Consider the following 144179-nt stretch of genomic DNA (forward strand, 5'->3'; position numbering starts at 1 on the left):
TATTTTTATATTATTTAAATTTGTAAATATAATATGTACATATTTATTTTATTACTTTAAAAAAAAGTCATGTTTACAATTGTTGAAGAGGCATATAAAAACTATATATTGTGGTGATATTGAGTTCGTTTGAAATATATATATATATACTAGTAGAAAGCAACGTGCAATGCACGTTTGCTTAGTTGTATTGAGAAAATATGTGAACTTAGTTTTATTTTTTAACTTTCGTAGTAAAATTTATTATTTAATCAAGGGTAGATAAGCATTTGGTAATCTATTCTCAAAGTGTTGAAGGAGAATAGTGTTGAAGGTGAATAGAGATGAGTGTAATCATCAAAGTAAAACTATAATAATAATTATTATAATAATAATAAAGTTAAATTTTTAATGTAATTATTTTTTTTGTATAAAAATATGTTAATCCACCAAACTATGCTATATATATATATATGCAAATTAATAATAATAATATTTATATATTTATTAAGATATACATTTTATATATTATGAATATTATTATTAATATATATCCAATTTGTTATCCAAAATAACTTAATTATTAATATTATATGATGATAATAATATCTTCTGAATTTTTTCCACTTAGGTTATTTAATTTTAATTAATTTAAATATATATAAATAAAAAATTTATTTATCTAAGTTAAAAAATTTGGGTATAAATGTGTAGATATTAATATTTTGTATTATAAATTTTGGGTGAATTCTAGGACCACATTAATATTAAACTCAAAACCTAAAATTCTACTATTATTATAAATATTTAAACACTACTATTATTAATAAAATTGCACGTTACTTATTAATGATAAAATTGCAATGCATAAATATCATATATGTTTTTAAATATACTAATTAACTAAATTTAAATATGATAAAATATGATATATATACTAAATCAACCTATTTGCATGTTGATTTTGTATTTAAATAATTAAATGATAAAATATGTTTTCAAATATACTAATTAACTAAATTTTCATATTCTAAGTGTTGACAGTGAAATCTCGTCAACGATATAAGGTTAGAAAACTGAGACTGTATTGCCAAAGATATCTTAGAATAAGATTGAGAGAACTTGAAAGAGTAAATATGCATAACTACAATGGAGTAAAATTCGTATATTGCTTAATAGCCTCAGCATACAATGAATTTTCCAACCCTTTTTCTGGAGGGGTGATGATCTATTTATATTGGAGCTCTAATGGCTCCCCATACATTGTGGTCCTAGGGGACAAGATTGTACATAGGTACATTGTCAGGGTAGTGGCACAGGTTGTGGTGGAGCAGAAGGTTATGGTGTCGGCCTGGTACATAGTCCAAGGTATGCATGTAGTGCTTCCACTCTCTGTACAAATCCGTACATCCACTACTTGTAGGACACAGATGTCAGAGTCATGCCTTTGCCCTTTTTTAGGGTTGTACATCCCGTGCTTGTACATTTATCTCATGCTTAGTGGTCCCCTTTACCTAAATATCTTGTCTAGGTTTCTTTATATTTTAGTAAGTGTCGATCCACACTTCTTTTATCCCATCCTTACCTTCAGATATGAGGCCTGGAAATAGGCATGTGCGAGGCTTGGGGATGGGTCTCACAAGGCGAGACCCTTGGTGCCTAAGCGAGTATCCAGGCATGACTTGGGCATTCACGAGGCTCGGGGATGGGTCTCACAAGGCGAGACCCTTGGTGCCTAAGTGAGTACCCATGCATGACCCAGGCATTCACGAGGCTCGGGGATGGGTCTCACAAGGTGTGATGGGGTTGCATGAGGGGCACGAGACGATGGTGGCGCGAGGCTCCTTAATGTGGTCGTACCTCGCGAGATGCACACGGGCGTGGTGAGGTGTGTCTCGCTGTGCGAGGCGTTGGCGCGCATTTGGGTCGTGAGGCGCGTGGGCAAAGGAAGCCTCGCACAGCGAGGCCCTTGTGGCCTTGGCAGGCGCACGCGGGGGAAGGGCAGCCTCGCATAGCGAGGCCCTTGTGGCCTTGGCAGGTGTGCGCAGGGGAAGGGCAGCCTCGCATAGCGAGGCCCTTGTGGCCTTGGCAGGTGTGCGCGGGTGAAGGGCAGCCTTGCATAGCAAGGCCCTTGGGTCCTTCTAGGCATTTTCGCTAAGGCCTCCTATGAGACATAGGTCTCGCGTGGGGCAAGATATTGGGATGCTTTGTTTGCCCGAGGTTAATGAGCATAACCCTCAATTTTTCTCTTGAGTGTTGACTATGGCTCTGGTCAATTTTTGGCATTCACACCAAGCAACTTCCAATTATTTATGTAATAATAAATAATTAATATTTTAATACTAACTTGGTAGCACTCAAAGTGTTGAAGGTGAATAGAGATGAGTGTAATCCTGAAAGTAAGATTATAATAATAAAGTTAAATTTTTAATGTAATTATATTTTTTATATAATAATATGTTAATCCAGCAAACTATGTTATATATATATATGGAAATTAATAACAATAATATTTATATATTTATTAAGATATACAATTTAAAGATTATGAATATTATTATTAATATACATCAAATTTGTTATCCAAAATAACATAATTATTAATACTATATAATGATAACAATATATTCCAAATTTTGTATACCTAGCTTATTTAATTTTAATTAATTTAAATATATATAAATAAAAATTTTGTTTACTTATTTTTAGTTATTAATCTTTTGTAGTATACATTTTGGGTAGATTTTAACATCATTGGTGGTAAAAATTACACATTATTGGGCCAAACTCAAACTAATTAACTGAAGCCCAATAATCAAACCCTACCTATCAAACCCTAGTATAAATATATATCTTTCTACCACAACCCTTAACCTAATTTCATTTCTAAACCTAGCCGTCTCCCTCCCCTCTCCTCACAACCCTTAACCTAATTTCATTTCTGAACCTAGCCGTCTCCCTCCCCTCTCCACTATGTCATGCCTTCTCTTTGTCTCTCGGCAAAGGAACCCACCACCACACCACCAACTCCACCCACCCTCTCCTCTGTGCCTTGACTTCGCTACTGAACAGTTGGCTCCATCTCCCCTCACCCAAAAGCACTCGGCCCCCATCGTCCCTCCCTCACCATCTCCGACGACCCAAGCCTAACGTGCCCTAAATCTCCCTCACCATCTCTGTAACGACCCCAAATTCGCTAATGAGGCTTAAGGGCCTTGATTAGTGTGCCAGGAGGACATTACTGGATTAAATGTGATTTAAATGTGTAATTATATGATTAATAATGTTTGCATGATAATAGATGATAATATGATATACATTTGTGATAAATGTGAGAACCACATTATTATGTGGGTAGGTTCGCAAAGCACAACTTGAGGCGATCCTAGGGCTAGGGCTAGTTAGCAGGGAAAAGTCACAACAGGTCTTAACAACTGACTTTGGATAAGTCAGGGGTATCTCAAGTATCGGGTAGTTATTTAGACTATCGGGTTATGAAAATAAATATATGGAGATATATTTGAGGTTAGGAAGTCTAGGCGGGAATATTGGGGGATTTTACCATTTTTCCCTCGAGGACGGTTCTGGCACCCCGAGCCTTGGAAAATAACTTAGTGGATAAGACAAACTTAAGGAAACCCTTAGAAGAAAATATAAACTAACTTATTTCCTTCCTTAGTTAGACTTCTCTCTCAAGGAACACTCAAGAAACATTCAAGAGGAAAAACAGAGGAAAATTCTTGAGAAATTGGAGTTGTAAATTGCTGGGAATTCAGAGGAATTTAGAGGCTTAGCTCAGTAAACAATCCAGGACTAAATCAAGACTAAGGTAAGGGTTAATCCATGTGTTTTCCTGAAGTTTAACTTTGTGTACCAACTGGTTATTGAGGTGTTGTCCAATTATTGATTAGGGTGGAATTGAGCTGGGAAACTTGGGAATTAGCTGGACATTGGATAGAGGAAAGGTTCTGTTAATAAGATAAGCTTTACTCCATGAATTAGAGGTTTGAATTTGAGTTCTTGACTGGTTAGTTTTGGGTGTTTATGTTCTTGGGTTTCATAAATTAAAAAGAGAAAATATAGTGTGTGTTGGGCTGGGTTTTCTGTGGAATTATGTTGTCTAAGTCATGCTAAAAGTGTTGGGTGTTGAAGTAGGGAGCTTAAGGGTGGTTTTGGCTAAGGTTTCAAGCCTAGAAATGGTGGGAATTATGGGTTCGAAGGGAAGGGCCGCGGCTCTGTTCTAGAGCATTGCGGCCCTAGGATGAAGAAAAGCCAAGGAGGCTCGGCCAAGGGTGGGTGCCGTGGCGCCCAAAGCAAGGGCCGCGGCGCGTGTCTTTGCCCAGGGTGGTCCTTGGTTCTGTTTTGAGGCTAGGGCCACAGCTAAGCTTCAAGGGCCACAACCCTTAGTTGTGTACTTGAACTTTTGGGGATTTTAGGCATGAGAATGTGATCTAGTATGCTCGGGATTAGTTTCACCACCGCGCTTGGTGGAATTCGGATTCCCGGAAGTTAGTTTTGTAACCGGAAACCTATATTTGAATATTAATGGAACCCTATACTTTGGTTGTGACTAGGTGATAAAAGCTTAGGCTCGAGAACGGATCATGCTTGAGGAGTGTCGCTCATAATCAATAACCGTAAAGACTAAAGGTAAGAAAACTGCACCTGGTTGAATATGTGTGACGGGAATAAGGGTTCCCTATGGTAAATGCTTGAAATGATGGTATTATGCCATGTAAGCTATTTAGTGAACCAACGGACTAAGGGTGCCAAGGGTTACACTAGCGCACAGGGCGCGGCTCGGCCACTGATAGCCGAGGATTGCTTATTATGCACTGAGCTCGGTTTAAGCGGGTCGGAGCCAGTGGGATAAACAGAGGGTGCGGCCTAAGTCGTCGACCCTAAGTATTATGTGATATGAGTGAAATAAGTGATTGATTGCATCTTAGATCTGAATATATGTGCTGAATATCTATAGTGGATTATCTGATGAGAGTTCATGCTTAATGAATTAACTGTCTGATATCATTGATTGTGTTGTATATGATGTTTTCTTGCTGGGCCTTGGCTCACGGGTGCTACGTGGTGCAGTAAGCTTGACCATCCCTGATTAGAGAGCTCTGCGAGCGAAATGTACATAGCCAGCTGCTCAGCCACTACGGTTGAGGTGTAGACAAGGACGCAAGACCCAGAAATTGTCTATTTTGCCTTAGTATGGCTAACCTTTGTTTTTTTGTGTTTTTTGGAGTCTGTAAATTAACTTTTAACTTTGCTTCTTTTGGGATCCCGTGTATGTAACGGTTTAATTATATAAAATGAGTCTTTTGAGACCAAAACCTTTTTAACCCTAGCTCTTACATGTTTAATGACATGTTTTTAAAATAATGACTTGATTAGCAAGTCTTGCACCATTATAAATACACAGTGTAGTGGTCTTGGCTATCCAGGGCGTTACAATCTCCATCATCCCTCCCTCACCATCTTCGACGGCCATGTTTTGCTCGAGTTTGAGGCTGTCAAGCATTACGGGGTTCGAGCCAAGCCTCAGGAGCCCAACCACGAGCTCAAGGCTAGAAGACTCTACTTCCTCGTCGAGCTACCGAAGGTGACCATAACAGAGAGATTATATTGATGTATTAATTTCTTTCTTGGCATTTTTTTCTAGCTATATATGGTTTGTTTTTATGAATATACTTATGTGTTCATTCTCTACTGAATTTACAGGCGAGTTTTCTATTGAGAAACTGGTAGATGTTAGTTGGGGAGATAGGAATGGGGTAATTTTTTTAACGCTGGTCCTCTTAAGTGTTCATGATTTTGGACCTTTGTTTAGTTTTCACCCCTAAAAGTATGACCTTGTTCTGTTTTTGACTTGCAGCAGACTCCAAACCAGTTCCAATTTATGAAAAATCTTGTGGAGAAGCTTGGTTATGAAGTATGTATTATCTCGTTAACCCATTGTATTTCTACTAATATGAATTGGTGATTATCTATTCTAGATGATTTGATAGTTATTGGAAATGCTCTGTTTTCCTGCTCTTTCGTTGGTGTTAGCTGCTCAGGAAGAGGTAATGACATTTTTTCGTTTTAGCCCTTTTGCGAAACCTTATGTTTTGCCCTTGCTTTTTCATAATGGAATAATAATGAAGGTTTACCAAATCTATATGTGTATTAGGTGCAGATACATATTAATGATGTCTAGATTGATATTTTAGAAATCTGTATGTGTATTAGGTTGATATTTTACCTCTTATCATGTCTAGATTAATGATTATTCTCAAAAAGTTTGTTTAATTTGAGCCCGGGCATTTTGTAATGTTCATTAAACACTGATGAAATTCAAACTTGTTGATTTTTGGCTCATCAGAAAAATGAAGGTGACATAATGGTGATTGACGTTCGCAGTGTTCCACCTGATTATCATGCTAGACATAAGGCTCAAGAGCGAATGTAGGTACTCATAGATCTACACCTTTATGTGTGTGTGTGTCTAATCATTAAGGAACATATCCACTTGTAAATGTTTATTTATTTACTAAAAAGTTCCTTTTAGGTACTTCTATCGTTTGCTATCTGGGCCAGAGCCTTTATCAACTCTTGAGAAAGGTCGTGCTTGGCATGTACCTAAAGAGCTTAATCTTTGTGCGATGTAGGTTGATATTTTACCTCATTGTGAGATGTTTTTGGTTTACCAAATCTGTATGTGTATTAGGTGCAGATGCTCATACTCTCATAGACCAAATTTGTATGGTTGCTACTACTTAGTAATTTTGATGTATCAATATGAATTTAACACTCTTGTTTTGATGTATCAATATAGATTTTGGATTGAAAAAAATGATTCAATGTGATGTTGCAGAGAGAATCACTTGTAATCTTGGGTGGTGGAGAAGAGTCTACAACTCATCAACTGATGATGGTTCAGGTCTAGTAAATGTTTCTTCTCTTTTTTCTTTCTATTATTCTATGTCATAAGATATTGGGTGGGAATGGGATGTCTAACCGGATTTTCTGATTTAATTTTTCTGTTTTTCATTGTCTAGTCTAGTCATATGGTTTACTGTATTTGAAATTTCTAGTGAAATTATTTGAGCATCAGTATAGAGAGTCCTTTTGGGGTTGATTGAGTGTTTTATGTGAACTTGATTGTGCAAAAGATGTCCATAGGCAAAAAAAGAGGCTTTGAGTATGATTGAAGGAATTGGCTGTTTATTTTCTTTAAATTTTGATATTTTTTTCCTTTAATAAAAGTATTAAGGGTTCCTACATAGCCACCATATTGTTTGTTTCTGATTTATCTGTATTAATGATTGTTATGTGTGGTTGTTACTGTTTTATATGTTAAATTGTTTTTTTGTATGTTATTGTTTACCCAAAAGTGGCTGCTTATGACATGGCAGGTATTTCTCACACGTGGATGACATGTGGCAGAATTGAAATAAGGCGGTGCTGCTCGGTTATCGACCAGCTACACATTGCTTCATCAAGACTGACTATTAGGTACGACCAAGCTGGTCGTATGATTCGGTTTATTCCCTTATAAGATTGTGATCTTGTAATAATTATATTGATTATTTCATCTTTATTACCTTGATACACGGATATTAAGGAGAGTTAAGGCCCAATAGCCCATGTAACCCCCCTTGAGCCTATCAATATGCATGAAATAGCTCAAGGAGGGGACTTTTGATCTTTGAATCTTTTTCTTGAATATTGAGAGAGAGAGAGAGAGAGAGAGAGAGAGCCTGTAGTGGGATTATCCATCATCTTATTGCAATTCTCCCAAGGTTTGTGAAACTCAAGAACCCTAGTTCTTTGATCACAACATTGGGATTCAATATTAATAATAGCACTAAGTGGACGTAGGTCATTACCATTCATTGGGGCCGAACCACTATAAATTGTTGGTGTTTTCTTCTTTACCATTAGATTAAACTCTTAATTGTCGTCTCATTTCTTGTAGTATATTTGACTCTGTGTCGTTGGCCAAATTGAGGGTCAACATTCTGGTGCTTTCATTGAGGATTGATAAAAAACTGTAAGAAAATCTAATGGCAAAGACATCCAAGAGGGCTGGACAGACCGCTGGTGCTGCATCATCCCAACCTCCTCCCCCAAATGTGGCTGAGAATGAACCCCATTTGGAGTTTGAAGAGGAGGAGTTAGATTTGGAAACGCTGAGGCAACACTTGGGGTGTTGCAAGATGAGTTGGCTAATCTAAGGGCCAATAAGGAGAATGTTGTGGAGACAATGGTGCTGCAGCAGAGAGAAATAGAACGCCAGCGTCAGGAGCTGAATGAGCGGCAAGCGGACATGGACCATCGACAGAGGGATGCCATGGCCGCTCTCGAAGCAGCCATCCAATTGGCTCAGAGTCAGGCTATGCCAGCCTCTTAGCCAGATCAGCCGCCGAGTGCACCGCCTCAGAGGGCTCCCAATCCTAGTCCTCTGCTCCAGCCAGCAAGCCCTCAAAGGCCGGGGTAGCCACCTGTGCTCAGGATGATGTCCCAGCTAGGGATCTTGAGCAGTAGCCTCCATCTAAGGCTGGTCGAGGAAATCCCCAGTGCCCAAGGCAGAATAGGGCTGGGCAGCCGCCCCGCAGCCCTAGACACCCAGGAGACGAAGAGCCAAATCCACCGAGCAAGGGACAGCGTCCTTCTGCCAACAGAAGGAACAACGAGTTAGGCTTTGCGGTCAGGGGCCCCCCACGCATAACAATGCATGGGGACCCAACGACCAGCGCAGGCCTCCCCCTGACGCTGGGGAAATGCCACCTCGAGGAGGAAATAGCGTGAACAGCCAGTCACGTCGTAGTCAGCCACAGTTTAGAGATGGCCATGACTATAATGAAGCTGATTCCGACAGAGGAAAGGCTGGTCGGAGGAATGAGGAAAGAGGTGGAGGCAGAAGCCCCCCCCCCCCCCCCCACCTAGAGAAAATAGGCCAGCTAGCCATAACGCTGAGGGCCAACCCAGGCATCAGAACGTCTTTGATCGGCTAGGGGTTAGCGAGCAGAGACGCAGGGATGACAATTTAAGGGACGTACTCAACGACCGTCGTGAAAGGCATGATGAGTACGCTCCCCCGGATCAGGTCGCCCCTGCGGTCCCAGAAGCGGTTCAGGCTCAGATTGATGCTCTGAACCAGGCAATACAATAGCTGGTCGGGGGACGGACGTCCCATATAGAGTATGATAGGAGGAAGGGCACTCCTTTTGTACAGAGGATTACTGCGGCTGAAACCCCCAGTAAATTCAAGATGCCAACACTGCCAAACTTTGATGGGTACGGAGACCCAGTATCTCACGTTAACAAGTTTGAGATACAAATGGATATACAGAAAGTGTCGGAAGATGCCCGCTATAGGATCTTCCCCGCGACACTATCTGACACCACCCAGGAGTGGTTCTTTAAGTTCCCTCCTACTAGTATAGTATCTTGGGAGATGTTCGTGAAGGAATTTTATGGACAATTCTATGTGGGTCGCATACACCCCACAAAGGCTAACCAGCTGGTCGAGATACGCCAGAAGGGGGGAGAGCCCTTAAAGGAATATGTCCAGCGCTTCATGCGAGCAGCAACTGGAGCCAAGACAGTGGGTAACAAAGGCAAGATGATGGCCCTAACTGCTGGGGTTAGGCGCCATTCACCCCTCTGGAGTAGCCTAAGAAAGAATGGGGTAAGGAGTACCCAGGAGTTTTTGGATCGGGCTGATCAATATATCAAGCTCAAGGACGCGATTGCCAATGAGGGTAAATCGCTAACAAAAGAGAAGGGGCCAAAGGAAGAACCCACCAAGGCCGCCAACGGGTCGGAGAAACCCAATGGCAACGGCAAGGGCAACGGGAATGGAAATGGTAGGAATGGTGGAAAACGGGCGAACAATGAGCCCTCAGCTTCTGAGAATAAACGCCCCAAAGGAAATCGATACGAGCCGAGATTCACCAACTACACGACACTTGTCGAAAGTCGAGCGGAAGTCTACCAGGCGACCAGCTCTAACTTGCCTTATAAACGACCTGCACCTATAAAGAAAGATATCCCCAAGAGAGATACGATGAAGTTCTGTCGTTTTCACAACGACTATGAGCACGACACTAACGAATGAAACCAGTTGAAAGACAAGATTGAGTTCCTGATTAGGCAGGGACATCTAAGGAGATATGTGCGAGCCGCAGGAGGGTCTCAACGAGAGGCTCAAGGTGGCAACGAGAAGGCGCCTGCACGCCAACACTCGCCACCTTTACAACTAGCTCCTGTGGCAGGCACTTTACTCACCATCTACGGCGGCCCACACCTTGCAGGGGACAGTTGGAAGGCAAGGGAACGATACGCTTGAACCCTACGCCATGACCAGGACATCGAGATGATGAGTGTGGATGATTGAGCACCAAAGAAGGCTCGAACAGAGGAGGAGTTGATAACCTTCTTTGAAAACGATGCCCAGCACGTACGATTCCCACACTTCAATCCGTTGGTCGTGGACGTGTAAGTTGCCAACATGATGGTGAAGAGGGTGTTGGTTGACACAGGGAGTTCAGTCAACATCCTATACAAGTCTTCACTGGAGAGACTGAAGCTATCCATCAAGGACCTGGAGCCATGCAACCAAACCATCTATGGTTTTTCTGGTGAAGGGTTCGCCCCAACTGGGTCGATTAGGCTTCCAGTTACAGCAGGTATTGAACCTGCTAACAGGACATTACTCACTACTTTCATAGTAGTTGATTGTCCTTCGGCATATAACGCTGTAATTGGGATGCCAATTCTGGTCGACCTACGAGCCATTACTTCAATATGGCACCTTGCCATGAAATTCCCAACAGACGCGAGGGTAGGATGCGTATTGGGAAATCAGCGGGAAGCAAGTGAATGCTACAATGCCTCGATAACCAAAGCAAAGAAAGGTGTGTCAAGAGATGTTCCCGGAAAGGAGTTGCAAATGGCAGTTGATGTTCAGGCCCAGTCAGGTGATAATGTCACCAAATAGGGCGTTGTCCAAAGCGAGGATAGAGACTTGGATCCTCGCTTTGGGGATTTTGAGGAAGAAATAGGACCCATCGAGGACCTTGAAGAGGTCCAACTCGATGAAGAAAATCCGACCAGGGTTGTGAAAGTCGGTAAAAACTTAGAGACAACGACAAAACAAGCACTGGTGGAGTTTTTAAGGAAGAACCAGGAAGTCTTCGCCTGGTCGCACAAATACATGGTTGGAATAGACCCTATAGTCATCAGCCATGTCCTGAACATCGACAAGAGTTTTCCACCAGTGCAACAGAAAAAAAGGTTACTCGACAAAGATAGATCAAAGGCCCTAAAAGAAGAAGTCGAGAAGCTAAAGGAGAATGGGTTCATCAGGGTAGCGTTTTATCCATCGTGGGTCTCTAATCCTGTGTTAGTTCCCAAGCCGAATGGCAAATGGAGAACATGCGTGGATTCCACAGACCTTAATAAAGCCTGCCCTAAAGATTGTTTCCCACTCCCCAAGATAGACCAACTGGTCGATGCCACCACAGGGCATGAGATTCTCTCATTCATGGATGCATACTCCGGGTATAATCAGATTAGTATGCATCCTCCTGATGAGGATCACACTAGCTTTCAGACTGACACAGGGCTTTACTCTTACAAAGTAATGCCCTTCGGTTTGAAAAACGCTGGTGCGACTTACCAGTGACTAGTCAACCACATGTTTAGGGAGCTGATCGGCACAAACATGGAGGTTTATGTCGACGACATGCTGGTTAAGTCGAAGAAGGCAGAAGGGCATGTAGAGGATTTGCAAGAGTGCTTCAACGTCTTGAAAAAATATCAGATGAAGCTAAATCCCCTCAAATGCTCCTTCGGGGTAGGATCAGGGAAGTTCTTGGGATTTATAGTTAACTTGAGAGGAATTGAAGCCAATCCTGAGAAGATCAAAGCCTTGAACAATATGAAATCGCCAGCAAATATTAAGGATGTTCAAAGTTTGATCGGAAGAATTGCCGCTCTTGGTAGATTTATTTCAAAATCAACAGACAAGTGCGTTCCATTTTTTATCTACTTAGAGGCAACAAGAAATTTGAATGGATGGAGGAGTGTGAGCAGGCTTTCCAAGCATTGAAGAATCACATGGCGCAACCACCCATTCTATCGAAGCCGGTCGATGAGGAAACTTTGTTTGTCTACTTGGCGATCACAGAATATGTTGCCAGTGCTGTCTTAGTAAGGGAAGAAGAAGGCGTGTAGAAGGCTGTTTATTATGTAAGCAAGAGGCTAATTGGAGTGGAGCTGCGAAATCCACCAATTGAAAAGTTAGCCTATTGCTTAATTTTTGCCTCTAGGAAGCTGCAACCTTACTTTCAAGCTCACCCAATCACGGTTTTGACAGACCAGCCTCTACGGCAAGTTCTGCAAAAGCCAGAGGCCATGGGTAGATTTTTGAAATGGGTAGTCGAACTTGGGCAGTTCGATATCTCTTACTTGCCGCGAGCAGTGATAAAAGGGCAAGCCCTGGCAGACTTCATTACAGAGTTCATTGAACTCACAGATAGTGAGCAGACCAAAGAGCCTGAAGAGCCTGAGTTTCAAAGCCAACCTCCCTCATGGAAGTTATTTACAGACGGCTCTTCCCATGAGAATCATGCAGGGGCGGGGGTGATCCTAATTACGCCTGAAGGGCATCAATTTCACTGGCAATCAGGTTTGACTTCACTGCTTCCAACAATGAGGCTGAGTATGAAGCGTTGCTCGCTGGGTTACGATTAGCCAGGGACATGAATATAATGGTACTCGACATCTATAGTGACTCTCAGCTAGTGGTAAATCAAGTCACGGGAGAGTACTAGGACCAAGGTTTAAAGATGGTTGCTGCAATGCCTTGGATAGCCAAGACCATTACACTGTGTGTTTATAAAGGAGCTAGACATGCTAATCAAGTCATTTAATTAAAAACGTGTTACAGAAACTACAGTGGAGCTAGGGTTAAAAGATTTTGGTCTCAAAAGCCGCATCTTTAATAAATAAACATTTTCTGTTTACACGGGATCCCAAAAACAATAAGATTAAAACCATTTACAAGAGATTCAAGATCTAAGTTCAGTAATTAGCCATTCTAAGGAAAAACAGATTGTTAGGTATTCCGTGTTCTGATCCAATCCTCGGCCAGGGCGGCCAAACAACTGGCTATGTACATTCAGCCCTGCAACTCTCTGTCTCAAGGTTGGTCCAACTTACCTTTGCCTTTACCTGCACCACGTAGCACCTGTGAGCCAAGGCCCAGCAAGAAAACACAACAACAGAGCATAATCAATCAACAGGCAAACCAATATCTCATATCACATAAACATGTTCTCAACAGTCTAAGCATCCATGATAATCAAGCATTCAGCATACCAAACATATCATTTCATATCAATAATCAATTCACAGATGATAACTAGGGTTAGCGCCCTTAGGCCGCACCCTCTGTTTATCCCACTGACTACGGCCCGCTTAAACCGAGCTCAGTGAATATTAAGCTGTCCTCGGCTACCAGTGGTCAAGCTGCGCCCTGTGCGCAAATATTGCATACGGTACCCTTAGGACATTTATCACATGTCCCATGGCATAATACCATCTATGACATTATACAGATATCAGGAGCACTTAGTCCCATCACAAACACATAACCGGGTGCAGTTTTCTTACCTTTAGATTCGCTAGTTTCGTTCACTTTGATCCTCGAGCATGATCCCTCTTGAGCCCTAGTGTACACCTAGTCACAACCATAGATCAGAATCATCACAAAACCTCAAGTCCAAAACCTAACCTCGGGACCAATCCCGAGCCCTCGGGAAGCCCCAATTCCACCAAACGGGGTGGTGGAATCGAACCCCGAACCCTTGGGCAAAAACCCTTGAAAATAACCCAAAAACCCTTTTCTAGAAATAGGGTAGTGCTACAGCACTCTTTGGAGGGCGCTACAGGGCTACAAACAGAACCAAAAACACCCTCAGAACACTTGGCCAAGCGCTACAGCGCCCAAAGGCTAGCGCTGTAGCGCTAGTCACAGAACAACAACCCTGCATTTTTCCTTCCTGCAATTTTCCCGAGCCAAACCTTACCAAAACTTTTCCAATCTTCAACCAAACTTAAAAAAAACTTACCAACATCCTCCACTCATCCCAAGCATCCCAAATACACATAGCCCAATCACATGCATCCCTAAACATAGAATTCACCATAGTTGGACCTAGAGCTCAAAAACTCAGCCAAATAACAAAACTTCAGAATTCAAGTGTCCAAGTGTCCAAGTTTCTTACCTTTAATTGGAAAGTTTGATGTTAGGATATCCTCTACACTTCCTTGGCTTCCTCCTCCTCAAACCCTTAGCTTTAATTCCCTAGATTTCCCATCAAACTCAGCTTAGAAATCTAGTTCAACAGCAAAACCAGAACCTGAAGAAAACCTTGAAATCTTACCTCAAGTGGATGAGTAACCTCTGCTAATCCTCAAGCATAAGTCAGAAACCCAATTTCTAAGCTTGACCTAGCTCTCCTCTGAACCTCAGCTCTAAAAGACCCCAAGAAATGGTGAAGAAATCCCTAAACCGGTGGAGAGAAAAACAGACTTCTAATTCCCTTTCTTTTCCTTTTCTTTCTTTCAGACTCTAGACTTTTCCCACTAAGGCATAAAGCAATAGTTATCCTTATCCCAGTTTTTAACTCAAATGACCAAGATACCCTCCCTTTTATCCCTAAGCCTTTAAATCAACCTAGGGGCATTTTGGTCATTTCACCCAATTCCCGCTAATTCCTCGAGTGTCTCTAATACTTACCACTTACTTCCCGACACCTAACTAATCACCAATTATATTCCCCAATGTCAAAATGGACTCCAATATATTCTCTAAATTCCCATAAATACCCCCAGGCTCGCCCCGAGCCGGGTATAAATCCCCGCCATGACTTCTCTGCTAAATTGCTCACTAAGATCGTCTCGAGTCACAGATCACAAATATATCCACATAATCATGTGGTCTCGACAATTTATCACATATATATATATATATACAGTTATGCCCTCAACGGGCCAAATTCACAATTATGCCCTTTCTAACCTAATCAGGGCCTACATGCATACTAATACACATAGTCATGCATCTCAGATATTCAAATAGTCATATAACATACTTTTAATCATTAAATCACATATAATCCAATTATGCCCTCCCGGCACACTAATCAAGTTCCTTAAGCCTTATTAGTAAATTTGGGTCGTTACAATTATCCCCTCCTAATGAGAATTTTGTCCTCAAAATTTACTTGAATAACTCGGGATATTGATCCCGCATCGCTGTCTCAAGCTCCCAGGTCGCCTCCTCGACCCTACTATTCCTCCACAATACTTTAACAAGAGGAATCGTCTTATTCCGTAATACTTTATCTTTTCAATCCAAGATCTGAACTGGTTGCTCTTCATTAGTCAAATTTGTTTGCAACTCTAAGTCTTCATACCTCAACACATGAGTCACATCTGAGACGTACTTTCGGAGCATAGAAACATGGAATACATCATGGACTCCAGACAATGGTGGTGGCAAGGCTAACCTGTAAGCCACCTGATCGATCCTTTCCAGGATCTCAAAAGGTCCAATAAATCTAGGGCTTAGCTTGCCCTTCTTTCCAAACCTCCTTACCCCTCGCAATGGTGAAACTCGAAGAAATACGTGGTCCCCAACCTGGAACTCCACGTCCCTACGCTTAGGATCAGCGTAGCTTTTCTGTCTATTCTGAGAGGCGAGCATCCTAGCTTGGATCTTTTCTATAGCTTCACTTGTCCTCTGAACCATATCTGGCCCCAAATACTTCCTCTCACCCATTTCATCCCAATGAATGGGTGATCTACACTTCCTCCCATACAACATCTCATAGGGAGCCACTCCAATCGTTGATGGATAACTATTGTTATACGAAAATTCAATCAATGGAAGATACTTACTCCATGAACCCTTAAATTCAATCACACACGCTCTGAGCATATCCTCCAACACCTGAATCGTTCTCTCAGACTGTCCGTCAGTCTGAGGATGAAAGGTTGTACTAAACTTCAACTGAGTCCCCATAGCCTTCTGCAAACCACCCCAAAACTTGGAAGTGAAGATAGGATCCCAGTCTGACACTATAGACTTAGGAACCCCATGGAGACGTACAATCTCCCTCACGAATAACTCAGCATACAGATCCATAGTATATGTCGATCTCACTGGAAGAAAATGGGCTGACTTGGTGTACCTGTCCACTATCACCCACACCGAGTCATGAAGCCCAACCGTTCTGGGTAAACCTCCCACAAAATCCATAGTAATGTCCTCCCATTTCCACTCAGGAATACCCAAAGGCTGAAGCAACCCTGCTGGTCGCTGATGCTCAGCTTTTACTTGCTGACAAGTCAAACATTGGGCCACGTACTCCACCACATCCTTCTTCATTCTGGGCCACCAATATAACATCCGTAGATCCTGGTACATCTTCGTGGTACCCGGATGAAGTGAGTACGGCGTCGTATGAGACTCATCTAGTATTTCTCGTTTGATCCCCTCATCAGCTAGAACACACATCCGTCCCTGATACCGAAGCAAACCAACCTCAAAAATAGAATTGTCCTTACCTACTCTCGCTGAGACATTTTCTCTAATCCCCTGTAACTAGGCGTCTGCCAACTGTCCTTCTCTGATCCGCTCTAGCAGGGTCGACTGCAGAGTAATATTGGCCAACCAGCCTACCACCAACTCTATCCCCGCTCTAACCATCTCATCAGCTAACTCCCTTGAGATCTGAATGGAACTATATAACTGACCTAGGCCTCTCTGGCTCAATACATATGCTACCACATTGGCTTTCCCCAGAAGGTAAAGAATATCACAATCATAGTCCTTTACCAACTCCAGCCAATGCCTCTGTCTCATGTTCAGGTCCTTCTATGTAAAGAAATACTTCAGACTCTTATGGTCAGTGTATACCTCGCACTTCTCCCCATACAGATAATGTTGCCAAATCTTTAGTGCGAATACCACTGCTGCTAGTTCCAAATCATGGGTAGGATACCGCTATTCATACTCCTTCAGCTGTCGTGATGCATAAGCTATAACCTTCTCATTCTGCATCAACACACAGCCTAAACCCAACCTTGATGCATCGCAGTAGACCACAAACTTCCCTTCCCCCGAAGGAAGACTCAACATATGCGCAGAAATAAGTCGTCGCTTCAGCTCTTGGAAACCGTCTTCACACTTGTCTGACCAGATAAACTTTAAATTCTTCCGTGTCAATTCTGTCATCGGTGCCGCTATCTTCGAGAAGCCCTCTACAAACCATCTGTAATAACCGGTCAAACCAAGAAAACTCCGCACCTCCAAGGCGTTCCTTGGCCTCGTCCAATACCTAACTACCTCTACCTTAGATGGATCCACCTTAATCCCATCTGCACCCACGATATGTCCAAGGAATGTCACTTCTGGTAACCAAAATTCACATTTCTTAAACTTGGCGTACAACTGATGCTCTCTCAACCTCTGAAGAACCTGTCGAAGATGAAGCTCGTGCTCAGTTTCTGAACTGGAATACACCAAGATGTCATCGATGAAGACAATAACGAACTGATCCAGAAAATCCTTGAACACCCTGTTCATTAGATCCATAAAGGCTGTTGGGGCATTGGTCAAACCAAACGACATGACCAAAAACTCATAGTGCCCGTACCTCGTTCAGAAGGCCATCTTCGATATATCCTCATCCTTGATCCTCAGCTGGTGATAACCAGATCGAAGATCAATCTTTGAGAACACCGTCTTACCCTGCAGCTGATCAAACAAGTCATCAATCCTTGGTAGGGGATACTTATTCTTGATAGTCAACTTGTTCAATTCCCGGTAGTCTATACACATTCTCAAAGTCCCGTCTTTCTTCTTCACAAACAAAACTAGAGCACCCCATGGCGAGTAACTAGGCCTGATGAATCCCAAATCCAGAAGCTCCTGCAACTGTATCTTCAATTCTTTCAATTCTACTGGTGCCATCCTATATGGTGCCCTTGACATTGGCTCTGTCCCTGGCGCCAACTCAATAACAACCGAATCTCCCTACGTGGCGGCAATCCAGGCAAATCCTCAGGAAACACATCCAAGAACTCGCAAACCAATCTGGTCTTCTTCGGTCCTACCGGTGAAACCCTGGTGGTATCCACCACACTAGCCAGAAAGCCTATGCATCCACCCTGTAACAAGTCTCTGGCTCTCAACGCCGATATCCTGGGTACGTGGGGTCCATGCACCGTTCCCACAAAGACAAAGGGATCCTCGCCCTCTGGTTCAAAAGTCACCATTATCTTCCTGCAGTCAATGGTAGCTCCATATCTAACCTACCAATCCATACCTAGAATCATATCAAAGTCCTCCATACTCAATTCAATCAAGTCTACTGATAACTCCATACCATCAACTATCACTGGCAGTGCTCTAATACACCTCCTAGATACTACCAGTTCCCCTGTAGGCAAAATAGTCCCAAACCTTGAAACACAATACTCACTAGGTCTACACAGTCTATCAATCACCTTACTAGAAACAAACGAGTGTGTAGCACCAGAGTCAATCAATACAATAAAAGGAGTGCCAACACTAGAAAGCTGACCTGTCACTACCGAGGGACTAGCCTCGGCCTCCCCCTACGTCAGGGTGAACACTCGAGCTGGAGTCAAGCTGTCCACCTTCCCCGCATCTCCCTTCTTCACTGCCGGGCAATCTTTCTTGAGGTGTCCCACCACCTCGCACACATAATAGGCCTTTGCCCGACATTCGCTTGGATGGCGTCTTCTGCACCTCGTGCACTCAGGATAAGTCCTCCATGTATCACCGCCTCCCTGACGACCACCCTGAATACCCCGACCTCTCCTATTAGGACTAGGAGCGATCGAAGCATCAGGAGTCTTCCTCTTTAAATCACTGGGGCCACCGCCCCTGCTAGACCCAGAATATGGAGGCACCGCCCTGCGGCCCTTCCACCTCACTGCACTCTCCATATCTTATTTCCTCTTCCTCAGCGGTAAGAGCCTTTTCTACAGCCTGGGCATAAGTTGTCCCTCCAGGTACTGTTGTAATTCTCACATCCCAGGCTATCATGGCATTAAGCCCTCTAATAAACCTGTCCTACCTAGCTGCATCAGAAGGCACAAGATCTGGTGCAAATTTTGCAAGTCTATCAAACTTTAGGGCATATTCTGTAACGGTCATGCTGCCCTGAACCAGCCCCACGAACTCATTTACTTTCACTGCCCTGATGGCAACATTGTAGTACTTCTAACTAAATAAATCCTTGAATCCTTCCCAAGTCAAAGCAGTAACATCTCTAGTCTATTATGCCACCTCCCACCAGATTCAGCCATCCTCTCTCAGCATATATGTGGCACAGGCCACTCTGTCATGTCCCTCTACCCTCATAAAGTCCAGAATGGTAGTAATCATGGTCATCCACTGTTCAGCTTTCAGTGGATCAGGTCCTCCCTCAAAGATCGGGGGTTGCTGCTTCCTAAACCGCTCGTACAATGGTTCCCACTTGTTCCCAACCTCAACTGGCTGTACAATAGGTACCACTGCAGGTGGCACAATGGGGGCAACACTCCCTGATGGAGCCTGCTGCCGTAGAATTTGAATATGTTCATCTTGGCTCTGTAGCCGAGCCTACATATCTGCCATCAGCTGCTGCCAATTCTCAGGGACTGGTGAAGGGTCTGGCCCTGATCATCATCTCTAGTCTCAGACCTGCCGACTAGTAGTGTAGATTATCTTGGACGCATAATTATCCAAGTCAATTTGCAATCAACGACTCGGCAATCAGACTATGATGGCAGGGTAATAATCCTTTCATGATCCATCACTGGAACTCCAATCATTCACAAGCAATCAATTTTATAGCAATTTATCCAATTATTTATCCATATATTCATTCACATGCATAACAATGCTGATAAGCATGCCTTAATATCATCATGCAATAGTCAAGGGCAAGGCCCTATCAGTATCTCATGCACCCTATTAATAAAATAGATATCAACAGTCATATCGCATTCAAATCATTTAAGCACATAATCACGCATACACAATTACCAAACCCTGAGTCGAGCTTGTCTTTCACGGCGAATGTACATGTCCAGTTAGTCTTCAGGAACCCTTAAACCTAGGACACTCTGATACCAAGTTGTAACACCCTAGATAGCCAAGACCATTACACTGTGTGTTTATAAAGGTGCTAGACCTGCTAATCAAGTCATTTAATTAAAAACGTGTTACAGAAACTACAGTGGAACTAGGGTTAAAAGATTTTGGTCTCAAAAGCCGCATCTTTAATAAATAAACATTTTCTGTTTACACGGGATCCCAAAACACAATAAGATTAAAACCATTTACAAGAGATTCAAGATCTAAGTTCAGTAATTAGCCATTCTAAGGCAAAACAGATTGTTAGGTATTCCTTGTCCTGATCCACTCCTCGGCCATGGCAGCTGAACAACTGGCTATGTACATTCAGCCCCGCAACTCTCCGTCTCAAGGTTGGTCCAACTTGCCTTTGCCTTTACCTGCACCACGTAGCACCCGTGAGCCAAGGCCCAACAAGAAAACACAACAACAAAGCATAATCAATCAGCAGGCAAACCAATATCTCATATCACATAAACATGTTCTCAACAGTCTAAGCATCCATGATAATCAAGTATTCAGCATACCAAACATATCAAACATATCGTTTCATATCAATAATCAATTCACAGATGATAACTAGGGTTAGCGCCCTTAGGCCGTACCCTCTATTTATCCCACTGACTCCGGCCCGCTTAAACCAAGCTCAGTGAATATTAAGTTGTCCTCGGCTACCAATGGCCAAGCCGCGCCCTGTGCGCAAATATTGTATACGGCACCCTTAGGACATTTATCACATGTCCCATGGCATAATACCGTCTATGACATTATACAGATATCGGGAGCACTTAGTCCCATCACTAACACATAACCGGGTGCAGTTTTCATACTTTTAGATTCGCTAGCTTCGTTCACTTTGATCCTCGAGAACGATCCCTCTTGAGCCCTAGTGTACACCTAGTCACAACCATAGATCAGAATCATCACCAAACCTCAAGTCCAAAACCTAACCTCGGGACCAATCCTGAGTCCTCGGGAAGCCCCAATTCCGCCAAACGGGGTGGTGGAATCAAACCCCGAACCCCCGGGCAAAAACCCTTGAAAATAACCCAAAAACCCTTTTATGGAAACAGGGTAGCGCTACAACGCTCCTTGGAGGGCGCTACAGTGCTACAAACAGAACCAAAAACACCCTCAGAACACTTGGCCTAGTGCTACATCGCCCAAAGGCTAGCGCTATAGCGCTAGTCACAGAACAACAACCCTGCATTTTTCCTTCCTTCTATTTTCCCGAGCCAAACCTTACCAAAACTTTTCCAATCTTCAACCAAACTTAAAAAAAACTTACCAAAATCCTCCACTCATCCCAAGCATCCCAAATACACATAGCCCAATCACATGCATCCCTAAACATAGAATTCACCATAGTTGAACCTAGAGCTCAAAAACTCAGCCAAACAACAAAACTTCAGAATTCAAGTGTCCAAGTTCAAAGTTTCTTACCTTTAATTGGAAAGTTCAATGTTAGGATATCCTCTACACTTCCTTGGCTTCCTCCTCCTCAAACCCTTAGCTTTAATTCCCTAGATTTCCCATCAAACTCAGCTTAGAAATCTAGTTCAACAGCAAAACCAGAATCTGAAGAAAACCTTGAAATCTTACCTCAAGTGGATGAGTAACCTCTGCTAATCCTCAAGCATAAGTCAGAAACCCAATTGCTAAGCTTGACCTAGCTCTCCTCTGAACCTCAGCTCTAAAAGACCCCAAGAAATGGTGAAGAAATCCCTAAATCGATGGAGAGAAAAACAGACTTCTAATTCCCTTTCTTTTCCTTTTCTTTCTTTCAGACTCTAGACTTTTCCCACTAAGGCATAAAGCAATAGTTATCCTTATCCCAGTTTTTAACTCAAATGACCAAGATACCCTCCCTTTTATCCCTAAGCCTTTAAATCAACCTAGGGGCATTTTGGTCATTTCACCCAATTCCCGCTAATTCCTCGAGTGTCTCTAACACTTACCACTTACTTCCCTTCACCTAACTAATCACCAATTATATTCCCCAATGTCAAAATGGACTCCAATATATTCTCTAAATTCCCATAAATACCCCTAGGCTCGCCCCGAGCAGAGTATAAATCCCCGTCGTGACTTCTCCGCTAAATCGCTCACTAGGAACGTCTCGAGTCATAGATCACAAATATATCCACATAATAATGTGGTCTCGACAATTTATCACACACATATATATATATACAGTTTTTCCCTCAACAGGCCAAATTCACAATTATGCCCTTTCTAACCTAATCAGGGCCTACATGCATACTAATACACATAGTCATGCGTCTCAGATATTCAAATAGTCATATAACATACTTTTAATCATTAAATCACATATAATCCAATTATGCTCTCCCGGCACACTAATCAAGTCCCTTAAGCCTTATTAGTAAATTTGGGTCGTTACAGTTGCCTATTTAAACAAAACAAAGGATCTATTAGCGCAGTTTGACAAGTATACCCTTTACTAAGTACCTCGCGAACAGAATTCAAACGCTGATGCTTTGGCCAAGTTAGCGAGTGCGAAGAATGCTGATACTCTGAACATAGTGCCAGTTGAACAGCTATCTGTGCCAAGCATCCAAGCAGAGTAGACCACTTTGGTGATCTAGGTGGCGGATACATGGATGGCACCATACGTAAAGTATCTAACACAAGGTATGTTACCAATGAACAAAAACAAAGCTAGGACCCTTCAGTGACTGGCTACTAGGTGTATTCTGGTCGATGGAATCTTGCACTGAAGCAGATACTCAATTCCACTCCTCAGGTGTATTTCAAAAGAGAAGGCCAAGGAATTGATGAAAGAGGTACACGAAGGATTTTGCGGGGACCACACTGGGGGGCAAAGCTTGTCAAAAAAGATCCTGAGGCAAGGGTATTTCTGGCCAACAATGAATGAAGACTCAATGGAGTTTGTACGGAGGTGTGACAAGTGTCAGAGGTTCTCCAAAATCCCGCGAGCAGCCCCTAATGAACTGAAACAGATGCAAAGTCCGTGGCCATTTGCAGTGTGGGGTATAGATTTAATCGGATCTTTACCCACAGGAAAGGGCGGCGTCAAGTATGCTGTGGTTGCCGTCGATTATTTCACTAAATGGGATGAAGCCAAGCCGCTCGCAACCATAAAGACCAAGAAGGTGCTAGATTTTGTGGTAAAAAACATCGTTTGTCGCTATGGATTGCCAAGGAAAATTGTCTCAGATAATGGCACGCAGTTTGATAGTGATTTATTCACGGACTTTTGCGAACGACATGGGATCATCAAGAGCTTTTCTTTAGTCGCTCATCCCCAAGCAAATGGACACGTCAAAGCAGTCAATAAAACGCTAAAGGATACCCTGAAGAAAAGACTGGAAGAAGCTAAGGGTGCATGGCCAGAGCAATTGCCTGAAGTCCTTTGGTCGTACAGAACTTCCCACCGAACAGCAACAGGCCATACTCCATTTTCTTTGGCTTATGTGTAACGACCCAAATTCGCTAATAAGGCTTAAGGGCCTTGATTAGCGTGCCAGGAGGGCATGATGGGATTTATGTGTGATTTTATGAGTTACATGCATGGTTATGATTTAAAGCATGTTATATGACTAATTGAACATTCGAGATGCATGACTACGTGGTTAGTATGCATGTTAGGTGAAATAAATATGCATGTAGACCCCGTTTGCATGATAGGGGTAAACTGGTAATTTTAGCCCGCTGAGGGCATATATGTGATAATTGTATTCTGTAATTTGTACCACGTGAGTGTGGTGCTATTATTGTGATGCACGTGCCGAGACGGTCCTAGAGAGCTAGTTTACTTAAGAGTCACAACGGGATTTCTATACCCGGCTCGGGAGGAGCCTAGGGGTACCTTGGGAATTTTATGTTTAAATTGAGGTTTAGCGGGTAATGGTTATTGGTGATTGAGTAACCTGGGTAACCGTTAGTTACTGCTGAGAGTAACAAGTTTAGGTGAAAGAAATGGTAGAATTGCAATATAGGAGAAATGACTAGTGTGCCCTTGAGGTTTAGTTAGCAAAGGGTTTTGATGAAGGGGTAAAATGGTCATTTGGCAAGGGGTTTAGACAAATTTGAGCTGTGTTATATGGGTACACGGTTTGGGCTTGGCATATATGTTGGGTTTTGATAAAATTAGAGGAGAAGAAAAGAAAACCTAGAAGAAGAAGAAGAGAAGGAGCTGAAATTTGGAGACTTGGAGATGGATCTAGGAAGCAAAGAGTGAATTCTCCACTTGAGGTAAGATGTTTTATGCAAATTTAGGGCTTGTTTCTGTTTTGATTTGAGAAATCTAAAGCTTGAGTTGAGTTTCTAGGTTTTGTATGAGTTGCTGAATTTAGGAATCTAAGGGGTGGATTTTGAGAGTGATTGTGTTCTTGAGTTGGGTTATGATGTTTATGGGTTGATGTATGGTCTATTTGAAGTTTGAAATTGATTTTGGGGCTTAGGTGTGAGTTGGGGATGTGTTTGGGAGTGTTTTGGATGATGAGATGCAAAGGAAAAACCTAGTTTTTCTGGGTTCGCGAAGGAGCGCCGCGGCCCTGTTCTTGGGCGCCGCGGCGCGAGGCTGTTTTCAGTCAGGGGAGCTTTCTGACTTCGCTGGGCGCCGCGGCCCTTGCGGGTAGCGCCGCGGCACTACGCCTTTTTCAGGATGGGAAATTTCGCAATTTTGAGCTTTTGCTCCGGGGGTTCGGGGGATGTTTCCGATGAATTGTTTTAGGAATTTGGGAGTCCCGAGAGTGTGGGATTGGTCCCGGGAGGTGGTTTTGAATTGATTAGTATTAAAGGATGTTTCATGTGTGTTGTGACTAGGATATTGGAGAGGTTCGTGCTAGAGGACCGTGCTCGCGGCTTGAGTGCATCAGGAGGCTCGGAATACAAGTAAGAAAACTATATCACCCGTAGGATAGGGCGTGGGCCCATAGTGTGATTGCGGGGCACGGCCCTATATTGCATGATGAGATGATTGCCGGGCATGGCCCTATATTGCATTACATGTTAGGGTGTAGACTTAATGAATTAATATTTATTGGAATGTTGTTGTGTTATGCTATATGTGTGATTATAGTAAATTGAACGGCAAGGGCCGAGAACTGCGTAGGCCGGGTACGGCAGCGGGGCCGGAAGTAACACCTAGCACATGGGATGCTATAGTCAGGGCAAGGCCCGGTGGATACATGAGTTATCCTTACGGTGAGAACCAATACCCCAAGGCTTTGGTAAGGTTTCTGGGGCGGCATGGCCGTGTTTGCTTAGTCTAATGGTTGACTTGTTTATTTGTGGATTATCTGTTATGATAAACTGTATACATTGCATATGTTATGTTCTGCATGAGTTTTCTTGATGGGCTTCGGCTCACGGGTGCTCTGTGTTGCAGGTAAGGGCAATGACTGAGTCAACCAACCATGAGTACGGAGAGCGTGAAGCGACGCGCACATGTTTGGCCTGCCCGACTGCTTTGGTTGGGGGTTTATTCGAAAATGGCTGTAATAATCTATGATTTTTATAACTGATCAATTGTAAACTTATTTTAAGATGTAAATAGTTTTCAAACCTTATTTTGGGATCCCAAATGTGTAATACTAGAAGTTTTATTGAAACAACGCATTTTCTAAGACTACAGCCTTAACTTTTAATTAGTCACACTTTTGTTTCAAAACCTCGGTTAGCGAGTTCTTTGCACACTGTTTTGTCTTAAAACTCACTTAGTAACGGCTCTAAGGAAGTAGGGCGTTACATTATGGGTATGAGGCTATGTTGCATGTTGAGTTAGATCAACCCTCGCATCGCAAAATAACGTACGATCAAGGCTCTAACAACCAACTATTGATGGAATCTCTGGACTTGGTCGATGAGAAGCGTGAGCAAGCCCAACTCCGAGTAGCTGCGTACCAGCAAAAAGTCGCCCGGTATTTTAACTCTAAAGTACGTGAAAGAAAATTCAACGTCGGAGATTTAGTACTTTGAAGAGTTTTCCTAAACACCCGCGACCAGACTGCTGGAGTACTTGGACCTAATTGGGAAGTGCCTTATCAGATTGAAGAAGTTCTTCATCCATGCACCTATAAACTTGCTCACTTAAACGGAGATCTCATTCCTCGCTATTGGAATGGAGAACACCTGCGCAAGTACTATCAATAAACAATTCTTCATAAAGGATTGGCTTGTATTAATTTTACTTCTTACAAGTTATGAAAAAGGGTTAATCACTTTATATGACTAATCGCTTATAAGTGTAAGATCTTATTGATCGCTCGTACAGACACGTTTTGTCCATTTATTACGAGAAATATAAGGGACTATGCACAGCCAGTCATTCTTGCCAATTATTGTATTTATTACAAGTTCTTGCTCATCACGTGTGTTGTTTTGCTGTATTATCATTTTAATTCCTTTATTCCGAGCAGTAATGTTCGAACAGGTTCTGGTCAAGGCAAGTGACTATGGACCTAAAGTTCCTCAATCACTTGAGGGGCATATAAGGCATCTAGTAAGCAAAGCATATCGAAAGATATGTAAACACATGAGCAAAATAAGTGAAAGCATGCTAAGGTACTTAGAGTATTTTCCAAAATTTTGTATTTTGTTAAATCAATCCAAAGTATTATGCTAAGTTCGGTCATGCGAACAGATGTTATAATAAAATGCAAATATTATAATATCAAAATGAATTCTTTTACACTGCGAGCAGTGACTACTCGGATGTAATTGTTCAATAAAAAGAGAGAAAGCTGCCCGTACAGCAATAACAGTTGAAACATAAATAAAATTGTTTTTACATCATGACCCGTAGGCCATGTAATTCAAAAGTAAAATAAAAAGATAAAATTATGAGTTTGCCGGGGGGTCTTGTGGCGATTTCTGCTGCTGCTGGTTGACTGCATCCCCAGCCTCTTCTCGAGCGCCTTTGATGTCGGTTGCTAGAGAAATCTCTGGAGATTGTGGTAGTGTTTCCTCTTCCAGATGAGCAACACACCTAGCCAACTCCGTGTAACGACCCAAATTTACTAATAAGGCTTAAGGGCCTTGATTAGTGTGTCGGGAGGGCATAACTGGATTATATGTGAATTAAGTGATTAAAAGCATGTTAAATGATTATTTGAATATCTGTGATGCATGACTATGTGTACTAGTATGCATGTAGGCCCTGATTAGGTTAGAAGGGCATATTCGTAATTTTGGCTCGTTGAGGGCATAACTGTATATATTTGTGATAAATTGTCAAGACCACATTATTATGTGGATATATTTATAATCTGTGACTCGAGGCAGTCTTTGTGAGCGGTTTAGCGAAAAAGTCACGGTGGGGATTTATACCCAGCTCGGGGCGAGCCTGGGGGTATCTCTGGGAATTTAGAGAATATATTGGGGTCTATTTTTATATTGAGGAATATAATTCGTGATTAGTTAGGTGTCAGGAAGTAAGCGGTAAATATTAGAGACATTCGAGGAATTAGTGGGAATTGGGTGTAATGACTAAAATGCCCTTAAGATGTTTAAAAGTTTAGTTATAAAGGGGAGTGAAAATTGGTCATTTGGCTTATAAGGGATAAGTATTACTAGAATTTTTACCTTAGTGGAGTGTGCAGAAGGCAGTAGAGGTCTGAAGAAAAGAAAAGAAAGAAAAGAAAGAGAAAAGAAGGAAGGGAAAAGCAAGGGTTTTCTCTCAACAGTTTAGGCTTCTCATCACCAATTCTTGAGGTTTCTTGGAGCTAAAATTCAGAGAGAGTTTGGGCAGGAGCTTGAGGCTAGGATCCATGGTTTGGGCATGAGGAATTGGCAGGGGATACTCATCATTTGAGGTAAGGTCTTAAGGTTGTAACTCAGTTTCTAGTTCTTAGTATTGATATGGATTTTGAGCTGAGTTTTGATGGGGAATTCTAGGGAGTTGAGGCTGAATCTTAGAGGAGGTGAAGGCTAAGCTAGGGTGGAGGATAACCTAGGATGAGCCCATCCACCAAAGGTAAGAAACTCTGGTTTAAGTTCTGTGATTTCAGTTGATTTCTGTTGAGTTTTGAGCTCTAAGTTCAGCCATGGTGAATTTTATGTTTTGGGGTGCATGTGATTGAATTTCTTGTGGTTGGGTCATTGGGGGTGAGTTGGAGATGTTGGTAGGCTTGTTTTTATGTTTGGTTGAAGGTTGGAAGAGTTTTGGTAAGGTTTGGCTCGGGGAAAATCGACGGAAGAAAATGTAGGGTTTGTTGTGCTGTGACTAGCGCTGTAGCGCTAGCCTTTGGGCGCTACAGTGCTAGGCTTTGTGGTATGGGGCGTTTTTGGCTCTGGTTGTAGCGCTGTAGCGCCCACTTTAGGGCGTTGTAGCGCTACCCTGTTCCCAAAAAGGGGTTTTTAGGTTACTTCTTAGGGTTTTTGCCTGAGGGCTCGAGGTTTGATTCCACCACCTCGTTTGGTGGAATTAGGGCTTCTCGAGGGCTCGGGATTGGTCCCGAGGCTTGGATTTGGGTTTGAGGTTTGGTGATGATTCTGATCTGTGGCTGTGACTAAGTGTGCGCTAGGGCTCAGGCGGGATCGTGCTTGAGGATTGACTTGAGCAAAGCTATCAAAATCTAAAGATAGGAAAACTGCACCCGGTTATGTGTTTGTGATGGGACTAAGAGCTCCCTATATAACTGTATAATGTCATAGATGGTATTATGCCATGGGACATGTGATAAACGGCCTAAGGGTGCCGTAAATAATACTTGTGCACAGGGCGCGGCTCGGCCACTTGTAGCTGAGGACAACTTAATATTCACTGAGCTCGGTTTAAGCGGGCCGGAGTCAGTGGGATAAATAGAGGGTGCAGCCTAAGGGCGTTAACCCTAGTTATCGTATGTGAATTGATTAATGATATGAGATGATGTACTTGGTATGTTGAATACTTGAACAACATGAATGTCTGAATTGTTGAGTATATGTTTATACTGTATGAGTTATCTGGTTGTTTGCTTAATGATTATGCTCTGCTATTGTGTTTTCTTGCTGGGCCTTGGCTCACGGGTGCTGCGTGATGCAGGTAAAGGCAAGGGAAAGTTGGACCAATCCTGAGATGGAGAGCTGTGGGGCTGAATGTACATAGTCAGCTGATTGGCCGCCACGGTCGAGGAGTGATACAGGACGAGAAAAGCTTAATTGTCTGTTTTGCCTTAGAATGTCTAATAACTGTATTTTAGTCCTAAAATTTTGTAGACTGTCTTTTAACTTTACTACTTTTGGGATCCCATGTAAAGAAAATGTTTGTTTATAAGAAATGAAGCTTTTGAGGCCAAAATATTTTAACCCTAGTTCAACTGTAGTTTCAGTGACACGTTTCAAATTAAACGACTTGATTAGCAAGTCTTGCACCTTTATAAACACACAGTGTAACGGTCTTGGTTATCCAGGGCGTTACACTCCACCTCCCTGATATGGTCTGGGAGATAGGAGAAATTAGCACTGGGGTTGTTTTTCCAGAACAAGTAAAAACACTCGAACGCCGCCCCTTCATAGTCTTCAAGGTTGCGGGCATTCTGTTCCTCTAGTGCAGCAACTTCCTTGCGGCTTATCTCCAGCTCATCTTGAAGCTTGTGAGCTTCCCGGTAATTATTGAGTGAGACCTCCTTGTACTGCTCCTTAGATGCAATGATCTTGGCAATACTCGCATCCTTCCTCTTCAGCTCTTCTTCAAGAGAAGCGATTTTGGCCTCAGTCACCTACAGCGCCTCGAGGTGTTTTGCCTCAGCCTCCTTGAGGGCCTCGGTATGCTTCGCCTTGACCTCCTTAATGGCATCAGAATGCTTCTCCTCAACCACCTTCAGCCGCTCAGCATGAGTAGCTTCAGTCGCCTTGAGTTGCTCGGTGTATCGAGCCTCAGCAGCACTAAGCTGATCGCTAAGTCTCTTTTCGAATTGAACATTGAGCGTCCTCGAAAATTGCTAGCCAAAAGTAAGGGTAAGCACCCCCTGCAATCAGAAAAAGATAAGGTTGTAAATAGGAGCAAGTTAAAAAGAAAATTCATTAACTACAATAAAGAAAACAACTTACAGCGAGCACTTCGTTCAGTGTGCGGTTGAGGACTTGATCGACCCCCATAGAGCTGGTCTCCTGGATTGCCTCCCGGCTGCGTCGGTGTTTGGTTATTCTCGATAGCCAATCTTTGGCCGAGTTGAGCACCACGCCCGTGAGGTCGTCTCCCAAGGCTTTTTCCCGACGACCAGCCGACTGCTGGACGGTGGATGTTGGAGGCGTAGGGTTGACTGGAGCTGGAGGAGGAGTCTGTCCGACCGGAGATGGAGGATCTGGGTTAATTGGAGTTAGAGGAGTTGCCTCTCTAGCAGGAGCTGGTGGAGGGGTTGTGTCCTTCGTCAGAGTAGATGCAAGAGGGTCGTCTGTTCGAGATTTCTTCACGGGGGGATTGCTGCAGCCCTTCCCAGACTGGCGCCTGTGGGACTTTTTCTTGCTCGCCAATTTGGTGTACAAATCAAAGGCACGTTCGGTAGGCATGTCTGCAAAAAAGAAACGAGCGAACAGTCAGGAAATATAATAAAAAGAACTTGCTAAATTTAGGAAACAAGGGCAGAGAAATTTAAAGTATAATACCCGAGCTACAATTACTGGTCGCTACAATATTTACTTTACTAGTGCTACACTCACTCTCTGGCCTGAAGAAGTATGAATTTAAAGCAGGTGGGTATTTAAAGTTGCCATCCCCATCGAAGAGGTGACAGGGAATAGGCAGACTATCTAAAAGCGTAAAATCAGTATCGTTCTCGTCCGAGGACTCAAGAATAGGCTCTGAGGTCTTCTTCTTTCCCTTCCCTGGAGGGGCCGGTGCAGCAGCAGGTCGTGGGGCACCAGTTGGTTCGTTGATGGTCACCCCAGTTGCCCTCCTCCTCGGAGGTTCTGACACATCTTGTTTTTGCTTGGGGACTTCAGTGCCGGTGGCACTCCCCGACCAGTCTCAGATTAGCCTCTGTGGCCAGCTGTTTGACACTTTTCTCTATGTCGGTCATGCTGGCCAGGAGGGCTGATCGGACCTCCATGTCTGGAGTGGGGGCTGGTCGCAACCAGGGGCCTGAAATGCACTAAATTTCTAAGGGAAATGCAGGGAGAATAAAAAAAAATACGACCAGGGGTGCAAAGACTTTACCTCCTTGTGTGAAGGCCAAGTTGTTCGCGACCATATCGACAGTCAGAAAGTACTCCAGATGGTACTTCCCCATGTTCAAAATAAAAGTGGTGTCAGTCAGGAAAGTGCGAGCCGTTTCCTGGTGGCAGAAATGGAAGAACCCCGTGTTTTCTTGGTTGGGGTTGGATTTTAGGTCGAACAGGTAGTTGACCTCATGTGGCGTGGGGACCGGCCACTTCTTATGACTATAAAGGATATAGAGTGCAGAGAGAATTCTATATCCATTTGGGGTGATTTGAAAAGGAGCGACCCCAAAATAATTGGCCACTCCTTGGAAAAAAGGATGGAGAGGCAGGATCGCTCCTGCCTCGATGTGATATCTCGACCAGGCTATACACGCCTCCAGGCAGATTCTCCCTTTGGTCTCTGGTGGGTCGGACTAGCGTCACCCCAAGAAGCCCGTACTTCTTGATATAATTGGCGATCATCCTAATCGTTACTCGACTAGGAGGGGCGACGTACCATTCGACATCCGGTCAAGTGGCACTTCGGAGTTGGGCTTGAGCTTGGATTCCTAGCTCGGGAATACTCTCAGCTCTACTGCTGGTCGAGGGAATTTCCGCGTGAGGGGCAGGCTGGTGTTCAGAAGGTTTTGATGTTTTCTTTTTCTGGGCAGTGGATTTTACTCTACCCATGGCTGGAAGGTTTGAATGAGGTCTGCTAGGTGGAGTTCGAGAAAAAGGGATGTCCGGAATAAGTAACGACGACTGTTATGCATCCATGAGCAGTTGAGCGAGTAGGTCATCCTCGATTGGTCTCTCACCTTCCCACGGATCTTGCATCAAAACCTGCGAACAGAAAAGGGGAGATGAGAACTTGGAGTCTAAAGACTTGTGTTGAAAGTGAGAATAATGTTGCTCGCGTATAAAAGTTAGGCTTTTATACGACCAACAACATTCTAGCAAAAACACGAAGTTTCTTATGAGCAGTTTGAGAAACAGATTAAAAAGCGGAAGTAAAAAGTTTTTCAGAAAAAACTTTTTCGACTCCGAGAGGGCAGAAAAAACCCAGTTGTTCAACTAGCTTAAAAATAAAATTTTTACTTCGATTTTACGCCCTAAATCTGCAATCTCAAATACCAAACTGATTCCTAACTCCAATGACGTGTTATTTCACTACCTTATCAAGCATCGATCAACATACCCATTTACCCCAAGACAGTTTCAGTCAAGAACTCAGATACGAAACGAATAAAATGCAACTTTGCATGGCAACTCAAACAACTGAAAGGTTCGTAAAACTTACTTGGATGAAAGGTGGATTATGAACACATAAAACTTTGAGCGTCTGAACGGAAGTTCCTTAGATTGGCAGCAGGAGCTTCTGGGATTTTCTTGGCTCAAATGGTCGAAGTTCTTCAGAGTTCTTGAAAAATAGAAGGCAAATGAAAAGTAAAAAGTGAATTATTTATAGTGATGGAGACACCATAAAAGAAGCAATCATGAGATTACCTTTTTTCAAAGTATGGGGAACTGTCATAGCCGTCAGACAAGTTTTTGGAAAGCCGAAAAGACCTGATTGGACATGATTGGTTGCTTTTTTTGAAGAGGCATGACGGCTTTGACAAGTTTTATGGGGCATACGAAAGGTCAGACAACTAAGTTTACTTTATGATGGTCGCAGTAAAGTAAACTTGGGGGGCAAATGTTTACCCAAAAATGGCTGCTTATGACGTGGCAGGTATTTCTCACACGTGGATGACACGTGGCAGAATTGAAATAAGGCGCTGTTGTTCGGTTATCGACCAGCTACACATTGCTTCATCAAGACTGACTATTAGGTACGACTAGGCTGGTCGTATGATTCAGTTTATTCCCTTATAAGATTGTGATCTTGTAATAATTATATTGATTATTTCATCTTTATTACCTTGATACACAGATATTAAGGAGAGTTAAGGCCCAATGGCCCATGTAACCCCCCTTGAGCCTATAAATATGCATGAAATAGCTCAAGGAGGGGACTTTTGATCTTTGAATCTTTTTCTTGAATATTGAGAGAGAGAGAGAGCCTATAGTGGGATTATCCATAATCTTATTGTAATTCTCCCAAGGTTTGTGAAACTCAAGAACCTTAGTTCTTTGATCACGACATTGGGATTCGATATTAATAATAACACTAAGTGGATGTAGGTCATTACCATTCATTGGGGCCGAACCACTATAAATTGTTGGTGTTTTCTTCTTTACCATTAGATTAAACTCTTAATTGTCGTTCATTTCCTGTAGTATATTTGACTCCGTGTCCTTGGCCAAATCAAGGGTCAACAGTTACTATATTTTTTGTGTATAAATGTTATATTAAATATTAATGTGCTACTTTTCATAGGGAACTATAAGTTTTAAATATTTTTTGTTTTACCTTTTTAATGGCTGTAGGAATTTTTTAATAAAATTATGTTAGATTTTAACAATCCCAAGCTGTAGATCTAAGTATTTTATTTAAGCATTGTTAGCATTATTTGTATTATTATATTGATAGTTAATCTAATCAATCCTAAAATCTTATTGATGCTTGTAGGTTTTCTTCATAGTTATCTTTATCTACTATTTTATTGTTTTACTATTTTATATTTTGTGTTTGGTTATTAGTTTTAACATTTATTAGCATAGCAATTAATGGTTTTATTTCTCTATTTACTATTTGACTGTGTTACTATTTCACTAATTTCATAAACCAAAAACATCTACAATATTTTTACTCACATAGCATAATATAGTAATTAATAACTGAATTTGTATAGGATTAATATAGTAAATCATAACTGAATTTGTATAAGATGCTACTTTCTATTTTGACGAAGTTGAATTAATTTTGTGTGTCTATTTACCTTGGAACTTTGCGTAGATTGATCACTTGATTTTAGAAAAAAAATAGTTAGTAAATCTATGAAGTATTTTTATAAAAAAATTAAGATGTAATTATTTGAGAAAAAATGGTTAGTAAATCAATTATGTATGATTATAAATAATTTGACACTTAATTTTGTGTCTATAAGATGGATATAGTAAATCATAACTGAATTTGTATAAGATGCCACCTTGTGTTTTGTTGAACTTTAATTACTTTTCTGTGTCCATTTATTTTGGAACTTGCGTATATTGACCACCTGATTTGACAAAAAAATTGTTAGTAAATCTATGAAGAATGTACATAAAGAAGAATTTGATACTTAATTTTGTGTGGATAAAAAGATGATTTACCTTGATTATGTTTTCTGATTGAACTCTAAGCCTACAATGTACTCAGAATGGTTACTGTTTTGGAGAAAAGGTCGATTCATATTTAACTCTTATATAAGAGTACTATTAAATTATATATTATTTAAAAAAAAATTAAACTTGATATTTTTATAATAAGATCTCAACAAAATTAATACTCCAACTATATAAACTGACGTTTTTTTAAATAAAAAAAAATCAAGTTTGAAATTCCAAATAAAAATATCAAGTTCAAGATTTTTCTTAATTGGTTAATAGATATTTATCCCGTTAACTAAAATAATGTTGTTAACAGATATGTTATCATGTTAACGAGAAAAATAGTGTTAAAATAATTTTAGAACGTTATTCCAAAATATTGCGTACACGTTTATCATATTTTTTATTTAATTAAAATAAAATTGTTAAAGTTAACGTGAATTTACTAAAATCTATTAAAATTGACAAAATTTTAAAATAACTCCGTTAAAATCAAAATTTGCCAAAATAGCGTTAAAATAAATTTAGCACGTTGATCAAGCCCGTTACGTACACGTTTATCATGTTTTTTATTCAATTAAAATAAAATCGTTAAATTTAATGTCAGTTTACTTAATTTCGTTAAAATTGACGGAGTTTTAAAAAACTCCGTTAAAACCAAGAATTGTCGTTATCTACACACTTTTTATATAGAAGAGATACGCTCCAACACGTCCATATCTACATATGTATACTTGTATAAAAGAGAGTTATATGGAGGTGATGTGGCTTCCTAAAATCAATAATATATGATTTATCTATTTTCTCATAATTTGTGTTTTTTCTAATTTATTTAACAAAAAAATTAATTAACAATTTAAAAAATACCTATTGTCCCACATGGTTTACAAACTATTGTGGGTTATACTTTTAGGCTATAAATAAACTCTTTATTAACTTTGATTTGTAATTTGTTCTTAATATGATTGATTTAAGTCAACATTGCCCAATAGTTATATATGTTTTTTTAGTTTATCAAATATAGATTAATATTTAACATATTATTTATATTTATATATTTAATTTTGCAGTATATATTTTATATATTATATATTGAAAAAAATGATAAATATATAGTGTAACAAAAATGTATATATATATTTTATCACCTATTATTTAAAGGGAATTATATATATAATTAAGGTTTAAGGCATTTATATGGTTTCTAAAAATTATATTCATTAATAGATTACTTTTAGTTTTTTAATCAAGAATACAGTTTGCACAAGTAAATAACGACTTCTTCCTCTAGGCTTTCAATGAATCTCTTCTTCCCAATCTTAGCAATCTATCTTCTTCCCAATCATCCAAGTCCAGCAATGGAGATTTAAAGAAAGAGCGCCCAAATCATCCAATGAAGAAATCATCAACTAGGTTAGATTCTAATCTCTAAAAAAAATTATAGAAGAACTTTCATTTTATTAAGCTTGAATAAAAAACATCCAATATGCCTATACTTTCAGGGTATGTGGAGTGCAACAAATGCTCCCGCCAAATTGAAATCATCATACTAAGCAAGTTTGCCCTAAAAATTTAAAAGGCCCTTTGAATTTGGAGTGCAAAATCGGACCCAACCATTCAATTTCTCTATAACTTTTGGGTATGTGGTAAGGGTAGAGGTTAAATATGATTTTGTTGTTTTTTGGATCAATTGGTTGCTTAATTTGGTGTCTTCTTACTTTTCTTGCTTTGTTTTTGTTTTTGTCTTGGGTTGCTATGCAGGTTGCTTAAGAGTTGCATAAGTGGTTGTAATAGAATATTGTTTGTCGTTCCCTATAATGATTGTGAGTTTTAAATAGGTTGCTTAACGATTGATTTACATGTTTTCTATAATGATTGTGAGTTGTTGAATAGGTTGCTAAAGTTTGAGTATTTGGTGTTGCTAAATAGGTTGTTAAAGTATGAGTATTTGGTATTGTTGAATAGGTTGATTATGTTGCTATATGGGGTTGCATTAGAGTTTCAAATGGATTCTTAACAAGGTTGCTACATAAGGTTGCTAAAGAGTTTCAATGGTTGTTGTTAGGGTTGCATAAGTGGTTGTAAAGGTTGTTTGTTGTTGCTTATAGTGATTGTGAGCTGTTGAATGGGTTGCTTATCAGTTGCTTAAGTATTTTTAAATGTTGTTGTATCGGTTGCTTCAAATGATTATGATTTGTTCAATAGGTTGATTAAGGATTGTTTTATAATTAGTATTTGGTGTTGCTGAATAGGTTGCTTAACTGTTGCTTTAAATATTGCTTATAATGATTGTGAGTTGCTGAATAGGTAGCTAAAGTTTGATTATTTGGTGTTACTGAATAGGTTGCTAAAGTCTGAGTATTTGGTATTGTTGAATAGGTTGCTTATGGTGCTATATGTGGTTTGTAATGCCCTGGATAACCAAGACCATTACACTATATATTTGAAATAGTGCAAGACTTGCTAATCAAGTCATTTGAATAAAAATGTGATCCTAAAGTCATAATCAGGTCAGGGTTAAAATATTTTGATCATAAACGGTTAATTTTCATTAAAATAGATGTTTGGCACATGAGATCCCAAAAACAAGGTTTAAAAGACAATTTACAAAATCTCAAAAGTTATATACAATCAGTGCCCACTCTAATGGCAAAATACAAGTTTTAGGCTTTTGTCCATGTACTTTCCCTCGGTCGTGGTGGACGAGCATCTGCCAATGTACACCTCGTCCCCAGAGCTCTCAAACTCATGGTTGGTCCAGCTTACCCTTGCCTTTACCTGCACCATGTAGCACCCGTGAGCCAAGGCCCAACAAGAAAACCATAGCAATAATACATAATCAATGATGATAATCAATCAATTCACCAGGAAGTTAACCAAATATTCAACAAGCCATAGCATCAAGCTAACAACAACAAACATTTATATTCAACAATTCATCTCAATCAACATGCAATACCCAAGGTCAATGCCCTTAGGCCGCACCCTCTGTTTAATCCACTGACTCTGTGTAACGCCCTAAACTCTAGGGACCGTTACAGTGAGCATTTTAAACAGTGCTAAACTCGCTAATCGAGTCATTTGGCCATAATCGTGTAACTAAGTATGATTAGCAGTTTAGGAGTAAAATTTTTGGTTAAGATATAGCGTTTCACTAAAACGTTTACTGTATACATTGGGATCCCAAAAATATAATTTAAAGGTTAATTACAAGAGAATATTTACAACCAGCCGACCTAAGCGGCAAAATAGGGTTTAACCCTAGTTCCTCTTTAAACCCTGTGCCGTGGCGGTCGAGTAGCCGCATATGTACACATCGTCACCTAAGCTCTCCAACTCAAGGATGGTCCAACTTTCTTTTGCCTTTACCTACACCACATAGCACCCGTGAGCCGAAGACCAGCAAAAAAACTCAATATGCTCATGAATAGTAATAACATGTTGCTAAATCATAATGTGCATGCCTAGCAATAGTAGCCCTATTCACGCATGCAAATAAGTCCAAATAATGATGGTTGTGGGCCATGCCCTCCTGTATGGATGACTATCAAGTCAATGCTAAATAGATGAGTGATTAACACTGGAGGTTCCGATAACCAGCTGGAGCTTATAGACCTAATCAAATGAGTGACAGAGGAGTAAGTCACTAACGTGGGTTCTGCACCCTCAAATGAGTGACTGAGAAGTAAGTCACTAACATGGGTTTTGCACCCTTAGATAAGTGACTGCGAAGTAAGTCACTCTTAACCTGAATGAGTGACCATGAAGTCACTAATGTGGGTTCCGCACCCTTAGCCATGTGACGATACAGTCACTTGGGCCTTCTGGCCCTGGCTCTAAGTAACTAGCCATAGGCTAGACAAGCGCTTTTAGTTTTCATTGAACTTGAGGTCGGTCCAGCATTAATGCTCATAATGAGTCATTCAATGCAGGTGTTGATTAGATGTAATCTTTCATCGGCTCTGCGTTCATGATGCTTATGCCACTCTTGACTCTTAGGTCAGTAACATATGACCAGTGCCCAAAACTATTGTCGAACTTGACTAGTAAGTCACAGCTTCACAGCTAGTTCTGACACCATTGCTGATTCTGACTAGTAAGTCAGTGCCATTCACAAGTAAGCAAGATTTTCTAAGCATTTGATATGAAATCCAAGTCCACATTTAAACACTCAACATGCCTCAATAATAACCATGCATGTCACACATAGGGTACAGTTTTCTTACCTCTGGTTCAAGCGAGAATTAGTAAAAGAACGACCCTTGAGAATGATCAGTCTTTTAATTCCTTAGTGGTCACCTAGTCATAACCAATTAGAATCCATCAATAAAGTAAATCAATAAAAGGTTTATAATCTAAAACCTCACTCCCGGGACCGATCCCGTGCTCTCGGGACTCCTAATCCACCCAAACGGGGTAGTGGAACCATCCCCCGAGCCCCCAAAGTCATCCCAAACCCTAAAAATAGGCCTTCCTAGAAGTGGGCTAGTGCTGGGGCGCTGCTTAGTAGCACTGGGGCACTGCCCCAGGTCAGAGAGAACCCCATTTTTCCTTTGCCTAGTGTTGGGGCGCCAGAAGTGGCGCTAGGGCGCCACTGACAGACCAGAAAAACTCTGGTCTTCTCCCCTGAGATTTCCCCTAAAAACCAAGCTTCAAAACCAACCCCAAACATCACCCAAACCTATAATTTAACCCCAAAACTTCATCCATACCTCAACCTCATCAAAACCCAAGCAAGATTTCTCTCAAAAACCTCATTGAATCCCTAACTATCCACTTCAAAATTCTCAGCTGAAACTAATAGAAAAGCAAGGTATAAACCAAAGATTTTCATGGCTGAATTTCTTACCTCAAGCTTGAATGTGATCCTCTTCAATGGTTGAACCAAGGTCCTAAGCCCTCAACCCTTGCTCTCCTAGCTTGGATCCTCAAAGGGAGTTTAAAAAAAACACAAAGGAAGAAGAAGAAGAAGGATGATGATCGTGAGAAGAAAGAGGAAGAGGCTCTGTTTTTCTAAGGTTACCTTCAGCTGAGGGAAAAGGTGACTAAATCACAGATTTTGGGTCAAATGACCACTATGCCCCTAAGGTTAAAAACTCTCCCAAAGCCTTCCAAGGGCAAAACCGTCCTTTCCTGACTATCTCGTTAATTATAATTAACACCATCCAATTCCCGTTATTCTCAATATTCTCAAATGCTAATAATTCATATCCCGTTACCCTTTAATTCCCGGCAACGTTCTAATCACCAAATTACCCTGAGACTCACCCCGAGCCTCGAAACTAACACCGTTATGACTAGACCGAAAACTTACATTCCATGATCGTCTCATGCCGAATGGCTCGAACAAATTCACATATCATGTGGTATTATTCATAATTCACCCACATGCATGAAAATACACAATTACGCCCTCAACGGGCCAAATTACCAAAATACCCTTATAACGAAAAGTGGACCCACATGCATGTATTTATCATCATATTATAATATAATTCACATAAACATGCATATAATTATTTAATAACATAATAAATAAATTATGGCCCTCCCGACCTCCTAATCAAGGTCCTAAACCTTATTAGGGAATTTGGGGCATTACACTCTGGCTCGCTTAGGTCGAGTCCAGTGTTTATCTAGCTGACCCCGGCTCACAGTAGCCAAGCCATGTCCTGTGCGCAAATTATCAGCCCCCGACTCTCTTAGGCCGTTCATTTCATTCTCACATGGCATTATCATAGTTATACATCATTTGTATTCAAATACAAGGAATCTCAGTCCCAACATAGCCACACAAGGGTGTAGTTTTCTTATCTTTAATTCCGAACAGAGATAACAGAATGGTCCCGAGCACAATCCTCAGTCCCAAGCCTTGGCTATAAACCTAGTCATAATGTCAATGGGTAATTGTTAACTTCCAATCCAAATAAATACTTAGGACACAAAAACTAGCCTCCGAGACCTCAATTTCTACTAAACTGGGTAATAGAAATTGTCCCGAGCGCCTAGGTTCGAACCCCCGAGCCTTACCAATTCTAAAAACCACTCAAAGGCTAAAATCCCTAGGCGGGTCGCGACTTGGCTTAGTGGGTCACGACTTGCCCCCAAGTCAGAGACCAAGAGCCCAAGCTATAGGGTAGGCGGGCCGTGACTTGGCTTAGTGGGTCGCGATGTGCCCCCATCTCAGAGAGCATCACAGGGCCAAATGGCCACACGCGTCGCGACGCCCTAGACCTGGGTCATGGCGCGCCCCCTTCGAGCCCAGAAATTCTGGGTTTTCTCCAACCCTTTCCAGCCAAGAACTACAAGGTTTCAAACCCATTACACTCCCACTTCCAACTAAATCACTAGGGCAAAACCAAGACTCAAACCATAAATTCTAAGCATACAAGAACACATAAATTCTACTCAAACTTCCAGCAATTCATCGACTAACTTATACCTAAGAACCCATAATTAACACATGTTCTAAGCTTCAAAACTACTCAACTCTAATTAGTAAATTCAAGTTGAACCTTACCTGAATTGGTGACCTAAACTCCTCAGAATCCACTGGTTGTCTTTAAGCTAGCCTTTCCTCAGCTTGACCCAGCCCAAACCAATCTAATTCCCAGCTTCAAGCCTAAGTTCTGCAGCCCTTTTCCTTCCCTTAGCTTCAAAGCCTATTGAGAGAGTGCAACCGTGAGAGAGAGAGATGAGGGAGTGTACTGAAGTTTCTGCCACTTTCTAAATTAGTCATAAGTAATAACTGAGTATATCTCTTGCCTATCAAAAGACCATTATGCCCCTCAAGTCTTCTAATCTTCTAAAGGTATTAAAGGGTAAAATAGTCATTTTCATAGTCATTTTCCCCCAGTTCCTGCTAATTCCTCAAATGTTCCTAATATTTACCAATCAATCCCATCATCCAATTAATTACCATTTATTACTCAGTATCTAATAATTCCCAAGATATTCTCTAAATTCCCAAAAATACCCCTAGGCCCCTCCTGAGCCGGGTATTAATCCCCGTTGTGACTATTTCACTAATTCGCTCGCTAGGACCATCTTGAGACATACACTACAAATATATCCACATAATCATGTGGTCTCACCAATTTATTACATATAATCACATTTATGCCCCTAACGAGCCAAAATTACAAATATGCTCTTATAAGCGATAAAGGGCCCACATGCATATCTAATAATCACAAACATGCATGTCACATAGTCATATAATCATATTAATCATGCATTAAACCATTAAATCACACATATACCAATTATGCCCTCTCAGGACGCTAATCAAGGCCCTTAAGCCTTATCAGTGATTTTGGGTCGTTACAACTATCCCCTCCTACTGTGAATTTTATCCTCGAAATTTACCTGAATAACTTGGGATACTGATCCCGCATCGCTGACTCAAGCTCCCAGGTCGCTTCCTCGACCTTCCTATTCCTCCATAACACTTTGACTAGAGGAATCGTCTTGTTCCATAGAACATTGTCTTTCTTGTCTAAGACCTGGACCGGTCGCTCCTCATAAGACGAATGTATTTGCAGTTCTAAGTCCTCATATGTAAACACATGAGTCGTATATGAGACGTACTTCCAAAGCATAGAAATGTGAAATACATCATGAACTCTCGACAATGACGGTGGTAGTGCCAATCTATAGGCCACTAGCTCGATCCTGTCCACCGATCTTATTCAAGATCTCAAAAGGTCCAATAAATCTAGGGCTCAGCTTGCCCTTTTTCCCAAACCTTCTCACCCATCGCAATGGCGAGACTCGCAAAAACACATGGTTCCCTACCTGGAACTCCACGTCCCTACGCTTAGGATCAATGTAGCTTTTTTGTCTGCTCTGTGAAGCGAGCATTCAAGCTCGAATCTTCTCGATAGCCTCATTAGTCTTCTAAACCATGTCTGGTCCCAAATACTTCCTCTCACCCATCTCATCCCAATGGATGGGCGATCTACATCTCCTCCCATATAACATTTCGTAAGGAGCTACTCCAATCGTTGATTGATAACTGTTGCTGTACGAAAACTCAATCAACGAAAGATAATTACTCCAAGATCCCTCAAAGTCTATCACACATGCCCTGAGCATGTCCTCCAATACCTGAATCATTCTCTCAGACTGTCCATCCACTACAAGAAAAAACAGTATTCATAACACTTAAAAACTACTAACCGGGAGTATTGATAACGCTTCTGAAAATGCTAACATAGCCCCTGTTATTAAAAGTCCTATATTTTCTATAACAGTATTTGAATGTTATGTTCGATGTTATCTTAAACTATTCAATAACACATTTTTATTTGCTATAATATTCAAATAATAAAATTTAGTTAGAGTATTTGATTATAAATTTGATGTTTAATCTTACACTTTTTGCATAACACTTTTCAACTGTTACATTTGATTATTTTGATAACGTTTTAGTTTGTTATATTATATAAATCATAACGATTTGTTATGCTTATAATATGTTTCTAAATCATAACATATTAAAAGTCTAGTAATAAAATTTTGTTACTTTAATGTGGATAATATATTTTAAATTTTATTTTGATAAGTATACTTACAAGGTTGTTTTTTTAATTAAAATATTTTTATTATTGTATTTTGATAAAAAAATCAAAATTAATCATAAAATGTAATTCTCAATAGATTGATAAACCATAAGTATTACATTAAACAATAACTAATTCAAATCATGAATGTGTCTACTTCATGAGATCTTAGTTCTAACTTTAAGTTTAAAAGCATAACATAATAAAATTTTATAATCTTGAACATTTTTTACTTCAAAAAATAAAAAACAGAAACATTACAAGATACACAAAAGTAAATCATGCATGAAACTTGCTCCATCCTTCAATTCATCATCCTTTGTGCACTTGTCTTTGTTGTGAGTCCATTTGCTTAGCTACAACAAAATTTAAATAATTAATGCTTCAACTTAAAGTTAATAGTAAACTAACAGAGTACATTAAAAAAGTTGATTCATTATGCTCTTGTTTCCATTGTGACATTGGCTTGCTCAACCACATAGGAAATTAAATGATTAATACTCCTCTACTATACAATGTGAAAAATACTCCTCTACCTAGATATTTACAATCTTGAAATACAAACAAATTCACACTCCCCCAAACAACCTATAATATAGTTGCCATAAAGTTTAAATAGCTATTAGTAATCTTCCCTGTCTCATAAATACTCAACACAGTCCAAAGGAACTAAATCACATCAACTAAACCAAACATACCAAATTCTTAATTAGAAACTTAGATCAAATACATTGATTTTGGCCAAATCTAGCAAACACTTTATAAATATATATTTTGATATAGTAATGATACATTGATTATGTGATACTAAATTGAAATCTCCATAAAAAATACCTCACAGAGATGTTCTTGCCTGGGTTCTTCCTTCCAGCAGAGGAGATACTGATGTGACTTGTGTGAGGAAGACAGAGATGCTCTTGCCTGGGTTCTTGCCTAAATTGAAATAGAATGTATGTTAGTTTAGTGAATCCAATAGATAGTATTTATGTTACTTTGACTTAAATGCCTCTTTATTAGATAGCTCATACTCAAATGCTCCAAATTCGAATGCATAATAAAACACACATAGCTACAACTTTGAATTTCAAACTCAAACCATTTCGAGAGAGATTAATATACATGAAAGTATGAATTGTGTGTATATATATATAAATATAGTATAATGTTTCACTAGAGTTACAACAACAACAACAAATGATTGTTTTAGCACAAAAATACTTGAAGAAATCTGATTTTTTTCACACTTTCAGCAGAAAAATAGAAAAGGAGAAATAGAGAAAAAGGGGAACTTAAAAGTACCATAAAACAATGAGCAATTAGTTTGACTTCAACATTAAATAAGGAGAAAAAGGCTCAAAAATTCCCTAACCACGTAATAGAGTTTCTAAACATGTGCAAATAATATCCACTAGGGCAGCGACGGTGGATGTTTCCATGGAAAGAAAGCTTCATGATTTAAGGGCATAGAGAAAAAAGCAAGCATAGGGTAAAAAGAAACAAAGATGTAGATTCAAATTAGTGGTACAGTAAGTTTTCTCTTCTTCTTTTATAATAACACATAAAAACTAAAATGCACTTTAGAACAAATAATAGCAAAATTCTAAATAATAAATAAACAAATAAAGAGGGAAAATTACTGAACAACAACACAAGCTTCAAAGAGAAACTAATTATCCTATTAGCACTTGAAATCTTCCCTTCTTTTTCTTTTGATTAAATTTTACTTGCTGCAACAAAATTCCTAAAAAGAAGTCCTTTATATATATAATTTATACAAACCATTATAAAGCTACAGAGACAACAAAATCACTAGGAAAAACTAGAAACTATAGAGACAGAGGGACAACTTCAAGACAAACAAAACCAGGGGAAACATAAAACAAGGAAACATGGTGAAAACTACAAAAAAATGACAAGTAACAGACCATAAACTTCCCATAACAACACCCCTATAAAACATAAGAGAGAATAAAGCTGACAACAAATAGAACAACATCAGAGGAGAAACAAAACTAAGAAAACTTAAGAAAAAATAGGCTCCACAGAGAAGACAAGACAGAAATGGCAAAATAGACCAATGATAGCCACTAAGGAGGGACAAGTCTAAGCAAAGATAGTACTTAATGATTTACAACACATCAGCCATCTCACTCTCTAACTGACTCACAAAGTCTAAGCAGCAATTTATTATAGAAAAGAAAAACAAAATTGAAACAATTGAAGCTATGAGTTATTAGTCAATAAGCTCTAGAAACCATCAAAATGAAAAAGCAGAAGTATAGATCAATCAAGTATATATGATACAATATAATCAGGAAAAACAGTAAAGTGAAAACAGAGCATATATAATACAGTAAGAAATTATAGCATAAATAAATTGAAGATGAGTAAAATCCTAAAGCCTTCAGCCAATCCAAAATCCTGAAGCCTGTTTAGTATGGAAATATATTGGAACAACAGAATTCAGCATATCATAATAATATGGCCAAGCTAAAAAACATCCAATTGATGTCATTTGCATAAAGGGTGAAATTCTAATTTATTAGTGGATCACCATCATCAAATTTGGAGAGCACCTACGAACCTACTTAATGGAACCAGAGTTGCACTCAAACATGAATCACTAGCAGAGACCATAAATATGAGTGTTTTTCATATCTACTCATTAGACCTATGAAAAACAATATGATAAGCAAAGCTGGAGTTATTCTTCGCTAGCTGCTCCCTATAGACCTTAAACCAATAGACTGTTGTTGCTAGAAACATAGTGAGATCCTCGCATAGGACTTTTAAATTAAGAAATGAACACTGTACTCCTTGCAGTTGGATTACAGTCAAGTTTGAAATTCACAATCTGCAAGGAACATGAATTGAAAAGCTTTAAATATGCAGGGAGTAACTAACGTGCATAAAAAATTCAAGTACGAACATATAATATGTAAAAATGAATGTAAAGTACTTAATTTCTCATGCATGTTATGGCAATCGATAGTAATTGACACAAAACCAGAGCCGTGATTATAATGCACTGATTAAATAAAAAGGGGTCATGACTGCAATTCATTAACATACATCATAAATAATTCATTCCAAAATCTGTGATATGAGCTCCAAAAATATCCAGGTCTGTCAATTCAGTAAGATCTGAATTCACAATTGACTGACATTATTATTAACATCAGAGGCCCTGCTTACATGAGCACAGGGAATAAACTCAATATTTGAAATTAAAGGATAATAATGAAGAAAAGAGTAAATTAGGAGAATCAAAGTTTGGCCTAATTTTAATAAGTATAGAGAAACACTAGTCAGAAATTGAGTGTAGAGACACTAAACTTGCATTAAAATACTTACTCGTAAGATTTTCAAGTCCTTTGTCAGTAATTTGGCTTGCATCCAAGTTAAGTGATTTAAGTGATGTTAATTTAGACAACTTTTTCAAACCACCATTAGTTACTAATGTGAATGACATATTCATATTCTCTAGATTAGTCAAACCTAAAGAGTAAGCAAGAAATATAAAAATCAGCAGATGCCAATGTATACTACTATCTATATTGAAACATGTCTAGTGTTTCTTAAGCCAATGTATACTACTATCTATATTGTCACTATCCAACAAAAATTAATGATCATTGTTCATACAAGTAAATACATATCAAAACCAGAATCAATATTAAGAAGCACATCATCTAGGTCATGCATTGAGAATCACCTTGAATATTTCCTGACCAAATACATTTGTGCAATTAATACAATACAACTTCCAAATGTATAATAAATTTACAATAATAAACTTAGGCAATAAAATATAAAACTACAAAAATACTATCAAAAGTACAAAAGCTACAAGAGAAGGATGTATTATCACAATAGCTTCAAATATATACAATCTCACATAAAACCTTAAGCACATAAAAAAACCAAATTGGACATAACTTAAATCAAGATCAAATAATAGAGCTCCATAATATATACAAGAATGGAAAAAATTGCTTATACCTATAAGCAAAGGGGAAACAACATTTGCCAAGTCCATCTTCACATCGTTTAGAGCCCCAAGCATATGTATCCTAGCAATTATTCTCATTAGTCCTACAAAAGTAAAGTAGTAAAAGCTCTGTTAATATTTAAATTAATCAATGGCAAACAAATAAAAAGGTACACAAATATTACTATAAAGAACACACTGAGTTGTGGCACAGAACAATAAATGGAAAAAATTAATTAAATGAACTCAATCTATTTTCAAATGCAGAACTATTATACCGTAACTACTTAATGAGAGGAGTTCAAATCTTTTTTATCTTATTTTCATCGACTAGCCCTATATCCCTAGATCCTCTCAAACATCGAATCAATGAAAAATTATAGATACAAAATCCTACAACTCCCAATCTCAAAATCAAAAACCTCGTAACAATAGTAAAATAAATAAAAGAATAAAAATTTCCAGTAATAACCCTAAGATCAACATTTCTCAACTTTAATATTTCAACATTCAAACCATGGATATAGAACCCATATAATCAACAATATAAGCAGTCAAATTCGCTAAAAAGGCATGACCTTAAGATAATCAATATAAAACAGACCAGAACTTTCACCAATTTCACAGAAATGATTCTAGCCCTAAGATATTTCATCTTCTACAAGATAAAAATATAAACAAGAAAAATGAAGAAAAAAATGGAAATAACACAGTTTATGCAAATCTAGCATTGAATCCAGAAATACTAGTCATAGATCTTAAGCTTTAGAAATAAGTACCTACAACTACATTAATGTTAAGTTAGTTGTCTCTACCATCTCTACAATTTACAGAATATAACAAGTAGTATTAAGCTCAGAAAGCAGACATAAAAATAATAAGCTCAGAAAACTCTACGTACCTTCATAGTTAACCCCTTTGGAAGAAAGCACACCATTTGTGTAATCCAACAAGCATGAAAAGGCAATGAAGAAGAAAGCAACAACATACTTTCTATAGAGAGTTTCCATTTGATACACAAAAGTTGAGAGAAACCAGAGATGCCCAAATGGCAAAACCAGCCTCTTTGTAATGTAAAACTATTGTATTTAAAGAAGAAGTTATGTAACAGGAAACAAAAATTCTAAAAATTACACACGATATAGATAACAGGAAACCATTAAACCAGTAGCTTGTATGCCATTACACAAGTTCAAATTATAAGAATAAATAAAAGTGAGATCAAGAAAAAGCTCAATATGGAATATAATAATATTTTCTAGTTATAAATTAAAACAGATAAGCTGGTAAAACTATATAAAAAACAAGTTCAAATGGTAAATTGAACAACACGAGTTATGCTCAAAGCTTTCTCTTTTCCAATCCCTAACTGCAGTCACCATCAAGATTAGAATACATTATTAATGTAATAGAAGTTGAAACCAACCAGAACTAACCTTTGAACAAACATCATCAGATGCCCCAGACTGCTTGAAAAGCTTTCAAAAATAAAATGGTATCAAGTCACTAATGCACACTCCCCTAATAACTATACAGTGTCAGATTGATTTTTCAATATAAGAATATCACCTAAAATGGTAATGGCTAAAGAGCTACAAGTGAAAAGCTTCATCAAACATGTTTAATAAAAATAACTAATTGAATTAGGAAGCTAACCAGTACACCCAAAAAATCGTCAATGTTATGTATCCAGCATTCCTAGAAAAGGACTCAGCAAGAGACTTCCATGACCCATCCAAAGTTAGCATCCTTGCTATAGATATGCCAACCTAAATCATTTACTATAAATAAGAATTCAGGCATACAATAGAACCATGAAACACACAAATTTTACTAAAAGGAGCAAGAACATTTCTTGAGCTTGTGAAATAGAAGTACCAGAACAGAAGACAGACCTAGATATTTAAAGCTTCTTCACTGATGAAAATACCACAAGCAGCAGCCATAAGTAGCCAAAAGTAAATCCACCTACAATGAGATTAAAGTGAGATTAACCCCATATTTCAAAAGTGCAAGACTTAGTGAGGTGCCAAGTTTCTATTGCTTCTGTGTTGTGCCCAGTCTGTGAGCAGGTGGAGGAATCGCATCAGCACCTTTTCTTTGATTGCTGGTTTTTCCAGCAAGTTTGGGCTCTGCTCAAAGGGTGGTTGGGTTCTGGTATTTGGCCTCTTAAGTATGTTGGCTGGAAAGAGTGGTTAGATAGGAAGCCTAAGAGTTTTCTGCACAGCTTTTCTATTGCTGTTTTGGCTGCTGTGGTTTATGGTGTGTGGTTTAATAGGAACTCTTGCATTTTTTCTGTCTGTTCCTATACTCCTTTGTATATAGTGAGGTTGATTAAGCAGGCTGTGAAGTATAGATTGAATGGTAGGCTGAGTCAAAAAGTCCTAAGGAAGAATTGTTCTCTAGCTGCTCTTATTAAATGTCTATAATCTGTTAGCCTTTTGAGTTGGTTTTTGTAACGCCCTGGATAGCCAAGACCGTTACACTGTGTGTTTATAAGGTGCCAGACTTGCTAATCAAGTTATTTACGTAAAATCGTGTTACTGAAACAGTAGAGGAACTAGGGTTAAAAGTGTTTTGGTCTCAAAAGTTATATTTTCATTACTAAGCATTGTTTATTTACATGGGATCCCAAAAACGACAGTTTAAAAGCCATTTACAAAAGTTACAAAGTTTAAATACATTAACTGGCCATACTAAGGCAAAAACGAGCAGTTAGGTAGTCCCTGTCCTGGTCCACTCCTCGATCGTGGTGATCGAACAGCTAGCTATGTACATTTCACCTTGGAGCTCTCCACCTCGGGCTTGGTCCAGCCTGCCCTTGCCTTAACCTGCACCACGTAGCACCCGTGAGCCAAGGCCCAGCAAGAAAGCATGATAACATAGTAAGATCAGCAACACTTAACAAATATTTCACAATGCTCAACCGAGAATTCAACATTTCATACATTTATCCAATCAGCAATAACAGTTGTCATTCAGACAGTCAATTAACTATATTCATAGCACAATATTCACGTTCATAACCAATAGATTGTCATACCCATCAAATAACATTCAGGGTTGGCGCCCTTAGTCGCACCCTCTATTTGGCACACTGTCTTCGGCTCAATAGGGCCGCCCCCAGTGTAATACTCACTGACTCTGGCCAGCTTAACCAAGCTCAGTGATAAACAAGCTGCCTCAGCTCCCAGTGGCTGAGCCGCGCCCCAGTGCGCAAATAATGATTCCGACACCCTTAGGTTGGTAATCGCATGTCCCATGGCGTAATAACACCATCTCACGACATGATATACAAATATTGGGAACACTTAGTCCCATCGTGACCACATGGTTAATCACATTTACATAACAATACATACCAACATAGGGAACACTTAGTCCCAACCTAACCACATACTTAGGTGCAGCTTTCTTACCTTTCAATTCACTGGTTTCCGATGCCACGAAGCCGCGAGCACGATCCTCTACCCCGAGCCTCTCCAAAGTCCTAATCACAACATAAATACAATATTCTTTGTCATTAACCAATCCAAGACTACCTTCCCGGAACCCAATCCACACTCTCGGAACCCCCAAAACCTTAGAACAACACCCCGGAGACATCCCCCGAACCCCCGGAGCAAAGGCCAAAAATTGCCAAATGTGACACCCTGAAATTAGCCTTGTGCCGCGGCACCCACCAGTCAGAGACTCCAAGCCGCGGCACACAAAACCCGTGCCGCGGCACGCCTTCGCAGCCCAGAAATTCTGGGTTTTTCCTTCGCGTTTTTCCCGAGCCTAACTCACTCCAACTCACCCCAACTTCATACCCAAGCCCCAAAACTCATTTGAAACCCCACATAGACCAACCAACAACTTATAAACACTATAACCCAGCTTAACTACACAACCACCCACAGAATTCATACCTAAATTCAAACTCTAACACCTAAGCTGAAACTTGAGAAAAGTACAAAGCAGGCCCCTAAATCTTTAAACCATAACAGCTATGAAATTGCAAACATCCTTAATACCCTTACCTCAAACATAAATTCGACCTGAGCTTCCTCCAATCCAAGCTTGAGCTTAATTCCACCTTAACAAACCAGCTGAACTCCATACAAGAAAAACCATGGCTATCTCTCAATTCTTTCAAAAAACCAAATTCAGAACTTAACAAAACAGAGACCAATCCCTTACCTCAGTATAAACCTTGATATATGCTTGATTCCACCCCCTTAAGCCCTCTCTAGCCTCAAAGAACTCAGTTCAGTTCCTCTTCCACCTTGCCTCTTAGGTTCTTGATTCTCCCTTTCCTTCTTGACCTTTCTAGCCTTCCAAGACTTAACTTCAGCTTTACTTAGCATAAATAAATCGTACATATCTTTTTCCCTCAGCCAAAGACTCTATATTACTGCCAAAAGACCTTTTTAACCTTCCTCCAATATCCTTTTCTAACTAAACCTCAAGGGTACACTTGTCTTTTCACCAGCTTTGCAATTCTACCACTTTCCCCATAAAACTTGTTACTCTCTATAGTTACTAATAGTTACACAGGTTACCAAATTACCGGTTACCACTATCTAGCTTTCTAGGACCGTCTCGGCACGTGCATCACACTAGTATCACAGCACCCACGTGGTACGATTCACACATTATAATTATCACATAATATAATTCACATAGTCATATAACATGCTTAAAATCATAATCATCACACATAATTCTCATCATGCCCTCCCGGCACACTAATCAAGGCCCTTAAGCCTTGTTAGTGAATTTGGGTCGTTACAGTTTTGAACTGGTTGTATTTGTTTGTTTTGGTGCAATATATTCCTTTATTCATAAAAAAAAAAAAAACTTGACACATGATTTTTAACAACTTCAATTAGTGCCTGAACAAATCAATATATGGGAATGAGCATACATAAGATGCAAAAATAATTATATAAATATGACTCATTGAGATTCATCCATACTTATTAAGATTTATAGTAGGGATTTTGATTCCAAACAAGAACAAACAGTGACTATTTAAGAAAAATGCTAAACCTGAAGCTAAGAACACACATGTATGTATATATAAATCATCCAACTAATCCCCAACAACCCATAAATCATTTACTTGTATTAAAGCTGTTTGTTGAAGTAAGAACAAAATAAATTGATAAGATAAGTATATTTGTTCAAGTAAAACTGAAATAACCCCAAAAAAATCAAACACCAACTCTAATGAATGAAAGCCAAGGAAGAAAGAGCTTACCCCACAGCTCAACAACATTTTTCAATTTCTAAAAATAAAATCTGAAATAGAATTGAATAGAGAGAAGTTAGGGCAAGAGATTGAAATAAAATAGAAAGATTCAGATTTTACCCAAAATTGCAGAAAAAAAAGATGAGAGACTTGGATTTCTAAGAGAAAAATCTAAAATGACAGAGAGTAATCTATATTCATAATTCTACTTTGGTTAGGAGTGCCCAGCAAGAGTAATAGTTGCACACTTAATTGCTACATTGTACCTAAAGAGATGAAATGATAAAAGAAAAATTATGCCAGGCATAAAGAGTATAAGCAAGGGAAAATGATTTCACAGCACAATAAGATTAAAACAAGAGGAATTATGTATATGTATAAGACAATGTACAGACATGGGTTTCACAAGTCTATTAAAAGTAGGGATAAGTATATTGTTGGTTCAATAACAAACATAGAAAGCTAGATCAAGGTTATATGTACAGAGAAGATTCACTTCATCATGGTGAGCTCTATTAATAAATCAAGTTCAAACAAACACTCAATTGAAATTTGTAATGTGTCTTGACAAAAATTGATTGGCTCGAACAATATTCAATATTCAAATTTATTACTTACATAAACTATATTCAATTGTATAAAATTTTCGGTCATGACGACATATATATTTATTTTATTCATCATTTATAATTTGTATGTTCATCCCAAATCATAAATCTACCATGTTCATTACCAATCCTACAGTGGACTATGGTATTTTTAGCCCTTTTCTTTGTTTTTTATGTTCTGCATCACAAAGAAATCTATGGCTCATGGCATAGAAGTTTACCTAAAAGAAAGAGATGCTACTATATATATATATGTATATGTGTTGTATTCACACAGGTTTTGTTATTTCTCTAGCTTTGAATATAATATAAAAAAAATGAAATCAGATTATAAATCACCCTAGAAGTTCACCCTATATTTATATATTGATTATATGAAATTTGTATAAAAAAAACTCACCTCACAAAGATGTTCTTGCTTCCAGCAGGGGAGAATCATTATGTGTGGCAGAGATAGACGAGACAACTAGAAAAATGACCTCCATTGTGTCCTCCGGAAGCTCTCACCGACGTCGTGTGCTCCAGAGACTCGCCTGAGGCAGAGAATGACGAGACGAAACCAGAAATTAGTGAGTGAGTGGTTGTATAGACGAGAGTGAGTGGAGGAGAATAATGTGGTTGTGTAGAAGAAAAAAAAAGAGAAAGAAAGAGAAGCTGAGAAGCAAGAAAGAGAAGCTGAGAAGCAAAGAAAGAGACTAGGAAACCAGAAAGAAAGAGAAGCAAAGAGAGGCAAAGAGACGAAAGAAAGAAAGAAAGAGAGGCAAAGAGACGAAACTAAAAATTAGGGATTCAATGGAGGCTTAGGGGTTCGGAGGCTGAGACTAGTTTACTGTGTGCTTCCGTGTCTCTTATTTTCATTTGGCGCCTAGTTATATATTTCATATGGCGCCAAATGAAATTTCACATATGGGGCCGTGTTTTTTTTTAATTGCTTATTAATAGCACTTTTAAATAAGTGTTATTTTTTAATGTAACATATACTAAAAATTGTTGTAGTGATCAGTCTGAGGATGAAATGTCGTACTGAACTTCAACTAAGTCCCCATAGCCTTCTACAACCCACCCCAAACACATGGAGGAAAAGATAGGATCTCGGTCTGATACTATAGACTTGGGAACCCCATGGAGACGTACAATCTCCCTCACATACAGCTCCACAGTATAAGTCGACTTCACTGGCAGAAAATGAGCTGACTTGGTGTATCTATACACTATCACCCACATCGAGTCATGCAACGCCACTGTCCTAGGTAAACCTCCCACAAAATCCATCATAATGTCCTCCCATTTCCACTCAGGAATACCCAAAGGCTGTAGCAACCCTGCTGGCCGCTGATGCTCAGCCTTCACTTGCTGTCAGGTCAAATACCTGGCCACGTACTCCACCACATCCTTCTTCATTCCATGCCACCAATACAATGTCCGCAGATCTTGATACATCTTCGTGGTGCTTGGATGGAGTGATTACGGCGTAGTATGGGATTCATCTAATATCTCACATCTAATCCCCATATCAGTCGGAACACAAATCCGATCCTTGTACCGTAGCAAACCAATCTCAGAAATGGAATAGTCCTTAGCCACTCCTGCTAAGACATCCCCTCTAACTTCCTACAACTGTGCATTAACCATATGTCCCTCTTTACTCTGCTCTAACAGGGTTGACTGTAAGGTAATATTGGCCAACCGGCCCACAACTAGTTCTATCCTCGCTCTGGACATCTCCTCTGCCAACTCTCTCAATATTTGAGCAGAGCTAAATAACTGCCCCGGGCCCCTCCAGCTCAACACATCTGCCACTACGTTGGCTTTCCCTGGGTGGTAAAGGATGTCACAGTCATAGTCCTTTACCAACTCCAGCCAATGCCTCTGCCTCATGTTCAGATCCTTCTGGGTGAAGAAGTACTTCAAACTCTTGTGATTGGTGTATATCTCGCACTTCTCTCCATACAAGTAATGTCGCCACAACTTCAGCACGAATACCATCGCTGCTAATTCCAGATCATGGGTAGGGTACCACTTCTCATACTCCTTCAGCTGTCATGATGCAAAGCGATAACCTTCTCATTATGCAACAACACGTATCCCAAACCCAACCTCGTTGTGTCACAATATACCACAAACTTCCCTCCATCTGAAGGGAGACTCAACACAGGTGCCATAATCAATCAACGCTTCAATTCCTGGAAGCTATTCTCACACTTGTCTGACTAGACGAACTTCAGATTCTTCTATGTCAATTCTGTCATCGGTGCAAAAATCTTTGAAAATCCTTCGACAAACTGCCTGTAATAACCCGCTAACCCGAGGAAACTCCTAACCTCTGTGGCATTCCTTGGCCTCGGCCAATCTCTCACTGCCTCCACCTTAATCCCATCCTCACTGATAATATGTCCAAGGAGTGTCACTTCTTGTAGCTGACACTCACACTTCTTAAACTTGGCGTACAACCAATGCTCTCTCAATGTTTGTAAGACCTGACGAAGATGTTGTTCATGCTCTGCCTCTGAACTGGAGTACACTAGAATGTCGTCGATGAAGAAAATCACAAATTGATCCAAGAAGTCCTTAGACACCCTGTTCATCAAATCCATGAATGTTGCTGGGTCATTGGTCAAACCAAATGACATGACCAGGAACTCATAATGCCCATACCTCGTTTGGGAGGCCCTCTTCGGTATATTCTCATCCTTGATCCTCAGCTGTTGATAACCAGACCGAAGATCAATCTTTGAGAGCATCGTCTTTCCCTGCAGCTGATCAAACAAGTCATTGATCCTTTGTAAAGGGTATTTATTCTTGATGGTTAACTTATTCAACTCCCTGTATGTTATACACATCCTCAGAGTCCCGTCCTTCTTCTTCATAAACAAAACCGGAGCACCCCATGGCGAGTAGCTAGGCCTGATAAACCCAAAATGGAGAAGCTCCTGCAACTGTATCTTCAATTCCACCAGCACCATCCTATATGGTGCCCTCGACACTGGCTCTATCCCCGATGCTAACTTGATGATGAACTGAATCTCCCTGTGCGGCGACAACCCTGGTGTTGAAGCGGTTTTTCGCTAACAGTATATTTAAGAAATAATAAGGTTGATTAGTGCTTTGTAATAAACAAAAATATGAAATGAATTCACAAGAATACAAATCTTTTACGTGGTTCAGTGGTTAAAATCCACCTAGTCCACGAGTCTATATTATTGTTGTTTCTCTCTCTATTTTGGCAGAGTTTTGGTATTACAGAATAATCCTCCCTTTCCCTGTCAAATATTTCCAGTATTTATAGAGAAATTCCATGGACAGGCTTGGGTAACTGTGTGAGTCAATCACAGATTTACATATTTATATCACATTTAATTTAAACTATTCCCATTTATACCAGGATATGATTTGATCACAAAGTAAATGGTCTCCTAATATCTGGGACATTAAATATGACAGGCTGGTCATAAATAATCGTATAAAAATACCTGAGTCTTTGGGGATCCGCGGGTATGCAATATTTTGAGTTACCACGAGTTGGATATTTCTCTGAGCTCATACTTCACAACCTCTGTATCCCTAGCTTGTATAACCAATGTGCAAACTGAGCTGCCCTCGTGGATAATAAATGGATTCCTTGGTTATTTTTTCCATATATTTATTTGCCACCTGTACCCGAGCTGAGTGAAGGACTCATGTCGAACTTAGGGTACAACATTTGTCCCCTAAGTACCTACTGGTGGTTCATGTCATCACCTTTCTGACCTACACAGTAGGGACTTTTAGACTTCTGTTGCATTAAACCATGCATGCCCACTACTCGAGTATTGGACACGTGGTATACCACAATTGGCGTATGTTAGGGTTTCGACGCCAACAATAATTGTCTTGTCACCTTTTTGCCGTTGTTTTGTCTTTTTAACCCTGGCCCTTAGATCTTGTATTAACAAAATCGGATGGCCTAAATTAATTTATGCCATTTACGTATAAATAGGGTAGGCAATTTTTCAGGTTTCACCACCTTTCATTTGAAAATTTTCTATATTTTCTCTCTTCTGTATTTCCGAATCCTTCTTCTTTCTCAGAAAAATCCAAAAGCTATTCGTTGCACCCAGTTACTCAAGAGTCTTCCAGGAACTTTCCCCTGCAAAGTTTACCTCTTTTTATCAAAGAACATACTGTAAGTACCTCATCTTTTGGTTTTGAAGAAAATTTTCTTTTACTGGTCTTTTTTTTTTGTTCTTCACCATGCTCATTCGCACTTCACCGTAGTCAATATTAGGCTACTTCCCAAAAGTTTTTAGCTAATAGGCTTCAACGTAGATTCAATGAGTAGGTCCTAAAATATCTTTAGAACTACAACATTCATAAAACGGGGTAATTTCTGGGTAAAGTTGGGTTATCCATGGCGAATTTAGAATATACCCATTAGGGATATAGGAGATGAAAAGTGTTGACGCCGTTTTTCGTCAACTTAAGAAAGGAGAGCAATTAATCAATAGTATACCAAAGGATGTGAATAAAGAGAATGAAGACAAGATCTTTTTACGTGGTTCAACAGTTAAAATCTGCCTAGTCCTTAGTTCCTTAGAGTTTTCTGAAAACTTTTAGAAAATAGTTGCCCAGAGTTTTCTCTAAAGTTCAATGTTTCGGTCCCTTACAAATGGAGTTTCCTTCTCTATTTATAGAGAAGGTTTCAGAATTCGTTACCACATATTTCGGGAAGATATTCTGCGAATCAAATAATATAATGCCAATTAATGCATTATTTACTACATGCATGATAATATCCCATAGAATGTGTGATTAGATAACTAATTACATCATATCCCTTAAACATAGGGATTTTACAACAATAAACACGTTCACACGTAACCGACTAGCTTAGATACTGGGTTGCATTACACCTTCGAGACTATTTGTCTATCACGAGCTCGTCATCTTACTTCACCTATGCTCCCAATAAGTAATCATTGACGAAGCCATCATCTTCGAGCTTACACTTCTCGAGCTCGAACCATCTTGTCTGAGGGCAAGAGATGCATCAGGAAACTTATACAAGTGTTGAACCCATGCGATTGTGATTTGTGAGTCCAAATTATAACCTCGAGCATTTTCGAGGTTACATACTTCTTGAGCTCGCGAGGTCGTCATTCACAAGGAAACCGTCTCTGAATAGTAGATAAAATGATGGTTGTGTTTATTTCGAGCCTACACCTAAATAGCCTAGATTTCGAAATCATAATTCCCATATTCAAAATCTGGGTGTAACAAAAAGTTTTTTAGGGTTCAAACCAGGTTGCTTAGGGGTCACGCTTCTTGGGTGGTTTTGCACTAAACCGCCTCCCAAGGAAAGTAGTGGTCTGAGAATTCTGACATACGGATCCCTCAATATTAGGGGTCTGTTAGGAAACAGAGGTGCGTAACTTAGGGTAGCACGTGGCTGAGGCCAACTTAGCTTGTATATAAAAAATAAAACATTCCCCTCCGTTCTTCTGCGTTGAAACCTTTAAATCCTCCTAGGTCGCCTACTAATTAGGTCATTCTGTTCGTTAGGAGATCTGATGGCTCCCAAGAAGAAGGCATCCATCTCATCCCCATAGCAAAAGAATAAGGGAAGGAGGTCACCTCAAAATCCCCCATTCCCCACTTCGGTCCAGTGGTGGAGACAGAGGTGGTGGTTGACCCCAACGCCTACTTTGAGGCGGAAAGAATCGTATCCAAGATTACGACCTAGGGGAGGGTAAACAAAATCATGCTAAGCCACAACATTGAGGTCGGGACTGGAGTTGTCATTGCCCGACCTACTTTTGAAGGGGAACGAAGCTGCTCCCCTCTCCAGGATGATTTTGCAGCCTGGAGTGACGAACACCTGAAGGCAGGAGCCTTCCTCCTGTTGGACTAGTACTTTGAAAAATTTCTAAATTTCATGAAGTTGGCTCCATTTCAGCTCCCCCCAAATTCTTATGGGCTTTTGACGGGGCTGAAAAACTTGTTTTTGAAGCACAAGTGGGAGGTCCCCACTTCGGCAGATATATCATATTTCTTCTACCTCAAAGCCAGCCCAGAACAAAGAGGTCGAGGTGACGAGTTCTACTATCTCACCAGATTCCCTAACTCTACTCCCGTCATCGAGCTCCCAAGCCACCCTAACGACTATAAAGTCTTGTTCTTTGTGTCGAACGAGTTCCAAAACTGTGAACACAGATGCTTCAACTGTCCTCATAAGTTCTTTTAATCCCTGACTTGAGCTCGTGAAATTTTATTCTTTCCAAGATATTTTCCTTGTACATGCATTAACTGTGTTTATTTCTCGCGCGACCATATTTATGAGGACGGCGAAGTCCGTGACCCTTAGGGCTCAATACAAGACGTTGTCTGGGCCCCCACCCAGCGAGAAGGACTACTGCCAGGTCGTGAATGATGTCACGATGCTGGCATGTCAGTTGATTGGTGAAGGCCAGACGTTGGCCTTAAGGACATGGGCTACCCTCCCGGTAATCCACAAGCTCCCATCATCTCAAGAAGAGGCCTTGCCGGCCATCGAAGGTGAGGAGGATGAAGAGGAAGATGTGCCTTTTGTGAGAAAGAGGTGGGTTCCCGAGGCTGTTCGGGAACCCGATTTAGAATGAGCAGTGGCAGCAGCCGGCTTGTAACGACCCAAAATCGCTAATAATGCTTAAGGGCCTTGATTAGTGTGCCAGGAGGGCATTAATGGAATAATTGTGATTTAAATGAGTAATTATATGTTTAGTAATGTTTATATGATAATTGATGATATTATGTGGTAATGTGATATGAAATAAATATGTGATATATGTGAGAACCACATTATTATGTGGACAGGTTCGCAGAGCACGACTCGAGACGATTCTAGGGTCAGATAGCGGGGAAAGTCACAACGGGACTTAAGATATGACTTTGGATAAGTCGGGGGTATTTTTAGATAGCGAGTAGTGATTTGGATTATCGGGTCATGAAAATAAATATATGGAGATATATTTGAGGTTAGGATGTCTAGGCGGGAATATTGGGGGATTTTACCATTTTGGCCTCAGGGACGGTTCCGGCACCCCGAGCCTCGGTTTTGAGCTTTGAAATGGTGTAAATTTTGGGAGCTTAAGGGTGGTTGTGGCTAAGGTTTTGAGCTTTGAAATGGTGTTAATTTTGGGTTTGAAGGGGAGGGCCGCGGCTCTATTCTAGAGCGCTGCGGCGCCCAAAGCAAGGGCCGCGGCGCATGTCCTCCTTCAGGGGTGATGTTGGTTTTGTTTTGGGGAAGGGCCGTGGATAGGCTTCAGGGGCCGCAGCCCTTGGTTGTACACATGATTTTTTGAGGGTTTTAGGCACGGGAAAGTGGTCTAGTGTGCTCGGGTTTGGTTTCACCACCGTGCTTGGTGGAATTTGGAATCCCAGGAGTTAGTTTTGTAACTGGAAACCTATATTGGAGTATTAATGGAACCCTATACTTTGGTTGTGAATAGGTGATAAAGGCTTAGGCTTGGGAACAGATCGTGCTTGAGAGGTGTTGCTCGTAATTCAATAACTGCACAGAGTAAAGGTAAGAAAACTGCACCTGGTTGAATATATGTGACGGGACTAAGGGCTCCCTATTGTAAATTCTTGAAAAGATGGTATTATGCCATGCAAGCTATTTAGTGAACCAACGGCCTAAGAGTGCCAAGGGTTTCACTAGTGCACAGGGCGCGGCTCGGCCACTGGTAGCCGAGGAGAGCTTATTATGCACTGAGCTCGGTTTAAGCGGGCTGGAGTCAGTGGGTTAAACAGAGGGTGCGGCCTAAGTCGTCGGCCCTGAATATTATGTGATATGAGTGTAATATGTAATAAATTGTATCTTGAATCTGAATGTATGTGCTGAATATCTGTTGTGAGTTATCTGATTACATGCCTAATAAGTTGACTGTCTGTTATTATTATCTGAGTTGTATATGATGTTTTCTTGCTGGGCCTTGGCTCATGGGTGCTACGTGGTGCAGGTAAAGGCAAGGGCAAGCTAGACCAGCCTTGACTGGAGAGCTCAGCGAGCGGAATGTACATAGCTAGGTGCTCGGCCGCCACGGTTGAGGTCTAAGCAAGGACGTGAAACCTAAAGACTGTTTGTTTTGCCTTAGTATGGCTAGTGAATACTCATGTACTTTTGGGAGTCTGTAAACTTAATTTAACTTTGTTTTCTTATGGGATCCCATGTTTACTACAGTTTAAATATATGAAATGAGTCTTTTGAGACCAAAACCTTTTTAACCCTAGCTCTTACATGTTTAGTGACACGTTTTTGAATTAATGACTTGATTAGCGGGTCTTGCACATTTATAAGTACACAGTGTAACGGTCTTGGCTATCCAGGGCGTTACACGGCCCCTCTGGCCAAGGTAACCCATATCCTTATAGGGAACTAGATAGGGTTGTTGCCGATTTTAGGTTAGTTAGATTTAACCCAAATTAGCTCGTCGTCATCCTCACATCCCAGACCATAATATCACCCTGCTCTAGTGTGTAGACCACTTGGTGGTGCGTCATGACAGTAGTGACCCTAAGGGCACCATTGTTGTCGACAATACCTTAAATTTTAGGTCTGCCATCTTTGAGGAGTACGGGACCAACCGTAGGACCTGGCCTTCTCTGCTCTAGGGCACCTTTGCCCTTGGATTTAGGCAGTACGTAGATGAGTCCAGCCTCGAGGTAGAACCTGAGCCTGAACCTCCCAGGATCCAAGAAATACTAGTCATAGACTCTCCTTCTCCTCCAGTAGTCCCAGTGCCGGAGGTCGTGATTATAGACTCCTCCCCTAGCCCAAAGGGTAGGATCTTTATTTATTTTCTTTGTGTTTTTGACAACTTTAGTCGTGAGCTAACACCCTTTTGTTATTTTCAGGTGAAGAGATGGAACAAACCGGAGCTCCTGACCTCCATACGGCCTTCCAGGCCAGGAAAACTGGCTCGGACCCCGTCATGAAGAGGCCCAAATTTATGAAGAAGGCCCCTCCGACGGCAGGAAATGCCTTAAAATCCCCTGCTAAGGGGAAAGGCACGGGCTCAACAGCTCCGGTGTCTTCTGTTACTGATAGGAAGGTTCCTCCTCCCCTTCCTTCGCCCCAATTTGTGCCTCCCCAAGCTGCCCAAGTGATACAAAGTGATCCTCCAACTCCCCCTGTCCCAGCTGCAACTGTCCGAATACCAGTAGATCCCCAGGATCTAGAGAAAATCCCTGAAGCCTTTCAGGGAATCATTTACGAGACAGCAAGCCATATGGTGGGGCATGCCAATAAGGCCAGTTCAAGGGACCTAAGGACTATAGAGGAGCGAAGCCCGGATAATTTCATGGAGTTTTCCATGGGAATAAGGTTCACTGTAAGTTGTCTTTCCTTGGTGAAAATCTTGTTCTCTTTCTTTTTTTTACCAAGGATATCTCTGACTTGCTCTTTTTTATGTTGCGATCTGCCCTGGCTCAATATCGCAGTATAGCCCGTGCTAGGGCTAGAAATGATGAGCTTAGGGCCGAGCTAAGCGTCGCCAACACAGGCCTGGCAGTCGCTCAGAAGATCGCACATGATGCCAAAGCGGCCCTCACCTTGTCTCAAGAAAATTAGCAGGCTGCAAAGGCTGCTCTGACTGCCCTCCAGGATCAATTATCGCAACTCCAGACTTAGGTGGGTGAGATCAAAGCTAAACTGCTCGAGGCCAAGGCCGCAATCAAAGAAGAGAGGGCAACCTCATTGTCGTCCATGGAGGATATCTTGTACCATTGCTGGGATTTTAACCGGGAAGAGAACTTTTCTTTCATGGCTCCTGAGCTGTGGGATCCGTACCTTGAAAAATTCAAGGCTCGGATTTTGCATGAACCGTCTGAGATGGGGGAGAATTCTGCGGCAAGAGAATGGGATGGCAAGGAGGTTACATCCTCAGAGCGACCTGGAGGAGCTCAATGACCCTATCTTTTTTTTTTCTTTGGGTGTTGTTGTTTTTTTTTATCTGTTTGTAAACAATTGCCTTTGGGCTCAATTCCAGGTTTTCCTCCTCGGGATAATTTTATTTTCAATTTATATATCTAACTTTTTATCTATTTATCTTTCCTTTATTATCTCTCATGTTTATGACTCTTTAGACTTGTACATTCGAGATTTTAGGAATCGATTTTTAGATCGGGATAGATGTTTTGAGCTCGATTATATCCAAACTTTATGTGTTGATTTATATCATACCTGTTAAGAATCAGGACTTGGACTTGGTTATATCCAGGATTTTAAATATTTTAAACTTAGTTCATGTTAGGTTTATTGACAACTCGAGTTTTAAAAAGCCCTTAATTTTAAACAATTTTCCCAACTTTCCAAGTTTTGTACCTAGTTGTATCCAGGGTTTTAAATGATCAAAAATAAGTTTAAACTAGGTTTATTGACATCTCAAGCTCTTAAAAAGCCATCGAATATTCAATTTTCCAAGCTTCTAAGTTTTGAACCAGGTTGTATCCAAGGTTTCAAGTAACTTAAACTTAGCTCGTGCTAGGATTATTGACATCTCAAGCTCTTAAAAAGCCGTCGAGTAATCAATTTTCCAAGCTTCTAAGTTTTGTACCTGGTTGTATCTAGGGTAGTTTTGTACCTAGTTGTATCCATGGTTTTAAGTAATTTAAACTTATCCAGCGATCTTATTCTGATCCACCTCGGGTTATATGCCCCTCAAGGAACCGAAATGTAGACTTTCTTGGTTGCTTTTACAAACATCAATACATGAGCTAATACAACCTTAACAATAAAAATTATTTAAAACCACATTAACAACAAAATTCATTTAATAATCCATCTGTTATTTAATTAAATGGATTTTATAATTAAGCCTTACATGGATGACTGTATTACTGATAATACTTTTTTAAATGCATGGCGTTCTAGGCCTGTGAGACTATTTCTCCATTCAACCGAGCTATCTTGAAAGTTCCTTCACGCAAAACTTCCACCATCTGATATGGTCCTTCCCAGTTCGGGCCTGAAAGGCCATCCTTGGGATCCTTATTCGCCAGAAAGTCCCTTCGGAGAACTAGGTTGCCTAATCCAAAACTACGTCTCTTGACTTTAGAATTAAAGTAACGAGTGATTTTTTTGTTGATAATGGGCGAGCTGTAACTGCGAATCCTCTCGTTTCTCATCAATCAGGTTGAGAGATGCGTTAAGTAATTCACCATTCTATTCCTGGCTAAATGTCTTTTGCCTGTGAGTGGTTACCATAGCTTCGACTGGAAGGACGACCTCGCTTCCAAAAGTTAAGGAGAAAGGAGTGTGTCTCGTGGAGGTCCTGTGAGAAGTTCGGTATTCCCAAAGTACTTGTGGGAGCTGTTCGGGCCATATTCCTTTGGCCTCATCTAACCTTTTCTTAAGGTTTGCCTTTAGGGTTTTATTCACAGCCTCGACCTATCCATTGGCTTGTGGATATGCTACCAAGGAGAAACTCTTGATAACGCCGTATTTTTCACAGAAGTTAGTGAAAAGATCACTATCGAATTAGGTCCCATTGTCCGACACAATCTTCTTAGGAAGCCCAAACCGACATACAATGCTCTTCACCACAAAGTCCAGGACTTTTTTTGAAGTGATGGTTGCCAAAGGCACGACCTCTACCCACTTTGTGAAATAGTCAATTGTTACAACCGCATAACGAACTCCTCCCTTGCCCATTGGTAGGGACCCTATTAGGTTGATTCCCCACGCAAATGGCCATGGGGATGAGATCATTGTTAGCTCGACTAGAGCAGCTCGGGCAATTGTGGCGAAGCACTAGCATTTGTCGCATTTATGAACATATGAGATGGAGTCTTTCATTAAAGTGGGCCAAAACTAGCCTTGCCTCAATATTTTCAATGCTAGGTTTTGCCCCCCCAGCATGATCTCCACAAAAGCCTTCATGCACTTCTTGCAAAATGGTTTTAGCCTCTTTAGGTAGAACACACCGTAGGAGAGGTAATGAATGACCACGCCAATATAATGTCCCATCCACTATCACATACCTTAGAGCTTGATAGAGTATTTTTCTTGCATCCTTTCTTACCTCAGGTAGCCTTCCCGTTGTGAGGTATTCCATTATAAGGGTCATCTAGATCGGTCTTGTGTCGATCATCTCGACCTCTATCAATTTTTTTGTCACGCTCGGACTCTCCAAGAACTCAACTAGCACTACATTCAAGGTCTCAGCTTCCTTGGTGGTGGAAAGCCTTGCCAAAGCGTCAACATTGGAATTTTGCTCGCGAGGTATTTGTTCAACAGTACTATACTGAAATTCGGATAGCTCCCCCTTCACCTGAGCTTGGTAAGCTGCCATCTTGGTGCCTCGAGCTTGATATTCTCCCAACACCTGATTAACCACGAGCTGAGAATCGCTATAACACTGGACGACCTTTGCTTTGAGCTCCTTCGCTACTCTCAATCCAGCTAGCAAGGCCTTATATTCGATTCATTGTTAGACACTTCGAATCCGAATCTTAGGGCTGTATGGAATCGATGCCCTTATAGGGAGATTAATATGATCCCAGCTCCTAATTCGTTCTCGTTCGATGATCCATCTATGAATATTTTCTACAACTCTTGCACCGGTTCCCTCGAAAGCTCCTCTTGAAATCCGATGCATTCAGCCAAAAAATCAACAAGGGCCTGACTTTTGATTGAGGGTACGTGGCACGTACAATACCTACAACTGACTAAGTTCAACTGCCCATTTTAAAAGACGTCCCAACGTTTTAGGTTTTTGCAATACCTGCCTTAAAGGTTGGTCAGTCATGACGTTGATTGAATGGGACTGGAAATATGGCCAAAGCTTTCTAGAAGCTAATATCAGACAGAATGCCATTTTCTCTATCAGTGGATACCGTGATTCAGCTCTGAGAAGTCTCTTGCTTATATAATACACTAGTTTTTTAGCACGATCTTCTTCTCGAACTAACACGGCGCTGGCTGCATTTTCTGTCATGGCCAAATAAAGGAATAGAGGTTCTCCAAACATAGGCTTAGACAATACCGGGGGCTCAGCCAAGTGTGTTTTTAGGTCGAGGAATGCCTGCTCACACTCAGTCCATTCAAATTTCTTGTTTCCTCTGAGCAAGTTGTAGAATGGCAAGCATTTTTCAGTGCATTTTGAAATAAAACGGTTCAGGGCTATCACCTTTCCCGTCAGGCTTTGAACTTCTTTATGCAATCTAGGCGAGGGTATTTCTAACAATGATATGATTTTATCAGGATTCGTCTCTATCCCCCTTGTATTGACTATGAATCCCAGAAATTTTCCCGATGCTACTCCGAAAGTACACTTATGGGGATTCAACCTCATATCATACCTCCTTAAGATCTCAAAACATTCTTTTAGATCGGATACATGGTTAATGGTAGTATTGGATTTGACAAGCATATCATCGACATACACTTCCATATTCTTCCCGATCTGATCAACAAACATTTTGTTGACTAATCGCTAATAGGTAGCTCCGGCATTCTTCAACCTGAAGGGCATGACTTTATAATAATATACGTTAGTTAGGGTCATAAAGCTAGTATGTTCTTGGTCCGCAGGATTCATTGCGATCTAGTAATATCTAGAATACACATCCATAAACAACATGAGCTCGTGACCCGCTGTGGCATCTACCAACTGATCAATCCTTGGCAGTGGGAAGCAATCCTTGGACAAGCTCTATTCAGGTCGGAGAAATCGATGTAGGTCCTCCATTTTCCGTTTGGCTTTGGGACCAGCACGAGACTGGCAACCCAGATCGAGTATTTTGCTTCATGAATAAACTCGTATTTTAACAGTCGAGCTACTTCTTCCTCCAGTGCTTCAGCTCTGACTGTACCTAAACGCCTCTGTTTTTGGGATTTTGCAGGCACGTTCTGGTCCAAGTTAAGAGTGTGCATGATTACACTCGGGCTTATTCCCACCATGTCTGCATTGAGCGAGTGAGCACCATGATGAGATTTGACTGGGATGTTGATAAAGCACTAATTAACTCTCAATGAAATCACCAAATTGTTGACGCAGTTTTTCGCCAACAATGTATTTAAGAAATAATAAGGTTGATTAGTGCTTAGTAATAAACCAAAATATGAAATGAATTCACAAGAACACAAATCTTTTACGTGGTTAAGTGGTTAAAATCCACCTAGTCCACGAGTCTATATTATTGTTGTTTCTCTCTTTATTTTGGCAGAGTTTTAGTATTACAGAATAATCCTCCCCGTCCCTGTCCAATATATCTAGTAATTATAGAGAAATTCCATGGACAGGTTTTGGTAACTGCGTGAGTCAATCAGGGATTTACATATTTATATTACATTTAATATAAACTATTCCCATTTATACCAGGATACGATTTCATCACAAAGTAAATGGTCTCCTAATATCTGGGACATTAAATATGACAGGCTGGTCTCCAAATATCGCCGTTCTCGCCCTTCGCCGTTCATTCATAAACATACATAACATTCACATATATTTACATGCATAATTAAACATAAACATTAGGGTCGCGCCTGCAATATAAACAATAGGGCCATGCCCTGCTCTACGGGTACAACCATTTTCTTACCTGTGTCCCAAGCTATCTGAGTACTGTGATCTCGAGCACAGTCCTCTAATCCGAGCCTCGTTGAAATCTTACTCACAACACATTCATAATAACCATCCTTCAAACCTTAAACAAATTATAACTTCGGAATATCAATCTCGCCTCTGGGACCTTGGATTCTATTAAACCAGGTAGTAAAATCCCTCCTGAGCCTTAACATTTGGGTTCTCAAGCTTAAAACCCTCAAACAACCATTATTTGCATTTGAGCCGCAGCCCAGCCCCTTAAGGGCCACGACACACTCAAGTCAGAGGAAAAACCCCTTTGCTTAAGGGCATGAATCGCGACGCTCTAGACCCTGCACTGTGGCGCTTGGGCAGATTTCTAAGGCCCCCAGGCCTCTACGTTCAAGCGGGCCGTGACGCTTGATGAACAAGGCCGCGACTCGAGCCCCAAAGCCCAGAAATCCCATGCATTTTTACGAGCTAACCTCCTTGAAATTCAATCTAAACATACCCCAAAGTCAGAGTTGAGCCCCACAATCACTCTACTACACTTTAAGCAGTGCTAGTACTCCAGAAAGCTAGCTAATCCACCCCAAATCAGACCAAATTCAATCTTATGTCTAGAACTTAACTAAGCTTCATTCTCAACATAATTTACCAACATAAATTGAAGTAAGCTTACCTCAGTGAAGATTCTAAGCTTAGACTAGGTTTCCAATACCCTTAGCTTATCTTCCCCAAGTTCCCAGCTTTAGATTATGAGTTTCCCTTCAATTCTACCCAAAGTTTTGTAAGTCACAAAGAGAGGGAGGAGAAAACTGAGAGATAGAGAGAGACTGTCGAGACTTATGTTTTCTTCTACTATTTTCCTAATTCCAGTTGTTTATCAAAGTTACTCAACCTACACTAAACCATTCCTTAGTACAAAATGGCCCAATTACCCCTAAGGTAAATCCTAAATCCTTGATACCGTTAAGGGCAATCCCATCAGTTGCCATATCTCGCTAATTCCTCAAGTGTTCCTATAAATCTCCATATAATTCTGACATGCCCAAATAATTGTTACATTACTACCCGTTACCTGGTAATTCCCGAACACATACCATATTCCCAAAATACCCCTAGGCTCTTCTCGAGCCGGGTATTCAACCCAGTTGTGACTAGTTAGCTAAACTGCTCCCTAGGACCGTCTCAGATCATACATCACAAATATATCACCACTCTCTCGTGGTATCAATAACAATATACACATATATCACATTTATGCTCTCAACGGGCTAAAATTACAAATATGCCCCTAATAACCAGATGGGGCCCACATGCATATTTAATTCACCTAAACATGCATTTCTAATCACATAATCATTAAATTCACATATTAGCATAATTAAATCAATTATTGCCCTCCCGGAACGCTAATCAAGGCCCTAAGCCTTATTAGTAAATTTGGGACGCTACATATATTGTTGTTCATTTGTGATTGTGAATTAAGTTTTCTTGCTGAGCCTTAGCTCACGGGTGCTATGTGGTGCAGATAAGGGAAAGGGAAAGCTGGACCAATCGTGAGTTGGAGAGCTTTAGGGGCGGTGTGTACATTTGTAGCTGCTCGACCGCCACGACCGAGGGATCAATAGAGACTATTTAAAATACACAGTGTAATGGTATTGGCTATCCAGGGCATTACACTTTGCATGTTTCAACTTATCCATTAAGCCCTAACAAAGTACTCCAGTGATCAATGAAAACTCTTATGTACCAAAATGAAGCTTCATGCCAACCCAAATATCAAGTGGGTTAGGATGTTGTAATTCTCTAAGCAACAAATTATGGTTAAGTTGGTTTTGAATTGTGAACTTGAGCATAGCCAGAATCTGCCCAATACATGAATCAACAAAGTTGAAATTTGTTTCTTTGAAAGCTGTTCATGCAAACCTTTAATGCATGAATGTTTGATCGAACATGTAATTTTTGATGAACAATGATTATTGGGAGGAATGAGGAACTTTGGACCCTACAAAAAAAAATATACAAAAACAAAAGAACACACCAAATTAACAACAAAATACAACTACCAAAACCAAGTAAATAAGTTTAGTCACACTCAGCAACCCATATAGCAACTTGTTAAGCAATCCTAGAAACTCATGAACAACCCGTAATACTAATCAACAACATATAAATCAACCCATTGAAACTTTTTAGCAACCCATAAGACTATATAGCATGTCAAAAATAAGTAAATAAATTTAGCCACGTCCAGCAGCCCATATAACAACTTGTTAAATAACCCTCAAAACTCATAAGTAGGAAGCAACCCATAATACTAAGCAACAACATATAAAACAACCCATTATGAAATAATTGAAACTCCTTAGCAACCCATAAAACTACATTACAACTCTCTATAACAACCTAAGACTACACAACAATCGGTTAAGCCACCCTTGAAACTCATAAGCAACCCATAATACTAATCAGTAACATATAGAACATCCTATTAAGAAACTTAGCAAAATCTAAAGCAACATTATACAAAAACATAGAAAACAACCCATGGACCTCATAAGCAACCCTAAAGACTATATAGCAACCCTTAAGACTACATAGCTAGGAACCCTTTATAGCAACTCTTAAAACTATATAAAAATAATTTAAACAATATAACAACCATTAAAATTATACAACAACTCCGTATAGCAACCCTTAAAACTATATAGCAACCATTAAAATGCCTTATCTGCTTGTTTACTAGGAGGCATGAGATATACTGATAGGGCTTGGCCCTTGACTGCTATGTGTATATGATGAGGCATGCTTACTAGCATTGCTACTGTATGTGAATAATTGTTAAAATACCTATTTGCATTGTTATTGTATACTGTTGCTCAAGTATTGGCATTAAACCGTGGGGTGATTTAAAAAAAACCTATTATCATTGCCTGATCATTTGAGTCGTTGATTGCAGATAAACTTGGAGAGTTATGCCTCCATGGCGATCAGTTCGACTAGCCGACGCTAAGATCGAGGCTAGAGATGATGACCAGGGCCAGAACCCTCCGCCAGTCCTTGACAATAGGCAGCAGATGGTTGCTGATATGCAAGGTAGACTTTAGAGTCAAGAGGAAGAGATTTGTCTTTTGAGAGAGTAGGTTTCGCCAGGGAATGATGCACCAGACTTGCCACATGTTGTAGCACCAGTAGTATAGCAACCTGAGATTGAAACAGGTGGGAGTTGTTGTACGAAATGTTTAGGAAACAACATCCTCCAAACTTTGAGGGAGGACCAGATCCACTTAAGGCTGAACAATGGGTGAGTCTGATCACCTCCATCTTTGACTTTGTGAGGGTGGTAGGTAATGATAGGGTGGCTTGTGAAATTTACATGTTTTGAGATGATGCCCGCATTTGGTGGGAGGTGGCATCCCACACTCGAGATGTTTCTAGCATGAGTTGGGATAAGTTCAGAGATTTGTTCAACCAGAAATACTATAGCATTGCCGTCAGGGCAACAAAGGTGAATTAGTTCACCGGTTTGGTACAAGGAAACATGACAGTTACTGAGTATGCCTTGAAATTTGACAGATTAGCGAAGTTTGCACCTGATCTAGTGCCTACAGATGCAGCCAGGCAAGACAGGTTTGTTTGGGAGGGCAAATTGGTCATTTGAGTTAATAGCAGGGATAAGTATCATTAAGCTTTATACCTTAGTGGAATATGTAGAAGGTTTCAGAAGTCTGAAGAAAAGAAAGAAAAGAAAGAAAGAAAAGGAAAGAAGGAAGAAGGAAATAGAGGTCTTCTCTCTCACAGTTTGGGATTCCCTCTTCAATTCTTGAGGTCTCTTGAAGCTAAAATTCAGAGGAGCTTTAGGCTAAGACTTTGCACTTGGGATCTTGATCAGGTTTGGGAGTTCAGCAGGGGTTATTCATCACTTGAGGTAAGGTTTTGAGGTTTATATTCAATTCTTGGTTTTGGTATTGAATTGGTTTTCTAAGCTGAGTTTCTATGGGAATTATAGGGAATTAAACCTAAGGGTTTGAGGAGGTGAAGGCTAAGGAAGTGTAGAAGATAACATAGGTTGAGCTCATCCATCAAAGGTAAGAAATCCTAGCTTTAAGTTCTGTGATTTCAGTTGATTTCTGTTGAGATTTTAAGCTCTAAGATCAGCCATGATGAATTTTGTGTTTTGGGGTGCATGTGATTGAATTTCTTATGGTTGGGTCATTTGGGGTGAGTTGGAGATGTTGGTAGGCTCGTTTTGATGTTTGGTTGAATTTTGGAAAGGTTTGGCTCGAGGAAAATCAAAGGAAGAAAATGCAGGGTTTGTTGTGCTATGACTAGTGCTGTAGCGCTAGCCTTTGGGCACTACAGTGCTAGGCGTAGCGCTACAGTGCTAGGCTTTGTGGTCTGGGGCATTTTTGGCTCTGCTTGTAGCACTGTAGCGCCCACTTTAGGGCATTGTAGCGCTACCCTGTTCCTAGAAAGGGATTTTTGGGTTATTTCTTAGGGTATTTGCCAGGGGCTAGGGGTTTGATTCCACCACCCCGTTTGGTGGAATTAGGGCTTCCCGAGGGCTCAGGATTGGTCCCGAGGCTAGGTTTTGGAATTGAAGTTTGGAGTTGGTTCTAACTTGTGACTGTGACTAGGTGTACGCTAGGGCTAAGGCGGGATCATGCTTGAGGGTTGAATTGAACAAAGCTATCAGAATCTAAAGGTAAGAAAACTGCACCCGGTTATGTGTTTGTGATAGGACTAAGAGCTCTCTATATCTGTATGATGTCATAGATGGTATTATACCATGGGACATGTGATAAACGGCCTAAGAGTGTCGTAAATAATACTTGCGGACAGGGCGCGACTCGGCCACTGGTAGCTGAGGACATCTTAATATTCACTGAGCTCGGTTTAAGCGGGCCGGAGTCAGTGGGATAAATAGAGGGTGCGGCCTATGGGCATTGACTCTGGTTATCATATATGAATTGATTATTAATATGAAATGATGTACTTGGTGTGATGAATACTTGAATAACATGAATACTTGGGTTGTTGTGTATATGAATATATTGTATGAGTTATCTGGTTGTTCTGTTAGATAGTTATGCTCTGCTATTGTGTTTTCTTGCTGGGCCTTGGCTCACAGGTGCTACGTGGTGCAGGTAAAGGCAAAGGCAAGGTGGACCAGTCCTGGGATGGAGAGCTTTGGGGCTGAATGTACATAGTCAGCCGATCGGCCGCCACGGCCGAGGAGTGGTACATGACGAGAAAAGCCTAATTGTTTGTTTTGCCTTAGAGTGGCTAGTAACTGTATTTTTAATCTTGAAATTTTGTAAACTTTCTTTTAACTTTACTACTTCTGGGATCCCATGTAAAGAAAATGTTTGATTATAAGAAATGAAACTTTTGAGACCAAAATCTTTTAACCCTAGTTCAACCATAGTTTCAGTAACATGTTTCTAACTAAATGACTTGATTAGCAAGTCTTGCACCTTTATAGACACACAGTGTAATGGTCTTGGCTATCCAGGGCGTTACAGTAGGCCTTGTGAGTATTATACTACGAGGTTTGGCACTATACTGCCAACATGAAAATTGGTAGTTTCTAGGAGATGGGTTAGGTCACTACCAATGATGGTGGACTTGGAACTATCAGTAGACTTGATTGAGTTGGGTATGGATGACTTTGACATGATTTTGGGGATGGATTGGTTAGTCAGATATATACTACAAGAAGAAGATGGTGACATTTGATTATGAGGGTGAGGTCCCCTTCGTTTTTGTTGGTACTATGCATGGACCTTGCATTCCCATGATATCAGCGTTGAGGGCTAGATACCTATAACAAGGAGGTTGTATAGGTTTTCTAGCAAGTGTGGTGGATACCACTAGGGTGATGCCAGTGGGGCCGGGGGAGACCAGCCTGGTATGTGAGTTCTTGGATGTGTTCCTTGAGGACTTACCGGGATGGCCGCCACACCGGGAGATCGAGTTCGTCATTGAGTTAGCGCTAGGGAACAGAATCGGTGTCAAGGGAACCATACAAAATGGCTCTGGTAGAGCTGAAGGAGTTGAAGGTACATTTACAGGAGTTATTGGACCTGGGATTTATTAGACCTAGCTTCTCACATTGGGGTGCTCCAATTTTGTTTGTAAAGAAGAAGGATGGGACCCTGACTATCAAGAACAAGTGCCCACTACCGAGGATAGATGACCTGCTCGATCAGTTGCAGGGTAAGACAATATTCTCAAAGATTGATATTCGATCTGGTTATCACTAGCTGAGGATCAAGGACGAGGATATCCTAAAGACGACCTTCCGCACGAGGTACATGCATTATGAGTTCTTGGTCATGTCATTTGGATTGACTAATGCCCCAACATTTATGGATTTGATGAACATGGTATTCAAGGTTTATTTGGATCAATTCGTGATTGTCTTCATCGATGACATCCTAGTTTACTCTCTTTCAGAGGCAGAGCATGAGCAACATCTTCGGTTGGTATTGCAGAGGTAAATGGAGCATCGATTATATGCTAAGTTTAAGAAGTGCGAGTTTTGGCTACCAGAGGTGACATTCCTTGGCCATATTTTCAGTGGAGATGGGATTAGGAAGACATACCAAAGACAACTTTTCACACCAGATATGGGCATTATGAGTTTTTCGTCATGTCATTTGGTTTGACTAATGCCCCAACAAATTTTATGGATCTGATGGACATGGTGTTCAAGGATAATCTGGATCAGTTTATGATCATCTTCATCAATGATATCCTAGTTTATTAGCTATCAGAGGAAGAACACGAGCAACATCTCATGTTTTCTTACAGAGGCTGAGAGAGCACAGACTGCTTCTGAAGTTCAGGAAGTGTAAGTTCTGGTTACCTCAGGTGACTTTCCTAGGTCACATTGTTAGTAGAGATGGAATCAAGGTGGACCCAGCTAAGATCGAGGCGGTCAGAGATTGGCCAAGGCCAAGGAATGCCTCAGAGATCAGAAGCTTCGTTGGATTGGAGGGTTATTACAGGCGATTTGTGGAAGGGTTCTCAAGGATAGCTACCCCATTGATAGAGTTGACATGACAGAGCCAGAAGTTTTCATGATCAGACAGATGTGAGAACAACTTCTAGGAGTTGAAGCAACGTTTGATTAATGCCTCAGTCTTAAGTCTTCCAATAGATCAGGAGAAGTTCGTGGTTTACGGTGATGCCTCAAGATAAGGGTTCGGTTGTGTCCTTATATAGGCAAGGAAGGTGATTTCTTATGCATCACGTCAGTTGAAAGAATATGAATTGAGGTACCCTACGCATGATCTGGAGTTAGCAACTGTGATGTTTGCATTAAGCGTATGGAGGTGTTACCATTATGGTGAGAAGTGTGAGATATACACTCAACCCAAGAGTTTGAAGTACTTCTTTACATAGAAGGATTTGAACATGAGGCAGAAGTGTTGGTTAGAACTGGTGAAGGATTATTACTGTGAAATCCTTTATCATCCAGGGATAGCCAACGTGATTGCGGATGTAACGACCCAAAATCGCTAATAAGGCTCAAGGGCCTTGATTAGTGTGCCTGGAGGGCATAATGGAATTTATGTGTGATTTTATGAGTTTAATGCGTGGTTATGATTTAAAGCATGTTATATGACTAATTGAACATTGAGATGCATGACTACGTGATTAGTATGCATGTTAGGTGAAATAATTATGCATGTGGACCCCGTTTGCATGATAGAGGTAAATTAGTAATTTTAGCCCGCTGAGGGCATATATGTGATAATTGTATTCTGTGAATTGTACCACGTGAGTGTGGTGTTATTATTGTGATGCACGTGCCGAGACGGTCCTAGAGAGCTAGTTTACTTAAGAGTCACAACGGGATTTCTATACCCGGCTCGGGAGGAGCCTAGGGGTACCTTGGGAATTTTATGTTTAAGTTGAGGTTTAGCGGGTAATGGTTATTGGTGATTGAGTAACCTGGGTAATCATTAGTTACTGCTGAGAGTAACAAGTTTAAGTGAAAGAAATGGTAGAATTTCAATATAGGAGAAATGACTAGTGTGCCCTTAAGGCTTAGTTAGCAAAGGGTTTTGATGAAGGGGTAAAATGGTCATTTGGCAAGGGGTTTAGACAAATTTGAGCTGTGTTATAGGGGTACACGGTTTGGGCTTGGCATATATGTTGGGTTTTGATAAAATTAGAGGAGAAGAAAAGAAAAGCTAGAAGAAGAAGAGAAGGAGCTGAAATTTGGAGACTTGGAGATGGATCTAGGAAGCAAAGAGTGAATTCTCCACTTGAGGTAAGAAGTTTTATGCAAATTTAGGGCTTGTTTCTGTTTTGATTTGAGAAATCTAAAGCTTGAGTTGAGTTTCTAGGTTTTGTATGAGTTGCTGAATTTAGGAATCTAAGGGGTGGATTTTGAGAGTGATTGTGTTCTTGAGTTGGGTTATGATGTTTATGGGTTGATGTATGGTCTATTTGAAGTTTGAAATTGGTTTTGGGGTTTAGGTAATTGTTTGGGATGATTTGGAGGGGTTTAAGTTCAGGAAAAACGCAAGAGGAAAACCCAGAATTCTGGGTCTGCGAAGGCGTGCCGCGACACAGTTTTTACGTGCCGCGGCGAGGAGCCCCTGACTTGCTGGGTGCCGCGGCACAAGAAAGTTGTGCCGCGGCACAAGAAAGTTGTGCTGCGGCTGTAACGCCCTGGCTACCCCAGAACAGTTACGGTGAACGGTGGACCGGAAATTTGACTCACTACCTGAGTCCTTTGGTCAAAAACGTGCTCTAAGTGTAATTAACAGGTCAAGGCATAAAACCAATAAAAAGGAAATGGAGATTTTTATTACAAACTGCTCTGCAGAGCTAAACAAAACGTTTACAAGCTGTTCTCAGTACAAAATGGTCACTACTGTTGTAAAGTTACAATCCCGCCGACCTAAGCGGCAAAAAATAGGGTAAACCCCCTAGTTCCTCTGAGAACACCTTGACCGTGGTGGTCAAGCGGCTGCATACGTACAAACCACCACATCAGCTCTCCACTCAAGGCTAGGTGAGCTTCTCTTTCCCTTTACCTGCACCACATAGCACCCATGAGCCAAGGCCCAGCAAGAAAACATAACACTTTATATAAACATTATCAAATGATTATCATTATAATCACACTGAGCATAAAGCTTTCAAACAAATGAGTAAACACCACATGAGGTCCTGATAAACCACACTGAGTGACTGACAAGCAAGTCACTAATTCAAATGGAAGAGTGGCTGATGGATAAGCCACTAGCCTTCAACAGGTTCTGGTAACCGTACTGAGTGACTGCCATGCATGTTTCTAATTCAGGTGGGAGAGTGGCTGCTGAGTAAGCCACTAGCCTCAAAGCGCTTATTTCATTCATCGACCCTCGGGGTCGGTCTGGCATTAATGCTCTCTGAGTCATTCAATGCTGATAATTGATTTGATCAAATCTTGTTGGCTTGCGTGACACACGCTAAGGCCGTCCTGACTAATAAGTCAGCTCAACATGATCAGTGCCCAGTACCATCGCCGAACCTGACTAATAAGTCACAGCTTCACAGTTGATACTAGCACCCTTGCCAAACCTGACTAATAAGTCAGTATCATGCACAAATGAGCAACATATGATAAACAGTCTATATTCAGTCCATGTCCATATTCTCACAATCAACATGCCTCATGAATACCCACGCATGTCACATTTGGGGTGCAGTTTTCTTACCTTTGGTTCGAGCAAGAACGAATAAAAGAACAACCCTGAGAACGATCGACTTTTTGGTCCTTTAGCGGTTACCTGGTCATAACCAAATCATGGGATTCCATCAATAAAATGAATAATAAAAGGTTCCCAAACAAAAACCTAACCTCCGGGACCTCAAACACTACTCAACCGGGTAGTAGGTTCAATCCCGAGGCCTTAGGCTTGCATCCCCGAGCCAAAAAGCTCTCTTTGGCCAAAAATGCCTTAAGGGCCGCGGCCCTCCTTGGCCATGCCGCGACCCGCCCCTCAAACAGAGGCGCCTAAACCCAGCAGCTCCCAAGGGCCGCGGCACACCATGCCGCGGCGCAACGCCCATTTCAGCCAAAACCCCTATTTTTCTTCCCTTGCGTTTTCCCTTGAAACCAACCCTTCAAACCCAATTTAAACACCACCCAAACCTCTCTCAAACACCCATTTAAACCTCCAAACATCACCCATAACTATCCCTCACCATAACCCAAGTAAAACATCCCAAGAACACCCCTTGATTCCAACTTTCCATACCAAAATCTAAAACTGAAAACTATGAACGAAAACAGAGCATGCATGGAAACTAATGGCTTAAATCTTACCTCAAGTTCAGGTTATGGTGCTCTTCCACTGTGGAACACTCTCCCAAAGTATCAAGGCTTAGCTCCCAAGCTCAAACCTTCAACAAGTTCACAAAACTCACAAGGAAGAAGAAGCAAGAAGAAGGTACGGGAAGAACAAGAAGGGAACTCTGTTTTGGGTTCTGTTTTACAGCCATCTATACATCATATATATCCAAATACCAAAAGACCATTATACCCCTAGGTATAATAAAGCTTCTAAAGCCATTCAAGGGTAATTTTGGTATTTTCCAACAATCCCGTTAATCATAATTAACGCTTCCCTTTTTCCCGCTAATCTCAATATCCTCAAACTCCAATATTTCACATCCCGTTACCCTTTAATGCCCGGTAACACTCTAATCATTAAAACACCCCGAGACATTAAAACACCCCGAGACTCACCCCGAGCCCCGAACTTAAGCCTGTTATGACCAAACCGATACTTAACATTCCTTGATCGTCTCATGCCAAATGGCTCGAACAAACCCACATCATAATGTGGTCTCAATTATATCACCAACATGCGAATAAATAATCAATTTACCCTCAACGGGCCAAATTACCATCACACCCCTGTAATAACAAATATGGACTCACATGCATGCATTTCACATCATATCATAATATAATCAACATATACATGCATTTTATCAATTAATAACATAATTAAGCAAGTACGGCCCTCCCGGCCTACTGTTCACGCCGTTAAATACATCGGAGAATTCGTGGCATTACAACTATCCCCTCCTTAATGAAATTTCATCCCCGAAATTTACCTGAACAGCTCGGGATACCGACTCTGCATATCTGATTCCAGCTCCCAGGTCGCCTCCTCGACCTTGCTGTTCCTCCACAATACCTTAACCAAAGGTATTGTCTTATTCCTGAGGACCTTGTCCTTTTTGTCAAGCATCTGAACTGGCTGCTCGTCAAAGGAGAGATCTGGCTCAAGCTCCAGATCTTCATAACTCAGAATATGGCCCACATCAGATACATACCTCCGAAGAGCTGATACATGGAATACATTATGCACGGCAGACAACGCCGGAGGCAAAGCCAATCTGTAAGCCACCTGACCTATCCTCTCCAGGATCTCAAATGGACCTACAAATCTCGGACTCAGTTTGCCTTTCTTCCCAAACCTTCTCACCCCTTTCCACGGCGAGACTCTGAGGAAAACATAGTCTCCTACCTGGAACTCCACGTTCCTGCGCTTGGGATCTGCATAGCTCTTCTGTCTACTCTGAGAAGCAAGCATTCTAGCTCTAATCTTCTCTATAGCCTCACTGGTCCTCTGTACTGCATCAGGACCTAAGTATCTCCTTTCTCCTGTCTCATCCCAATGAATGGGAGATCTGCACTTCCTACCATATAGCATCTCATAAGGTGCTACTCCAATGGTAGACTGGTAACTGTTGTTGTAGGAGAATTCTATCAAAGGCAGATACTTACTCCAAGAACCACCGAAATCCAGTACACATGCTCTCAGCATGTCCTCCAAAATCTGGATCGTCCTCTCAGATTGCCCATCTGTCTGAGGATGATAGGCTGTACTGAACTTCAACTTTGTCCCCATGGCTTTCTGCAAATTTCCCCAAAACTTGGAAGTAAAAGTGGGGTCCCGATCTGACACGATCGACCTAGGTGCACCATGGAGCCGCACGATCTCTCTCACATAGAGATCCACATACTGATCAACTGTATATGTAGTCCTCACCGGCAGAAAGTGAGCTGACTTGGTGTAGCGATCCACTATCACCCAAATAGAATCATGCTGACCAGTAGTCCTGGGTAAGCTCACCACAAAATCCATTGTGATGTCTTCCCACTTCCACTCAGGAATATCCAGAGGCTGCAGTGACCCTGCCGGCCTCTGATGCTCAGCCTTGACTTGTTGACATGTCAAGCACTTAGCCACATACTCTACTACATCTCTCTTCATCCCCGGCCACCAAGATAACGATCTCACATCCTGATACATCTTCGTGGTGCCTGGATGCAAAGAGTAAGGTGTAGTATGAGATTCATCCAGAATCTCTCGCCTCAATGCAGTGTCTAACGGAACACATATCCGCCCTTTGTATCTTAAAAAGCCTACCTCGGACACTGTATAATCTCTGGATGCTCCAGCCAGAACATCCTCTCTAATCTTGATCAGCTGAGGATCACTCAACTGACCTTCTTTGACCCTCTCTAACAATGTAGACTGTAGCGTAATATTAACCAACTGGCCCACCAGCAACTCTATACCAGCTCTGGTCATATCATCTGCCAACTCTTTGGCTATCAGCCTCATACCATGAATCTGCCCCGGACCCTTCCGGCTCAAAGCATCAGCTACCACGTTGGCTTTCCCTGGGTGATACAAAATCTCACAATCATAGTCCTTTACTAACTCCAGCCAACGCCTTTGCCTCATATTCAAGTCTTTCTGGGTGAAGAAGTATTTTAGGCTCTTGTGGTCTGTATAGATCTCACACTTCTCTCCATAGAGATAGTGCCTCCATATCTTTAAGGCAAAAACCATAGCTTCCAACTCCAGATCATGAGTAGGATACCTCTTCTCATACTCCTTCAACTGACGAGAAGCATAGGCAATAAGCCTCTCCGATTGCATCAAAACACAGCCTAAACCCTAATGAGAAGCATCACAGTAAACCACAAACTTCTCCTGATCTGTTGGAAGGCTCAGAATCGGAGCTGTAATCAACCTCTGCTTCAGTTCCTGGAAGCTGTTCTCACACTTATCTGACCACACAAACTTCTAGCTCTTGCGTGTCAGCTCAGTCAAAGCACTAGCAATCTTCGAGTACCCTTCCACGAACCGCCTGTAATAACCTGCCAATCCAAGGAAACTTCTAACCTCAGAAGCATTCTTTGGCCTTGGCCAATCTCTGATCGCTTCGATCTTCGCTGGATCTACCTTAATCCCCTCCTTACTGACAATGTGTCCAAGAAAGGATAGCTGAGACAACCAGAACTCACACTTCTTGAACTTTGCAAATAGCCTATGCTCTCTCAGTCTCTGTAGAACCAACCTCAGATGCTGCTCATGCTCTAACTCCGTCTGAGAGTACACCAGAATATCATCAATGAAGACGATCACAAACTGGTCCAAGTAATCCCTGAACACTCTGTTCATCATATCCATGAAAGCAGAAGGGGCATTAGTCAACCCAAATGACATAACTAGAAACTCATAATGCCCATACCTGGTACGAAAAGCAGTCTTCGGTATATCTCCCTCCTTGACCCTCAACTGATGATAACCAGAACGAAGGTCAATCTTAGAGAATACCTTCATACCTTGCAACTAATCGAACATGTCATCTATCCTTGGCAAAGGATACTTATTCTTAATTGTCAGCTTATTCAGTTCTCTGTAATCTATACACATTCTCAGAGAACCATCTTTCTTCTTTACAAACAGAACTGGCGCACCCCAGGGTGAGAAACTAGGTCTGATGAAACCCATATCCAGCAGCTCTTGCAACTGCACTTTCAATTCTTTCAACTTAGCTGGGGCCATTCTATATGGTGCTCTAGACACTGGTCTGTTCCTAGTGCCAGTTCTATAACAAACTCAATCTCCCTGTGTGGTGGCAACCCTGGCAAATCTTCTGGAAACACATCCAGAAACTCACGTACAAGTCTGGTATCCTCTGGTCTCACTGGCACGACCTGAGTGGTATCAACCACACTGGCTAAGAATCCAATGCATCCTCTCTGCAAAAGATCCCTGGCCCTCAACACAGAAATCATAGGAACACGGGGTCCATGCACAGTACCAACAAACACAAAAGGATCCTCACCCTCAGGCTCAAAGGTGACCATCTTCCTTCTGCAGTCAATAGTTGCCCCATACTTTGCCAACCAATCCATACCCAGTATCATATCAAAGTCAGTCATAACTAACTCTATCAAATCCACTGACAACTCTCTGCCCTCTACTGTCACTGGCAAAGATCTGACCCATCTTCTGGATACCACTATCTCTCCAGTGGGTAACAAAGTACCAAACCCCACAGCATAGAAATCACAAGGTCTACACAACCTATCAATAATGCCACTAGCAACAAAGGAATGTGTAGCACCAGAATCAATTAACACATGATAAGGGGTTCCTGCACTAAGAAGCTGACCTGTAACAACTGAGGGGGAAGCCTCAGCTTCTGCTTGAGTCAACGTGAACACTCGAGCTGGGGCCGAGCTGTCCACCTTTCTGTCTTCTTCTTTCCCTACTCGAGGGCAATCTTTCTTAAAGTGACCCACTACTCCACACAAAAAGCAGGCCTTTGCCTTACACTCCCCCAGATGGTGTCTCTTGCACCTAGGGCATTCAGGATGAGTCTTCCAGGCTTCACTGCCCCCAGGACAACCTACTGTAATACTACGAGGTCTCCTGTCAGGACCTGGAACTGGGAAGGTATCAGGAACCTTCCTCTTTTGATCACTGGGGCCAACACCCCTACCAGAACCAACAAATGGAGGACCTGGCCTCCTGAAATCCCTTCTGGCTGCATTGTCATGCCAGATCTTAATCTCTGCACTCTCAGCTGTGAGTGCCTTCTCCACCGCCTGTGCATAAGTAGTGACTCCTGCCACAGTGGTGATGCGAACGTCACGGGCTAACCTGGGCTGTAGCCCCTGGAGGAATCTTTCTCTCCTGGTCCCATCAGTGGGCACCAGCTCTTTGGCAAACTTTGCCAAACGGTCAAACCTTAAGGCATATTCAGTAACTAATAAGCTTCCCTGAAGTAGCCTCATAAACTCATCGGCCTTCGCCGCTCTTATAGCATCGTTATAGTACTTCTCATTAAACAAAGTCTGAAATTCCTCCCAGCTCAGGAGATTAACATCTTTGGTCTGACCAACCACTTCCCACCATATCCGGGCATCTTCCCGAAACATATAGGCAGCACAGGCCACCCTCTCACTACCCACTACCTTCATAAAGTCAAGCATAGTGGTAAGCATACTCATCCATTGTTCAGCTTTGATAGGATCAGCGCTGCCTTCAAAAACTGGAGGTTGCTGTTTCCTGAACCGCTCATAAAGAGGTTCCAATCTGTTTTCAACCCCAGGCTGCTGCCCAATAACTGGCACTGACACAGAAGGTGCCTCTGGTACATTAACCACTGCAGGCACTTGCTGCTGCCTCAGGAGACGAAGCTCCTCCCCTTGTTTCAACACTATAGCCTGCAAATCATTAAACAACTGCTGCCAGTTTGCAGGTGCTGGCTGTGGAATCTGGGAATGGTCATTCTCTTGACCCTGGCTGTTGTCATTATTCTGACCCTGACCACTCTGGCCAACTGTAGTGTCTGTCTGTTCTGGGTTCATTCTGTCACTGATACCTTACTGAAACAATAATAACCAATACGGCCAGTCAGGTAGTAATAACTAAACCTCTTGCCACCTCACGGTCCAAGAACAAACAGACAACTATCATTTTTCCACAGTCATTCAATATGTTCAAACAGATACATGTTTATGGCACTCAGCACTCAGCACTCAGCATGTATCATATAATAGTTCATAATATTTCAGGGGCACAAGGCCAACACAGTGACTCATGCATACAGGTAAAGCATTTGCACCACATTTAGGCAGTTATGCACATAACTACATAAAGAGTTACCAAACCAAGAGTCGAGCTTGACTTCAGTGATGTGTGTACATGCCCAGCCAGTCTACAGGAACCTTAACCTTGGCATTGCTCTGATACCAAGTTGTAACGCCCTGGCTACCCCAGAACAGTTACGGTGAACGGTGGACCGGAAATTTGACTCACTACCTGAGTCCTTTGGTCAAAAACGTGCTCTAAGTGTAATTAACAGGTCAAGGCATAAAACCAATAAAAAGGAAATGGAGATTTTTATTACAAACTGCTCTGCAGAGCTAAACAAAACGTTTACAAGCTGTTCTCAGTACAAAATGGTCACTACTGTTGTAAAGTTACAATCCCGCCGACCTAAGCGGCAAAAAATAGGGTAAACCCCCTAGTTCCTCTGAGAACACCTTGACCGTGGTGGTCAAGCGGCTGCATACGTACAAACCACCACATCAGCTCTCCACTCAAGGCTAGGTGAGCTTCTCTTTCCCTTTACCTGCACCACATAGCACCCATGAGCCAAGGCCCAGCAAGAAAACATAACACTTTATATAAACATTATCAAATGATTATCATTATAATCACACTGAGCATAAAGCTTTCAAACAAATGAGTAAACACCACATGAGGTCCTGATAAACCACACTGAGTGACTGACAAGCAAGTCACTAATTCAAATGGAAGAGTGGCTGATGGATAAGCCACTAGCCTTCAACAGGTTCTGGTAACCGTACTGAGTGACTGCCATGCATGCCACTAATTCAGGTGGGAGAGTGGCTGCTGAGTAAGCCACTAGCCTCAAAGCGCTTATTTCATTCATCGACCCTCGGGGTCGGTCTGGCATTAATGCTCTATGAGCCATTCAATGCTGATAATTGATTTGATCAAATCTTGTTGGCTTGCGTGACACACGCTAAGGCCGTCCTGACTAATAAGTCAGCTCAACATGATCAGTGCCCAGTACCACCGCCGAACCTGACTAATAAGTCACAACTTCACAGTTGATACTAGCACCCTTGCCAAACCTGACTAATAAGTCAGTATCATGCACAAATGAGCAACATATGCTAAAAATTCTATATTCAGTCCATGTCCATATTCTCACAATCAACATGCCTCATGAATACCCACGCATGTCACATTTGGGGTGCAGTTTTCTTACCTTTGGTTCGAGCAAGAACGAATAAAAGAACAACCCTGAGAACGATCGACTTTTTGGTCCTTTAGCGGTTACCTGGTCATAACCAAATCATGGGATTCCATCAATAAAATGAATAATAAAAGGTTCCCAAACCAAAACCTAACCTCCGGGACCTCAAACACTACTCAACCGGGTAGTAGGTTCAATCCCGAGGCCTTAGGCTTGCATCCCCGAGCCAAAAAGCTCTCTTTGGCCAAAAATGCCTTAAGGGCCGCGGCCCTCCTTGGCCATGCCGCGGCCCGCCCCTCAAACAGAGGCGCCTAAACCCAGCAGCTCCCAAGGGCCGCGGCACACCCTGGCCATGCCGCGGCGCAACGCCCATTTCAGCCAAAACCCCTGTTTTTCTTCCCTTGCGTTTTCCCTTGAAACCAACCCTTCAAACCCAATTTAAACACCACCCAAACCTCTCTCAAACACCCATTTAAACCTCCAAACATCACCCATAACTATCCCTCACCATAACCCAAGTAAAACATCCCAAGAACTCCCCTTGATTCCAACTTTCCATACCAAAATCTAAAACTGAAAACTATGAACGAAAACAGAGCATGCATGGAAACTAATGGCTTAAATCTTACCTCAAGTTCAGGTTATGGTGCTCTTCCACTGTGGAACACTCTCCCAAAGTATCAAGGCTTAGCTCCCAAGCTCAAACCTTCAACAAGTTCACAAAACTCACAAGGAAGAAGAAGCAAGAAGAAGGTACGGGAAGAACAAGAAGGGAACTCTGTTTTGGGTTCTGTTTTACAGCCATCTATACATCATATATATCCAAATACCAAAAGACCATTATACCCCTAGGTATAATAAAGCTTCTAAAGCCATTCAAGGGTAATTTTGGTATTTTCCAACAATCCCGTTAATCATAATTAACGCTTCCTTTTTTCCCGCTAATCTCAATATCCTCAAACTCCAATATTTCACATCCCGTTACCCTTTAATGCCCGGTAACACTCTAATCATTAAAACACCCCGAGACTCACCCCGAGCCCCGAGCTTAAGCCTGTTATGACCAAACTGATATTTAACATTCCTTGATCGTCTCATGCCAAATGGCTCGAACAAACCCACATCATAATGTGGTCTCAATTATATCACCAACATGCGAATAAATAATCAATTTACCCTCAACGGGCCAAATTACCATCACACCCCTGTAATAACAAATATGGACTCACATGCATGCATTTCACATCATATCATAATATAATCAACATATACATGCATTTTATCAATTAATAACATAATTAAGCAATTACGGCCCTCCCGGCCTACTGTTCACGCCGTTAAATACATCGAAGAATTCGGGGCATTACAACGGCACAAGGCCAATTTCAGGATGTCATTTTTGGCAATTTTAGGCCTTTGCTCCGGGGGTTCGGGGGATGTCTCCGGGGTGTTATTTTAAGGTTTTAGAGGTGCCGAGAGTGCGGGATTGGTCCCGGGAAGTGGTTTTGGGTTGTTAGTATTAAAAACTGTTTTATGTGTGTTGTGACTAGGCTATTGGAGAGGCTCGTGCTAGAGGACCGTGCTCGTGACTTTGGTGCATTGTGAAGCTCGAGATACAGGTAAGAAAAATATAACACCCGTAGGATGGGGCATGGGCCCATAGTGTGATTGCGGGGCACGGCCCTATATTGCATGTTGCATGATGAGATGATTGCCGGGCATGGCCCTATATTGCATCACATGTTAGGGTGCATATTTAAATAAATTGGCATATGTTTGAATGTTGCTTGATTTATTCTATATATATGTTTGTAATGAAATGAACGGCAAGGGCCGAGTGCGGCGTAGGCCGGGTACGACAGCGGAGCTGGAAGTAACACTTAGCACATGGGATGCTTATAGTCAGGGCAGGGCCCGGGGGATACATGTGGTATCCCTACGGTGAGGACCGAAACCCCAGGCTTTGGTAAGGCTTCTGGGGCGGCATGGCCGTGTTTGCTTAGTCTAATGGTTGACTTATATATATGTGAATTATCTGTTATGATAAATTGTATAAATGCATATGTTATGTTATGCATGAGTTTTCTTGCTGGGCTTCGGCTCACGGGTGCTCTGTGTTGCAGGTAAGGGCAATGACTGAGTCAACCAACCATGAGTACGGAGAGCGTGAAGCGACGCGTACATGTTTGGCCTGCCCGACTGCTTTGGTTGGGGGTTTATTCGAAAATGGCTGTAATAATCTATGATTTTTATGATTTATCAACTGTAAACTTATTTCAAAAATGTAAATAGTTTTCAAACCTTATTTTGGGATCCCAAATGTTTAATACTAGAAGTTTTAAATGAAACGACGCATTTTCAAAGATTACAGCCTTAAATTTTAATTAGTCACACTTTTGTTTCAAAACCTCGGTTAGCGAGTTCATTGCACCCTGTTTTGTCTTAAAACTCACTTTGTAACAGCTCTAAGGAAGTAGGGCATTACAGCGGATGCCGTAAGTCAGAAAGGTCCGGGACAATTCTACCATTTAAGATAGATATCCAAGGAATTGGCAGAGGATATGACTAGAGCAGAGATAGAGTTAGTGGTGGGCCAGTTAGCCAACATTACCCTGTAGTCTACTCTTCTATAGAGGGTAAAGGAAAGTTAGTTGAATGAGCCACAACTGGGATGAAGAGAGATGTAACCAAGTATGTGGCTAAGTACCTGACGTGTCAACAGGTCAAGGCTGAACCTCAGAGACCAACGAGGTTATTACAACATGGAAATAGATATGTTAGAATTTGTGAAGGAAATAGATATGTTAGAATTTGTGAAAGTCATAACAAATCGTTCTAATTGCAACATGGAAACTGAAATTAAATTTCTATTAAAATCTGGAATAAAATATACATCTTTTAAAATTAAGTATTTATTTATGAACTTCAGACGAGCTCTTCCACTAGCTTGGACCGCAACGAACACTCCGTTCCCAACTCTAAGCTTTAAGCTGCCTTCGTCCACTCCCTCCCACGATTCAAGAAGTTGTAAAGAGTTGCAAACATGTTTGGTAGATCCAGAATAAATAATCCAAACAGATTTATCATTCTCTCAAACACATGTTTCTAAGATATATGAACTATAATGCCCCTTCCAATGCTGCTAGAAACTTGGGGCAATCATGTTTCCAATGCCCCTTCTCTTTGTAGTGAAAACACTTACCTTTCCCTTTTTTTGTTTTTTTCTTGTTCTTCCCCTTAGGCATCTGTGCATTTGGTTGTGCACTCGTCTTTGCATGCTCGGGGTTGGTATTTTGTCCACCTTTCCTCTTATTTCTAGCTTTCGAAGATGAAGCTTGGTTAGCTTCAGCCTTAGTTGGATCAGCAGCAACAACAATAGTCTTATTTTCTTTTCCCGTACTAGGTCAACCAATGATAGGCTCAATAATCTGAAGCTCGTTCATGAGCTGCGTCAGACCGTAGTTAAGTTGATCACGAACGTGCGGACATGGTGCCATTCAAGCATTAATGGTGTCATCACGTATGTGCAAAGACAATGCTATTTAAGCATTTACGGTGCCATCACGAGCATTGACGGTGCCATCACGAACGTGCAGACACAGTGCTCGTTTTGGGGATTCCTCAATCATGATGAACTCGGAGTTGTCACCAATCAACTCTATGTTGATATTCTTCTTCCAATTAAGGAAGTTTTCTCTAGTGAGTTCTCCATCGAAACTTGAAAAAGGATGGGAGCTGACACAAACACTACTTAACTTAAAACTACAAATTATCAATAAAATAGAAATCAATCACTTTTGCTAAATAAAACTCCTATTCACACAAAACTTAAAGAAATAGCACAACATATACCAAAATATGTAAGGTGTGAGAAAAAAAATACCAAAATAATCATATCTCTATTTCTTAGGTTTTTAACTATTCTATGATATCCTTGTCTCGGTTGGCGAGAGTAACAAATATCACTAGTCAAATAAAGTTGTAAACTTATTTAATAATGGACACCATTATTAACAATCTAATATTAAATCAAAATATGAAAACAAAATCTCTTATTCTATGAGCTAGACCCATGGTTTCGATAATCGTAGATGTAACGCCCTGGATAGCCAAGACCTCTACACTGTGTACTTATAAAGGTGCAAGACTTGCTAATCAAGTCATTAATTTAAAAACGTGTCACTAAACAGGTATGGGCTAGGGTTAAAAAGGTTTTGGTCTCAAAAGTTTCATTTTATATAATTAAACTATTATATACATGGGATCCCAAAAAGAACAGAGTTAAAAAGTTGGGTTACAGACTTCCAAAATAATATAAACAACTGTTAGCCATACTAAGGAAAAATGGACGATCTTTGGGTCTCGCGTCCCTGCTTAAACCTCAACCGTGGTGGCTGAGCAGCTGGCCATGTACATTTTGCTCGCAGAGCTCTCCAATCAGAGCTGATCAAGCTTGCCCTTGCCTTTACCTGCACCACGTAGCACCCGTGAGCCAAGGCCCAGCAAGAAAACATGTGCAACACAAACAGTAACAACAGATAGCAAACTCACTAAGAATGAACTCTCATAAAGTAATCCACATTAATCATTCAACATATATTCAGAATCATGGATGCAATCAAACACTTATAACATTCATATCACATAATAATCAGGGTCGACAACTTAGGCCGCACCCTCTGTTTATCCCACTGACTCCGGCCCGCTTAAACCGAGCTCAGTGCAAATTAAGTTGTCCTCGGCTACCAGTGGCTAAGCCGCGCCCTGTGCGCTAGTGTAACCCTTGGCACCCTTAAGCCGTTGGTTCACTAAATAGCTTGCATGGAATAATACCATCTTTTCAAGCATACACGATAGGGAACCCTTAGTCCCATCACATATATTCAACCAGGTGAAGTTTTCTTACCTTTGATCTTTGTGGTTTCGGATTATGAGAACGCTCCTCAAGCACGATCTGTTCCCGAGCCTAATCTTTTATCACCTAGTCACAACCAAAGTATTAGGTTTCATTAATATCCAAATATAGGCTTTCGGGTACAAAACTAACTTCCGGGAAATCGAATCCCACCAAGCACGGTGGTGAAATTGATCCTGAGCACTCTAGGCTCAATTCCCGACCTTAAAAACCCTAAACGTTCAAGTGCACAACTAAGGGCTGCGGCCCTTGAAGCTTAGCCGCAACTCTGGCCTCAAAATAGAACCAAGGGCAGCCCTTAGTTATGCACTTAAACGATTAGGGTTTGGGGTCGTTCAAGACTGCTACACTGTGTACTTATAAAGGTGCAAGACTTGCTAATCAAGTCATTAATTTTAAAAAGTGTCACTAAACATGTATGGGCTAGGGTTAAAAAGGTTTTGGTCTCAAAAGTTTCATTTTATATAATTAAACTGTTATATACATGGGATCCCAAAAAGAACAGAGTTAAAAAGTTGGGTTACAGACTTCCAAAATAATATAAACAACTGTTTAGCCATACTAAGGCAAAATGGACAATCTTTGGGTCTCGCGTCCCTGCTTAAACCTCAACCATGGCGGCTGAGTAGCTGACCATGTACATTCCACTCGCAGAGCACTCCAATCAAAGCTGATCAAGCTTGCCCTTGCCTTTACCTGCACCACGTAGCACCCGTGATCAAAGGCCAAACAAGAAAACATGTGCAACACAACCAGTTATAACAGAATGTAAATTCACTAAGCACGAACTCTCATCAAATAATCCACATTAATCATTCAGCATATAATCAGAATCATGGATGCAATTAAACACTTATAACATTCATGTCACATAATTATCAGGGCCGACAACTTAGGCCACACCCTCTGTTTATCCCACTGACTCTGACCCGCTTAAACCGAGCTCAGTGCATAATAAGCTGTCTTCGGCTACCAGTGGCCAAGCCGCGCCCTGTGCACTAGTGTAACCCTTGCTACCCTTAGGCCGTCGGTTCACTAAATAGCTTGCATGGCATAATACCATATTTTCAAACATACACAATAGGGAACCCTTAGTCTCGTCAAAGATATTCAACCAGGTGCTGTTTTCTTACCTTTAATCTTTGCGATTATTGTTTACGAGAAACACTCCTCAAGCACGATCCATTCCCGAGCCTAAGCTTTTATCACCTAGTCACAACCAAGGTATAGGGTTCCATTAATATCCAAATATAGGTTTTCGGGTACAAAACTAACTTCCGGGAAATCGAATCCCGCCAAGCACGGTGGTGAAATTGATCCTGAGCACTCTAGGCTCAATTCCCGACCTTAAAAACCCCAAATGTTCAAGTGCACAACTAAGGGCTGCGTCCCTTGAAGCTTAGCCGTGGCCCTGGCCTCAAAACAAAACCAAGGGCAGCCCTGGACAAAGACACGCGCCACAGCCCTAGCATTGGTCGTCGCGGCGCTCACCCCTGGCCGAGCTTCCTTGGCTCATCTTCAACCTAGGGCCACAGCGCTCTAGAATAGAGTCGTGACCCTTCCCTTCGAATCCATAATTCCCACCATTTCTAGGCTTAAAACCTTAGCCAAAACCACCCTTAAGCTCCCTCCTTCAACACCCAATAATCCCAACACTTTTAGAACAAGTTAAACTACACAATTCAACAGAAAAAGTCAACTAAAACTCATATAAATCATACTTTCAATTCCTGAAAGTTAAGAGCATAAACACTCAAAACCAACCAGTCAAAGCTTAGATTTAAATCCCCACTGAATTCCCAGCAAATTCCCAGCTTAAAATCCCAGAAATTCTCTGTTTTTCCTTTGTGGTTTTCCTTGAGAAAGAGAGAGAGAGAGAGAGAGAGAGAGAGAGAGAGAGAGAGAGAGAAGGCTGAATAAAGGGTCATTTTAATTTTCTATCTACTATTTTCCTGAAGTTTATCTTATCCTGTTAGGTCAATCCCGAGGCTCGGGTTGCCGGAAACGTCCCCGAGGGCAAAACAGTAAAATCCCCAATATTCCTGCCTAGACTTCCTAACCTCAAATATATCTCCATATATTTATTTTCATAACCTGATAGTCTTAATAGCTACCCGATACCTGATATACCCCTGACTTATCCAAAGTCAACTATTAAGCCATGTTGTGACTTTTCCCCGCTAACTAGCCCTAGGATCGCCTCGAGTCGTGCTTTGCAGACCTACCCACATAATAATGCGGTTCTCATAATACCATATATACATATCACATTAATACCAATATAATCATACAAGCATTATTAATCATATAATTATGGATTTAAATCAATAAAATCATTCAAATCACATTTAACCCAATAACGCCCTCCCGGCACACTAATCAAGGCCCTTAAGCCTCATTAGCGAATTTGGGGTCGTTACAACTATCCCCTCCTAATGAGAATTTCCTCCTCGAAATTTACCTGAATAGCATCGGGATACTGATCCCGCATCGCTGTCTCTAACTCCCAGGTCGCTTCCTCGACCTTGCTATTTCTCCACAATACAAGTTTATAAGTACACAGTTGTAACGACCCCAAATTCGCTAATGAGGCATAAGGGCCTTGATTAGTGTGCCGAGAGGGCAGTATTGGGTTAAATGTGATTTGAATGATTTTATAGATTTAAATGCATAATTATATGATTAATAGTGCTTGTATGATTATATTGCTATTAATGTGATATGCATATATGGTATTGTGAGAACCGCATTATTATGTGGGTAGGTCTGCAGAGCATGACTCGAGGTGATCCTAGGGCTAGTTAGAGAGGAAAAGTCACAACAGGGCTTAATAGTTGACTTTGGATAAGTCAGAGGTATTTCAGATATCGGGTAGCTATTTAGACTATCGGGTTATGAAAATAAATATATGGAGATATATTTGAGGTTAGGAAGTCTAGGCGGGAATATTGGGGGATTTTACCGTTTTGCCCTCGGGGACGTTTCTGGCACCCCGAGCCTCGGGATTGACCTAACGGGATAAGATAAACATAAGGAAAACAGTAGACAAAAAATTAAACCGACCTTTTATTCAGCCTTTTCTCTCTCTCTCTCTCTCTCAAGGAAAACCACAAAGGAAAACACAGAGAATTTCTGGGATTTTAAGCTGGGAATTTGCTGGGAATTCTGTGGGGATTTGAAGCTAAGCTCAGAGATTATCTAGGAGATATTTAATCAAGGCTAAGGTAAGGATCAAACTATGTTTTTGAAGTTTCAATTCTGAGTTTTCAGCTAGGTATTGAGGTGATTTTAGTTTTGATGTTTAAGGTGGAATTTGAGCTGGAAAGCTTTGGAAATTAGCTAGGTTTTGATTAGGGAAAGGATTCCATTGAAGAGGTAAGCTTTAATTTATAAATTAGAGGTTCAAATCTAAGCTTTAACTGGTTGGTTTTGAGTGTTTATGCTCTTAAGTTTCAGAAATTAAAAGTATGATTCCTATGAGTTTAAGTTGACATTTTCTGTTGAATTGTGTAGTTTAACTTGTTCTAAAAGTGTTGGGATTGTTGGGTGTTGAAGTAGGGAGCTTAAGGGTGGTTTTGGCTAAGGTTTTAAGCCTAGAAATGGTGGGAATTCCGGGTTCGAAGGGAAGGGTCACGACTCTGTTCTAGAGCGCTGCGGCCCTAGGTTGAAGATGAGCTAAGGAGGCTCGGCCAGGGGTGAGCGCCGCAGCGCCCAATGCTAGGGCCGCGGCGTGTGTCTTTTTCCAGGGCTGCCCTTGGTTTTTTTTTGAGGCCAGGGTCACGGCTAAGCTTCAAGGGCCACAACCCTTAGTTGTGCACTTGAACGTTTGGGGTTTTTAAGGTCGGGAATTGAGCCTAGAGTGCTCAGGATCAATTTCACCACCGTGCTTGGCGGGATTCGATTTCCCGGAAGTTAGTTTTGTACCCAAAAACCTATATTTGGATATTAATGGAACCCTATACCTTGGTTGTGACTAGGTGATAAAAGATTAGGCTCGGGAACGGATCGTGCTTGAGGAGTGTTGCTCGTAAACAATAACCGCAAAGATTAAAGGTAAGAAAACTACACCTGGTTGAATATCTGTGATGGGACTAAGGGTTCCTTATTGTGTATGCTTGAAAAGATGGTATTATGTTATGCAAGCTATTTAGTGAACCGATGACCTAAGGGTGCCAAGGGTTACACTAGCGCACAGGACGCGACTTGGCCACTCGTAGCCGAGGACAACTTATTATGCACTGAGCTCAGTCTAAGCGGGCCGGAGTCAGTGGGATAAACAGAGGATGCGGCCTAAGTTGTCGACCCTGATAATTATGTGACATGAATGTTATAAGTGTTTGATTGCATCCATGATTCTGATTATATGCTGAATGATTAATGTGGATTATTTGATGAGAATTCGTGCTTAGTGAATTTACTATCTGTTATAACTGTTTGTGTTGCACATGTTTTCTTGCTGGACCTTGGCTCATGGGTGCTACGTGGTGCAGATAAAGGTAAGGGGAAAGCTTGATTGGAGAGCTTTGCGAGCGGAATGTACATGGCCAGCTGCTCAGCTGCCACGGTTGAGGTTTAGGCAGGGACGCGAGACTCAAAGATTGTCCATTTTTCCTTAGTATGGTTGACAGTTGTTTGTATTATTTTGGAAGTCTTTAATCCAACTTTTAAACTCTGTTTCTTTTGGGATCCCATGTATATAACAGTTTAATTATATGAAATCAAACTTTTCAAACCAAAACCTTTTTAACCCTAGCTTATACATGTTTAGTGACACATTTTAAAATTAATGATTTGATTAGCAAGTCTTGCACCTTTATAAGTACACAATGTAGTGGTCTTGGCTATCCAGGGCGTTACAACTTGGTATCAGAGCATCCTAGGTTTAAGGATTCCTGAAGACAGATACCAAGTTGTAACGCTCTGGATAGCCAAGACCCCAAATTCGCTAATGATGCTTAAGGGCCTTGATTAGTGTGCCGGGAGGGCGTTATTGGGTTAAATGTGATTTGAATGATTTTATTGATTTAAATGCATAATTATATGATTAATAATGCTTGTATGATTATATTGGTATTAATGTGATATGTATATATGGTAATTGTGAGAACCACATTATTATGTGGGTATGTCTGCAGAGCACGACTCGAGGAGATCCTAGGGCTAGTTAGCGGGGAAAAGTCACAACAAGGCTTAACAGTTGACTTTGGATAAGTCAGGTGTATTTTAGGTATCGGGTAGCTATTTAGACTATCGGGTTATGGAAATAAATATATAGATATATTTGAGGTTAGGAAGTCTAGGCGGGAATATTGGGGAATTTTACCGTTTTGCCCTCGGGGACGTTTCCGGCACCCCGAGCCTCGGGATTGACTTAATGGGATAAGATTGGTCTGAAGCTTTAGAAAACAGTAGATAGAAAATTAAACCGACCCTTTATTTAGCCTTTCCTCTCTCTCTCTCTCCCAAGGAAAACCACGAAGGAAAAACAAAGAATTTATGGGATTTTAAGCTGGGAATTTGCTGTGAATTCAGTGGGGATTTGAAGCTAAGCTCAGAGATTATCCAGGAGATATTTAATCTAGGCTAAGGTAAGGATCAAACTATGTTTTTGAAGTTTCAATTCTGAGTTTTCAGCTGGGTATTGAGGTGATTTCAGTTTTGATGTTTAAGGTGGAATTTGAGCTGGAAAGCTTTGAAAATTAGCTGGGTTTTGATTAGGGAAAGGATTCCATTGAAGTGGTAAGCTTTAATTTATAAATTAGAGGTTTAAATCTAAGCTTTGACTGGTTGGTGAGAGAATTACTTATGCAAGACCTGTTTGGTGTAAGCTCTAGTGCCTAAACACAGATTTATACTGTGGCAGGCTGTAAACCAGCACCTTATCACTAGGGACTTACTTGCTTCTCATCACATTTCAGTAGAAACTATGAGATGTCTTGTTTGTGATCATGTTGAGGAAAGCCATGACCATCTATTCTATGATTGTATTTTCTCTAGGAAGGTCTTGCTGCTGGTTTCTTGTTGGCTTGGAGGGGTTACCTAGCTTGGTAAATTTGCGGACTGGATTGCTTGGCTGTCCAGCTGGAAGTCGGACTGGATTCATTTTATAGTGGCTGCTTCTCTTGCAGCTTGTACTTATTTCATCTGGTTAAATAGAAATGCCTGCTGTTTTAGTGATAGTTGTTTAACTGTTTTTAAAGTAGATCAATTGATTAGGCAAGCAGTCAAAGTTAGAGTTCTTAATGTAACTTCGAGGCACCTATCTACTAGAGAAAGACAAATGATTGAGTTTGTAAAATCTTTGTAAATTCTGAGGGTTGGCGGTTTCTCCCTTTTGTATTTCCAATTTGTTTGATCAATGAATATCCTTTCTTTTGATAAAAAAAAAAAAAAAACCCTAAAATACCTTAAAACAGTTAAACAAATTCAAATATCCATGAAAATATCTAACCAACAAATTTCAAATAATTTAAATATTAAAAACTATGGAATAAACATATATTTATATTTTCAAATAAAGATTTAATAAAAATAACAAGTATTTAAAAGAAAATATCTTAAATATGTGATATCTTAATTCTAATATTTTAATATATTAAAATTTTTAAAATTAAGTGGTTAGTATATTTTTAAATTTGAATTTGAATCTTTGTAAAAATATCTAATTATTTAAATCTCAATTAACAAAAATATCTTATTTGAAAAAACATTTTTAAATGCAAAAACAAATCTGATATTTTTGGCTTTGATTATAAATAATTAATTCTCACATTGTTTTTTTTTTTTAAATTAAAAAAATTTATGGATGAACAGTACCCGTTTAACCAAATGGGCTGGCTGTAGGGGGCGCGTGCGCGAGAATGCATTCGCTACCGAGGGATGCGTGCGCAGGTGGGGTTGGTGCGCGCACGGGTGCGCACGCATGGTTAGCCAGGCCAAATTTTTTTCGGAAATTTTTTTGTGCAATTTTTCAAACCAAAATCATTTTCTAATTAATTTTTAACATGTTTTACACAAAATAAAGCATATATAAAAATTAACGGCATAAAAAACACAACAAAATAACCAAAATTTTTGATAATAATCACATAAAATTCAATATGCTTCATAAAATCTGAAATCCATCCAATTATTCAAACACATCAAATAATTCAATTTTTAACATGTTCATGCATGAAAATAAATATTACCAAAGGCTCTGAGGCCAGTTGTTGGGAAACTTATACATGATCTTTATTTATTTTCATGTAGATTTAATATTAAACAAATTAATATGAGATAACCTAGAACATGTTTCTAAAATTGAAATCAAACAGAAATAATGATAAGAAAACTTACATTATATGCAATGGAATGAAAGAGTTATTCCTTCAGTTTCTCTAACCCTTGTATCCTTTCTGTCACAGAGTATTATCAAGAAACTGAACCGATCTTTTATTATCTTCATAGCCTTCCAAAGTATCCATAGAATCACCTAGAATAGAGTGGACAATTCTCAACATATAAGATAGATACAGAGAGAAGAAGAGAAAAGAACTAAGAGGCTTAGAAAAGGACTTGTGTTTAGAGAGAATCGAAAAACTACGAGAAAACCAGTGTCTGTTGTCTTGTGACTTATGTTTTCTTCTCTCACTTAGCACTCCTTTTATAGACTCAATTAGGCCATTTAAATTAATTAAGAAAATCAATAAAATAATAGCCAATTAAAAGCCTTAGGTCGAAAGTATCATGGGCTTTTAGGCCCGTGAAATTTTCCATTTGATTATAAGCCCATTAGACTTAAAATCAATGCCTGTATTATTTTCTATTGATTTAATTAATTAAATAATTATTTAAATCCTTTATCAAATTAATTATTTATAATTTGAAACTTGATTTAAACTTATTTATTAATTTCGATACCAATTTATCTTAATTAATAAATCTGCCATAATTTCTCTTTTCTTCTCAAAATTACACAACTCTATGAAACTATCCAAAATTGACCTGGTCAACTTTGATAATTCTAATTGATAATTAAATCAATTAATTGAGAATATCTAGATGATTTTATCCATGGTACAGTGGGGACCATGAGCCTATGAAATCAAGCCCTAATATGTTATCATAAATCTAACAAATAAATTTACTAACTTATTAATTCCTCATGACTCCACTAAAGACTTGAAATTGCACTCTTAAATTCATAAAACACTCTATAACAAATATAGATACGCTATTAATTATCCATCATTACAATCATAATTGTCACTCAAACCTCTATAGACAGTCTACAATGAGATGGGACTAAAATACTGTTTTACCCCACATTGTATTTTATCCTTAAAACACTTAGTTCCTTGTAAATGATATTCCAGTAAACTAATTTAATTAATGAAATGAGATCTCTATCATTTAACACCTTGAACCAAACTAAAAGGAAACCATCATTTCACTTTTTCATCAGAAGCTATAGATGTTCATATCTATGATTAACACTACCACTCAATTATACTATCGAGTTCCCAAGATGTAAGATGGGCTAGTCCGTAGGGTAAGCTGGTAACGAACAAGTCAAAGAACTCAAATATTACAATTAGTTAGAATACTAACCACTCAGAATTAAGATTGAATTTACCTATGGTCAACTATATGATATGACTAGAATAGATAATAACGTTATGTTTACTTATCCTATCAACTGTCACCATCGGTCCAGTCCGATGTAACAAATGCATCCAATCTTATCTACTTTGCTAATGTTCTAGAAAGAACATAACATTGTGATGTGTAAGTAGAACATATCGTAGATTGGCAAGTCAGTGTAAATCCTGAACTGACTAATCTTTGGACTAACTTATTTTGAACACATAATCATATTTATATTCCACTGTGATTACGTCACTATAAATATGATTAGCTATATGTTCGGGATTTAATAGAAGTTTATATTAAACAAATAATCATGAAAATAAAACATGTGAGCAAAGTGATTGACCATGTCAAAAAATAATTTCTATTCTTTTATTGATAATAAATGAGATTACAAAGAAATTGGTTTTTAATTAGGGCATAAAACCCTAACAGATATATCACCTATGATTGATACGCAAAACACGTCGACTTTGCACGAACAAAACCACAATGTCTTGGGATATGGGGGAGGCGATATATCGCCTATAAGGGGCGATATATCAGCTCCACACACATATTTTGAAAGTTCGTGGAATCTGAACTAGAAACATCCCTCAATAACTTGGACTTGCTCTTGAATGTTTTTGACCGAGTTATGGGCATCTGTTGAGCAGAAAATTCAATTTTTATTCAATTATATATTCATTTTAAAAGGATTTAGTTTCACTCTTTGAACTCTATAAATAAGACCTTTCTCTTAGCCATTTGCTTCATCATTCAAGCACTTTTCAGAGCCTCCAAGTTGCTAAGTTCATTATAGAGAGAAATACTAGGGTTTTGGGGTTAAAAGATTTCAAATCTAAGCTTTTCTAAACACTTGGTAAGTAAGATAGAGTGTTATTTCGTAATTGTGGTGTAGATCAAAGTTCTAATCTATCTAAGGTATACTTTATTCTCAGGTTTAGTTCATTATAGTTCTTCTTATTCTTTTCATTTTCTTAAAAATCCTAACTTGTTATAATGGCTTTTGGTTAGGTGTTTGATTCCTTTGAAACTTAAGGTTTTCGGTAAGTTCTTATCTTGATGGTTTAGATCTTTTTTTCTTTAGAAAACTTATGATCTTACATTTTGGTTTTAGGAGTATGCAATCCCGTTCTTGTCTCCAATACCCCAATTTTTGGCAAGGAGAATTGGTTAGATTTTATGTGTTATGATTATGTTTATATGCTATGTATATGTATGTATGTATATGTTTTATGTTGTAGTCGCTTGGGAAATATGGTTGCTTATATAACAAATAAGCAAATCCCAAGATTTTTATCATTATCGTAGACTATAGTTATGTTTAAACCTACCTCTAAATAGTAGCAAGAAGACTTAGATGGTTTATCATATACTATATTTGTGTAACCTACCTCTAAATAGTAGAAAGAGGACCTAGATGGTTTCTATCACATACTATGGTAATGAGTTAATGGCCATTAATTTGTAGTTTTATGTGTAACGCCTTGGATAGCCAAGACCGCTACACTGTGTATTGATAAAGGTTCAGGACTTGCTAATCAAGTCAATTAGTTAAAAACGTGTCATTGAAACCATTAATGTGCTAGGGTTAAAAGATTTTGGTCTCAAAGGTACATTTCATATAACTAAACATTTTTACACATGGGATCCCAAAAGGAACAACGTTTAAAAGTCAGTTTACCAAATTTCCAGAGTACAAACAACCACTAGCCACTCTAAGGGAAAAACAGACGTTTATGGTTCCCCTGTTCCTGTCTCCCCCTCAACAGTGGTGGCTGAGCAGCTGATCATGTACATTCTGCTCTCAGAGCTCTCCAAATCGGGGTTGATTAAGCTTGCTCTTTCCTTTACCTGCACCACGAAGCACCCGTGAGCCAAGGCCCAGCAAGAAGACATAACATTATATAACAAACAATGATAACAATTGAATAACCCCCTTTAGGCATGTTCATACACCTAACATACCACATTAATCACATAGCATGTAGATATAACAAAGGATTCAACCAATCAACAATAACAATCTAATCACATGACAATCAGGGTCGACACCTTAGGTCGCACCCTCTGTTTACCCCACTGACTCCGGCCCGCTTAAACCGAGCTCAGTGCATAATAAGCTGTCCTCAGCTACCAGTGGCTGAGCCGCGCCCTGTGCACTAATGTAAACTCTGGCACTCTTAGGCTGCTTGTTTACTTTTTTACATGGCATAATACCATCCTCTATAAAGCATACAAAACAGGGAACCCTTAGTCCCATTATAAATCCACAACCGGGTGCAGTTTTCTTACCTTTAGTTTCCAAGTGTACTGGTTACGCGAGATGCCTCTTGAGCACGATCCGTTTCCCGAGCCCCTAGCTTATACCTAGTCACAACCAAGATAAGGGATACCATTAATAATCGTAAAAGGGCTTCTAGATAAGGTTCTAGTCTCCAAAACATCGAATTCCACCAAACACGGTCGTAGATTCGATCCTGAGCACCCTAGGTTAAATTCCCATGCTTAAAATCTCAAAAACCCAAATTCCCTTAAGGGCCGCGGCTCAAGCCTCAAATGCCGCAGCATGGCCCCCAAACAGAGCCCATCCAAGCTCAGAACCAGACACGGGCCGCGGCCCTACAAGTCCCATGTCGCGGCCCACCCTCCTTCCTCAACATTCATCAGCTTTAGAGGGCCACGACTCACCAACAACTATGCCGCGGCCCGACCCCTTCGAACCCAGAAAAACCTCCATTTTTAACTCTCAAACCTCACTCAAAACCACCCAAAACCATCCCAATAATATACCCCAATTATGACAAATATTCCTGTATGATTTCAGAAGCACAAGCCAGCAAAAACCTAAGCTAAAAACTCATCAAAACTCCTTTTCAATTTATGAAACTCACACACTCAAGAACACTAAAATCAGTCATAAAAACTCAGAATTCAAACACTAATTCATGAATTGGAGCTTACCTTCTCTGATGAACCAACTCTCGAAAAGATTTCTGAGCTAACTCCCAAGTTCCAAGCTTCAATTCAGTCCTTCAATGTCGAAATCAATAAACACCTCAAAACCCAGCCATAAACACAGAATTAATCACCATGCATAAAGCTTATGAATTACCTTAATTATGGATAAACTCCTTAGCTGAACACTAGATTATCCTCCAAGACTACAGCTCAATCCACTGAATTCCAGCTGAATTTTCCTTAAGTTTCTTGTGGTTTTTCTTTGAGAGAGAAAAGGAAGAGGACAGAAGGTCGGTTCTTTAAGATTCTACTGAGTTATGTGCTTTACTTAGTCTAATCTTAGTTAATTAAGTCAATCCCACGGCTCGGGGTACCGGAAACGTCTCCGAGGGCAAAATGGTAAAATTCCCCAGTATTCCCACCTAAGCTTCCTAACCTTAAATATATCTCCAATTATTTATTTCCATAACCCGATAACCTAAATAACCATCCAATACCTGAAATACCTCTTTACTTGCCCCAAGTCAAGTATTAAGCCCCGTTGTGACTTTCCCGCTAACTAGCGCCCTAAGATCGCCTCAAGTCGCATGCTGCAGATTTACCCACATAATAATGTGGTTCTCAAAATTATAGCACATAATCACATTTACATTCATATAACCATACAAGAATGATTATTATATAATCTAAACTAATAAATTCACACATAAACCAATTATGCCCTCCCGGCACACTAATCAAGACCCTTAAGGCATATTAGTGATTTTGGGTTGTTACATTATGTTTTATGATTTACGTTTTTACGTCATACATTTTATGATTTCTTTTTTACATTTTATGACTTATGATATGTTTTAGTAGTTTTTCCTTACTTGGCATTAGGCTCATTCCTTTTTTATTTTAGATGGTCCAGGAAAATGAGCTTGGAAGGCGGGACGAATTCGTGGCAGGTTTGACATGTGTATTGGGCGAGAACTGAATGAATGGACTAATGGGAAAGATTGAGGATGACATTGTTATTATGTAATAACAATGGGATCTCGTATTTTGGATTTTCTAATAAAGTTCTATTATTTTATATATGTATTTGAAAATAATAGTTATGTCTTAGTAGTTTTAATGGTTCGAGGTCTTTAAGTTAGTCGGGTTTGTTTACCCAAAAACGGCTGCTGATGACATGGCAAGGAAAATGAGCTTGACAATGGGATCCTGTATTTTTGGAATTTCTAATAAAGTTCTATTATTTTATGTATGTATTCGAAAATAATAGTTATGTCTTAGTAGTTTTAATGGTTCGAGGTCTTTAAGTTAGTCAGGTCTGTTTACCCAAAAACAGTTGCTGATGACGTGGCAAAAACGGCTGCTCATTCCTTTTATATTTTAGATGGTCCAGGAAAATGAGCTTGGAAGGTGGGACGAATTCGTGGCAGCTTTGACATGTGTATTGGGCAAGAACTGAATGAATGGACTAATGGGAAAAATTGAGGATGACATTGTTATTATGTAATAACAATGGGATCCCGTATTTTGGATTTTCTAAAAAATTTCTATTATTTTATGTATTCGAAAATAATAGTTATGTCTTAGTAGTTTTAATGGTTCGAGGTCTTTAAGTTAGTCTGGTCTGTTTACCCAAAAACGGATGTTGATGACGTGGAAAGGATTTCTCACACGTGGTTGACACGTGGCAGAGTCGAAATAAAGAAGTGCTGTTCGATTATCGACCAGTTACCTATTGCTTCGTCAAACCTCACGATTAGATACGACCAGGCTGGTCATATGCTTCAGTTTATTTCCTTAAAAAATTGTAATCTTATAATAACTATGTTGATTGTTTCCTCTTTATTGCCTTGATACACAGATATTAAGGATAGTTAAGGCCCATTGGCCCATGTAACCCCCCTTGAGCCTATAAATATGCATGAGAGAGCTCAAGGAAGGGACTTTTTGACTTTTGAATCTTTTTTCTGAATACGGAGAGAAAGAGCATACAATGCGATTATCCTCCAAATAGTTGTATTTCCCCTAAGGCTTGTGAAACTGAAGAACCCTAGTTCTTTGATCACGACATTGGGATTCAATATTAATAATAACACTAAGTGGACGTAGGTCATTACCATTCATTGGGGCCGAACCACTATAAATCGTTTGTGTCTATTCTTTACCATTAGATTCCATTCTTGATTATCATCTCATTTCTTGTCGTATTTTTGACTCCGTGTTGTTGGCCAAATCGAGGGTCAACATTCTGGTGCTTTCATTGAGAGGGTGATCAAGAACCTGTAAGAAAATCTAACGGCAAGGACATCTAAGAAAGCTGGACTGGCCACTGGCGCTGCATCATCTCAACGTCCTCCTCCGAATGTGGCGGAGAATGAACCACATTTAGAGTTTGTAGAGGAGGAGTTTGATACGAAAACACTGAGGGAAACCCTGGGGATGTTGCAGGATGAGTTGGCCAATCTGAGGGCCAATCAGGAGAATGCAGCAGAAATAATGGCGTTGTAGCAGAGAGAAATTGAACATCAGTGCCAAGAGCTGAGTGAGGGGCAGGCAGACATGGACTGTCGGAGAGGGATGCCATGGCCGCTCTCGAAGCAGCCATTCAATTGGCTCGAGGATAGGCTATGCCTACCTCTCAATCGGATCGGCCACCAAGTGTGCCCCCACAATGGGCTCCCAATCCTAGTCCTCCACTCTAGCTGGCAAGCCCCTAAAGGTCGGAGCAGCCACCTGTGGCTCAGGATGATGTCCCAGTTCGGGATCCTGAGCAGCAGCCTCCATCTCAAGCTGGTCATGGCAATCCCCAGCGCCAAAGGTAGAATAGGGCAGGGCAGCCGCCCCACAGCCCTAGACGCCCAGGGGACGAAGAGCCAAATCCTTCGAGCAGGGGCAGCATCCTTCTGCCATCAGAAGGAACAGCGAGTCGGGCTCTATGGTCAGGGCCCCCCCACAGCATAATAATGCTAGGGGGCCCACTGACCAGCTCAGGCCTCCCCCTGACACTTGGGAAATTCCAGCCCCAGGAGGAAATAGCATGAACAGTCGGTCACGTGTAGTCGGCCACAGTTTAGAGATGGCCATGACTATACTGAAGCTGATTTTGGCAGAGGAAATGCTGGTCGAAGGAATGAGGAAAGAGGTGGGGACAGAAGCCCCCCACCTAGAGGAAATAGGCCAGCAAGCCATAACACTGGGGGGCAACCCAGGCAGCATAACGTCTTTGATCGCTAGGAGTTAGCAAGTAGAGGCGCAGGGATGATTTGAGGGACGTACTCAACGACCGTCGTGAGAGGCACGATGAGTACGCTCCTTCAGCACCGGTCACCCCAGCGATCCTAGAAGCAGTTCAGGCTCAGATTGATGCTTTGAACCAGGCAATACAACAGCTGGTCGGGGGTCGAACATCCCACATAGAGTACAATCGGAGGAGGGGCACTCCGTTTGTGCAAAGGATTGTTGTGGCAGAAACCCCCAACAAATTCAAAATGCCAACACTGCCAAACTTTGATGGGTACGGAGACCCAGTATCTCATGTAAACAAATTTGAGATACAAATGGATATACAGAAAGTCTCAGAAGATGCCCGCTGCAGGATTTTCCCTGCAACACTATCTGACACTGCCCAGGAGTGGTTCTTTAAGTTCCCTCCTACTAGTATAGTATCCTAGGAGATGTTTGTGAAGGAATTCTACGGACAATTCTATGCGGGTCGCGTACACCCCACAGAGGCCAACCAGCTGGTCGAGATATGTCAGAAGGAGGGAGAGCCCTTGAAGGAGTATGTCCAGCACTTTATGCAAGCAGCGACTGGAGCCAAGACAGTGGGCGACGAAGGAAAAATGATGGCCCTAACTGCTGGGGTTAGACTCCATTCTCCCCTCTGGAGTAGCCTAAGAAAGAATGGGATAAGAAGTACCCAGAAGTTTTTGGATCGAGCTAATCGATACATCAAGCTCAAGGACGCGATTGCCAATGAGGGGAAATCGCCCACGAAGGACAAGGGGCGAAAGGAAGAACCTGCCAAGGCCGCCAATGGGTCAGAGAAACCCAATGGCAATAGCAAGGGCAATGGGAATGGAAATGGCAGAAATGGTGGAACACGAGTGAGTAATGAGCCTTCGACTTCTGACAATAAACGCCCCAAAGGCAATCGATATGAGCTGAGATTCACCAACTATACGGCCCTTGTCGAAAGTCCAGCGGAAGTCTACTAGGCGACCAGCTCTAGCATACCTTATAAATGACCCGCGCCTATAAGGAAGGATATCTCCAAGAGAGATACAACAAAATTCTGTCGTTTTCACAACGACTACAGGCACGACACTAATGAATGCAACCAATTGAAGGACGAAATTGAGTTCCTGATCAGGCAGGGACATCTAAGGAGATATGTGCGATCCGCAGGAGGGTCTTAGTGAGAGGCTAAAGGTTGCAACGAGCAGGTGCCTGCACGCCAACGCTCGCTGCCTTTACATCCAGCTCCTGTGGCAGGCACGTTACTCACCATCTGTGGTGGCCCACACCTTGTAGGGGACAGTGGGAAGGCAAGGGAGTGTTATGCTCGAACCCTATGGCACGACTAGGACATTGAGATGATGAGTGTGGAGGATCGAGCACCAAAGAAGGCTTGAACAGAGGAGGAATTGATAACCTTCTCTGAAGACGATGCCCAACACGTACGATTCCCATACTCCAATCCGCTGGTCGTGGACGTGCAAATTGCCAACATGATGGTGAAGAGGGTGTTGGTTGACACATGAAGCTCAGTCAACATCCTATATAAGTCCTCATTGGAAAGAATGAAGTTGTCCATCAAAGACTTGGAGCCATGCAACCAAACCATCTATGTCTTTTCTGGCGAAGGGCTCGCTCCAACTAGGTCGATTAGACTTCCAGTTACAGCAGGTACTGCACCTGCTAACATGACATTACTCACTACTTTCATAGTAGTTGATTGTCCTTCGACATATAATGCTATAATTGGAAGGCCAATTTTGGTCGACCTATGAGTCGTTACCTCGATATGGCATCGGGCCATGAAATTCCCAACCGACGCAGGGATAGGATGCGTGTTGGGAAATCAGCGGGAAGCGAGGGAATGCTACAATGCCTCGATAACTATGGCAAAGAAAGGTATATCGAGGAAAGTTTCCAGAAAAGAGTTGCAAATGGCATCTGATGTACAAGCCCAATCAGGTGATGATGTCACCAAATAGGGCGTTGCCCAAAGTGAGGACAAAGATTTAGATCCTCGTTTTGAGGATTTTGATGAAGAGATAGGACCCATCGAGGACCTTGAAGAGGTCCAACTCAATGAAGAAAATCTGACCAGGGTTGTGAAAGTCGGTAAAAACTTAGAGACAACAACAAAACAAGCACTGGTGGAATTTTTGAAGGAAAACCAGGAAGTCTTTGCCTGGTCGCACAAAGACATGGTCGGAATAGACCCTGCAGTCATTAGCCATGTCTTGAACATAGACAAAAGTTTTCCACTGGTACAACAAAAAAGGAGGCTGCTCGACAAAGATAGATCAAAGGCCCTAAAAGAAGAAGTCAAGAAGCTAAAGGAGAATGGATTCATCAGGGTAGCATTTTATCAATCATGGGTCTCTAATCCTGTGCTAGCTCCCAAGCCAAATGGAAAATGGCGAACATGCGTGGATTTCACAGACCTTAATAAGGCCTGCCCTAAAGATTGTTTCCCACTCCCTAGGATCGACCAACTGGTCGATGCCACTACAGGGCATGAGATTCTCTCATTCATGGATGCATACTCCGGGTATAATCAGATTAGTATGCATCCTCCTGATGAGGATCACACTAGCTTTCGGACTGACAGAGGGCTTTACTGTTACAAAGTAATGCCCTTCGGTTTGAAAAATGTTGGTGCGGTTTACCAACGACTGGTCGACCACATGTTTAAGGAGCTGATCGGCACAAACATGGAGGTATATGTCGATGACATGCTGGTTAAGTCAAAGAAGGCAGGAGGGCATATATGGAATTTGCAAGAATGCTTCAACCTCTTGAACAAATATCAAATGAAGATGAATCCCCTCAAGTGCTCCTTCAGAGTAGGATCAGGGAAGTTCTTGGGATTTATAGTAAACTCAAGAGAAATTGATGCCAATCCTGAGAAGATTAAAGGCCTGGTCAATATGAAATTGCTAGCAAAGATCAAGGATGTTCAAAGCTTGACCAGAATAATTGATGCTCTGAGTAGATTTATTTCCAAATCGACGGACAAATGCGTCCCATTTTTTAATCTACTCAGAGGCAACAAGAAATTCTAATGGACGGAGGAGTGCGAGCAGGGTTTTCAAAATTCCACGAGCAGCCCCTAATGAGCTGAAACAGATGCAAAGTCTGTGGCCGTTCGCAGTCGGGGGTATAGATTTAATCGGATCTCTCCCTACAGGAAAGGGCAGTGTCAAGTACGTTGTGGTTGCTGTTGATTACTTCACTAAATGGGCCGAAACTGAGCCACTTGTAACCATAACGACCAAGAAAATGCTGGATTTTGTGGTAAAAAACATTGTATGTCACTATGGATTGCCAAGGAAGATTGTCTCAGACAACGACACCCAGTTTGATAGTGATCTGTTCACAGATTTTTGCGAACGACATGGAATTATCAAGAACTTTTCTTCAGTTACTCATCCTTAAGAAAATGGAAAAGTCGAAGAATTCAATAAAACGCTAAAGGATACTCTGAAGAAAAGACTTGAGGAAGCAAAGGTAGCATGGCCAGAACAATTGCCTGAAGTCCTTTGGTCATACAGAACTTCTCATCGAACAGCGACATGTCATACTCCATTTTCCTTAGCTTATGGATATGAGGCTATGTTTTCTGTTGAGTTAGATCAGCCGTCACATCATAGAATAACTTACGATCAAGGCTCTAATAGCCAGCTATTGATGGAATCCCTTGATTTGGTCGATGAAAGGCAAGAGCAAGCCCAACTCCGAGTAGCTGCTTACCAGCAAAAAGTCACCCGATATTTCAATTCTAAAGTACGTGAAAGGAAATTCAATGCCAGAGATCTAGTACTTCGAAGGGTTTTCCTTAACACCCACGTCCAGACTACTAGAGTACTCGTACCTAATTGGGAAGGACCATACCAGATTGAAGAAGTCCTCCATCCAGGCACCTATAAACTTGCTCGCTTAAATGGAGATCTCATTCCTTGCTACTAGAATGGAGAACACCTGCGCAAGTACTATCAATAACAATTCTTCTTAAAGAATTGGCTTGTATTAATTTTACTTTTTACAACTTATGAAAAAGGGTTGGTCATTTTACGTGACTGATCGCTCATAAGTGTAAGATCTTATTGATCACTTGTACAGACATGTTTTGTCCATTTATTGCGAGAAATATAAGGGACTGCATGCAACTAGTCATTCTTGCCAATTATTGTATTTATTACAAGTATTTGCTCATTCATGTGTTGTTTTGCTGTATTATCGTTTTAAATTCTTTGCTCCGAGCAGTAATGTTCGAACAGGTTTTAGTCAATGCAAGTGACCAAGGACCTAAAGCTCCTCAATCACTTGGGGGGCATATAAGGCATCTAGTAAGCAAAGCATATCGAAAGGTATGTAAATACATGAGCAAAATAAGTGAAAGCATGCGATGGTACTTAGAGTATTTTTCAAAATTTTGTATTTTGTTAAATCAAACCAAAGTACTATGCTAAGTTCGGTCATGCGAATATATGTTATAATAACATAAAAATATTATAATATCAAAAGGAATTCCTTTACATCGCGAGCAGCAGCTGCTCAGATGTAATTGTTTGTTAAAAGTAAAAGCTGCCCATGCAGCAATAAAAATTAAAAATTAAAAAAGTAATTGTCTTTACATCACCACCTGTAGATTGTGTATTAAAAAAATAACAAGAAAAATAAAAAAGACTACGAGGCTGGAGGATCTCGAGGAGCGTGCTGGTCGACAGTAGCGCCAGCTTCATTGTCTGTGCCGTCAATCCCCGTTGCCAGGGAAATCTCTGGAGAAGCAAGAATTTTAGCCCTTTCTTCTTCCTCCAGGCGAATGGTGCACTGGGACATTATAGTCCGTCTCAAGCGCTCAGACAGATAGCTGAAGTCGACCTTCTGATTGTTCTTCCAAAACTCGTAGAAGCAAAGGTGGGTGGCTTCCTTATACTTCTCCAAGTTTTTGGCATCAGTTTCTTTGAGCTCCTTCACGCGCCTTTCCAGCTCCTCCGTCTCCTTCCTGCTCACAATCAGATCGAGCTCAAGCTGTTTGGATTGTTGGTAATTGAGTTTGGCACTCTCCCTAAATTTTTCTTTATCTTTATTGGATTTGTTCAGGGCGGCCCGACTTTCCAACAGCTCCTCGGTCAGCGTGGCTTTCTGCTCGAGCAGTTCATCGTTCTGCTTACTCACCTCTGCGTTTTTCTCAAGTAGTTCACCGTTCTGCTTGGCCAGTTCAGTGTTCTTCTTGAGCAGGTCAGCATTCTTTTCCTCGAGCGCCTTCATTGCCTCAGCGAGCATGGTGTCAAAGATTTTGGTCTGGGAGACCATCGCACCCGCGCGGCACCAGCCAGCAGTCATGGTCAACAATCCCTGGAACTAGATGAAAAGAATAAGGTGATGGCAGAAAATTAAAAGTAAATTACTCAACAACAGAAAGCAACTTACACTTACTATCTCGTTCAGCCCTCAATTTATTATTTGGTCAGTTTCCATGGAGATGGTATCGTCGATTGCCACTTGACTACATTTGTGTTTGGAGAGTTTGTATATTCTCTCCCTAGCCAAATTGACCACGGTGCTGGACAGGGAGCCTTTGGGCTCAGTACGATGTGGCTTGTCAGAAGGCGCTGGAGGAGTTGGGTGCTGATCGACCAGTGGAGTTGAGGCCGGCTGGTCAAGTGGAGAGGGAGGTGGCGTGTTTTCCTTTGAAGGAGTAACTGCTGAAGGACCCTTAGTTCGGGCCTTCTTTGAAGCAGTTTTGCTGCTCTCCCCCAAACCCTCTTACCGTCTTTCTTCTTGCCCAAGGAAGCAGCAGTGGCCTTGTAATGCTCGAACGGGTCTTCAGACGACATATCTACAAAAAAGGAAACAATACGAGCAGTGAGACAAAATATATAGATGGAACTAAAAAAGAAAGTAAGGAGATTATATGTAAAGTACCTGTGCTACAACTACTGGTCGCTACATTACTTACTGAACTACTTCTACCTTCACATACTGCCTGGAAGAAATCTGAATTTATGTTTGGAGTATACTGAAAGTTGCCGTCCCGGTCAAATAAGTGATAGGGAATTGACCAACTATCTAAGAATGAGAAAACAATATCGTTCTCATCTGAGGACTCATCGATGGGAGCAGAGGGTTTGGTGGCTTTCTTTTTTCCCTTTCTCAGTGGAGCAGGGGGAGCAGTAGCTCGCGGGGTGCTGGAAGGCTCCCTCATTGTCACTCCAGTCGTCCTCCTCCTTTGAGGTTGCGACACGTCTGGGTGCTGCTCGGGAGTATCCTCACCGGTGGCACTCCCCGCTGTTGACTCCCTCACATCCTGGTGAGGTGCCAAAAGCCCGACCAGCCTCAGGTTAGCCTCTGTGACCAGCTGTTTGACGCTCTTCACTATGTCAGTCATGCTGGCCAAGAGTGCTGATCGGACTTCCATCTCTGGAGTGGGAGCCGATCGCAACCACAGGCTTGAAATGCACTAAATCTCTATGGGAAATGCAGGAAGAATTAAAGGAAAATAAACGAATAGGGGAGTTAAAATATTACCTCGTTGGGTGGAGGCCAGGTTGTTGGTGACCATGTCTATAGTCAGAAAGTACTCTAGATGGTACTTCCCCACATTGGATATAAAGGTGGTATCACTCAGGAAAGTGCAAATCGTTTCCTGGTGACAAAAATGGAAGAACCATGTGTTTTCTTGATTGGGGTTGGACTTCAGGTCGAATAGATAGTTGACCTCGTGTGGTGTGGGGACAGGCCATTTCTTATGGCTATAAAGGATATAGAGTGTAGAGAGCATTCTATACCCGTTTGGGGTTATTTGGAAAGGAACGACCCTAAAATAGTTGGCCACTCCTTGGAAGAAAGGATGGAGAGACAGGATCGCTCCTGCCTCGATGTGATACCTTGACCAAGCACTGAAGGCGCCTCCAGGCAGATTTTCCCGTTGGTCTTTGGTAGGTTGGACTAGGGTCACCCTAGGAAGCCCGTACTTCTTAATGTAATTTGCAATCATCCTAATCGTTACTTGACTAGGAGGGGCAATGTACCATTCAACATCTGGTTGAATGGAATTTTAGAGTTGGGCTTGAGTTTGGATTTCAGGGTCAGGGGTGTTTTCTTCCCGACCACTGGTCAAAGGAATTTTTGCCCGAGGAGCAGGCTGATTTGAAGGAGAAGCGAATGGTTTCTTTTTTTGGGCTTTGGACTTTACTCGACCCATATTTTGAAGTGGGGACGATGGAATGTTTGGGGTGACACGAGAAAAAGGGATCTCTGGTATCAACAGCGACGGTTACTCCTCGTCCTCAAGCAATTGGGCCAGCAACTCATCATCGATAGGCCTCTCACCTCTCCATGGATCTTGCATGAAAATCTGAGAACAGAAAATGGGGAGATGAGAATTTAAGGCCTAAAACCTTGTGTTTAAAAGTTGGAATAACGCTGCTCGTGTATAAAAGTTAAGCTTTTATACGACCAGCAACATTCTGATAAAAGACACTGTATTTCAAGCGAACAGTTTGGAAAATAGATTAAAAAGCAGAAGTGAAAAGTTATTCAGGGAAAACTTTTTGACTCTGAAAGGGCGGGAAAAACCCAGTTTTTCAGCTAGCTTAAAAATCGAATTCTTACTTCGACTTTACGCCCTAAGTCTACAATCTCAACTACCAAACTGACTCCTAACTCCTATAAAACATTATTTCACTACCTTATCAAACATCGATCAATATGCCCATTTACCCCATGTTTACCGAGTTTTTCTAAAACGAATACAAACAGAATAATAAAAAGATAAGAACTGTAGAAGTGCTTAAATGTAACTAAACAAACAGTGTTTTTACGTGGTTCAGGCGTTAACAACCCCTAGTCCACGAGTCGATGTTATTATACTTGGAAAGGATTACAGTAAGATGGCTGGTGTACAAGAACTTCACACCCTCACAGTGTTTCTCTCGGGTTCTCTTTAAGAAGATGAAGCTAGAGAGATTTTAGTAGAGTTCTTGCTATGTAATTTGTTGGCCGTCCCTCTTCTTGTAAAATGAAGGGGTCTTTATAGCTAGGGTTTTGGATTAGGGTTTTTCTCTACGTACATGAGTCTTAATTACACCAGCCATAAATAGGGGATACAATTACTGTAGTAGCATGGCTACAAGACTCTATGTGGGTATATTTACGTGAAAGTATGGGGAACACACAAAGTCAGCCGTCTTTTCCAAGTTGTCAGCGGAACAGTAGGTGAAAAGGTACCCTTAGGCGTGCTGGGATGTGTGCGGCTTTGACCTGTCGGGCGTGTCAGGTGGATATCATTCCAAATATGCCTCCTCCATGACTCGACCGCTTGGTTTTGTTCCGTGCGAGGCACGGAACTGTTTCCGCGAAGACCACTTGAAGAGCTTCTCCTGGAAGGAGCTTCCCTGAAGGATACCCCTTCGGGAGTCCGAGAGGGTTGACGAGTTTCCGTGTCGTGTTTGCTTGAAAGAGTAATCCGGACACTAAACGGGAGAGGCGAAGCCTTTCTGTCCATCCGCGAGCTCTGGTCACCTACTGTGAAAGACATTGGTAATTCTGCTTCCCCGAGGACATCAATCTAAACGCTATCCGGAAATCTTTATAACATTTACCCCCCAAGGTCACGGAGCTTTGAGAGATCCGGGAGCTTGTACAGTCCTCCGGGTATTTCGGTTTCTTAGATTAGGCGAGGGGCCACCTTCTGTGTTCCCGGAAGGGTTCCTTTTTCCCGCCTGAGTGTTAGTATGAAAAAGAAAGGGAATTTCTTCTGTTTGAACTCAAGTACTCAAGTTCGGCAAGGACCACGCGTCATGCTGGGAATGGTTCTGCGACTAAGACGTGTGCGTGAGGCGACTGGTTGAGTATGCATGCGTCAGTCATCTGAGTAATGATTTGACGGTTTTTAATGGTACTCCGGGCCCGAGGTGGTATAATGATGGGAAATAAATACTTTATTCCCATCCGTGGAGTCATAAATAGGATCGTCGCTTCATCTCCAGCCGTTGGATCTGATGCACACGGAATGGGAAGATCGGGACCGTCCATTTGAGGAATTCGAAACGACTTCTTCCCTGCTATAAAAACGAGAGAACGGACCTTTCTTCCTCTTTACGCTTTCAAATTCTCTATCTTTCGGATTTTCTGATTTCCAAACCTTCGAACTCTCAGGCTTCCAAGCTTTCATTCCTTTGAACTTGCCACTTCTTTTGGTAAGGGATCTAGAAACTTTTCTTTTGGTTTGGCAGTGGGTTTATTCGCCGAAGTTCAGGGTTTGAATCGCCGTTCGTCTTTGCAGCTTTTACTTCTCGCGATCGTGCTGTGCAGTGATCCGGTTACTCCTTCAACCTCCAACTACCCGAATACCAGTAAGTATTTCTACTTTGCTCTTTCCTCCCAAACCTTAGGTTGTTGGTAGTTGTTAGAGTTGGGGTTTCTGCCATTACCGCCTATGTGCATGTGTGAATAAAGCTTTGGTAGGCATGTGATTGATGTGAGTCGATAAGTAGTCTCTTTTGCATGCTTTGACGATTTGCGTTTGGAAAGTCGTTCCTTGTTTTGCTTGCGTTGTTCTGGTTTGCTGTTTTAGGGCATAAGCATGAACGCCTTTAGGGTGTCTTTCTCTGGAAAAACACTTCTTTTGGTGGGCTTAGGCTCGGAGTCTGAGTCTGGTTCCTTGCTGCCCTTCGGGTGGCATGGTGCCAACCCCTCGGCAAGCTCGGTGGGAGCCTCTCCAAGCAGTTTTCGGGGAGGGTCTCCCCGACGCCTTTGATACCACTAGGGTATGACAAGGGTGTTGACTGCTTAAAGTGTTTTCTTCTTTCTTTCTTTTGTTCAGTGACGAACATCTCAAAGGAACAACTCCTTGCTGTGGTGGAGGCTGATTCTGCCCAGGAGAAGGGTTCCCCTGTCGCTCGTGCAAAGGGGAAAGGAAAGGCAAAAGTGGTCGCGGCTAGCCCACCGACTTCCAACAGTTCAATCTGGGAGATGGACCAGAAGCCGAACCTGTTCAGGAATTACGGCATGCTGGAGCTGTACTCCTCCGAGGCAGGCCTGAAGAACATCCCAGGTCTGATGTGGCACCGTCTGTCGGTGCTGGGCGAGTCGGCTAGCCAGAGTCACGAGGGCTTTGGTGCCTGGAGCTGGGCACACATAGTGTGTGGGGCGCACTTGCCCCTAAGAAGTTACTTTGCCAATTTCTGTGTGAAGGCGGGGATTGCCCCCTTCCAGTTGATTCCCCCCAGCTACAAGCTCCTAGCGGGGTGGTTCATCTTTTGCAAGTCCCGGAAACTGGAAGCTCCTACCCCGGAGGAGGTGCTGTACTTCTACGGGTTGAAGTCTCAGCCTATGAGGGGTCATTCAGACAAGGTGGGATTTTACAGGCTGGAAAGGCACCCGGACGTGATGTGTCCCACCTGTCATACCGCGAGGGTTCCAGACCTCCGGGAGTACTGGTTCCTGACGACTGGCTTCCCACTGAAGAGGGTGCCAACCCTATCTTTGGACTTCAAAATCCCTGGTAAGTGCTCCTTCCTCTCCTTTTCAACTTTGTTTCTTTGCGTTTGATTTGCCTTTCGGGAGGATCTCTAATGCTTGTATTTGAATTTTGCAGAAGTCGCTTCGCGGACACCTCGCTGTGCGGAGATGATAAGGAGGTCCAAGTTCTACGAAGGGCTTCCGGAGGAAGAGTTGAAAGTGGAGGGACTTGTGACCTTCGAATCTTTGAGGGAGTATGGGCTACTCGCCTCTTTCCAAAACATTGAGCCAGTGAGTGGCAGGGGGCAAAGTCAGGTGTCAGCTGACATCCGGGAGTAGATTGCCCTGGAGCTGTCCAAGGTGATCACCCAAGTAGCCCGGGACGAGAATACTTTATCTCCTAGTTGGGTGGAGAGGTTCCCCGACCCCCAGCCGGAGGAAGAGGAGATCGAGGCTCGCCACGCCGCGGCTTACCCTAACGAAGGGGCTCCGGGGGCTAATACCTCCGGGAGAGGTAAGACTAGTTTTCGATTGATCCACACCCCCAGCCTGTCTGAGGTTTCCCGGACCTCTCAGATGGGGTTCGATCCCCGCTTCCTTAGGCTAGATCCGCGTAGGATACCCTTTGACAGATATTGCGATAGGGTAGATGAGCTCCTCGGGTGTCTGAGTGACGGTAGTCTGCCAGAAGGTGTCATCATGGTTGACCCTTCTTCCCTCAGCATGTCATTCCCGGAATTCAAGGAGTACGGGAGCTTCCTGGAGCAGGAAGCGGTGTTTTGTTTTGCTCGGGGAAGGCCATCCACGTTTCTCGTGCATGGTCGTCCCTTTCAAACTTTTCTTTTTCTTGTTTCTTGTTCCTTGCTGGCGGGCTTGCTTGTGCTTTTATGTTGTTGATTGTCTTGTCTTCCGCTTATCTTCTTTCTCATTGCTTGTTGGTTCGTTAACCTTGCTTTGTATGTTTCTTGCAGAGTATCCAGAAGCCAAGATGTTGGGGAGAGTTACTTTGCTCATTAAGAAGGCTGCCACCAGCCAAGACCCGTCCACGGGGAAAGGATGGAAGACCAAGGCTGGTAGGGGAGGTAAAGCTGCCACCCCCAAGAAGACAAGTGGCGAGGCGCAAGCGTCTCCGGGGGTAGAGAAGTCTCCTGCCGACGGACCTTCCGAGACTATGATGGTCTCGAGTAGCAGCAGCGACGGGGAAGGGCTTGTGTTCCCCGTGAAGACAACTGGGGTGAGCAAGCGTCCCGGAGAAGATGCTGAGGACGCTAAGAAGAAACGCCTTAGACACTCTTCTTCTGGTCGAAGGCAACAACAACAACAACGACAGCAACCACAACTACAACAACAGCAGCAACAAGAACAACAGAGACAATCACCAACGCCACAGCGGCAGCAACAACAACATCCAAACCAGCAGCAGCAACAAGGGCAATTACTTCCGCTGCCGCAGCAGCAAAAGCAACAAAAACAACAAAGGCAGTCACCTCCGCCACCGCAGCAGCAAAAACAACAGACCGGGGCCTTAATACCCCGTCTGCCTCCTCCTCCAGCCCAAAGGGAGTCCACCCTTTCGGGGTCTCCTTCTTCTCAGCCAACAAACCTTCCTCTGCCTGGCCTGAAGTTCCACTTCCCGCAGAAACCAACCCGTTTCCCCGCTACCCTCCTGGAGGGTGCAAGACGGGCCGATAATTTTTTGAAGAGGCGGTTGGAGGCTGAGAAGGCCATTACTCAGGGAAGGGCAGACAACTTATCTGCCGTGAAGAGAGCTGAGTTGGCCGAGGGGGTGAGGTCTCTTCACCCGGCTGGAGCGGTTTTGGATGGCCCAGCCTTGGAGAAGAGGCTGGTGCCTAGGCTTGGACGTGCATTGGCGCCGTTCGGAGCGGAGATGATGGAGGACATGGCCCTGAGCTTGTGCGAGCTCAATTCTGAGAAATGGGCCATCAGTAGCAGCAAGGATCCGCTGCTGCTGACACATGCCGTGAAGCAACAATTGTCCGGGGTAAGCCGTCAGTTAAGCTTTGGGATCATCTGTCTTAGCACATTTGGTTCTGCTTAACTCATTCCTCTCTGATCGCGGAACGCTCGTTCCGGGAGGTGGGTGCAGTTCTGGTTCAGCTGGAGGAGAGCCAGGTGGCTCGCCAGGCCTTGGAGGCGGAGAAGCAGAAACTGACCCAACAGGCCTTGGAGGCTTCGGAGAAGATTGACCAGGCCCGGCGCACGGCTGAGGAAGAGGCGGACAAGAAATATCTTGCCAAATATCAAGAGTACCGGGCCAAGGCAGAGAATGAGTTCAGACAGCGGTCGGATGAGATAAAGGCCGAAAACTCCAAGCTCCGGGAAGAACTGTCTCAAGCCAGGGTGGAGAAGGATACCTTGGAAGCCCGCTTGCAATCAAAAAATGATCTCCTCCTTAAGCAGCAAGAGGAATATTCCACTCTTCAGAGTAAGCTGCACGAGGAGGAGCAACTCCATAAGAGGAGCAGGGATCTCGTGTCTATGCTGCAGTTGGGGCTCGCCGAGAAGGATAAAGAGATCGGAGCCTTGCAATTCACTGCCACGGGGCATGTGACCGAGAAGCAATCCGTGCTGAACCAAAATAGGGAGAAGCGCAAGGAGATTGATTCTCTTAAGGGAGAGTGGGATGCTTCCAAGGCCGAGATGGACAAACTAAGGGCTCAATTAGCTGTCGCGGAGGCACAGTTGGCAACCTCCGAGGCGGAGCGCTTGAAGGAGAAGGAGGATGCTGAGGTGATACTGAACAGGATGATTAATATATCGCATGTGGTCCTCATGCATCAACTCTGGAAAGTGAACCCGGAGGTACTAGGCTATCTGGGAGAGGATGCCGATGCCATGAGGGAGAAGCTACTCGTGTGGGATCAAGGCCCAGAGGCGTACGTCCAAACTTACAACATTGACGAACGTGCTGGAGCCCCTGAGGCGGGAGATCCCGGAGAGGCGGGGACCTCTGAACCTTCCCGTGACAAAGTTCCGCCTTCCAATGAGCCGACTCCGCCAGCCTCAGTTGAAGCCGATGTCCCCGAGGCCGCGGTCGTGGAAGCTGCAGCTACCCCCAATGCTTGAAGGGGTTTGATCTTTAATTATTTTTCATTTGAGTTTTTCATTGCAGACATATTTGCCATACTTATAGCATTCTCCTTTATTTTCTGCCGAGTTCTTTATTTAACTTTGCGTTTAGGGTAGACTTTTATACGGTAGAAACTGTTGTAGGGGCGCATGAGGTTTTGGTTCCAACGGCCAGAACCTATGCACATCCCACTTGAGGCTCTAACGGCTGATGTCTTTTCCCACGTAGTTTCTAGGTTACGAAGGTTTCCTGGTTCCAACGGCCAGACTCCTTTCACCGTATTTTAGCTTTCCTAAGGCAAATAGCCAATCCCGGGACTTGTAGTTATACTGTTCGCTGGGATTGTTAAGGTGAGCCGTTCCATGGCTCAGAACGGGAGTTCTTTTGGTGAGCGTCGCTAGACTTAAGGTTAGATCTTTGCGAAGCAAAACTAACTGTTGTTGCGAACCTCATGGTGGCTGACTTCAGGGACCTGGCATGGAGCCCTGCGAGGCAAGGCTCGTTGCTGTCGGGGAAATTGCCACGCCCACCAGGTGTGATCCCGGAGCAGGGGTTTTGCGAAGCAAAGCCTGCTGTGAGTGGGGGATCGACCATGTCTGCTCCTGGAGCTGAAACTTGCAATGGTCGAGGAGCTCGCCATGCATTATTTTGTGAGATCCGGAGCTGGAGCCTGCGAAGCAAGGCTTACAACGGTCGCGGATCTTGCCATCTTTCGCCTTGCGGGACCCGGAGTTGGAGCTTGCGAAGCAAAGCTCTACAGCGATCGCGGAGTATTCTGCAAAGGACTTGTCAGGGAGTTAGGGGTGTTTCGGCGTAGCTCTCTGAACGTGCCCCAACCCCTAGTCCTGTTCATCGCTGTGCTACACAGGAGATAATTTTCATGATGCATAATGGCAGGCATTTCAATGGCAATTTTCACATAAACACATAATTCACGTAATGCAAACATGTTCATGGCAACAAATTAACCTAAGCTTAACAATTTAAAATTTTCAAACACAATGCTAGCACATAAGTGGTGTTCTGTGTATGTTTTGTTCAAGGGGCGTATGGCTATGCCTTAGCCATGTATACCCCCCCAAGTGAGCGTGGGGTCCGGACGTCTCCGGACCACGTGGTCACTTGTTAAAACGCTGCTTTGAACACAGGGATAAAAAGTGCAGTAAAAGTGGAGTGAATCTCTCCGTGTTTCATTAAATTAGCCTGCTAGGCACGTGTTTTACAACAGGGAGGATTATTTCCACATTTTTCACTTTTGCTAATTTCACCAAGGACTTCCGACTAGATCGTCTGGGGCTTACTGGTAGTAACGGCGGAGGTGCTCCGCGTTCCAGGCGCGTGGGACTTTAGATCCGTCGAGTCTCTTTAAGTGATACGTCCCATGGCCCACTTTTTCTTGGACTTCGTAGGGGCCTTCCCAGTTGGGTCCGAGGACTCCCACTCCCGGATCCTGCGTAGCAGGAAATACTCTCCGTAGGACAAGGTCCCCAACTTCGAATGTACGGCTCTTGACTCTCGTGTTAACGTGTTAGGCTATCTTGCCTTGGTACATTTTTAGTTGGACCTGCGACTGTTCCCGGAGCTCTTCGATCATGTCCAGGGACTCCTGGAGAAGGGCGTGGTTCCGGGTAGGGTCGTAGGTATCCTGCCTGTGAGAGGGGATCATAGTTTCTACTGGGATGACGGCCTCGCAACCGAAGGTCATGGAATAAGGCGTGTGCCCCGTCGAAGTTCTCTCTGTTGTGCGATAGGCCCAAAGTACTCGCGGAAGTTCTTCCGGCCAGTGAGCCTTGCAGGCTTGGAGTTTTTTCTTCAACGTGGTCTTTAATATTTTTTTTATAGCCTCCACTTGCCCATTAGCCTGGGGTCTGGTGACTGCGAAAAAGCTTTTGATAATTCCATGCGAAGCACAGAAGTTCGTGAAGTGTTCACTGTCAAATTGCTTCCCGTTGTCGGACACAATTTTTCGTGGAAGCCCAAAACGACACACTATATTCCTGATGACAAAGTCCAGTGCTTTTTTAGATGTGACCGTGTTCATAGGTTCAGCCTCAGCCCATTTGGTGAAGTAGTCTACCGCGACTATGGCATACTTCACTCCACCATTTCCAGTTGGGAGGGAACCTACTAGGTCAATGCCCCAAACGGCGAACGGCCAGGGGCTGGTCATTAAGGTAATTTCTGTAGGCGGCGCTCACGGAACCTTGGCGTACCTCTGGCACTGCTCACACCTTCTGACATAATCCACACAATCCTTCTTCATGGTGGGCCAGAAGTATCCTTGTCGAAGGATCTTTTTGGAGAGGCTCGGCCCGGAGGTATGGTCGCCACAGAAGCCTCCGTGAACCTCATGGATGATGGCGCTGACTTCGGTTCCGGCAACACACCTAAGGAAGGGTATGGACAACCCCCTGCAGTAAAGCTTTCCATCCATAACCACGTATCGGGGAGCTTGATACTGGAGCTTTCTTGCGTCAGCTTTATCAGTGGGGAGCTCTCCGGTGGTGAGAAATCTGAGGATGGGCCCTATCCAGGAATGGGAATGGTCGATGATGGCATTTACCCTCTGTGTCTCGGTAGTGGGTGCTTCTAAGTGCCCGATGGGCACCAGGCCATATTGTTCAATCTCTGGGTCTGTTGCAAGCTTGGCCAGCGTGTCCGCGAGTGAGTTCTGGTCCCGGGGGACCTGGCGGATTCGGTAGCCTTTGAAATGCTGCAGTAGGCCGCGGGAGAGAGACATGTAGGCAGCCATTTTTTCGCCTTTCGTCTGGTATTCCCCGGATATTTGGTTTACCACAAGTAGGGAGTCGCTGTATACTTCGATTTTTTGGGCTCCGACCTCTCTGGCCAGTCGTAATCCAGCTAACATGGCTTCGTGCTCTGCCTCGTTGTTGGATGCTGGAAACGCAAAACGGATGGCGCTCTGGAGCTGATGCCCTTGGGGAGATATTAGGATGACCCCTGCTCCAGCTCCTTTTTCATTTGAGGCTCCGTCTACATAGACCTTCCATGTGGGAAGTTCCGGGACAGGATCTTCCGGGAGGTCATTCATTCCCGAGCATTCCACAATAAAGTCTGCGAGAGCTTGTCCTTTTATGGAAACACGTGGTTGGTAGTGGATGTCGAACTGGCTCAGTTCCATGGCCCACTTAAGCAATCTGCCAGAAGACTCTGGTTTCTGCAAGACTTGTCGGAGAGGGTGGTTGGTGAGTACTTTGATGGTGTGCGCCTGGAAATATGGCCTTAGCCTCCGCGAAGCAATTAGCAAGCAGAGGGAGAGTTTTTCGATCATTGAATATCTGGACTCGGCGTCCAGTAACCTCTTGCTTACATAATACACAGGGAGCTGGATACGGCCATCTTCCCGGACAAGAGCGGCACTCACTGCGTGCTCTGTCACAGCTAAGTATAAGAAAAACGCCTCTCCTTCGACAGGTTTGGACAGAATGGGAGCCCGGGTTAAATGTTCTTTGAGGTGTTGGAAGGCTGCTTCGCATTCGGGGGTCCACTCGAACTTCCTGTTTCCTCGCAACACATTGAAGAAGGGGATACACTTGTCAGTGGCCTTGGATACGAAGCGGCTGAGAGCAGCTATCCTTCCGGTAACGCTCTGGACATCCTTATGCTTCCGGGGGGAAGGCATATCTATGACCGCCTTAATTTTCTCAGGGTTGGCTTCCACTCCACAGGAGCTGACAATGAAACCGAGGAACTTCCCAGACGAGACCCCGAAAGTACATTTCTTTGGATTCAGTTTCATTCCGTACTTTCGGATCACGGCGAAAGCTTCCTCAAGGTCGTCACTGTGGTCCCCGGAGGTCTTGGATTTTACCAACATGTCGTCCATGTACACCTCCATGTTCCTCCCCAGTTGGTCCTTGAACATCCTGTTTACTAGACGCTGGTATGTCGCCCCAGCATTCTTCAAACCGAAAGGCATGACCACGTAACAGTAGACACCCTTGTCCGTGAGGAAGCTGGTGTGTTCCTGGTCCGCGACATGCATCTTGATCTGGTTGTATCCGGAGTACGCATCCATGAAGGATAAGAGTTCGTACCCGGAAGTAGCGTCTACCATCTGATCGATTCGCGGAAGAGGGAAACAATCTTTCGGGCAGGCTTTGTTTAGGTCCGTGAAGTCAATGCACATTCTCCAGGACCCATCGGGTTTCGGGACCAGAACTGGGTTGGCCAACCACACGGGATAGTGTGACTCCTGGAGAAAGCCTATGGACATCAGCTTGTCCACTTCAGCTTTGACGGCTTCGGCCCTCACTGGGTCTAACGGCCTCCTCTTTTGGCGAATTGGAGTTGCAGATGGGTCTATGTTGAGTGCGTGGCACGCAACATTAGGATTAATCCCTGTCATATCAGCGTGGCACCATGCCAGGATATCCTGATTATTCTTCACAGTGGCCACGATCTTATCTCGAATGGCCGACGACAGGTTTTTCCCCCACCTGAATGACTTTGGTGGGATCTCCCGGGTTGAGGATCACCTCTTCGACTTCCTCCATCGGCTCTATTGCTTTCTCGATTCCCACTCTTGGGTCGAGTTCGTCAAAGTATGCCTCTTGAGCACCAAAATGTTTACCGAGTTTTTCGAAAACGAATACAAACAGAATAATAAAAAGATAAGAACTGTAGAAGTGCTGAAATGTAACTAAACAAACAGTGTTTTTACGTGGTTCAGGCGTTAACAAGCCCTAGTCCACGAGTCGATGTTATTATACTTGGAAAGGATTACAGTAAGATGGCTGGTGTACAAGAACTTCACACCCTCACAGCGTTTCTCTCGGGTTCTCTTTAAGAAGATGAAGCTAGAGAGATTTTAGTAGAGTTCTTGCTATGTAATTTGTTGGCCGTCCCTCTTCTTGTAAAATGAAGGGGTCTTTATAGCTAGGGTTTTGGATTAGGGTTTTTCTCTACGTACATGAGTCTTAATTACACCAGCCATAAATAGGGGATACAATTACTGTAGTAGCATGGCTACAAGACTCTATGTGGGTATATTTACGTGAAAGTATGGGGAACACACAAAGTCAGCTGTCTTTTCCAAGTTGTCAGCGGAACAGTAGGCGAAAAGGTACCCTTAGGCGTGCTGGGATGTGTGCGGCTTTGACCTGTCGGGCGTGTCAGGCGGGATCCTGTGTCAGGTGGATATCATTCCAAATATGCCTCCTCCATGACTCGACCGCTTGGTTTTGTTCCGTGCGAGGCACGGAACTGTTTCCGCGAAGACCACTTGAAGAGCTTCTCCTGGAAGGAGCTTCCCTGAAGGATACCCCTTCGGGAGTCCGAGAGGGTTGACGAGTTTCCGTGTCGTGTTTGCTTGAAAGAGTAATCCGGACACTAAACGGGAGAGGCGAAGCCTTTCTGTCCATCCGCGAGCTCTGGTCACCTACCGTGAAAGACATTGGTAATTCTGCTTCCCCGAGGACATCAATCTAAACGCTATCCGGAAATCTGGATAACACCCCAAAACATTTTCAGCCAAGAACATTCAAGAGCTCAGATACGAAACAAATATAAAATGGTTTTGCATGGCATCTCAAACGACTGAAAGATTTGGGAAACTTACTTGGATGAAAGTTAGAGTACGAACACGAACGTTTTAAACGTCTGAGCGAAAGTTCCTTAGATCAGCGATGAAACCTTCTGGGTTTTCTGGGCTTTGATGGTCGAAGTTCTTCAGAGTTCTTGATGAAGAGAAGATAAATGAAAAGTAAAAAGTAAAAATGTGATCTTGGGGTATTACTTATAGTGATCGTGGCACTGTAAAAGAGGTAATCATGGAATTAATTTTTTCAAAGTATGGGGAAGTGCAATAGCCATCAGACATTTTTTTGGGAAACCGAAAGGACTCGATTGGACATGATTAGTTACCTTTTTTGAGAAGGCATGGGCGGCTCTGACAAATTTGGTGGGGTACGCGAAGAGTCGGTTTCCTAAGTTTACTTTATGCTGGTCGCAGTAAAATAAACTTGGGGGGCAAATGTTTACCCAAAAACGTCTGCTGATGATGTGACAAGGATTTCTCACATGTGGTTAACATGTGACAGAGTCAAAATAAAGAAGTGTTGTTCAATTATCGACCAGCTACCCGTTGCTTCGTCAAACCTCACAATTAGATACGGGCAGGCTGGTCGTATGCTTCAGTTTATTTCCTTAAAAGATTGTAATCTTATAATAACTACATTGATTGTTTCCTCTTTATTGCCTTGATACACGAATATTAAGGATAGTTAAGGCCCATTGGCCCATGTAAACCACCTTGAGCCTATAAATATGCATGAGAGAGCTCAAGGAAGGGACTTTTTGACTTTTGAATCTTTTTTCTGAATACAGAGAGAAAGAGCAAACAGTGCGATTATCCTCCAAATAGTTGTATTTCCCCTAAAGCTTGTGAAACTCAAGAACCCTAGTTCTTTGATCACGACATTGGGATTCAATATTAATAATAGCACTAAGTGGACATAGGTCATTACCATTCATTGGGGCCGAACCACTATAAATCGTTTGTGTCTATTCTTTACCATTAGATTCCATTCTTGATTATCATCTCATTTCTTGTCGTATTGTTGACTCTGTGTCATTTTCCAAATCGAGGGTAAACATGGTCATTACAATTGTTATTAGAGCTACGGTTCATATGCATGAAGTTCTCCTTGATACACATGCAAAAGCTCTGGATCTAACCGCCAATGTAAGTGTTTATGTTATGAATGTTATGTTTATGTTAATAGCTAATGTCTTAGTCATTATGTTTTCAGTCAAAATGAATGGAGCTTTGACCTATCAAGATATCCGAGCCATTAAGGCATTGAAAAGGGTTAGAGAGCCAAGGGATACAATAGGAGTGCTAGAAATAATCACTCAAAGATTGATCCTATTTCACAAGGAGATAGTTCACCTTCAAATCGCTAGGCAAATTATGATGAGAGCCATGGAACAATATGTCCTAGTAATTAAGCTTTTTAAGTTCTTTCTGTAGTTTCAAAATTGGAAGAATTATGGGAGACTATGGATGATGAAGATGATTTACTGGTAGCCATGAAATATTATTTTCTCATACTTAGGTTTACCAATATGTTTGAATTTCAATTCACCAATGAACAAAAGCATAATATCCTAATGAATATTCCCCATGGTAGTTTTGAGGCTTATGATACTGATGGTTATGAGGAAGTAACTGATGATATTATAGATGAAGGGTCAGATGTAGAAGATTCTAATTTTTAGAGATTTACCCTAGTTATTATTAGTATAGTTTCTTTATTTATTTTGAATTTATGATTGTAGTAAGTGAAAATATTTTTCCAAATTGTTGACTGCGTTTTTAGCCAATGACGTGAGAACGTCAAATACGACAAACCTTCAAGAGAATGTAAAAACGACACAGACGGTATAATAAAGAAACTAAAGAACACAAGAGATTTTTATAGTGGTTCAGCCCCGATTGTCGGTAATAGTCTAATCCACTTAGAGTTGTGATTTATAGATCTATACTCAAGATCAGATGGACTGAGCCAACTGAGTTTCTTCAGTACAGATTGTGAAAATACAAGAGTTCTCTCAAATATCAGCACTTTCTCTCTCTAGAATACACAGACCCAATTTTCTCTCTCTAGAAAGAAGAAACAGAAAGAAGCCCCTCTCTCATCCCATAAGCTCATTATTTATAGGCTTGGGATCCTTAACTGATATCCCCTTATGATAGGGATATTTTATTATTCATCTTATATTTATATTATAATAAATGTTTAAAATACAACTGATTTCTCAATTTGAGTGAGAAATGAGAGATTCCCGGGTGCCTAGACCAAGTCTTGTTAGAGTCGTTCCGGGGATTTTGACGTAGTCTCACATGCATTTTGGTTACTCCTTCAAGCTTTCCTCAGACCAAGGTGATATATGCATGCTTGGCTCTCCTCGGACCAAGGTGGTCCGAGCTAACACCCTTGCTTCTCACCTCGGACAAGTCCGAGCATACCTTCTCCAATCAAGGTCCGATCGGACCTTGTGGCCTTCTCCTCGGACCAAGGTGGTCCAAGGCATCCTCCTCTTGCCTTCTCCTTGGACCAAGGTGGTCCAAGGCATCCTCCTTGACATCTCACCTTGGACAAGCTTGAGGCACTCCCCTTTAGCATCTCCCAACTATGTCCGATCGGACATTGTGTAGGCTCTCCTTGGCAAAATCTAAGTCTCCATTCTTGGCTTGCATGGGACTCCTCCTCCTTAGCTACTTACCTTGGACATGTTCGAGCCAACACTTAGGAAACCTTGGGAGGCTTCCCTCAAACACACCCTTGGGGTCTCCTAGGACCACATCCTCCTTGGGGTCTCCTAGGACCACTTTCTCCTTGGGGTCTCCTAAGACCACTTTCTTGAGTTCTCCTCGGACCTCATCCTTGGGTTCTCCTAGGATCACTCTCTTGGGGTCTCCTAGGACCACTCCCCTTAGCTCTCCTAGAATGCATTCTCCTTAGCCTCCTAGGATGCATTCTCCTATTTTTTGGGTATAACACAAATGAATAAAGTTGTTATTTTTGAATGGCATGTATGAGTTTGATTTTTTTTTACAATCATAATAAATTTAGAACCAATTCAATAAATAATGATTGAGTTTAGTGAGGGTGGATACAAATCGATGGACCGGGTTCTGTCTTGAGAGTGTAGGGGGCCATAGTAGTGGGAACGATTATACTGATCCCAGCCCTCCCTCAATATGGTTAACTTTCGAGCAACAGCGAGTTTCAAGCCTGAGAATTAAGTCATATAGGGTGATTAGAAACATACATAGAAAATAATAAAGGTGGCTTAATAGTCTAAGTATAGAAACACACCCTAATTTATAAAGATGACTTACATAATTTTTCATAAGAAATCATAACTTATAGGTCCGAGTTATGTTTGCTTTGACTAAGTCTTGCCTTAGAAGCTATTAGGGTAAGTTCTAATGTGTTTTCTCAACTGTTAGAACTTTGCTAAGATGTCGCTCCGAAGGTCTGCACGCACGAACGACAATACCCCAGCACCACCAACGAGACTCACGAGGCCCCTCAAGTCCGAAGAAGGGGAACGCGTGCTACCACTACTGCTACCAATAGAAATGCACCACCTCTGGTTGACAACAACACTAAAACTATCCGGTTATGACAACAAGTAGAAGAAATACTGCAGCAACAACGACAACAGCCTCAACCGTAGCCTCAGCCAACGGCTTAAGCACCCAAGCAAGGGCAAAATGTAGGATATCCGTATGGGGGATGGCTGGTGGCAAACTATGCGCCTTATCCAGCTCAGTACATAGAGCCAGTCTACGAGTGTTTCCATAAGCAGCATGTTCCAAACTTTGAAGGGACAACCGACCCCATTGAGGTTGAAGAGCGACTCAGAAATGTAGAGCCTATTCTAGCACAATGAACCTCGGCAACGTGGATCGCATATCCTTATTTCCTCTCTACTGAAAAAGGATGCTAGAATCTGGTGGAATTTGGTACAACAGACTCATGATATCACCACCATGACTTGGGCCAGATTTGTGGAGCTGTTTCACAAAAATTACTATAACTCGGCAGTCATTGCTACAGGGTGGAAGAGTTTGCCAGTCTGAAACAGGGAAATTTGTCAGTAGTTGAGTATGCTCAAAAATTTGATTGTTTAGCCAAGTTTGCACCAGAGTTGGTCCCAACCGACTACTTGAAGGTTACCAAGTTCACCAGGGGACTCAGATCCAAGATTGAGTTAGGAGTCAAGCTTGCAAACCCTGGAACCACTTCTTACGTCGATGTTCTGGAAATGGCTATAGAGGTGGAAAGGCTCCAACCAAATGTTAGTAAGGAGGAGGCAAGCAAGTTTGAACCCAAGTAGCAGAATCAGACTAAGAATGGTTGAAACCACAACAACCAGCATAACAATAATGGGCAGAAAAGAAAGCATCCTGATAATAAGCAAGCCGACACTGACAAAATGGCACGAACCAATAACGGTAATAATAGGTCGGGTTATGTAGAATACCCTCAGTGCTCCAAGTGCCAGAAAAGACATCTTGGGGAGTGTCGTGCAAACACCACCAATGAGATCCCTTATTTTTGATTTTCTAATAAAGTTCTATTATTTTATGTGTGTATTTGAAAATAATAGCTATGTCTTAGTAGTTTGAATGGTCTGAGGTCTTTAAGTTAGTCGGGTCATTACATTATCCTTTCTATCTAGAATCTCCACTGGCATCTCTTCACAAGATAAATCCTACTGTATACCTAGGGTTTCATAACTCAGAACATGTGTAGTATTTGACACCTATATTCTTAGCATCGATATCTAAAACACCCTATGAACCCCCACCAATGTGGGGCAAGGCTAATCTCTCAGCCACTTGCCTAATTCCTTCCAGGATCTCAAAGGTCCAACAAACCTAGGGCTTAGTTTCCCTTTCTTTCCAAATCATTTTATCTTTTTCATATGTGAAATATTAGAGAAACACATAATCTCCAATCACAGAACTCCACGTTTCTATATTTTGATATGCGTAGCTGTCCTGTCCCTTTAGTGAAGCGAGCATTCTCGCTTTAAATTTCCCAACAACTTCATTAGTCCTCTGAACCTTTTCAGGACCAAGATACTTCCTTTCTCCCATTTCATCCCCAAATAGGGGTGATCTACATTTTCTATCACGTAACATCTCGTATAGAACCACTCTGATCATTAACTAGTTATTGTTGTTGTGGGAAACCCAATCAAGGGATTGTACTTAGCCCAAGGTTTCTCAAAACCTAATTCACATTCCCAAAGAATATCCTTTAATGTCTAAATCATCCTCTCAAGTTTTCTATCTGTCTGAGAATGATAAGTTATACCAAATCCCAACCTTGTACCCATCGCCCTCTGCAAGACTTTCCTAAATATGAGATCTTGATTCGACACTATAGACTTCGGTGCCCCATGGAGACGTACAATTTCCTTCACACATAACATAGCATACTGATCCACCCATGTTTATTCTAAAATCCCCAAAGGTCATTATAACCCTGCTGGACTCTGGTGTTCAACCCTCACTTGTTAAAAGGTTATACACTTAGCCACCAATATACATATTTCAAATCTTTATACACGTTCGTTATTCCTGGGTGTAGTGAGCATTGAGTGGCATGCGACTCGCCAGATTCTCTCTTGATGTAAACATCCATTAGAATACATATTCGATCCTCATATCTCAAGATATCTATATCAAAATAGTAAAGTCCTTAGAAACTTCTATTAATATTTTTCTTTCTGTAATCCATCATTTGTGGATTACTCTTTTATGCTTCTTTAATTCTCTCCAGAAGGTTAGGATGAAGAGTTATATCTGCCAATTCATCAATCAAAAACCCTATACCAATACTAGTCATTTTCTCAACGAACTTTTTTGTGATTTGTTTCGAATCATACACTTGGCTTGGACCTTTCCAACTTATGGCATCAGCCACCATGTTAGCTTTCCCAAGATAATAAATATTTCACTGTCGATCCTTCACAACTTTTCACCAACATCTCTACCTTGTATTCGAATCCCTATTGGAAACAGAACACTTTAAACTTTTATGTCAGTGTATATCTCACACTTTTCTCCACACAAGTACTGTCGCCATACCTTAAGTGCAAACTCACTGCGGCCAACTATAGGTCATGTGTAGGATATCTCTGTTCTTATTCCTTTAACCGCGTGAAGCATAAGCAAAAATCCTTCCCCAGTTGTATAAGGACACATCCTAGTCCCTATCGTGTCGCACCTCTCTACACCACAAAATTCTCGTTTTCAAACGACAAATTAAGAACTGGTGCTGTGATCAACCTCTGTTTCAACTGTTGGAAACTCAGTTCTCATCTAACAGTGCACACCACCCTTAGGTTCTAACGTGTTAATTCAATCAAGGGTGTTGCAATCCTAAAAAATCCTTCCACAAAGTGTCGATAATACCATGCCAATCCAAGGAAAATCCTAATCTCTGATGAACTCCTTGGCCTTGGCCAATCTTTCACCGTCTTTATCTTGGTCGGATCAACCATAATCCCATCCTTACTAACAATATGACCTAGAAATGTCACCTGAGGTAACAATAACTCACACATCTTGAAATTGGTATATAACTTATGTTCCCTCGGCCTCTGTAATACCAAACGAATATGTTGTTCGTGTTCTATCTCTGATTGAGAGTAGATTAGAACATCGTCGATGAACACAAGCACGAACCTATCCAAATTTTCATTGAACACCCTATTCATCAGATCCATGAATGCTACTGGGACATGGGTCACAGTCCGAAAGACATCGCTGAAAATCCACAATGTCTATACCATCGTACAGAAGGATATCTTTGGAATATCTTCTTCTTTGATCCTTAGCTAGTAATAACCAGATTGAAGATCAATCTTTGAAAACACCGTCTTACACTACAACTGGTCAAATAAATCATCAATTCATGGCAGTGGATACTTATTCTTAATGGTCAAATTATTTGACTCTCTATAGTCGATGCACATCCTCAATGACCCATCTTTCTTTTTCACTAACAACACTGGTGCACCCCATGGTGAGAAACTAGGTCTGATGAACACTAAGTGTAGTAACTCCCTGTAGCTATACCTTCAATTCCTTTAATTCCATTGGAGCCAATCTATACAGTGCCCTGGATAATGGTTTTGTCCCTGGTGCCAACTCAATAACGAACTCAATCTCCCAATGTGGCGACGATCATAGTAGATCCTTTGGGAACACATCTAAGAACTAACAGACCAATCTAGTTTCTTTAGGTCCAACTGGTACAACCTTAGTGGTATCCACCACACTATCTAGGAATCTTATGCAACCTCCTTGAAATGCGTCTCTAGCCTTCAATGCTAAAATCATAGGAATGCGAGGCTTGTTTACATCACCTACAAATACAAATGGATCCTCTCCCTCAGGTTCAAAAGTCACCATCCTCCTTTTACAATCTATAGTCGCTATATTCATAGTCAACCAATTCATACCTAAGACCATATCAAAATCCTCCATCGCCAATTCAATCAAATCTATAGACAACTCCCTACTATCTACCTTTACTGGTAGTGATCTGACCCATCTCCTCGAGACGACAAATTCCCCAGTAGGTAGCAAGGTCCTAAACCCCAAAGAACATAAATCACAAGGTCGACAAAGTCTGTATATCACCCTACTGGGGAATGTGTAGCACCAGAATCAATCATTATAGTATAAGAGGAGCTAGTGCTAGAAATTCGACTTGTCACTATCGAAGGACTAGCCTCAGCCTCTGACTGTGTCAATGTAAACACTCGAGCTGGAACCAGGTTGTCACCCCTCTTCGCTTCCTCTTTCATTGATTGCGGGCAGTCCTTCTTGATATGTCTAACCACACCACACAAGAAACATGCCTTGGCACGACCTTCTCCCAAGTGGTGTCTCTTGCGACACTTTGGGAAAATCTTCCGATTCTCACCCCCGTCTTGACGGCTACTGTTGCGATAATTTTGCTATGCAAGTGCACACAGTCGCGAACTTGTAATAAAATGGTAAAACCAAGTATCGTCCTCAAGGACTGAGTTATCAATTACCAGTCAATTAATCTCTTGTTCTATTTGATGAATTAAAACTTCTTGATTTTTGTAAAATACAGCAAAAGAACCGATAAAGTGCAGAAATAATAATCGACAATTAAATAGAATAATAACTAATAGTAAAAACTCTTAATTCAATCACTGAGAAACAATTAGGATATTCAATCTCATCAACTATCCTTCCTATTATTCCCTAATGCAAAGTATGAATTCTTCTTATTTTTTACCTAATTCAATTAACAAGTTGAAACAACAGCCTATAATCATACTATGAATTATAAACTCAACCTAGGTGACAATTTCCTATATTTCTATGGTAAATTGAACCACAAAGGTAGCATTAAATTCCACAACTTAATAACAGCTACACAATTAATTCAGATACTTTCGTTCTAAATTAGAATTATGTCCAATATAACCAAGGCATAATTAAATCTCACTTCTCAGATTTTGACTTAAAAACATATGAATATGACTAAAGATGGCCAATCAATAATCACTCTATAAGAACAGATTATATGGAATTGAAGAAGATTGAAGAAGAGGAAATTAAAATTGCATTAGGTCATAACAGAAATTCAAGAGATTCAATTGAACATCCTAAACAGAAAATTAGTTCATAGTCATAGTGCTAATCACAACAGAAATTAAAAATAACATCAGGAAGAAAAACATGTAAAAATACTCTAAGCTTGAGCCTTCAACACCAGAACTCCTCCCTTCGTCTGTACGTACTTCTCTCTTCTTTTTCGTCCTTTAAAACCTAGGATTTTTAGATTTTAGAGAGGCGGGCCGCGGCTCTACATACACTATGCCGCGGCCCGTGTCAAAATTTCTGGGCAGAATATCCTTTCAATGCCGCGGCTCTCTGAAACCATGCCGCGGCCCGCATCGTTGTTTTCTGGGCAGAGTGCCCATCCATGCCGCGGCTCTATCTAGCCATGCCGCGGCCCGAAGATGTCCTCAAAAAACCACGCTTCTGTTTCTCCCCCTAGCCGCGGCCCTACTTTGATCATGCCGTGGCTCTTAAGGAATTCTTCAATTCTTCAAGTTTTCATCCCAAAATTTCACCAACACTTCCAAATTGTATTGAGAACCATTCTTGATCAAAATATGATGAAAAACTCGGTTATTTCTTCCCTTTCTTTGGCATTTTCTTCCACATGCTCAATTCTTCTTGATATTCACAAAAACAACCAAACAAAGCGTAAACCCGCGCTAAAACAAGGAAAAACAAAATAAAAGACTACTAAAAACATCACCAAAACATAATAAAAACTAGACTCATCAAACTCCCCCAAAGTTAACCTTTACTCGCCCTTGAGTAAAGACCAAGTTACACTAACAAAAAGAAACAAACACAAACGAACAAGCTAAACCATCATTACCATCTACACTGCTTTGCCAACACTCATGAAATCTCAATTGCAATATTTATAACCAGAATTTCAGCTCAATTGCCTTAAAGTCCAACTTATACAGTTCAATTAGGGAAATCAATAATATATCATGAAAATGACTACAACACTTGCATTCTATCATATATGCTCAACTCATTCCAGACAATTCCACAAACCAAATCTACAATATGCTTGCATTACTCGACCTTCTCCACTAATGTCAACAACACATGTTTTGAAATCAAAAGGACTTTCACAGGTTATAGTATTAGGCTTAGGTAAGGGTAGATGAAATTCTCATTTAGGCTCAGTCGTTACCATAAGCATAAAAAAAAAACCTTGAAACCCATCAAATTTCTCTTTACCACACCAAAAATCACCCTTTTATACAATTAGAGAGAGATATGACAACACTTTTCATTATTTTCTTCTTTTCTTTTTCTAGACTTATCACTTTTTTTTTTTTTTTTTTCAAATCACACTCCCCCAAACTTATTATTTTCTATATATATATGATCAAGGAGTGTGACAAAGTGATATTATTCTTTTTTTTCTCAAAGACTTCTCTCTCTCTTCTTTTTGTACAATCATACTGTATTCCAATCATAACAACTTCTTACTATTTTTCCTTCTTCTTTCCCACAGATTATATGCTTATGATAACAAAAGGAAAGGAAAACAAAAATAAAGAAGTTAAGAAATTTAAGCTCAAATAGTATGATCAAGAACAAAAACCAAATTCAAGGCTCAAAAGGGTAACTAAGGATAATTAACTCAAGGTCGGCTTGAAAGGCACAATCGATCCAAAAAAAATTGCCTAAATCACTTTTCTAAACACATGTCATCAAGAATTTCGCCTCAAAAGCCAAATAATGCAAGTTCTATTAGATTCAAATTGTCATTCCACCAACCCTAGTCAAACACATATAATACAATCCAAAATGTTGTCTTTTCAAAACATATTAAAAATTTCCCACAGAACTTTTTAAATTCAACTCTAAAACAATTGAACCAAGCACACAGTTGAATTCAATTTCCTTTTCACGAGCAAAGACAAAGCAAGTACAGACAAGAATGATGGTTTAACTTTTACACTACAGAAAACTAAACTAAACAACGCAAAAAACAAAAATAAAACAAAATAAGCTCCCCCCCAAACTTAAGACGCACATTGTCCCCAATGTGATAAAGAAAAAGAACAAGGGAAGAGAACTTACCTGACGCCACATCAGTATGGCGGTGGAGGTGGTGGAGGTGGCCACTGATATGGAGTGTACTGTGGCGGTGGAGTGAAATAATTCTCATCGGCTGAACTCATAGTCCACCTCGTGACCAAAGTATTCAACTCCTCAATATGAGCCCGGCCATATTCATTTTGTTGCACCATAAAGTCATTATAGTGCTGATTTTGCGCCTGCTGCGATTGGATTAAATATTGATTTTGTTGAATAATGTAATCCAATCGAGCATGCGTACTCTGCGTGTGCTCGTCAATCGGTCCTCCAATTGCCAAATTTTCATGTGGGTTGCTGGGACCCGCTTCTTCTACTTCCTCCTCCTCAGCGTGATCAGGGCCCCCTGTTTCATCAGCCCGGCTGCGCTTATTTGGCTGAGTAGAGTCAGGCTGCGTAAGACAGGCTGGAGGGAAGGCCATAAACAAGGTCTGATTGATGGCCCCCATTGGCCTCCGGACTAGATCGCTGGAAAAGGTTGGTACCTCATAAGTGCTACATAAAGTCGAAAGGAAGGTACCATGGGCGACACCAGCGGTAGTGTTGAATCGACTAATGTTGCGTATGCTATATCGAATAATGCGGCCCACATCGACCTTCTTTTGAGTCATGATAGCGTACACTAACAAACAACGCTCTCGATCAACAGAAGACAGGTGAGACGTCGGCAGTAAACGTGCACACACAAAATAAAACCACGCCTTCGCAACTAGGTTTAGCTGCCACCTGAACAACTCTTTGGGCCTCCCATTATGATAACTGAAACGTGCCCCTTCCATACTCAAGACCGCAGCCACCGCATCATAGTCTGGCTCCTCGAAATGGGCTAACTGCCAGTATTCATCCTCTTGTGCAGAAAAAGAGGGAAGACCCAGTAATTGGTTGAATGCATAGGCTGATGTAGGCACCAATTTGCCTCTGACAAAATTATTCTGCTCTACATCTTGATAGGAGAAGTTGGCGAAAAATTCATATATAATAGAGCAGTTGGCTGAATCCACATGGTTCGAGTCACAAAACAAATTCCATCTTCGACGCACTATTTCAGCTTTTATAAGTTCATAACCAGGGTGTTGTACAGCAGGGGCCTCATCAAAGTCAAACCCCCTTTCCCTTACCACCGATCTTTTATAAATCTTTTTAAACAACTCGGCAGCGTCCTTACTAACAAAAATATTAGTGTCATACTCAGCTGGGGCAGGTGGTGTTGGTGGTGGTTGAGTGCGTGATGAGGATGCTTTCTTGGAGGAGGTGCCTCTAAGGGGATTTCGCTTAGGACCCATAATATCTTTCAAGAAGAACCAACTAAACCCCCAAATATGCTCTCAAGAACTTGAGTATAATTTCCTTTTTGGTGTCACTCCCCCTAAACTTACTAATTACCACAATCAACAACCCCAAACACTAATTCCCACAATCAATAGTCTCAAACAATAATTCCCACAATCAATAGTTTCAAACAATAATTCCCACAATCAATAGTTGGCAAAACCCTAAATCTTCTCACAAGAACAACAAAGAACAATCCACAACACCACAATGCAATCTAATCTCCAATCAAAAGCATTAGACTAGAGAAGATACACTTACTTGAATGGCACAAGAATCCTCCTTGACTGATGGAAGTCTCATAAAAATTAGAGAGAAAGATGTTTGGAATGTGATTTGTATTGTGAGAGTGAATGAATGAGACAATGGCTGATTTAGGGCTTTTTATCCCAATTTTCGGACTAGGGCCGCGGCATTACCTTGACTATGCCGCGACCCGCATCAAATTTCCACGTTGGAATGCCGCGGCCCTCTCAAACATATGCCGCGGCCTGCCCATTTTCTGCCAAATTCGTGAGCCTCTGGAACCCCCCAATGCCGCGGCATCATAGGGCTATGCCGCGACCCTTAAGGAATTTTGATTTTTTTGATTTTTTAAATTAAATTTTTTTTTTCACGTTTTTCACGATTCTAAAAGTACAAAAATAAACCAAATATCCATTGTTTACAAATACAAAAGTAAAAAAATAACAAGTAAAATATAGGGTGCCTCCTACAAGCGCTGTCGTTAACGTCATTTAGCCGGACGCGGAACCCTCTTCAGAGAGGCTTCAGAAGGAGGATAGACTTCGCTTGATCAAAACTACCACCCAAGTAGGGCTTCAATCTCTGACCATTGACTTTAAATGAATCACCTGAGTTGCCCCGAACTTCTACAGAACCATAAGGAAAAACTTGAACTACAGTGAATGGTCCTGACCATCTTGACTTCAATTTGCCAGGAAACAGTAGAAGTCTTGAATTGAACAGAAGTACCTGCTGCCCTGGTTGGAACTCCCTTCTGATTAAGTTCTTGTCATGCCAAGCCTTTGTTCTTTCTTTATAAATCTTGGCATTCTCATAAGCCTCATTTCTAAACTTGTCAAGTTCATTCAGTTGCAACAGTCTTCTTTCACTAGCGGCACTCCAATCATAATTTAACTTTTTCATAGCCCAAAATGCCCTATGCTCCAATTCGACTGGTAGATGACACGCTTTACCAAACACCAACCTATAAGGAGACATGCCTATTGGTGTTTTGAATGCAGTTCTGTATGCCCAAATCGCATCATCTAACTTTTTCGACCAATTTTTCCGCGAACTGTCAACGGTCTTCTCAAGGATGCTCTTGATTTCTCTGTTCGAAACTTCAGCTTGCCCATTTGATTGAGGATGATAAGGAAAAGCTTTTCGGTGATAAACTCCATAACGAGCCAGCAGTGCATCCAATTGCTTATTCACAAAGTGTTTCCCTTCATCGCTAATCAGAGCTCGGGGAGTGCCAAATCTAGTAAAAATATGTTTATGCAGAAAATTAAGCACAGTTTTACCATCATTGGCTCTAGTTGCTGCAGCCTCCACCCATTTGGATACATAATCCACTGCCAATAGAATATATTCATTGTTGTAAGACGGTGGAAAAGGCCCCATGAAATCGATGCCCCATACGTCAAACAGTTCCACCTCAAGAATCCCTTGTAGAGGCATTTCGTTTCTCCTCGAGATATTGCCAGTTCTCTGACATCTATCACAAGCCTTGACAAACTCATTGGCATCCTTGAATAATGAAGGCCAATAAAAACCGCTTTGTAATACCTTAGCCGCCGTTCTTGATGCACCAAAATGCCCTCCGCATTGTTGAGTATGACAGTGATTAAGAATGGTCTGCATCTCTTCTTCAGGAACGCACCTTCTGATAATCTGATCAACACAGTGCCTATAGAGAATAGGTTCCTCCCAATAGTAGTGTTTCACCTCATAAAAGAATTTCTTTAATTGCTGCTTTGACATTTCAGAAGGCACAATTTTTGCAACCAAAAAGTTCACTATGTCTGCAAACCACGGGACAGCTAAAGTCTCACTTACCCCAAACAACTGCTCATCAGGAAAATGATCATTGATTTGCACTGCTTTCTTATTTTCAGTCTCCTCCACCTCAAGTCTAGAGAGATGATCAGCTACCACATTCTCGCTGCCCTTCTTGTCACGAATCTCCATGTCAAATTCTTGAAGCAACAGAATCCATCTAATCAAGCGGGGCTTGGCATCTTTCTTTGACATCAAGTATTTAATGGCAGAGTGATCAGTGTAGACAATCACCTTGTTACCAATCAGATATGGTTTGAATTTATCGCAAGCAAACACAATAGCTAGCAACTCTTTTTCTGTAGTGGCATAATTAAGCTGAGCATCATTTAGAGTCCGACTAGCATAGTAAATAGACCTGAATACCTTATCAATCCGCTGTCCCAGAACTGCCCCCACTGCGTAATCACTGGCATCACACATCAACTCAAAAGGCAATTCCCATCTCGGAGCTATCACAATTGGAGCAGAAATAAGCTTTTCTTTCAAGAAATTGAACGCCCTCAAACATTCGTCATTAAAATCAAAGACAACTCCATTCATAAGCAGATTCGAAAGAGGCTTAGACACCTTTGAGAAATCTTTGATGAATCTTCGATAGAACCCAGCGTGACCAAGAAAACTTCTAACTCCTTTGACTGAAACTGGTGGAGGCAGCCTTTCAATGGTAGAAATTTTCGCTCTATCTACCTCAATTCCCTCACTTGAAATTTTATGGCCAAGAACAATCCCCTCTTTCACCATAAAATGGCATTTCTCCCAATTCAACACCAGATTAGCCATCTCACAACGACGCAGCACGTTCTTCAAATTACCCAAACAGAGGTCGAATGATGAGCCAAAAACAGAGAAATCATCCATGAAAATCTCAATACACCGGTCTACCATGTCTGAAAATATGGCCATCATGCACCGTTGAAATGTTGCAGGGGCATTGCATAGTCCAAATGGCATTCTCCTGAAAGCAAATGTGCCATAAGGACATATGAAGGTTGTTTTCTCTTGATCCTCTGGTGCAATAGCGATTTGATGATACCCAGAATACCCATCTAAGAAACAGTAGTAGCTGTGGCCTGCCAATCTGTCAAGCATCTGATCAAGGAAAGGCAAAGGGAAATGATCCTTCCTTGTTGCCTTATTGAGCTTGCGGTAATCTATACAAATCCGCCACCCCGTTACAGTTCTTGTTGGAATGAGTTCATTGTTCTCATTTTTCACTACAGTCATTCCACCCTTCTTAGGTACCACTTGCACAGGACTCACCCATGCACTGTCAGAAATTGGGTAGATCACCCCAACATCCAACCATTTAAGAATCTGTTCCAATACTACATCCTTCATGGCTGGATTGAGTCTTCTCTGGGCCTCTATGGATGGCTTGCTATTCTCCTCCAATAAGATTTTATGCATCACTGTCGCTGGGCTTATTCCTCTAATATCTGCCAAGGTCCACCCAATGGCCAATTTATGCTCCCTTAGAACCCTCAAAAGTTTCTCCAATTCTACCTTTGACAGGTCAGCTGACACAATGACCGGTAAAGTTTCATTCTCTCCCAAATAAGCATATTGCAAGTGATCTGGGAGAACCTTTAATTCCAACGGTGGTGGCTGCTGAATGGAGGTTAGCGGTTTTTCAGTCGCATCCGCTAATTCTTGGAACTTTTTCCAATATGGTAAGAAAGAATTGATCCAGTTGACACATTCTCTGATCTCAGCGTCCTCATCACCCAATAATACTGCCTCTAAGGCATCACTGCTCATCCTTCTCTTGGAGACTGCCTTTTCTATCACATCCACACTAAAGCAACTGTCACTAGCCACCAGATACTTCATAGACTTGAAGACATTAAAGACCACCTCATCTCCTTGAACTCTAAGTTTAAGCTCTCCTTTTTGAACATCAATAAGAGCTTGGCCTGTGGCTAGAAATGGCCTACCAAGAATAATAGGGACATCTGTGTCCTCCTCCATGTCCAGAACAATAAAGTCAGCGGGAAATATGAACTTATTCACTTTCACAAGAACATCCTCAATAATTCCTCGTGGATGTGTTAACGATCGGTCTGCGAGCTGTAAAGTGACAGTTGTTGGTTTTGCCTCCCCCAAACCAAGTCTTTTAAACATAGATAAGGGCATCAGATTGATACTTGCCCCCAGATCACATAAGGCGTGCTTGCATTCAAACTTGCCAATGGTGCAAGGTATGGTGAAACTCCCCGGATCTCTCAGCTTTTGGGGTAACTTCCTTTGTAAAATAGCGCTGCACTCTTCAGTGAGTGCTACAGTCTCATAGTCCTCCATTCTCCTTTTCTTTGACAGAATCTCCTTCATGAACTTAACATAACTGGGCATCTGCTCCAAGGCCTCCGCAAAAGGAATGTTTATGTGCAGCTTTTTAAACACCTCAAGAAACTTAGAAAACTGTTTATCAAGGGTAGTCTTTCTAAGCCTCTGAGGGTATGGAACTCTAACTGGATGCTCAATGACAACTGGGGGACTCTGATCTGACTTCTGATGGTTTTCAGTAACCCTTTCTGAATTAGACTGTGCACCCATCTCTTTTTTCTGAACTACTGCCTGTGGAGGTCTAGGCTGCTCTGTTTGCTACCCACTCCTCAGAGTAATTGCCTGAACTTGCTCCTTGGGGTTGACTTCAGTATTACTAGGCAAGTTTCCCTGGGGTCTGTTATTGAGCATATTGGCCAACTGCCCAACCTGTGTCTCAAGGTTTCGAATGGAGGATCTTGTCTCAGTCATAAATTGAGTCTGAGTGTTAGTAAGAGTCAACAGGGCAGCTTGCAGTTCATTAGGTCTCTCAGGTTGAGGCATTGATTGTGGAGGCCTAGGCTGCATTGATGACGAAGCTTGATTCATAGGTGGCTGAGGCATGTTATTCTGAAATTGTCCCTGAAACTGAGGTTGTTGGCCTTGATTATTCTTCCACGAAAAATTTGGATGATTTCGCCACCCAGGATTGTAGTTGTTGGAGAATGGATTATTGAGTGGCCTTTGAAAGTTTCCCACCGCTTGAACTTGAGCATGATCCATTGGGGTGTTATTATTACAGATAGGGCACTGATCGAAAGAATGAGCACCACCACACATTTCACACCTCACTGCCATCTGAACCGCATTAGCAGACACACTACTCTGTTGCAACTGCTTGGTCAAAGAGGCTACTTGCGCTGTTAAAGCAGTAATTGCATCTAGCTCATGCACCCCAGCTACCTTTCTAACTCCTGATGATCTTTCCTCTGACCACTGATGGTTGTTTGTAGCCATGTCCTCCAGCAGCTCATAAGCGCCAGTTGCGCTCTTGCTCATAAAAGTGCCACCCGCTGCAGCATCTATAATGGTTCTGGTTGTCGGACATAAACCATTGTAGAAGTTCTGTACTAGCATCCACTGTTCAATGCCATGATGAGGACATCTTCTAAGGAGTTCCTTAAACCGTTCCCACGCCTCATATAATGACTCTCCATCATTCTGGCAAAAGTTATTTATCTCTCCCCTTAATTTAGCAGCTTTGGATGGAGGGAAGAATTTGGACAAAAACTTCTAAGCTAGATCTTGCCAAGTGACAATGGAGTTTGGCTGCAGAGAATTCAGCCAACTTTTAGCTCTGTCCCTTAGAGAAAATGGGAAGAGCCTAAGCTTGATTGCGTCATCACTCACCCCATTATATTTGAAGGTTCCACACAACTCCAGAAAGTTGGACAAATGGGTGTGAGGATCTTCAGAGGGCAACCCATTGAATTGCACAGAGGACTGCACCATTTGTAAAATAGCAGGCTTTATTTCGAAGTTGTTGGCCTCTACAGTTGGTGGGCATATACTATTTTGTACTCCCGTCAGAGTGGTTAGCACATAATCTCTCAGACTCCTCTCAGCGTTGGTCTGAGCCTGAACCCCTTGGACAACTCCTGGATTTAGACCATTCCTGCCATCCCCATCATTCTGTGCCATCTTCACAGAATTCTGGGTCTCTCTCTTATTCTTTCTGATTTGATTGCAAGACTTTTCGATCTCGGGATTCAGAGGAACAAGTGTGGCTTTTCCTTTTCTGCCACGCATATACCAAAATTCACCTGAGATAGACAAATTAAGCAACTAAACAGATTAGAAACGAGAGAAATTAAAATCAAATTAGAATAAAAATTAATTAGACTGATATTGATAATTTTCAGTCCCCGGCAACGGCGCCAAAAACTTGTTGCGATAATTTTTCTATGCAAGTGCACACAGTCGCGAACTTGTAATAAAATGGTAAAACCAAGTATCGTCCTCAAGGACTGAGTTATCAATTACCAGTCAATTAATCTCTTGTTCTATTTGATGAATTAAAACTTCTTGATTTTTGTAAAATACAGCAAAAGAACCGATAAAGTGCAGAAATAATAATCGACAATTAAATAGAATAATAACTAATAGTAAAAACTCTTAATTCAATCACTGAGAAACAATTAGGATATTCAATCTCATCAACTATCCTTCCTATTATTCCCTAATGCAAAGTATGAATTCTTCTTATTTTTTACCTAATTCAATTAACAAGTTGAAACAGCAGCCTATAATCATACTATGAATTATAAACTCAACCTAGGTGACAATTTCCTATATTTCTATGGTAAATTGAACCACAAAGGCAGCATTAAATTCCACAACTTAATAACAGCTACACAATTAATTCAGATACTTTCGTTCTAAATTAGAATTATGTCCAATATAACCAAGGCATAATTAAATCTCACTTCTCAGATTTTGACTTAAAAACATATGAATATGACTAAAGATGGCCAATCAATAATCACTCTATAAGAACAGATTATATGGAATTGAAGAAGATTGAAGAAGAGGAAATTAAAATTGCATTAGGTCATAACAGAAATTCAAGAGATTCAATTGAACATCCTAAACAGAAAATTAGTTCATAGTCATAGTGCTAATCACAACAGAAATTAAAAATAACATCAGGAAGAAAAACATGTAAAAATACTCTAAGCTTGAGCCTTCAACACCAGAACGCCTCCCTTCGTCTGTACGTACTTCTCTCTTCTTTTTCGTCCTTTAAAACCTAGGATTTTTAGATTTTAGAGAGGCGGGCCGCGGCTCTACATACACTATGCCGCGGCCCGTGTCAAAATTTCTGGGCAGAATATCCTTTCAATGCCGCGGCTCTCTGAAACCATGCCGCGGCCCGCATCGTTGTTTTCTGGGCAGAGTGCCCATCCATGCCGCGGCTCTATCTAGCCATGCCGCGGCCCGAAGATGTCCTCAAAAAACCATGCTTCTGTTTTTCCCCCTAGCCGCGGCCCTACTTTGATCATGCCGTGGCTCTTAAGGAATTCTTCAATTCTTCAAGTTTTCATCCCAAAATTTCACCAACACTTCCAAATTGTATTGAGAACCATTCTTGATCAAAATATGATGAAAAACTCGGTTATTTCTTCCCTTTCTTTGGCATTTTCTTCCACATGCTCAATTCTTCCTGATATTCACAAAAACAACCAAACAAAGCGTAAACCCGCGCTAAAACAAGGAAAAACAAAATAAAAGACTACTAAAAACATCACCAAAACATAATAAAAACTAGACTCATCAGCTACCTTGAGTTCCCCAGAACCCCCTCTCTGGTCTAGGGGTGCAAAATATATCTACATCCTTCTTTTTCTGATCACTAGGTCCTCCACCTCTACCAGACCTAGTAAGCGGAGGTACCACCCTCCGAGCATCACGTCTTGCGGTACTTTCCCTCCATATCTTGTTCTATGTGCCCTCAATAGTAAGTGCCCTCTCTACTACCTGAGCACATGTAGAAATCATAGGTACTGAAATTCAGTCCTCGAACAAATCGTTCATTTTGAGCCACATCAGTCGACACTAAGTGAAAAGCGAACTTAGCCAACCCATCAAATTTAATGGCGCACTCTATCATTGTCATGTTGCCCTGAACTAGATTCATAAATTCATTCGTTTTCACAGTTTGAACTGCGTGATTATAATACTTCTCATTGAACAATTGCCTGAATTCCTCCCAACCCGTCATAGCGACGTTTTGAGTCTGGGATACCACTCCCCACCAAGTCTGATCGTTATCCCGTAACATATACGTGGCACAAACCACCCTATCATTACCCGCCATTCTCATGAAGTCAAGGATGGAGCTAATCATGCCCATCCACTGCTCAGCTTTAATAGGATCTACCCCTCCCTTAAAGGTTGGAGGTTATTACTTCTGGAACCTCTCATACAAAGGTTCCCATCCGTTCTCTACCCCACGCTGAGCCAAAACTGGTGCCACTACCGATGGAGCTGGGCAGCGTTCTATGGTAGATGCTATTGTCTCAACCATCTGATCTCTTCCTCTTGCCTCTGTAGTCTCGCTTGCATGACTACAAACATCTGCTGCCAGTTCTAGAGGCAGATGGAGGGTTCTGGCCCTAATTATCATTTTTAGCCTCGATATTCTCACCACCTAGTCTGATTAACTATCTTGGATGCATAACTTCCAAGTATGTCTGCAATCAACGACTTTGCCTATCAGGAATGATAATAGTATCCAGAAACTATCCCACAGTGAAAACCAAACAAACACAACATCCACATGCAACATTAACACTAATACACAT

At 41.5% G+C, this 144179-nt stretch overlaps 1 non-coding gene across 1 annotated transcript; it reads left to right on the forward strand.

The window, feature by feature from the left end:
* The first annotated feature begins 140962 nt into the window (after positions 1-140962).
* On the forward strand, positions 140963-141069 carry LOC133780956 (small nucleolar RNA R71). Its single transcript, XR_009869760.1, has one exon. It is a non-coding gene; the product is annotated as a small nucleolar RNA R71 (small nucleolar RNA).
* The last annotated feature ends 3110 nt before the right edge of the window (positions 141070-144179 follow it).

This window comes from Humulus lupulus, chromosome 5 (assembly GCF_963169125.1).
Source record: "Humulus lupulus chromosome 5, drHumLupu1.1, whole genome shotgun sequence".
In the NCBI taxonomy this organism is placed as follows: Eukaryota; Viridiplantae; Streptophyta; class Magnoliopsida; order Rosales; family Cannabaceae; genus Humulus; species Humulus lupulus.